Source organism: Trichosurus vulpecula, chromosome 1, assembly GCF_011100635.1.
Source record: "Trichosurus vulpecula isolate mTriVul1 chromosome 1, mTriVul1.pri, whole genome shotgun sequence".
Classification (NCBI taxonomy): Eukaryota; Metazoa; Chordata; class Mammalia; order Diprotodontia; family Phalangeridae; genus Trichosurus; species Trichosurus vulpecula.
This window is the reverse complement of record NC_050573.1, coordinates 373,585,158-373,729,336: the sequence shown is the minus strand read 5'-3', so window position 1 is coordinate 373,729,336 and position 144,179 is coordinate 373,585,158. Positions and strand designations below refer to the sequence as shown.

Below are 144,179 nucleotides of genomic sequence, written 5' to 3'. Positions count from 1 at the left end.
CAGAAGGAAACACTTTGAAGCGGACAGAGTGAAAAGAGAAAATTGAATAAATGGGGGGCATTATAGGATGGAGTGAAATATAGTTAGTCTTTCACAACATAACCATTATGGAACTGTTTTACATAGCTACACATGTATAACCTATATTGAATTGCTTGCTTTCTCAATGAGGACGGTGGGGAGGGAGGAAGCAAGAGAATTTAAAATTCAGATTTTAAAAACAAATGTTAAAAAGTGTTTTTACATGCAACTTGGAAATAAGATACACAGGCAATGGTGTATGGAAATCGATCTTGCCCTACAAGAAAGTAAGGGGGTACAGAAAAAAGAGAGATTATTGAAGGCAGGGCAGAATCAGGGAAAGGGTAATGAGAATGCATGCATGCCATGTTTGGGCAGGGGGAGTGGAGAGATGGGGAGAAAATTTGGAACTCAAAATCTTGTGGGAATGAATGTTGAAAACCAAAAGTAAATAAATCTTTAAAAATTGACAAACTCTCCCTCTATGTTTTTGTAGATCTTCTAGTTTTAATGTAGAAAAAAACATTGCAGACTTGGAGTGGGTACTCAAATCTGGTTTTTTTTTTACTCTTATTGAGTAAGGAGCAAGTCACTTAATCTCTGAGGCTCAGGTTCCTCTTCTATACAGTGGGGACAATAATGCTTATGGTCTCTAAATCACAGGTCTGTTTGGATATACAAACCTTAAAAGTTTTATACAAGTATCAATTTTTAATATTGTGCCCCCAAGCTTTTGCCACTTCCTCGTATCAACAGATGAGGAGGAAAAGACAATCCCAGTACAAATCTTTATTGGACAAATCATTTATTTTCTCTAAATTTCCATTTCCTTATGTGGAAAATGAAAGAGTTTTCCTAGATGGGTTTGAGGTGTTTTTGAGCTCTTGATTTATGGTGATATGATTTTAAACTTTAGTTTTAATAAATCCCCCTTGGTTGCTGGCTCGATGGAAGCTTATGAGAATGATCTTTGGTTTTGTGGCTCCTATTACTGATTTTTCTTTTCACTTTCACTCTTAAGAATTAAAAGTAGAATGGACCTCTGAGATCCTAAACTCTCCTTTTCTTGTTTGGTGTATTTTGATAGCTACCAAGCCAAGATGATCTTGGTATAGTTTTATTTCCTTTTGGTAGCCTGTGGCTGTTCGTAGCCAAGGTGTCTGTGTGAGGATAAGGTAAGTACATGTCATGATATGACTATATAATGGAAGCTCATTGAGTTAAGAAGTCCTTGTGATTAGCATAGAATAATACACGACTCCACATAACCTGTGCTTTTCTACTTTTCTGTCTTCAAATTTTCTGCATAAATATGAATCTGTTCTTTCTGGAGTTTCATCTCTTCTTCTCTATTCAACAATAATTCTGTTGTTTTTAATACCTGCATGATAAGCTGCCTGTAATATTACCTGTATCATATTTATCAAGTTTTAAATATAAAATAGTACAGAAGAAAGGTCATGGATGTCATTCTTATAATCCCAGTACTGGAAGCATCATCAGCATGTATGACTGCAAACACTATCATGTTGCAAAGATATATAAGGTATATTGATGGATACTGAATAAACCCTGCATATTTGACTCCAGCTTCATTTCTTCTCCTGTGACACTATTTTAGGCTTGTAAAGATGGATTAGGAAGCACCATTCAGATGTATCTAATATCCACCACCCAAATTGGAATTCAGTTTAGTATCTGTCAGACATTGGAAAGGGAGGCAGGTCTCCATGTGGGACAGAGATATAAAAAATTTCACCTAGGCTGTCTAGTCATTAGAGCATGGGATTTGATGGGGGAAAAAGTAAAAGGTGAGTTCAAATTATATCTCAGGAACTCACTAACTGTGTGAGCTTTGAAATGTCACTTAACCTCTATTTGCCTCAGTTTCCTCATCTTTAAAATGAGGATATTGATAGTACTAAGCTTAAATAGCTGTGCTGAGGATCAAATGAGACAAACATGTGAAGCAACTTTGCAAACCTAAATATATTCTACAAAGGCTAGATTGTTTCCATATTTTCCTGTAAATAGTTTGTTTTATATAGTTGTTTATATGTCTTCTCTATTAGACTGTGAACTTTTTGAAAGTAGCAACTGTCTTTTGTCTTTAAGAAAATAATCTAAATCCACAAATATACTGAACACTGAATGGCATCACATTTCTTAACAGACAGAAACCAATTGAATTCTGATATTTTAGATTTAATATCTAGAGTTAGTAGAGTTTAGAGATAATATTCAGCCTAAAGTTAGATCAGCACATGATTAAAGTGAATAACAACTTTTTTTCTCTCTCTTTCTGTCGGCGCTGCCCGTGGAGGGGCGGCTGTCTCTTCGCCGGCGCCATGCCTGCCCTCAGACCCCTCGTGAAACCTAAAATCGTCAAGAAGAGGACCAAGAAGTTCATCCGGCACCAGTCCGACAGATATGTCAAGATCAAGAGAAACTGGCGTAAACCAAGGGGCATTGACAACAGGGTGCGAAGACGATTCAAGGGCCAGATATTGATGCCCAATATTGGTTATGGAAGCAATAAGAAGACAAAACACATGCTACCGAGTGGATTCAGGAAGTTTTTGGTGCACAACGTCAAAGAGCTCGAGGTGCTCCTGATGTGCAACAAATCCTATTGTGCTGAGATCGCTCACAATGTATCCTCTAAGAATCGGAAAGTTATTGTTGAGAGAGCAGCTCAGCTCGCCATCAAGATCACCAATCCAAATGCTAGACTGAGGAGTGAAGAAAATGAGTAAAGAGCTTTGCAGATTTTTATTTGTGTTAAATAAATCCTGGAAATGCTAAAAAAAAAAATAAAGTGAATAACAAAATTCATAAATATATTGCTATATATTCCTTACCACAATTTAGGTAAAAATATTAACAGTGAAGTCTATAACTAGAGAAATAGAAGAATTATATATTTATTTAGAGGCAACAGATGAACGGGGAAGGATACTGCACTTGTGACCACAAAATATTTTTTTAAAAAACTAGAAGAAATCCTTCAGCATGTTGGGTGGGAGATTTACTGAAAGCTACACCCTGGTATTATGCAGGAAAGCTACGCATGGTATATGTTCAGTTTATATTGGTATATGGAGAGGACTCAAAATTATTATATCAGAGATCCACTGAGTTGCCTAGATAGACATGTGTATGAACTTAATGGCATATTGGATAAAGTAGAAGCAAATACATACTTTTTAAATCACTTTTCTCCTACCTTAAACAACTCTACTCAACTCTAGCCCCAAACAAATACACACACACACACACACACACACACACACACACACACAACAAGTGTCTTCTTATCATGGTACACCTAGCTAATTTGATAAACTGATCATTATTAATAGACAAATTAGTAGGAAGATAAGGTAATGGAAGTAATGCCCTTACTTTTATTGTCTAAATTCCAAGTATGATAGGATGGCAAAAAAATGGTCTATTAAGAGTTTCATGAATTTAATACTACAAGGGATCTTAGAAATCATCTTGTCCACTTCCCTCATTTTACAGATGAGGAAGCTGAGATACACAGAACGTAAGGTAAGACTACATCACTTAATCATGAATATATAATGCTAAACAAATTGTATTTCTTTGTTTTTGTCTTACTGTCTTTCTTTCTTAAGGTCATCTTGACTTTCAAGAAGAGTAAATTGGAGAATAGGGCATGTGAGATGCTGTCACATATTTGAAGGATTATCACATAGAAGATGCATTCAATTTGTCTTGCTTAGCCCCAAAAGGAATAATTGCTAGAAGTATAAAAGAAGGCAATTTAGTTTTGATGTAAGGAAAGTACTCAGTGCAATTTTATCTCTACAATAGTAGAATTAAGTAACTTGGAAGGTAGCTGTTTCACCTTCACTGGATGTTTTTCAATTAAAATTGGATCAACACGTATTGAATATGTTGTCAAAGGAATTCTGATTCAGGTATGTACTAGACTAGATATTTTCTGAGTTTCTTCTCAAATCTGAGCATCTATGGCTTGATCATGTAATAAAAGGAAGTCTTTTTTTCAAATAGATGGGCAAGAGTATGGCCAATCCATTGCTCTTTGCAAGGTGACATATTGCCTCCAAAGGTTTATAGATTTAGAGCTAGAAGGGACAACAAGTTCATCATATGTAGTAGGTTGCAGTGAATGAAATGATTATTAATAACCAATGATTTGGGGAGATTCAGAGTTCCCACTCTTTTGTAGTCATCATTTCAAAGTTCAGTGTCCTGAAGGATATTACTGATAATGAGGTTAAATTAACTCTCTTCAGTCTGGGTAAGAATCCATCCAACTCTTCGAGGAATTTCTTCTAAAATTGGGAAGCCCATTGTGTTCTACTCAGGTTTGAGTGGGGATAAATTATTTGACTAGATTGCCCAAAGCTGGGGTGATCTGGATGTACAGATTGTCTCTTTGTTCAAGGGTGACCTTATGTCACCCTCAGTCCCTCATTGGAATGAGCCCACTTCTCATTGTAATATTCATTATCTCAGATATTGTTAACCACAGTTAATTGCCACCTTCTGGAACACTCACATTTCCAAGGTCATATAAGCCTTTAACCTGATGCTGTGATTAACTTTGTCTTTTGAGAGCACCACTAACTTCTTTTATTAATAAAATGCTAGAAGCAGAGCCAAGATGGCAGCTGGAAAGCAGGGACTTGTGTGTGCTCCCTGCCAGGTCCCTCCAAAAACCTATAAAAATGGCTCTGAACAAATTCTAGAACTGCAGAACCCACAAAATAGCAGAGGGAAGCAGGGATCCAGCCCAGAACAGCCTGGATGGTCGCTGGATGTGATCTATCATGCACGGAGCAGAGGGGAGCAGAGCTCAGCATAGGTAGCAGCAAGACCAAGCAGACAGGGAGCCGGCCAGAACAGGCCCTAGTGCCCAGAATCACTGAGTGGTGGCAGTTACCAGACTTCTCAACCCACAAACACCAGAGACAACAGAGAAGGTTAGTGGGAAAACTGTGGGGGACAGAGTTCGCGGTTTGGCCACTGCCTCAGAGGCAGCGGGGGTGGTGCAGCTACACAACTACAGCTGCAGTACTGTCTGGCCCCAGGCCCACCTAGTGGGAGGAATCAAATGGCAGATCAGAGCAGGAGTGCAGAGTCTGCTTAAGATTTGCGTCAGATTTGGGTTGCTGGTTCTTGAGGAAGGAGGTATGCTGGTGTAGCAGAGCTGACTGTATAGAAATAGCTCTGGAATCAACAGCACATCCCCTCAAGCTTGGAACAAAGTACTCTTTGTTCTACAAGCAGTCATACCATGACAAAAAACTCAAGGATTAGGTACGTTGGCTAGGAACATGGCCAGGCAATGAAAACACACTCAGATTCAGTCTCAGACTTTGGAATCTTTCTTTGGTGACAAAGATGACCAAAACATACAGCCAGAGGAAGTCAACAAAGTCAAAGAGTCTACACCAAAAGCCTCCAAGAAAAACATGAACTGGTCTAAGGCCATGGAAGAGCTCAAAAGGAGTTGGAAAAGCAAGTTAGAGAAATAGAGGAAAAATTGGGATGAGAAATGAGAATGATGCAAGAAAACCATGAAGAACAAGTCAATGACTTGCTAAAGGAGACCCAAAAAATACTGAAAAATATATTGAAGAAAACAACACTTTAAAAAATAGACTAACTCAAATAGCAAAAGAGCTCCAAAAAGCCAATGAGGAGAAGAATATCTTGAAAGGCAGAATTAACCAAATGGAAAAGGAGGTCCAAAAGACCACTGAAGAAAATACTACCTTCAAAATTAAATTGGAGCAAGTGGAAGCTAGTGACTTGATGAGAAATCAAGATATTATAAAACAGAACAAAAGAAATGAAAGACTGGAAGACAATGTTAAATATCTCATTGGAAAAAAAACACTGACCTGGAGAACAGATCCAGGAGAGATAATTTAAAAATTATTGGACTACCTGAAAGCCATGATCAAAAAAAGAGCCTAGATATCATCTTTCAAGAAATAATCAAGGAGAACTGCCCTGATATTCTAGAGCCACAGGGCAAAATAGAAATTGAAAGAATCCACAGATCACCTCCTCAAAAATATCCCAAAAAGAAAACTCTTGGAACATTGTCACCAAATTCCAGAGCTCCCAGGTCAAGGAGAAAATAGTGCAAGCAGCTGGAAAGAAACAATTTGTGTATTGTGGAAACACAATCAGAATAACCGAAGATCTAGCAGCTTCTACATTAAGGGATTGAAGGGCGTGGAATATGATATTCCAGAGGTCAATGGAGCTAGGATTAAAACCAAGAATCACCTACACAGCAAAACTGAGTATCATGGAACTGAGTATCACAGAATACAGGGAGGCACTAATAAGTGGGTAGATCAAGAAATGTGTCATGTAGGAGATGGTACTTGATCTTAACATTGAAGCAAGCTGGTGATTCTAAGTGATGGTATTGAGGAAGGTGTTTTTGGGGGACATGGAACATAGGTTGTGTCTTTTCACCCACATTCCATAGGGGCCTCATACAACTCTTCTGCATATATAGACATTACTCTCTGGGTTGGCTTGTTTACTCCAACCTGGTTTTCCCTTCACAATTCACCTGTCCCCAAAAAAGATTCCCAAAGAAAGAGTACCACCTTTCACTTATGCTCACATTCTCTTAGAGGGCTGGGGTAGCCTTGGTGGGAGGGCATAAACTCCCCCAAATTCAACAATCTAGCTCCAAATCTAGCTCACATTAATTCATTTCAATTTACCCAAACCAATAATCCACAAGAACAATTTTAGATAGAAAGTGAAATATTTTGCTTATAATAAGTCAAATATATCAGTATCCCAGCTACTAACATATTAAATGCATAAATACAAAAACAGATCACAAAGAGTACACAGATTTCTCTAAGTCTCCCTAGCAAATTCAGTCAGCATCTGTAAGGGACTATAGGTACATAACTATAAGAACCTGGAAAACAAGCAAAAAGAGTACAAAATATCTTGTGCTTGGGGTGACTCTCAGCCTTAGTAGTAGGTTTTGGTGATATTAGTCTATCTTAGAAACTCGATGACATACAAAATCATATCTTTGCTAAATGATTGCCTTTTGGCTCTCATCTCTCTAGCTATGAGGACTTATTCTCTTTTATATTTGAATGTGATTTTATGATTGCTCTCAACTTGTTACTTTTTCCCCTTTTAATTTGAATCACAGTATTTTTAAACCAGGGAATGGTACATATCATAGAACTGGGTGTCTCTGTACACAAAAGACCATCTTTTTGCCCATTTTTCAGTCACTAGGATATTATGTTGATTGAAATCAGAACAAATATCCTAGTAAACATCTCAGATTGACTCTCTGGATAAGGCAAAGTAGGCTAGCCAGTTCTTATACAACTAAACAGCAGTAATACAATAGCATTAATAGCAGTAATTCTTTAGTTCTTTCTTTTTTCTGTCTTTCTCTTGCTCTCTTTCTTTCCTCCCCTCCCTCCCTCTCTCTTTTCTTCCCTCCCTTCTTTCTTCCCTATTTCCTTCACCCCTTCCTTCCTTCTCTTTCTTTCCTTCCTTACCTTTTCTCCCTATATTCACTTTCCTTTCTTTCATTTTTCTTTCCATCCTTCATTCTTTCCTCCCTTCCTTCCTGCCTGCCCTCCTGCCTTCCTTTCTTCTGAAACAAAACTCAGCTGACTTCTATTGTTTGTCTCCTGAAACATTTCATACAAAGTTGCTTTTGTTCCACTGTTGATTCTTCTTCTCCTCTCATTCCTCAATCGTCAGCCTTAGCCTTTTATCTCCTATATTTCAATTACTTTAATTCTCAGTGACTCACCTTTGCTTTATAACAGCTCACCAAATTTCTCCTAAGAAATCAACATTCCTTTTTAAAATTCGTACTCCAGTTGCCAAAATGATTCTATGTTTTAAGATTTTCCACCTTAAGTAGCATAAGGTATATGAAAATGAACAAAGAAATTCCCCGGAGCTCTGAGGTTCTTAGCACTGTCCACTATCTCATTGTATATAATTGAAATGGTGTTTATTCATATTTATACTTTTCCAGTATTCATTTCTCTGCCCCTTTAAACCATCAAACTGTTATCATACAAATTAGGTACTGTACACCTGCATCTTTCATTCATCATTGAAGATCATCCATTTCTTTATATTCATACCACCTTTCATTTTTGTCCCAAACTACTCAAATTTCATGTAAATCTTGTTACTTCAAAAACATATTTTAAGATTTTTTAAGCCAAAGTTCTTTTCTTTTTATTTTCAAGCACCAAAATGTCCATGTATCACAGTAGCAATATCCCATACTCATTAAAAGTTTATTTAAATCTATTTTTTTCCTTTAGAAATAGTATTTTTCCTCTTTTTAGGCCAAACTGCTTCATAAGAACTGTTAAAGGAACTATACTTTCTGAGGTCATGGGAGACTCCGTGTGCAAAGGCATATAGGCAGAAGGCGGGATGTTTTATTTGCGAGAACAGTAGATAGGACAATTTGGCTAAAATGTAATATGAATTACTAACTAAATTTAAAAAGTGAAGTAATGTTCATGAATAAGCTTGAAAACATTTTATCAATGAACTTAAAAGCTAAATAGAAATTTGCGTTTGATCATAAAGTTTGTCTTGAATCACTAGATTTTCTCAAGCTGGGGATTGAATATTAATTTGGAAGATGAATGGAGGATGTATGTGAAGGAGAAGAGATTGGATGCAGGGAGATCAACACTCCATGTCATCATGTTTTAGATATGATAGACATTCTTCCTTTCCCATAAAGATCCCAAATATGCCGTGCATCTCCTATGTATCCAACTGAACAGGCCATCTAGACTTCAGTTGCCTCTGGTGCAATCAAAGATGCAAAATTCTCAGCTAGTTTCAAGGCTTTATAAGATTTGGCCATACAACATATCTTCAGCCATTTCATTCACTGCTTGATTAGCATGGACCATCTATTCCAGCCAGACAAGTCTTAAAATTGTGCCTTGGACATGCCTCTCAACCTTTTATGCTTTTGTTGATTGATTCCACAAGATTCAATGCCCTTTCTATTCTCCACCACTGCAAATTCTGTCTTTCCTTTCAATATGTGCTCAAGAAACTTGCATTGGAACTCCTAAAGAAGCTATTATCTATACACCTCAATTTATTCTCAGAAATGGCTTTTATTATAATTTAACTTTACATTTATGCATATCTCATGTACTGAATCAAATGGCATTCTCATTAAGGACAGGCAATTTCTTACCCTTATTTCCTTATATCTCCACCCTACGCCCAACTTCCATCCATCACCAGAACACTGCTATACATGGTTATTTCAAACTAAAAATAGTATTGATGAATGTATGCTTTTTCTAGTTCCACATTTATTTAAAGTATAATATTATTTTGATAAATTCACTAGTGTCATATGCAACATCTACTCAAATGAAGAGAAGTACCAATGAGTAGCAGAGTTAATACTTATTAGTAGATTTAGCGCATAGTGTAATTCTGTATTGTTGTCACAAGGCACAAGGTTTTCATTGTAGCTTTATATGGTTCCCTGGGATTTGTCTTGGCTACAAGCACTCTTATTAGTCCAATAAGGTTGTAATGTGACATAACTGATAAATCTCTGATTATATTATGGTGATAAGTAAATTATGTTATCAAACTAATTGAATATTTTAATAGTATCATAGCTGAGATTTATAGGAACAATTTTATTTTCTCTTCCACTAACCTAATTATTGATTAGTCAGTCACTAAATAGATAAATTAAACTCTGTCAGCTTCATTGAATGTCATATAAAAACTCCCATACTATCCATTAACTGGATGATTGGCAAAGAGTTACATTATGGTTTGGCAATATCCCTGAGGATGAAGCTGAATAATTTTGAAATCTTTATCATTTTTACTTGGATGGTTCTACTTTTCTAGTAGGAGCATGATACACATTAGAAAATCAGGATTTACCCTTTCAGCAATTTAGTTAAGCTTCATTGGGAAAACTTTATAGTATTACTTGCATGAAAGTCCTCTTACTTTCTTAGAAACTCCATGGCTTGAAGGAATAAAAGCAAAAAAAGCAACATATTAGTCCCCCCAGCATTCTTGAGTTATATGCCTTGAGTTTGTCAAAAATAAGCAAACCTGCCAGTAATAAATGTAATTTAGAAGAACCACAACAAACACTTACTAAGCTCCTACTCTGTATATAGCACTGTTATCCACTTCGATAAATATAGTTTAGACAAAAAAACCCTATCTTCAAGAAGATTATAGAAAAGTTCTGTGTTTATGTGTGTTCATGTATGTCACTCTGCATGTGTTTAGGGAATGGACCTACTTATTTTCACTCTTCAATTTCTTTTTCATTGAAGATGGAAAATAGGAGTTTTTTTGTTTAAGTTGGGGTAAATTTTCAGGGTGAATGAAAGGAGAAACTCACCTGGGAATATAGGCATAGGGAGAAGGACGATTTCCTCACCAGAACTTTTTATGCTCACAGACAGTTGGTTACTGCTGGAAAAATTGGCCATATTGTTGTGGGAATAAGACATGCATTAGAAATTGACTTAGAAGAGGAAGAATACTCTGGCATATAGGAATTCCTTGGCTACTGAAGGATTAGCCACTGCCAAAGAGGGAGTTGGTGGTGTGGTTATTGCTTCAAGAATGAGAAAGCAGGCCCTTGAAGGAATCCTAAGCACAGGATTGAGCAGGATTCCATTCTTCTTCTTCCTGTTCCTCTTCTTCTCTTTTTCCTCCCTCTCTCTCTCATTTTCATCTGTCTCTATCTCTTCTATGTTATCTGTATGTGCTTTTGTTGAGGGTGGAGAGAGGACTTAAAAGCACCTCCCACTTCTCCATTTCAAGCAAGTGTCTCAATTAACTGAGAAAAATAATAACATTAAACATATGGCACTTTTAGGTTGAAAATGTGGTTTATGTATATTATTTCATTTGATGCTCACAAAAACCCTTTAAGGTAGGTGCTATTATAGTACTCATTTTAGAGATCATGAAAAAGTGTAACAGAAGATAAATTACTTGTGCCATGTCAAGAAAATTTACATGATAATTGTTTTATATTTGGATAGAATAGCAAGTCATACATAGTAGATTTGTAGTTTCATGCACAATCATATTTTTATTGTACTGTGCCATAAAATGCTTGTTTTGTTCCAGGAATTAAAAAAAATAAACTGATAAAGTATCTAATGCAACATTTGAACTCAGGTTTTGCTGATCAAAATCCACATTTTTATGTACCATGTCCCTTAACTGCCTTTAAGGTTACCAGATTAAATTTGTAAAGATAAAAAAGTTTTTATTTTTCTTTTGTGTATTAAAAAACCTCCTAATCCTTGAGTACTGTCTTTTCTAGCTCAGATTAATTTACACAGGATCCTAAGATTTAGATCTGAAGGGGCTTTAAAGAATATCCAACTGAAGTGATTTTATTTAGAAGCTTTAGGCTATTTGTGTGTGTGTGATATTTTGGAGTGACTAGACTTATGATTTGATCAATGTAGATGAGGAACTACCTCTGCCAATAGAGAGATGAAGCTTCTGTCTAATTTTTAGAAAAAAAGAGCTGCTCATTATGCTAAAAAAAATATAGCAATTTCCACGGTCACAAAACTTCTATGTGGCAGAGGAAACACTTGAAATCATGGTTTTCTGACTTAAAGGACCATTTTCTATCCACTGGTAGTCTCCCTTTCTGATTATTTATTAAAAGGACTTCACATTCATCTACAAAGGACCAATAGGCTTACTTTTGTATTTAAAAAGAACCTAAATCTTTATCCTGTAGGTGAATTGAGTAGTAGATATAATTTTTACTAGCTACAGTCTCTCTGAGGTAGGCCAAGAATAAAGAGAAAGAATGGTCATTTCCACTATCCCTATTCTAAGACCATACTTCAGCTATGAAGGGATCCCCAGGAAATGAAAACAATGGGTATTTGCTTAGACCTAGAAAATTGATTGGTACAGTGAGAAGCAGCATAAATATTCAAAATTATTCAAAATTTGGAGTGTCCAATAATATACAGCATTTTAAAATAGAGAGAATTCATTTTCATTTGTAAATAATCCGTTGTTCATTCAAGCATTTCTAGTGTTAATGAGGCAGCAGCATTTTGCAATCCCTACAGGACTCAATAATATCCTCCTTTGGCAGTGTCTTTGGGAAGAATCACCATAAAGGTGAAAACAAGAAGGCAAAGTAGAGGCAGGCACTCTCCTAAACTCTCCAAAATTCCCATCCAAATAACTTGAAAATAATGCTTCATATCTAATTCTAGAGTGGCAATGCCAACAAAAGGTAGGAGTGAAACAATTTTCCAGCCAAAGATACTTTAGGAGGTTGGCAGGAAAGGTTTGCAACACTAGGGTTTTAGTTGGCCCAGAGCACAGGCACAGCAAAACCAGTATCAGGCCTTGGAGGCAGTTGCAACAGCAGAAAAAACAGTAAAGAGTTTGAACAGCTCATCAGAAAGAGATTACAGGTGAACTCATACTATTGCTAAGTTCAGGTCCTGATTGCAATATTCATACGCAGCTTTGGGTCACAGTTCCAAGATGAAGAGGAGTACCAGCACTTGCTGCTGGAGGGGAGGAAGGGCCCTGGTCCCGGTACGAGAGGAGAGTTTGTGGTCCCTCACAAGGAAGTAGGGGCCTGATCTCAGCTCTAAGGAAGAAAGGAGCACTAGCACTTTAGGCCACAATAAAGCAGTTACCAAGTCATTTTTCCAAGGCCAAAAGGAATGATAATACTTCTGACTGCAGGGAAGCAGAGGCATTAATAACAGCTGCAAAGCAAAGTACTTGTTGCTTGTGGTCTCTCACAAAAGAATGAGGGTCCTGGTCACAGTTCCAGAATCAAACTCTTTGTATGGCAATCTTTCTCCTCCCTATGACTATATTCCCATGTGAGTTTCCCCTTTCATCCACCTCAAATCGTTCCTTAAATAGTAAAACTGAGCAACTGAAAACTGACTCCCTGAGATATCAAGAAATAAACAAAGCCAAAAGAAAGAAGAAAAAAATAAGAAAATGTGGAATAGCTCATAGGAAAAAAAATAAGAAATCAAACAAAAACAACTGGCATGAAAAATAGATTGAGGAGAGATGATTTAAGAATTATTGGACTACCTGAAAGCTAGGGTCAAGGGGAAAAGAGCCTAGCTATCATATTTCATGAAATTAGAAATAAAAACTGCCCAGCTATCTTAGATGCAGTAGGTAAATTTGAAATTGAAAGAATCCATCATGTGCTCCTGAAAGAGATCCCAAAAAGAAAATTTCCAGAAATGTTACAGCCAAATTCCAGAGCTTCAAGGTCAAGGAGAAAATATTGCAAACAACCACAAAGATGCAATTGAAATATCATGGAGCTATAGTCAAGCTAACATAAGATTTAACTGCTTCCATATTGAAGTTAAATCTTTGAAATATGCTATTCCAGAGTGAAGAGAAACTAGGATTATAACCCAAAATAATCAACCCAACAAAACTGAGTATAAACCGTAAGGGGTAAAAATGGATATTTAATGAAAGAGAGGAATTTCAGGCATTCCTGAAAAAAAGGCCAAAACGGAATAGAAAATTTGACTTTCAAATACAAGACTCAAGAGAAGCATTAAAAAGTAAACATGAAGGAGAAATCATAAGGGATTCAAAAAAGCTAAACTGTTTATATTTCCACATGGAAAAGTGATATTTTTAACTACAAAAAAATTTGTCATTATTAAGAGAGCTAGAAAGAGTACACAGAGGAGGGCATGGGTGTGGATTGACTATGATGGGATGATTTAAAAAAAATAGCAAGTGAGAAAGAATGATAGCCTTCAAGAAAATAGAAGGGAGAGGAAGAATTGTTCAAATTATCACCCAAAAAAGAGATACAAAAGGAGAAGCTTTTTTACAGTGGAGAGTATAAAAGGATATGGTTGTGGCCAACACTTGAACTTTACTCTCCTTGGAATTGGCTCAAAGAGATAATAACATGCACACTCAGTTAGGTGTGAATGTGATTGAATTTGATGAACTCACCCATAAAATAGAAGTGGATAGAAACTAAATTCAAAAATGATCATTCAAGACTGTTGTTTACAAAAAGCACATTTGAAAGAGACACAAATAGTGTAAAATAAGGGGCTAGAAGAGAATCTATTGTGCTTCAGCTGAGGTAAAAGAAAAAAAATAGGGACAGAGACCATGATCTCAGACAAAGCAAAATACAAATCTCATTAAAAAAGAGATAAACATGGAAACTATAGTTTGGTTAACAGACACTACAGACAAGGAAGCAAAATCAATAATAAATACATATGCACCAAATTGCATAGCATCCTAATTCTTAAAGAAAAAGTTAAATGAGTCATAGAAATAGACAGCAGCCTTTAGTAGTTTGGGACCTCACATTTCCCCTCTCAGAACTAACTAATCATAAAATAAATTTAAAACAAGTTAAGGAAATAAATATATTTTTTCTAAAAAAAGTTAATTTGCTAGACCTCTGGAGAAAAGGTAGTGGAAATAATAGGAGTATTACTTTGTCTCAGCTGTACATGGCACCTACACAAAAATTGACCATGTAATAACACATAGAAGCCTCACAACCAAATGCAGTAAGACAAAAATATTAAATATATCATTTGGAGATCATAATGAAATAAAAAAAATTACATTCCCAATGGACTACCATAACATAGATTAAAATTAATTGGATAGTAAATAATCTAATCCTAAAGAAAGAGTGGGTAATTCTAGGCCTGTATCCGAAAGAGATCACACAAGTGGGAAAAGGACCCATATGTGCAAAAATATGTAAAGCGGCTCTTTTTATAGTAACAAAGAATTGAAAATCAGTGGGATGCCCATCAATTGGGGAATGGCTGAATAAGTTATGGTATATGGAAGTAATGGAATACTATTGTGCTATAAGAAATGGGGTGATATGGACTTCATAACAACCTGGAAAAACCTACACGATATAATGCTGAGTGAGCAGAGCAGAACCAGGAGAACATTATACACAACCACAGATATATGGATTCTGTGAGGACTAACCCTGATAGACTTGGCTCTTCTTAGCAACACAAGGTGCAAAGACAACTCCAAAGGACTCACTATGGAGAATGCTATCTACATCCCGAGAAAAAACCATGAAGTATGAATGCAGATTGAGGCACACTTTATGCTCGTCTTTTCCCCCTTTTTATTCTTCTCTTTTGTTTTCCTTTTTGGGGTTTTTTTGGTTCTTTCTGTTCTTTCTCATGATTCATTCCATTGGTCATAGTTCTTCTTCACAACTTGACTAGTGTGTAAATGAGATCAATACAAAGTTATATGTGGAAGATATATCAGATTCCATGCCATCTTGGTGGGGGTGGGGGGGAAGAAAATTTTGGGGACAATACAAATTGCCCAGATGAAAAGAAAAATAAATGGAATACTTAAATAACCCTATCTTAAAAATACATATATTGAACAAGCCATCAATGAGCTCAAATTCTCCAGAACCAGATAGATTCACAAGTGAATTCTACCAAACACACAAAGAACGATCAATCCAAATACAATATGAATTATGTGGGGGAAAAATAAGTAAAGAAGGAGCATTACTAAATTCCTGTGATGCTACAAATTTAGCACTAATACCTAAACCAGGAAGATCAAAAACACAAAAAGAAAACTATAGATCAATTTCCCTAACGGATATTAATTCAAAAATTTTAAATGAAATATGAGCAAGGAGATTACAACATGTCACAAAGATCATCTTCTATGACAAGATAGAATTTATTTCAGGAATTAAGGGCTTATTCAATATTAGGAAACTATTGGCATAATTGACCATATCAATTAAAAAAAAACAATAAAAATCCTATAAATGCAGAAAAAAAGCTTTTGAAAAATACAACACTCATTCCCATAAAAAAACATGAGAATGCAAAGGAATGATTGGAGATTTCTTTAAAATGATAATTAGTATCTATCTAAAAACCTTAAGTAAGTATTATCTGTAACATGAATAAGCTAGAAGCCTTCCCGTTATGATTGGAGATTAATGCAAAGATGCCCATTATTACAGTTATTTTTCAATATTTTACCTAAAATGCTAGCTATACCAATAAGATAAAAAAATAACAAATTTGAGAAATTATAATCTATAATAGAGAAAAAAACTATCACTCTTTGCAGATGATATGATGGCATATGTAGAGAAATTTAGAGAATTAACTAAAAACAAATTGAAACAACAATTTCAGCAAAATTGTAAGATATAACATAAACCTACATAAATCATTTTGACATATTACAATGTCCAGAATAAGTACATAGAAAAATAAATTCCATTTGAAATACTGTGGGCAGTATAAAATATTGGGCATCTACCTCCCAAGGCAAACTGGTAACTACAAAAACATATTTACAAAACAATTTTTACACAAATACTGTCAGATCTAAAAAAGATATATTAATTGCTGGTGGGTAGGCTGAGGCAATATAATAAAAATTATAATTATACCTAAATTCATTTACTTATTTAGTCCGATAGCAATCAAATTACCAAAAATTATAGAACTAGAAAAAATAACAAAATTCATCTGGAAGGAAAAAAAATCAGTATTATCAAGAAATTCAATGAAAAAATAGAAAAGTCAACCAGCACTAACAGATCTCAAACTATATTACAAAGTAACAATCATCAAAACAATCTGTTCCCATCTCAGAAATAAGGTAGTGGCTTAGAGAAATAGATTACTACACAAGCACACTTATGAATAACCATAGTAATCAAGTGTTTGGTAAACCTAAACATCCAAGCATATGGGGAAAATTTCACTATTTGACAAAAGATTGCTAAGGAATTTGGAAAACACTTTGGCAGAAATTAAGTATAAATCAACATCTCTTGCCATATAACAATATAAGGTCAAAATGGATTCATGATTTAGATGTAAAGGGTGATAGCACAAGAAAATTAAGGGAGCAAGAAATATTTTACATGTCAGATTTATGGATACGAGAAGAATTTGTGACCCAACAAGAGCCAAAGAGAATTGTGGTATATAAAATACTTAATTTTGATTCCATCAAATTTAAACATTTTTCCACAAACAAATCCAATGCAGTCAAAATTAGAAGAAAATCTGGAATCTGAGGGATTTTTTTATACAAGTTTCTCTGTTACATACCTCATTTCTCAAAGTTATAGGTTTCTGAGTCAAATTTATGAGACTACAAGCCATTTTCCAGTTGATATATATTCAAAGGATATGAAGAGGTAGCTTTTAGAAGAAGAAATAAACACTATTTATAATAATATAAAATGCTATAAATCACCATTGATTAGAGAAGGACAAATTAAAACAATTCAGAGTTACCACCTCACATTTATCAGATTGGCTAATATGACAAAAAAGGTAAATGATAAGTGTTGGACAGGATGTGGAAAAATAGAGACACTAATGTACTGTTGTTGGTGCAGTTGTGAACTGAACCAATTATTCTGGTGAACAATTTGGAACTATACCCAAAGGGATATAAACTGTATTTATCTTTTTACTCAGCAATGCCACTACCAGATCTATATTCCAAGGAGATCAAAGTAAAAGGAAAAAGATGGCATGTAAAAACATATTTAAAGCAGCTATTTCTTATTTGGTGATTAAAAAATGAAAATTGAGGAAAATTGAGGAAGTTCTCAAAAAGTTGTGGTACATGATTGTAATGTAATATTATTGTACTGTATGATATGAAGTTGTGAACCAATCCTACCATTCCAGAGAACAATTTAGAGCTATGCCTGAAGGGCTATAAAATTGCACCTACCCTTTGATCCAACAACATCACTACTAGGTCTGTATCCCAAAGAGATTACAAATAAGGGAAAAGGACCCACATATACTAAAATATTAATAGCAGCTCTTTTGTGGTGGCAAAGAACTAGAAATTGATGGGATGCCCATTAACTGGGGAATGGCTGAACAAGTTGATGTATAGGTATGCAATGGAACACAATTGTGAGGCAGGAAATGATGAGCAGGTAGATTTCAGAAAACCTGAAAAGACTTAAATGAATTGGTGATGAGTGAAGTGAGCAGAACCAGGTGAACATTGTACACAGAATTGACAACATTGTTCAATGATTAACCATAATTGACTTAACTCTTTTCAGTAATACAATGATCTAAGACAATTCCAAAAGACTCGGGATGGAAAGTACTATCCACATCCAGAGAAAGAACTATGGAGTCTGAATGCAGAATGAAACATACTCTCTTTTTTTATCATGGCTTTTCTCTTTTCTTCTGATTCTTCCTTCACAATATGTCTAATGTGGAATGTTTAGCAAGATCATTCATGTATGACTATATCAGATTGCTAGCATTTGTGAGGAGGAAAGGGGAAGGAGGGAGCAAAATTTGAACTCAAAATTTAAAAAAAATTAAATGTTGGAAACTATCTCTACATGTAATTGGAAAAAAAACCATTAAGGAAAAGAAAAAAAACATGGGGATGGCAGAAGTAAAAAAAAGTCCATTTTAAAAATGAATATACCATTCTACTTAATCAAAAAAAGTTAATGTAGTACCATTTCCTTCAGGAGATATATACATCAACTAATACATCTTCATAATTTTCAAGGAAAATCGAGAAATCCCTTGTAATCATTTTAATTGACTTTTCTATCATAGAAGTTCTCTCATGCTCTACAAAAAATATTATATTTCCTTGGCACACACAGAGATTCCCATTATGCATATATTTCTTAATCTTTTATAGCCATGATATTAGTTTTAAGTATTTCACTCCATGATGTGGAAAAATGAATATAAAACTCAACTTAAACTATAATAGCAATAATCATGTCAATAATAAGAAATATACTCATAGAGTGGTAACATTCACAAAGTACATTCCAAAAAAACCCCTCTGTATATAATGTTGCTGTTATTATTTATTATTATTATTATTATCATCATTATTATTATTATTATTATTATTATTATTATTCAGGGGAGGAGGCAATCAGGGTTAAGTCACTTGCCCGGGGTAAGTTTCTGAGTTAAGATTTGAATTCAAGTCCTCTTGACTCCAGGGCCAGTGCTTGATCTACTGCACCAACTAGCAGTCTTGAAAGTATTATTATTGCTAAATTTCAGGTAAGGGTGCTGAACTTCGGAGAACCTAACTGACTTTACCATGATACTTTGAGCTGTTCTTATTGGAAGGTCGCTAATTGGCAGTGATTTAGGGAAGGCTATTGCAGACTTTGAGAATGGTACAGGGGCAATAAAGAGAGGTTGTAGTTTGGGTGATGAACAATGGGCCAGTTTAGTTGTAGCACAGTGGAAAGTACTTGCATATACGGTAAAAGCATAGGTTGGTGACAGGTTATGGAGGTTCTGGGATGGCAAGCATAAAAGCGATCATAAAAGGCTTTAAGCAAGTGATTAACACAAGCAGATTGCTCCTTTAAGAAGATTAAGCTGACCATGCTGTCCAAGCTAGATAGGAAGTTAGGGAGTGGCAGCAGATAAAGATTACACTTTTGCTCCTGGAAAGAGGAAGCTTAGGGAAAGCAGAAAGAAGAATAAAAAAAGTTTATCTATTATCCTATTAACTGGAGATTTTTACTTGCTGGCTTTTGCATAAATTTACAATACAATGATAATATGTTCAGAATTCCAACCCTGGATACCTTCAGAGATAAAATTACATGCAATTTTATTGTAGTGTTAGGAATATGTTACCCTAATTCTTTGAACAAGAATCAATGTGTATATATTTTACGCATACATATATGTATATATTAAACACGCATATACCAAATGTATGTGTATATGCACATATACATATAAATGTGTGTATGTATGTATATACATGTATGTGAGTGTATATTAATGTAATATATATATAAAACAATTATTCATAATATTTCAATAACCAGATTATCCAAGTTCTTAACTATTTCATTATACTTTGGTAAATAAAAATAATTACTATTGGATGAGAAAATGCTAAATTATATTTGATTATAATGTGAATTCCATGTATGAGTTATATGCTGGTAGGAATGAGGAAACAGAACATTTATTAAGCACCTACAGTGTTTTAGGCACTGTGTCAAGCACCTTAAAAATATCTCAATTTGTACCTTGTACTATGTAGATAAGAATGATTACCTGTGCTACTAGTATGTATTTTCATGTTGTTTTTTATGGATGTTCATAAAGTTTCAAGTATATTCTGAATATTTATTCAAAAATGGAAATCCTTTCAAAAATACCTTTTTTTTTCAACTATAGAGAATGTAGTGAAGCAATGGAGCTTTTTAATGAGTTATAATCCAGCACCAAAGTCAGTGAGATTTTTGTTACTGATACATATGATAATGAAGGAAAGAATGAAAGCCAAGGAAGTACAGTATGATGACCTTTTTCTTTTATTCAACTTTTGTATATAAAGCAGGAGAAAATCTTAGTCGTGTAAATTAATTTCTACTCAGTTTTGGGGGATTTTTGCACCTTCTCACATTGGTATTAAAGGCACAGAATATCAATAAAGGGTTAAATTGCAATTACAAGGAATTTCAGGCCCAAAGTCAAGTTGTTTTTAGTGAAAATAGAGATCATTTAGTCCCAAGTATATTAGTCAAATGAAACAACCATCTTCATTTAAGAATTGCAGATTCTTTTGTTCGTTTCCCCCTTAGCTGTGTGTAGTAGTTCATATACTTGACTGTGTGGCTAAAGAACTGCCAGCCTGAAATTATCAAGGAATTTTCTAATCACCGAACCCTGGCAAAAAATACATGCAAATGGGAGATTGTATATACACACATACATATACACACATATGTGCATATATATGTGTGTGTGTATATATATGTATGTATATATATATGTATATATATACATATATATATACACGGGTATACATATATACATACATGTGTATGTTTACATCTTCCTCAATCATGTACTCCTTACATGTGTTCCCTCTACATGTGTTTTTCTGTGTGCTTTGAGTCCTTATGTGGTAACCTGGAAGGTAATTCAGCCTAAGTATTGATGAGAGGAGTTTTCTCTTGTTTCTTTATTTATCTTGATTTTTGATTAGACATTTTCTTTGAACTAATGTCCAAATGACAAAAGTAAATGAATTAGTTGGGTTTCATGTCAAATAATGCTTTACTGGGTATTGATCATAAAGAACCATGATTGTTAAATAGATTTTTTTTCTGGAGGACATATGGAAGAGAGGGTACACCAGAAAGTATACTAGAAATAAAAGGTGCTTTGTTATCTCTTATGGTGGGAATGAACTTATAGCATTAATTTTTCTCTTAGAGTTAGCAAGAGTTGGAAATGCAAGTGGTAAGCCCGATTTAAACCAGATAAGAGATTTAAGTACATTCACTGAATATAGAGATAAAAAAATTATGTTAAACTACAGGTGTTTGGAAATGAATGTCTCTAACCTTTTAATCCCTAGACTTGATATCTTGGAGGAAAACTAAGCCTCCCCATACAATATCTTTTGCAACCACTTCAAGACAGAGACCTAGGCTAGATGAACTATAGAATCAAATCCTTATGACATTTCTGGTGTCTAATGGTCCTCTCCTGAGAATCCCTTAATCACTACTTCAATGTAAGATAGATAGAGGGTGCTGAATCTTTCCTCTAAGTCCCTCTTTCTTCCTTTCCGTTCCCATATGTTTTCCTGAATATATACATACCTGTTTCTTTTTTTGAGTTTAAATCATTATTTATTTATTTAACATTTTTAGCTTTCAGCATTAATTTTCACAAGAGTTTGAATTACAAATTTTCTCCCCATTTCTACTGTCCCCCCAACTCCAAGATGGCATATATTCTGATTGCTCCATTCCCGAGTCAACTCTCCCTTCTGTCACCCCACTACCCCCCCATCCCCTTTTCCCTTACTTTCTTGTAGAGCAAGATAGATGTTTGTGCCCCATTGCCTGTATATCTTATTTCGTAGTTGCATGCAAAAACTTTTTTTTGAACATCTTCTTTTAAAACTTTGAGTTCCAAATTCTCTCCCCTTTTCCCTCCCCACCTACCCTCCCTAAGAAGGCAAGTAATTCAACATAGGCCACATGTGTATCATTGTGCAAAACCTCTCCACAATACTCATGTTGTGAAAGACTAACTATATTTTGTCCTTCCTATCCTATCACCCTTTATTCAATTTTCTCCCTTGATCTTGTCCCTTTTTAAAGTGTTTGCATTTGTTTACTTCCTCCCCCTATCTGCCCTCCCTTCAATCATCACCCCTTTTTATCTCCTTCCTCCTTCTTTCCTGTGGTGTGAGATACCCAATTGAATGTGTATATTATTCCCTCCTCAGGTCAAATCCGATGAGAGTGAGTGTAGCCAGAATGGACTTTGTTTTCTTTGAATGACTCAACTTGCCTCATTGAGCTTCCCTGGACGCTGGGGCTTGCTCTTCCAGGGCAGGACGAGAGCTTTCTGTGTCGTGGGGCTGGCTGAGGGGAAGTGTGTTAACGTGGTCTACGCTAGGGGGAAGGGCCAAGTCAAGAACCAATCGGCCCTGGTCGTTCAGGTGGTGCTTGATGATGTCAAAAACTCTATAAGAGGGGAGAGGACAGCTTGAAGATCCTCCTTTCCTTTTCCGGTTGGAGCCAGAGACACCTGCAGCCGAAGCTGAGCTGCCGGTAGCAGAGCTGACTAGAAGCTAGTGGGTAATCTTCTTACCGTAGAGGGGAAGCATGTATACGATTTTGGCTTATACCATCTCGTTTCTCTGTGGCCTCCTGGTTACTCTTATAAGGCGCACTTATTGGGCCTGGAAGCTTTTGATGAAAATATCAAAATGGGGATGCTGGTTTGTGGGCTTGTTATTGTGGAGTGTAAATACATGCTTTAGTTCTCCTGCCTTCTGCCTAGAGAAATCCTTATATCCTGCGGTTCCGGACCTTTTAGGCACATATGAGATTCTCTTTGAAATCATAAATTCTGCCTTCCTAATATAGTGAGATTCACTCATTCCCCCTCACCTGCCCCCTCTGACCTCCCAACAGAACTGCTATTTCTTGCCACTTTTATGCAAGATAATTTACCCCATTTTATCTCTCCCTTTCTCCCTCTCTCAATATATTCCTCTCATCCCTTAATTTGATTTTATTTTTTTAGATATCATCCCTTCATATTCAACTCATCCTGTGCCCTCTGTCTATATATATATATATATATATATATATATATATATATATATATATATATACATATATATACATATATATATTATATATATATATATATGTATATTCCCTTCATCTATCCTAATACTGAGAACTCATGAATACACGTCATCTTTCCACGTAGGAATGGTAACAAAAGAGTTCAACTTTAGTAAGTCCCTCGTGGTGTCTCTTTCTTTTTTACCTTTTCATGCTTCTCTTGATTCTTGTGTTTGAAAATCCGACTTTCTATTCAGCTCTGGTGTTTTCACTGAGAAAGCTTGAAAATCCCCTATTTTATTGAAAATACATACTTTTCCTTGGAGCATGATATCCGGATTTGCTGGGTAGGTGATTCTTGGTTTGAGTCCTAGCTCCATTGACCTCTGGAATATCATATTCCAAACCTTTTGATCCCTTAACATAGAAACTGCTAGATCTTATATTATTCTGATTATGTTTCCACAATACTCAAATTGTTTCTTTCTGGCTGCTTGCTATATTTTCTCCTTAATCTGGGAGGTCTGGAATTTGGCAACAATATTCCAAGGAGTTTTCTTTTTGTGATATTTTTCAGGAGGTGATCAGTGGATTCTTTGAATTTCTGTTTTACTCTCCGGTTCTAGAATATCAGGGCAGTTCTCCTTGATAATTTCTTGAAAGATGATATCTGGGCTATTTTTTGATTATGGCTTTCAGGTAGTCCAATAATTTTGAAATTGTTTCTCCTGGATTTATTTTCCAGGTCGGCAGTTTGTCCAACGAGGTATTTCACATTGTCTTCCATTTTTTCATTCCCTTGGTTCTGTTTTACAATATCCTGATTTCTCATGAAGTCACTAGCTTCCACTTGTTCCAATCTAATTTTAAGTTAGTATTTTCTTCAGTGATCTTTTGGATTTCCTTTTCCATTTGGCTAATTCTGCCTTTCAAGGCATTGTTCTCCTCTTTGGCTTTTGGCAGCTCTTTTGCCATTTGAGTTAATCTATTTTTTAAGGGATTGTTTTATTCAGTATTTATTGGGTGTCCTTTAGCAAGTCATTGACTTGTTTTTCATGGTTTTCTTACATTATTCTCATTTCTTTTCCCAATTTTTCCTCTACTTCTCTTACTTGCTTTTCCAAATCCTTTTTGAGTTCTTCCATGGCCTGAAACCAGTTCATGTTTTTCTTTTAGGCTTTTGATGTAGGCTGTTTGAATTTGTTGACTTCTTCTGGCTGTATATTTTGGTCTTCTTTGTCACCAAAGAAAGATTCCAAAGTCTGAGGCTGAATCTGAGTCCGTTTTTACTGCCTGGCCATGTTCCCAGCCAACTACTTGTCCCTTGAGTTTTTTGTGGGGGTATGACTGCTTGTAGAGAGTATTTTGTTCCAAGCTTGAGGGGATGCACTGTTGCTTTCAGAGATATTTCTCATGGCAAGCTCTTTCACACCAGCACTCCTCCTCCCCCAAGAACGACCAACCTGGACTGGACTCAGATCTTAAGCAGGCTCTGCACTCCAGCTCAGATCTGCCACTTAATTCCTCCCACCACGTGGTCCTGGGGCTGGAAGCAACTGCAGCTGTAGTTTTGTAGCTGTACCACCTCCCCTGCCCTGGGGCAGTGGCCAAAACAGGAATTCCTTTCACTTTGTCCCCGCAGCTTTTCCCACTAACCTTCTCTGTTGTCTTTGGTGTTTGTAGGTTGAGAAGTCTGGCAACCACCACAGCTCACTTATTCAGGGTACTAGGGCCTGTTCTGCCAGACTCCCGGTCTGGTTGGCCTAGGTGTAGCCCATGCTGGGCTCTGCTCTGCTCCCAGCTCCATGTGTGATAGACCTTACCCAGGGACCATCCAGGCTGTCCTGGGCTGGATCCCTGTTTCCATCTGCTATTTCATGGGTTCTGCAGTTCTAGAATTTGTTCAGAGCCATTTTTATCCATGTTTGGAGGGTCCTGGTGGACAGCCCTAGGCAAGTCCCTGCTTTCCAGCTGCCATCTTGGCTCTGCCCATATTTGTTTCTTAGGATTTAAATCTCAGATTTTTTTTTTAAATTTGTACTTCCATTCACCTTAATGAGGGTAATCAATGGAAAATTACTCTTATTTACTCCCAAACTACAACAAAACTGAAAAAAAAATCTGTGCTTATTAGAAAAGAAAATTACCCATGTACATTTCACATGGGGTTTTGAGGAGGAGGCAAGTAAAGGTTAATGTAAAGTTTCATTGTCTTTATTGCATTTTAAAATGAACTTTAAGAATTATAACATGACCAAGGAGCATGCTTATAACTGACTTGAGCATGATTTAGAAACTAAAATAAAATGAAAAGCATTCTCATTATATTATGGACAAAATAATCTTCATTCCTTTGACCTCTTCTGTGTGATGAGAAAAAGTGCCTCTTAGTTCCGTTGTGTCACCGAGGAAGAGGAAGAAAAAAATATTCTTCTTCCAGGCTCTCTAAAGAACTACTCTTCTGTGGATATTAGTTAAGAAAAATTGTATTTCAGGCTAGACCCCTGACAGAGCAATTAATATTTTCTTAGGTAAAAAACCAAAATAACAACAATAACAGAAAGAACAACCGCCAGTGGGATTGCCCTCAGCCACATGAAGATAGCTGAGCCATCGCTGGAAGAGCCTTTGGGATAATCTTGTAAAGCCTGACTTAATTAGCCTCTGTTCATCTCAAAAAGAACTATGAACACCTAAGTAAAGCATCTTCATGGCTACACAGACTGCACTTAAAAAGAAAAACAAACACAACCACAGATAAATGGATTCCGTGAGGACCAACCCTGACATACTTCGCTCTTCTCAGCAATGAAAGGTGCAAGGACAACTCCAGGGGACTCACGATGGAGAATGCTATCTTCATCCAGAGAAAGAACTGTGAAGTTTGAATACAGATTGAGGCGCACTACATGCTCGCCTTTTTTCTTCTCTTTTGTTTTTGTTTTTGGGTTTTTTTTTTTGGTTCTGTCTCTTCTTTCTCATGATTCATTCCATTGGTCATAATTCTTCTCCACAACTTGATTAGTGTATAAATTAACTCAACGTGAAGTTATACATGAGAGATATATGAGATTCCATGCCATCTTGGGGAGGGAGGGGGGAGGGAAGGGGGAAAATGTGGTACTCAAAATTATATAGAACCATATGTGGTAAACTAAAAATAAATTTAAATAAAAAAAAAGAGAAAAAAAGAAAAAAAGAAAAACAAGCACTATTACCCAAATATCAAATCTGGCTAAGGTCTGTAGTCCTGAACAATGGAGATCAAACTTGATCTCACTAAGATTTACTTAGTTCTACTCATTAAAAACTGAAATGAAAATGAATGATGTAGAAATATTCAAGAAGCAAGCTAAGCTGATGACTATTCAAAACCATATACAGTAACTGCAAATATGAAGACCCTTTACAAATCATAAAAGCAGGCCACATCAACATCTTAGTATTTTTTGCCCACTAGTAGAGAGAGAGACTGCTGTACATTAGATGACTTTTTGCCTTTGTTAATTTTCATATAGAATGTTTTTATTAAGATTGTCAATTTGATTTTTTTTCTATTATAACATCATCCACTTTTCTTCCCTACAGTTTTAGCCTCATACTGCATGCTGCCTTTAAGGCTGAGTCCTTTTCTTTGAATCAGGAGACCAAGATAATAATCCCTTCCTTTTTCGGTAATTTTCTGTGGAAAATAGGGGTAAGTCATGTCTCCTTTCAGCCTGTTTTCTTATATGCACAATGAGGAGGTAACATATGATGATCTCTAGGGTCCTTGCTAGTTGCAAAATTGTATGACTCTATGATAAATGTTGTTGTGTCATGTGTTTTTTCCCCTAACAATAAATAAATGCCTGTTTTGCCTTCTTGTTCCAGGACATCAAGGTAGTTTGATTTGATAATTTCTTGAAAGATGCAGTCCAGATACTCCTTTTGATTATGACTTTTGAATAGTCCAACAATTCTGATACTGTCTCTCCCACATCTGTTTTTCAGGTCAACTTTTTCCCATGAGGTACTTTATATTTTCTTCCATTTTTTTCATTCTTTTAAATTTGTTTGATTGAGTCATGATGTCTCATAGAGTCATTAGCTTAAACTTGCCCAATTCTAAATTTTAAGTTGTTTTCCTCAATTGGCTTTTGTACTTTCTTTCCCATTTGGTCAGTTATATGCTTTAAGGTGTAGTTTTCTGCAGTGGATTTTTTATCTCCTTTTCCATTAGGCCAATTCTGCTTTTTAAGCAGCTTTCCAACCTGTTAAGTCTTTTTTTCATAATTCTCTCACATAACTCTCATTTGTTTTCCCATACTTTCTTCTACCTCTCTTATATGATATTTAAGTTCCCTTTTGAGCTCTTCTGTGAGTTATTGATGGGCTTGGTACCACTTCCCATTTTTCTTTAGGGTATTGCCCATAGGTGTTTTGACATTGTCCTCTTCTTCTGAGTTTGTGCCTTGGTCTTCCCTGTCACCACAATAACTTTCTGTGGTCAGGTTTTTTTGTTGTTGTTGTTGTTGATTTTTGCTCATTTTTTTTGGCCTTTATCCTTTTTTTCAAATTTGATCTCTGATCCCAGGGGGGAAGGGGCTTTTTCTCAGGCTTTTTGGGGCGGTGGCTACAGACTTTCCTTGTTTACCTGGTGCTGTGCTGATGTTGCTCTGAGGCCCACAGGGGACATTTGTATCTGGTGTTGTGTTGAAGAGGTGGAGTAGGGGGTGGCTGTTGTTGCTGGAGGCTGTGGGGTCTGGCAGCTACCTGGTGCTGAACTGGAGTCCTAGTTGTTGTGTCTGGTGTGTCCTGTGGCCAGCTGGGGTTTTTCTCTGTTTTCCTAGGGCTACACTGTAGCACATGGAGGTGTGGCCCTTGTAAGATACCTGTTTGCCCTGGGCTGTACTGAAACATACCAACGTCCTGCTGCAGAAAAATGCCAGTCCTTCCTGGTCTTCACTGAAACACCTGGAGGTCTGGCCGTTGGAGGACATCTGCTGTCCTGGGGCTAAACTGAAACACATGGTGCTTCCCAGAGCTGGAGTCTGCCCATTCCCCTGGCTATACTAAGGTACATGGGTGGGCCTGTCCTAACATTGGCATTTGCCTGCTCTACCATACTGTAACTCAGGATAACTGTTATGTTAAATAAGGTGGGACTGTTTTACTGTTTTCTCTTTTGCAATGCTGAAGTGATCGAGTACCTTTGATGAATTTTGCCTTTCAGATGTAATGGCAAGCAAAGTGGAATTTTTGTTGTCTTTGTTTTAGAGTGCTTCTCAGCACTAAGGAATCTGATTGAATCGGGAGTCTTTGATGGCATGCTTACACCAAGGGAAGGCCTAGTTATACCCTCTGACCCTAAGCAAGCATTTAAATCACAGGAAGGCCTAAGTCACGTGGTTTGAGTCACATGGTTGTGACACCCTTTGACCCTGAAGAAGTGTATATAAGCTCAGAGTTTAGCATTTTCCCTTTGGGGGCACATTCATTGAAAGAGTGTTGGTGATGAGATTCTGGGCAGCCATAGAAGCAAACCCACCTCCCCCCACCACTTTGAAAAACCCAGATACTGGTGCTTCTCTGGTAACTATGTATTGTGATTTGGTCTGTTTATATTGTCTCTGTAACTTCTGTTTGTATATATGTTTAATAAAAATGAGATTTTTAACTCTTTAAAGTTGCTTTCCTCAGAAAAGCATATCAAAGGACCTGTGATAGCAGCCCTTCTTGTGCTGGTGTTGTTGGTCTTTCACCTCCACAGCAGCTGCTAGCAACATTGTTGTTACAATCTCCCACTGGTTTGCTGATCTGGGGTGTGCTGCTGGCTTGCTGGGATGCTTCCTCTCCTTAAATGTGCTCCTCTTTTACCAGAGTGGGACTTTTCTTGCTGATCCGTCAAGTCTAGGGGCTAAATGATTGCTCCACCCCAGCTTTCTGATAGCTCTGCTGTTATAGGATTTGTTCTGGGGCACTATTTTATAGGTTTTTGGAGGTAAATATAGGACAACTATAGTGATTTAGTGATTACTTCACCATCTTGGCTTCCAGAAGTCCTCAATGCCACAGCTTCTTGAAGCTACGGGTAAGAGCTGGGTAACCATTTGGACACCAATGGATGAGCAGCCCTGAAAATGGCTCAGCAGACCCTCAAACCAGAGGTGCTATTCCTCACCTAAAACTTTGTAAATAACTGAGGAGATCTCAGCTTTGTTTCCCAGGGCTATATTATTCTTCTCATAGAATTTTGGATTTGGAAGGGACATGAGAATCATCTATTCCATCTCCCTATATGATGCACTTTTTAAACAGAGCAAAGCTATAATAAGCAAAAGGGCATGCTGAAACACCAGAGGTAGAGATCATTGCTTCTAGCTGTAGTAATGGTATGTGTAAATTTGCATCATATTAAATTTCTAGCTACATTTAAAGTCACTCCTTCCTAACGCTGGAATAATTTTTGTCACCAAAGAGTTAACATTGGAAAACAGATTCCCAGAAATGTTCTTGAGGCCAACTAGCATTGGACTTTTTCCAATCCCCATTTCCTCCACTCTTTTTTAGATGAAGAGTATTTTTATGTGTTTGTTTTTAATGGGCTCTTGATCTCTCTCTACATATCTCAGCTTCCTGCTGTTCATGTTTTCATCCAAATGGGACTAGATATTGAAGAAATAAATGAGTTTCTGGCAGCTTCAAGCCCCATGCCAGCTTCAGTTCATTTTTAGACTCCATGGAATAAAGGGCATTTTTATTTAGCTTTCAGATGCAAATGGTAGAAGTGACATGATGTTTTATCTGTCATTGTCAAGGAAGGAATTGTTTCATGTGTTACTTCTCCAGATAACCAAAGCTTTCCTCTTTAAACATCAAACCTTCATATCAAGGAGCTGTCTTTAGTGTGTTGGGGGAATACAATTGATCTTTAATTTTAAAACTGAGGTCTGAGTTCTAGCACTGCCACTTAATAACTGTGATATTGAATAAGTGACTTAAACTGTGTGAAACTCAGTTTCTCTAATAGCAAAAAGGAGATACAAATAGCAAGTTTGTAAGAATCAAAAGAGGAATGTATGTAAAACGTGTTGTTAAACATAAGGAACAATGTCAACACCAGCTATTATTATTCATAATATTTCAGAGTAGGAAAGGAACGTAGATGTGTTTCATTTATGTATTTTGTTTGAAATAGTTCTCAAATGCATTGCATGCTTCCCTGCCTTTTCAAAAAGAGGCTAAGTCATACACATTAACTTATCTTGATGACTTAGGATATCATCATGAACATTAGCTATTTTACAGAGCTATAATATAGAGATGCCCCCCTGGACTTTTGAGAAGTGTGTAGCTATTTGCTGCTATGGTAAATAATACTGAACTACTCTATTTCTTTAATTTCTTACATCACTTAAAAATTACTGCATGTCTCCTCTCTCAGTATCAGTCTGCCACCTAAAACTTATTGTTCATCTTAGTATGCCTGTATATAACATAGAAAGATATAATTGCCCTTTTAGATGAGACTTCAGAGATCATACACTTGAAATACTACCTGAACAAGAATTTCATCTTCTACATCTTTGACGGTGTTATCTAGATTTTATTGGAAGAACTTTAGTGATTACTTCCCTCTTCATAAATTCTTTGCATTGTTGAGCAAATCCAAGGGTTGTGATTTTTAATTTTTATAGTGAACTGAAAGATGCTTTCTGCTTCACATTCAGGAAATATTACTGTGTAAAATTATTGTTATATAAATAGGTATAATTAGTACCACTATCCTCTCATTGTGTATAATGTATGGATGAAGAAAGAAAAGGTTTAATATTTATCAAGATGGGCCATATTTGAGGTGTATGAGGTGGACAACTTGGTTGGTTGTTGTCCTGACTTCTTGAAGAAGACTAAAATGACATCACTATTTTGTGGTCGAAGTATAGTGAGTCCAGCTGTGACTGATCAGATCAATAAGAGTTCAGCAGGCTCTACCACAACTCAGGCAGAAATAGGCCACATGAACATTTGGGATGAAGATGTCTCTAAATTTGTTCATCTTTTGTTTTGTTGGGGTTTTTTTTGAGCTACTTTAATTATGCTCCATCCCTAGAATACACCACTTTCTTTGATACAGGCATGTCACGCTGAGTGGTCATTTGCCAGCATTTCTAATGTAATGCAATCAATGGCAAAGTTCTTCAGAGAGACCTTCAGAGTGTCATTGTATCACTTCTCCTGATCTGCATGTGAACACTTGCATTGTATGAGTTTTCCACAAAATAGACTTTTAGACAAACATATATTTGACATTTGAACAATGTAGTCAGTCAATCAGAGCTATTCTCTCTATAGTAGGGTTTGAATGCTTGGCAGTTTAGCTCAAGAAAGTACTTCAGTATCCAGCACCTATGCAACAATGGTAAAATGGTATGGATGATGTCTTTTGATTTGTACAGAAATTAAATTTAAGTGAGATGGAGTTATGTGAAGTCATCTGCCTCACTTTTCTCTTCCAGAGTCATCAAAGTCCAATGACAATACAAAAATCAAGATGACTGGTGATAGCTGAAGATGCAGTGAATGACCTTGGCATGTTGGATGTCTAACCAAGCTCTAAGTGCTCCACAGCACCTGCTTCAGCCACCTTCATGGCTGTTGGGACAAATTGTTCTCACCTGCCTTTCCCACCATGTAAGTCTTCATATGTTTGGGGTAGACACCCCCCTATCTCACTGATAGTTTGAAAACCTTCAGTTACCTTCAACCTGGTTTAGCCTGTCTGCCAAGCTGATTTATCAGAGTATGGCCACTGCACATGCTATAGATTCTTGGAAGCAAAGGTAAGAGTTAGGTGGATCAGATAGATACCAAAGGTAGAAAGAAATCCTGAAAAGGGCTCAGCAGCCCTCACATCAGAAGAATTAGTCTTTCCTGAACACTCCCTACACTCTACTAGAGGAGAAGTGTCAAACTCGAATAGATATGAATCCCTACAATTTACATAATGATTTAGAAAACCACAACTTCACATCTGTTTATGATATTTTTTGTATATTTTGTTAAACATTTCTCAATTGCATTTTAATTTGGTTGGCCTCATTTGGGGGTTTTGCCCTCCAAAAAACTGACACAACAAATTTTCCCATGGTGTGGTATGAAACACAGAGAATTGGTAGCAATTAGCAGTAGGAGGAAACATAGAAAGGTTGTTGCATTAATAGGGGAATATGGTTTGGGGATACATAAACTGGGGTCAGTTTAGGACAAGACTCTTCACAGTTGTCCCTGCTATAGAGTGCACTGCAGTAAATGATATATAATAAGTTTTAGGTGTTGTATTCAGAGGACTCAGGAAGCTAGCAGGTTACTGTTGTACTGAAAAAGGCATTAAACTAGTGAAGACAAGGAAAGATCTAGAGCACAGTAGGGAAAATCATTGTAATATGAAGCCTTGCATTTCACCATGAGAGCAGAAAGTAAAATGTCAGGGTGCAGAGACTGAATAGCATTGCAACAGCACAGAGGTAGTTGGTTTGGGTCACTTATTTTGTATTTGGTCATTGTGATATATGATACTCATGGCTATTTGTCTCATTCAGTATTTTTGGATTTGTTGTTGCTACTCTGACACATTGTAGAACAGTGTAGAGAAAGCAATGATGACAGCTATAAGACTAGTTTAATATTGTAACTAGTGTACAGTAAATGGGATCTTTTCTTTGATGCATAAGCTCAACTATTTTTTTTTTATTTTTGTAAGTTTAATAGAATTTATTTTTGCCCAGTTGCATGTCAAGAAAATGTTTAGCATTCATTTTTGCAAAGATTTTGAGTTCCAAATTTTTCTTCCTCTCTCCCTCTCCTCCCCTCTTCTGAAAATAGTAGGCTGTTTGATATAGTTTGTACACGTACTATCAAGGAAAAAAATCCATATTAGTCATACTTGTGAAGGCAGAAACAGATCAAAAAGAAAATAAAACCATAAAGCATAACACAAGTGAAAAATATGCTTCAATCTGCATTCAGAGTTTATCAGTTGTTTATCGGGATATGGATAGCATTTTCCTTAGTGAGTCCTTTGATTCTCTCTTGAATCATTGCGTTACTGAGAAGACATGAGTCATTCATAATTGGTCATCACACAATGTTGTTGAACTGATGTACAAAGTTTTCCTTGTACTCATTTCGCTTTGCAGCAATTCTTACTAGTCTTTCGAGGATTTTGTGAAATCCTCCTGCTCACCATTTCATACTGCACAATAGTATTCCATCACATTCCTATACCACATCTTGTTCAGCCATTCCCCAACTAAGGGGCATCTCAGTTTCCAATATTTTGCCGCCAAAAAAGGGCTGCTGTAAGTATTTTTTGCACATGTAGGTCTTTTTTCCCTTTTTTATTATTTCTTTGGGATACAGAGCTAGTAATGGTATAGCTGGATCAAAGGGAATGCACAATTTGGTTGCTCTTTGGATGTAGTTCCAAATTGCTCTCCAGAATGGTTGGATAAGTTCACAATTGCACCAACAATGCATTAGGGTCACATTTTCCCACATCTTCTTCAACATTCATTTTCTTTTTCTTGTCATATTAGCCAATCTGATTGGCGTGAGATGGTATTTCAGAGTTGTTTTAGTTTACATTTCTCTAATTGAAAGTTACTTAAAAGCATTTCTTCATGTACCTATAGATAGATTTAATTTCTTCATCTGAAAATTGCTTGTTCATATCCTTTGACTATTTGTCAGTTGGGCACAGAGTATATTCTTATAAATTTGACTTTTCTCTATATATTTGAGAGATGATGCCTTTATCAGAGACATTTGTTATAAAGATTGTTTCTTAGCAATGGAATCTTTTTAAAGCATGATTTCCATATATATTTATCTTGCTTTTTAGGTAGCCTTTTTCATGTGCAATTTTGAATTAGAAGTCATGTCTGGTTGTGAAAGAAAGAATCAGGCAAAATTGTATAGAGACCAGTTTTTCATGCAGGTCAAACCAATGATGTAGCTACATAATTGCTTTTAGCACTTATTTTAACATTATCTGACTAAACCATAAAGATAAAAATTATAATAAAAGGATCTTAAAGTCTTCTGGTATGTGCAATGTCTTTATCCATGACCTATTGCTTATTTATTTGTTTACTAGATGTTTCCCTTGTGTCCCCTTGTAGTTTGTTCATATTTTTTACTGTATTCAATCCCTGATGTAATATTTGCAGCTTTTGTTATAGTAGCGAAACAATGATTGGAAATTTTTAAAAAAGTACAATTACAAAACTATTGACAATTTGTTAACATCTTAGAACCTTATATATACAGCAGTATGCAGAATGAAAGATTAGATATGATTTAGTTATTGCTCATATAAATTAAACACCTTGCATTTAACAAATTTCAATTATTTTGAGGTAAATTGTTCTTTGGGCAAAAAAGAAGTTTTCTTATCCCCCATGATTATAGTGTCTTCTGCCTATTGACTATCACTGATTTGTCCTGTATATTTTTTACTTGTGTGTAGTTCTTTACATGCTCATTCCCTATCAGCATGTTAACCTCATGAATATAGGGGTCTCTCTTTTGCATTTCTTCTTGCTCAGCACTTAGCACAGTGCCTGACACATAATAGCCACTTAATAAATGTTTGTTGACAGATCTACAGATTCTGTCTCCTGCAGTTTTATCTGAATTGTAGCATACATCTAAGTTTCCTTTCAATTTTGGTTCCCAGAGTTATAGCGGAGACATGGGAAATTCTTCTGACTTTCCCCTATCATCAACAGTGGAGCGTATTCCTATCACCTGCCAAGGCCACCAAATATGAAAAAGATGATGTAATCAGTGTTTGGAATCATCCTCTATGGTCAGAAACCTGTAACTAAATCTTTAACTCCTAGTCTTGAGATCATATTCTCTAGCTGCCTTTGGTTAAGTCATACCTCCTGCCCAACTCTTACTTCCTGTTATTTAATCTCCCATCAACGGTGACCCAACCCCCATCATGTACCTTTCCTGTTCTTCCTAAATCTTCCATCATGCCCTCTGAAATCCCCATTCTATGATTTTAAAATGTTTCCCTTCATTTGAAATCTCTTTCTCTTCTGATTTTTTCATCTTCTGGAATTCTGAGGATTCACTTTACCCAGGTGGCACAGTCCCTGCCTATCCTGTTTCTCTCATACCATCCAATACACTGCGCTTTGATAAAGAGTTGTAATACTCTTTCCTCTCTGGACATGTTCAGATTTTTTCTTTGCTAACAATACTGTGCAGCTTCTCTTTTCTTCAGATTCATTCTATTGAAATTTAATATTCACTACATATGTTAGTGGCTGTTTACTCTTCGCTCTCTAACCCTTCCTCCACAGAGATACTAAGAGACTTTTTGAAAAGTATAGCTCTATGTCACTCCCATGATCAATAAATTCCAAGGACTTACTATTGTTTTGGAGATAAAATGTAACTCCTCTATTTGGGCTTAGAAATTATCTTCAAGATTACAAAATGAGAAAGGCATTATTAGATAGCAGTTATTCTTAAAAATAAAGCACAATATAATTTGGGCAATGTAATTTGACAAACAAACAAAAAAAGTTCTATAATCTTGGGCTGTATTGAATGACATAGATGCTAGAGATTGGGAAGTCATAGTTTCATTGTATTTGGCCTCATCAGACCTAATTTACAGCATTATGTCTGGTTCTGGATGCCACAGTTTAATAAGGATATTGATAAACTGGAACATATCAGGAGCACATCAGACATGATGGTAAAAGCCTTGTAGTGGCTCAATCAATGTTTATTGATTGAATTGGCAGAAGAAACAGGGGATATTTAGACTAAATAAAAGAAGGAATGGACACATGATAGACATATTCAAATAGTTAAAGAGCTTTCATGTGGAGGAAGGATTAACACTCATGTGATTTGGCTCCATGAAGTAAAATATGCTATGTCTACAGGTGGTAGGTTCTAACTAGCTGGAGGTCTTCAAGTAGAGACTAGAGAACTACTTTTTCATGAATATTAGTGGGGATCTATTTCATGTGTGGGTGGGACTAGATAGCTACTGAAATTCTTTCAAATTTCAGTTCAACCTGGCCCCAGCCTATCTTCCTATTCTTGTTATACATTCTATATTTCCCACAGTGAGGTCTCTCCACACTGGGACCCTTGCTATGCTTCACAAATGGCATTTTATTTCCTGCCTCTGTCACTTTGCATTGATTTTCTCCCATAGCTGGTGAGAACTCCATCTTCATCTCAGCATTTTAGAATCGTTGTCAAACTTTAAAACGTATCTCAAGTGACACTTTCTAATAAATCCTTTAGTAATTTTCTGGGTAATAGTAACCTAGTAAGCTCATCTTATATTTATTTTATAAATAATTATAGCAATCACTCAACCAACAAGTATTTAAAATGTGTTATCATATATATGCATATATACACATTCATATATGTGTACACATAAATACATATGTACATAGACACATACATATTTTCTCCAATAGGATGGAATCCACTTGAGGGCAGAAACTGTTTCATTTTTGTCTTTTTATTGCCATTGCTTAGTACCGAGCCTGTACTTTGGCACTTACTATGTGTTATTGATTGATTGCTTGGTTCTTGGGGTTCAGTTCTCTAGGCAACCAAACAAATATAACAGATTTGAGTTAGCCAAATCTTCCTTCTCATTTCCTCTGTTACTTTATGCAGTTTGATGAGGGTAATCCAACACCTGGAAAAAGAAATTTTAACAGCATCAAGTACTGACTGCTAGAACTGTGGTTCAGCAGGGGCACCTATTATGTGAGATTCTTATGTCTTCCCAAAGAAGTGCCTCTGTAGGAGCCAGTGATCATAACCACACACGTTCTAGGTGGAGAAAATCAAGAAAACCTTAGCCATTGTAGGATGAACCCAGCTTACCTTTACAATACATGTCTATGTGCACATTTCTATTGATCATACATTTAGTGTTTGTGATTCCAAAACTTGGCTAAAAGGCAATCTTGCTAGAGGATAAAAGATGGCTGTTAGGAGACAATCAGCTTTTCACATGGAGCTCTGTTGAATGCCTGACTACCCACAGAGTATATGTAGTTTTCAGGCTAGGTAAACATCTGGAAAAGAGACAAGTACTTGAATATCCAAATGTATCCAGAGTTAATTCCTTTTGGACTGGGAAAAAGGTGATATTATTGGAGATGAGCTACAAGCCCCTTTAATAGGACACTTTGCTCAAAATAATTTCTTGGGTTTTCCTAAAATGCCAGGGGTCAACTTTCAGTGGCATACTTCCCAAGGTTATCTATCAGTATAGGTGATATGTTGTGTCATCTGGCTCATTATTGTTGGTTACCCCAGATTCAAATGGGACAAGAGCAATTGGGGGAAAGACAAAAGAGAGGAGAATAGGCCACCATATATAAAGATATAAGCAGTGCTCAACTCTTCAGGTCATAATCTCTTCTCTACCGGACCAACCTATATCCTGTATCCAATGAAAAGATTTTGGATTATGCATCAATAGTGCAAATAGTATGAAAACTCCCACCCACTTACATGAGAAGTTTTTTTTTTTTACAGTATCCTCCCCCCAAAATGATTAGGATTAAAGAATAAGGTGTTAGACACTTCCTATTATTCTACCATACCATACCAATAGCATGAAGTTAATTCCATAGTCATCTGAGGAGGGAAAAGGACAATATAAACATCTTCCTTTGTATACATTTTCCTGTTACCTTCAATAACCCCATAAAGCTAGCATTACAAATGTTATTATCTCAATTTCAGAGATGAAGAAAGTGAAGATCAAGCACCTAAACATTTCTATAAATCTCATCAGATACAAAAATTGAGCCCAGACTTCTCCAGATTCAAATACACTTTTTTTTTCAATTGGGGCATCCAAATTCTTAAGAGTAGTACTATCAGGCATGATGCCTGTATGAGCCTCCTAGATGAAAGGAGAGCTCAGTGGATTTAGCAGAACCAGAAAAAAGAATTTGTACCATAGCATCAATATTAAAGAATGATCAGATTACAATACTTGTATAAATTGATGTAGAATGAAACATACAGAACCAGAATTACACTTTATTTAATAACAAGAAAACCATTAAGAAAAAAAAAACATTGGAAGTTTTAAGAATTCTGATCAACACAATGATAATTCATTGTTCTAGAAGACCAATCATGAAGCCTACTGTCAATGCCTGAAAGAGAATTAATTGATTCAGAGTGGAAAATTTTATATATTTTGTGAATTACTAATAGTCTATTATTAATCCTTTTGTTGAGGGGGCGGAGCCAAGATGGCAGTTGAAAAGCAGGGACTAGCATGAGCTCCCCACCGAGTCCCTTCAAAAACCTATAAAAAGTGGCTCTGAACCAATTCTAGAACTGCAGAACCCACAAAAGAGGAGAGGGAAGCAGGGCTCCAGCCCAGGACAGCCTGGATGGTCTCTGGGTGAGGTCTACCCTGCACAGAGCTGGGAGCAGAGCAGAGCCCAGCCTGAGCAGTGCGGACCAACCAGACCAGGAGCTAGGCAGAACGTGCCCTAGCACCCTGAATCAATGAACTGCAGCAGTTACCAGACTTCTCAACCCACAAACACCAAAGACAACAGAGAAGGTTAGTGGGAAAAGCTGCTGGGGACAGAGTGAAAAAAGGAGTTCGTGGTTCAGCCACCGCCCCCGGGGCAGTGGAGGTGGGGCAGCTACAGAACTACAGCTGCAGTTGCTTGCGGCCCCTGGCCCACCTGGTGAGAGGAATTAAATGACTGATCAGAGCAGGAGTACAGAGCCTGCTGAAGATCTAAGTCTATTCTGGATTGGGAGTTCTTGGGGAAGGAAGAGTGTTGGTGTGGCAGAGCTGGCACATCCCCCCAAGCTTGGAACATAGAACTCTTTAGTCTACAAGCAGTCATACCCCACTGAAAAATTCAAGGGTCAAATTAGTTGTTTGGGAATATAGCCAGGAAGCAAAAACGCACCCACATTGAGTCTCAAACTATGGAATCTTACTTTGGTGACACAGAAGACCAAAATATACAGCCAGAAGAAGTCAACAAAGTCAAAGAGCCTACAAGAAAAGCCTCCGAGAAAAACAGGAACTGGTCTCAGGCCGTGGAAGAGCTCAAAAAGGATTTGGAAAAGCAAGTTAGAGAAGTAGAGCAAAAATTTGGAAGAGAAATGACAAGGATTTGAGAAAACCATGAAAAAGAAGTCAATGACTTGCTCAAGGAGACCCAAAAAAATACTGAAAAATACACTGAAGAAAACAACACCTTAAAAAATAGACTAACTCAAATGGCAAAAGAGCTCCAAAAAGCCAATGAGGAGAAGAATGTCTTGAAAGGCAGAATTAGCCAAATGGAAAAGGAGGTCCAAAAGACCACTGAAGAAAATACTACCTTAAAAATTAGATTGGAGCAAGTGGAAGTTAGTGACTTGATGAGAAATCAAGATATTATAAAACAGAACCAAAGGAATGAAAAAATGGAAGACAATGTGAAATATCTCATTGGAAAAATCACTGACCTGGAAAATAGATCCAGGAGACACAAGTTAAAAATTATTGGACTATCTGAAAGCCATGATCAAAAAAAGAGCCTAGATATCATCTTTCAAGAAATTATCAAGGAGAACTGCCCTCATATTCTAGAGCCACAGGGAAAAATAGAAATTGAAAGAATCCATAGATCACCTCCTCAAATAGATCCCAAAAAGAAATCTCCTAGGAATATTGTTGCCAAATGCCAGAGCTCCCAGATCAAGGAGAAAATACTGCAAGCAGCCAGAAAGAAACAATTTGAGTATTGTGGAAACACAATCAGAATAACCCGAGATATAGCAGCTCTTATATTAAGAGATCAAATGGCTTGGAATACGATATTCCAGAGGTCAATGGAGCTAGGATTAAAACCAAGAATCACCTACGCAGCAAAACTGAGTATCATGCTCCAAGGCAAAATATGGATTTTCAATAAAATAGAGGACTTTCAAGCTTTCTCAGTAAAAATACCAGAGCTGAATAGAAAATTTGACTTTCAAACACAAGAATCAAGAGAAGCATGAAAAGGTAATCAGGAAAAAGAAATTGCGAGGGACTTTCTAAAGTTGAACTGTTCTGTTTACGTTCCTACATGGAAAGATGATGTGTATGATTCATGAGACCTCAGTATTAGGGTAGCTGAAGGGAATATTCATATACATATGTGTGTGTATATATATATATATATACACACATATGTATATATATGTATATACATACATACTATATATATGTTTATGTATATATATGTATATGTGAGTGTGTATGTATGTATATATGTCTGTGTGTGTGTATATATATATATATATATATATATAGAGAGAGAGAGAGAGAGAGAGAGAGAGAGAGAGAGAGAGTCAGTGGGCAGTGGGCACAGGGTGAGTTGAAGATGAAGGGAAGATATCTAAAAGAAATAAAATAAAATTAAGGGATGAGAGAGGAATATATTGAAAGAGGGAGATAGAGTGAGATAGAATGGGGTAAATTATCTTGCATAAAAATGGCAAGAAAAAGCAGTTCTGTAGGAAGGGAAGAGAAGTCAGGTGAGGGGGAATGAGTGAAATGAGTGAATGTTGCTTTCATCAGATTTGACCTGAAGAGGGAATACCGTACATACTCAATTGGGTAACTTACCCCACAGGACAAAAGGAGCAAGAAGATAAAAAAGGGGGGATGATAGAAGGGAGGGCAGATGGGGGAGCAGGTAATCAAACACAAACACTTTCGAAAGGAGACAGAGTCAAGTGAGAAAATTCAATAAAGTGGGATTGGTTAGGAAGGAGCAAAATGTAGTGCGTCTTTCAAAACATGAGTATTGTGGAAGGGTTATACATAATGATATGCATGTGGCCTATGTGAATTGCTTGACTTCTTAGGGAGGGTGGGTGAGAAGGAAAGAGGGGAGAGAATTTGGAACTCAAAGTTTTAAAAACAGATGTTCAAAAACAACAAAAAAAAGTTTCTGCATGCAACTAGAAAATAAGATACACAGGCAATGGGGCGTAGAAATTTATCTTGCCCTACAAGAAAGAAAGGGAAAAGGGGATGGGAGGGGAGTGGTGTGACAGAAGGGAGGGCTGACTGGGGAACAGGGCAACCAGAATATAGCTGTCTTGGAGTGGGGGGGGGAGGGTAGAAATGGGGAGAAAATTTGTAATTCAAACTCTGGTGAAAATCAATGCTGAAAACTAAATATATTAAAAAAAATTAAAAAAAATCCTCTATGTCATTTCTGTATTTTCTTTTAGAGGGAGGAAAGATCAACCTTTGCTGAATATATCAATTGTTACCATGTGTTCTTATGACGCGGAGACACTTTTACCCATAATTTTATAAAACTAGACATACTTTTTTATTTTAAATTGGGTTTATGGTTTTATCAGCTTAGAGAACTCAGTGATAGGAACTTCTCATCCAGGGTAGATCAATATGTGTCAGATACAGGATTTCAAACCATATCTTCTTGACTCCAAAATGGATTCTTTATCTACTCTATCATGTTGTTGTTCAGATAGAAGCAATGTTCAGTTTAAATTCCGAGGTTTCCCACAATTAAATCTGACTGGAATAATATGAGAAAGAAAGAGAGTGGTGTATCTGGGACATGATCTCATCATTATGGACTATAGGTCCACAGAAATCAGGATGCTTGATGCCCTTGCAATACTGAGTGTTCCTCATTTGGAGAAAAAAAACTTTAATCAACCTCATATGGTAAAGTGATCTGATTGGACTCAGTAACATCTATGGTACTTTCCAGTTTTAAATCTATGATGCTATGATGTTTCCTACAATGATGATATAGAGTTCTCAGGACTATGAAGATAAGAAATTAACTTGATCTCTGGGTCTCCATGTTTCAGACTATTTGATGCTTCTAGCTTTAACCTTGGAGGGCCAAAACAGTTAGTGACTCATCTGCCCCTATGCCTTTTGGCTTCCTTTTATGTTTTATCTTGTTCCAATAGAATGTAAATTTTGAAAGCAAAGATTGTCATTATTTTTGTTTTTATTTATATCCCCAGTAATCAGCAAAGCTTTCAGTACATAATACTTGTTTAATAAATGCTTGTTGATTTGACTTGAGTGAATCTACCTTTACATGAAAAGAAGAGAGCAGGATCATTTTGTTGGTCCTTGGCATTATGCAGCCCTATGAAAAATGGCAGAGGGAAAGCTCTATAAGTTTATAAAGTTTACAAAACTCTATAAGATGAGGCTGTACAATGTGAAGAAACTATCAATATTTTTCCCCTTTGGCATTTTTATTAACTTTACAGATGACAGTGAAACAAAGAAGATAGTCAAAAGGTCCTTATGTGAATCTAGGATGTGTTCTTATACATACTATATGGTTTCTTCTTTATGGAAATAATAGGGTAAACCCATTCCCTGGTGAAAAGAGGACAAGCATTGAATAGGTAGAGTGGAGAAAGAATATTGCCCTTAGTGATTAAGATGGCCAGCATGTTGTAGGAGATGAACAAATAAATGATATTCGTCACTGATGGTCGAATAGGTATTTGTGCTGATTGAATGACAGGGGGATTCACTTATTTAAGGTAATATTGCTCATCATAGTTAAGAATAAAATATACACATGAATCCAGACTGTATTTGGAAACTACTAGATTGCAGTAGGAAGTCAATATTTGTAATAAGCTGTATGTTTCAGAATGAGAACAGAGAGAAGTCGCAAAGGATTAGGAGATCGGCGGAAACATGACAGCAATGGGGTGGTCACCACCTTCAAACTCCTTTTTTCTGTATGGACACTTTGGTGTGTGTGGGGAAGGAAAGCAAAGTTCACAGATGTTTGTTTCAGTTTAGGTTTGCAAATTTATTGCAAATGCTCTACAAACAACATATATCAGTGCAGAGTGAGCAATTGCATGAAAGTTATGATAAGATTCTGTATAATGCAGCTTATCTGAATTATGCCACATAGCAACATTTATATGAATAATGTGTGCCATTTAAGTGAATCTTTGGGCACAAAGTTTTCAGAATCATGCATTTGCAAAAAAGTCAGTCATGATTTATTATATAACACTTGACACTTTGGGAGAAAAATTTTATTTTATGTTCATTATTTCTTGTGATATAAATAAATGGCAGAATATAGTTGAATTCATCTTTGTGTTGCTGGATCTGTAATCTAGGTATCACCAGAGAAGGGGCACTATCTCTTAATATTTTTAAGCAGGCCCCATTTATTATATTATGCAGGACTTTCCTTAGTCTGTGATAGTGTAAGGAAATCACATTACTTTCATATTTTTTATCTCAAGGTTCTCTAGAAGCATCTTGGAATTTATTATTTCTATCTATTTGGAAACTGGCTGTTTCATTTATAATTGATCATTCTGCTTGGATTGGCTAATTTTATTTCTAGTTATTCTTCTATGGAAAGTGAATTTGTGGAAGTTGGGACTGGGTAACCTAAAACTATGGTTCATAAGAATGCTTAGGGAAAGAAGTCCGGTTCTAGAAAGGTTTGGGTTATAGAGTAAGATATGACAATAAGATCTAAGATATAGAGGTAAATATAGTGATAAAGTTGCTAGGGAAAAAGAACACATCATAATATTTAGCCACCGTTCAAGAGGCTGGTAGTGAGAAGCAAGTTACAAATTAAGAGTAAGATGAGCACCCAGACCAACTTGACAATGAATGTTCAGACTTTTGCGGTGCTTATATGTTTCCTCTAACATTTATAAAGCAGTTTAAAGTTATTCAAGTGTTTACCTTTGTATTCCCATTAAGCAGATGAAGGGCATGATAAGTGAATTGCCTATGATTTGGTATAGTGAAATGAGAACTTTCTCTGGAGGTGAGGACCCCGTTTCAATTCCCAGCTTTGCCACTTACCTTCTGTGCGACCTTAAGAAAGTTACTTAAGTACTCTGGATCTTTTTTCTTAATATTTAAAATAAAGGACTGGATGAGAAGAACATAAGGCCCTTTGCAGCTCTATGACTATTGTTGTTTAGTAGCTTTACAGTTGTACCTAACTCTTTATGACACCATTTTGGGTTTTCTTGGCAAAGACAGCAATGGTTTGTTATTTCCTTTTCCAGATCATTTTACAGATGAGGAAACTGAAGCAAACAAGGTTAAGTGAGTTGCCAAGGATCATGACTTGCCTAGGGTCATGACCTACCTAGGGTCACAAAGTTAGTAAATGTTTGAGGACAAAAATGTACTGAGGAAGATAAGTCTTCCTGCCTCCAGGCCCAGCACTCTACCCACTGCACCACCTAGCTACCCATAAAAATATTATTCCATGCCACAATACAGTGAGAAATTAATCCAATCAGTCTTTATATTCTTATTATAAATGAAATCAGAAAAAAATAAAAGGGCTTTGTGCAAATGAAAAGGTGAGACTCAGATTTTCTTTTGGAAAGCAAATAAGGAGTTCACAGAAATTATATATGGACTTCTGTCACAAGTTAACAAGAAGTAACATTTTATACAGAATTTGGTAATATCATAGGTCTCATGACAAATGTTTGCAAAAAACCCTGCATAGAATCATGACTTTTGCATCATAATTGGTTGAAGAGAATGAAGATGTATATAAAGTTTATAAATAACTTCATATAATATTCCAAATCAAATTAACTTACACTTTTATACTTGATTAATTTAGAGCAAAGTTTGGCATAAGGGTGGGCCATGAAATTTACATATCATTAAATGTAAAATTATGTTGAAAAATATGGTTTAGAATTAAGAAATCAAAAAGTTGGAAATATAAGATTATATATACCCTAATGCCAGTATACTTAAATATTTCATTCAATAAGAAAGTTGAGAAATATTGGATTTGGCAAATACAAAATAACTTAAGAAAAAAATTGAAACATATTTTAATAGATGATAAATTATTGTAATTTTTGAATACGTTGTCTGTGTACAGCAAGAATATTGACTTGTGAGAGAAAAGATAAAATCAATACCAAATTAAAAGAATGAATAAAAATAAAAAGATATGATGGGCAACACTTTAGATGTATAATGATTAACAGAAATATGACTTTTTAAAAAGTCTGGTAACTGAAATTCATTACCATTCAAAAGAATTTATCCCATCTATATACAAAGAAAATAAAATGTAAAAAGATGCTTATTTTGCAGGACTTAGTAGAGTTGAGACAACTGAAATATCCTCATCTATTAAAATAAACAGACACTGAAAATGGGAAAGGAACAGAAGAACAGTCATTGACAAGTATTACAAAATATTTCCTTAAAAAATCTTAAATGATATGATTTGCTTTCAAAAACAAGCATGCAAAAAAAAAACAAAACGATTTCAGCCAGAAAGTATTTGATATCCTTGCTAAGCCAGGAGTATGGCAGTCAAAAGAAAAAAAAAAATTACAACATAAATTCTTTGTATAATGGAGGAGGATAGTGGAAGATTGGTGTGATTACTTGCATATGATTCATTCATAAAACAATGACAACTAGTTGAGGAAAAATTAGTTTTTTAGACAGATTATTAAGAAATATGATTTTCAAATTATCCTGACAGTATTTAAAAATTGAGCCTGAAAGAAGACAACAGACAGATGAAATTAGAAAGTCTCTATAAAAATATTTTAAGCAAACATTTAATCTATCAATATCAGTGAGGCAACCATATTTGGATTCCAATATTAATCTCCAATCTTTGAATAAAGACATGTTCATTTTTCTAAAGAAAACTAAAGTGAAAGTAACAAAAAACTACTGATCACCAACACACATAAGGTAAAAAAAAAAAAAACAATTTGTAAGGGACTGAGGGACTTATTTTCTGTATATTTGAAAGAGGTGAAGGATAACAAGCTCTGAAAAATTCATGGATATTATTATTGCCAAAAAAGGCAAGCAAATAACAACAATAACCAGTGACCTATAGGTCTACTTTCTTGTCTTTCTGATGACAGTGAAATTAACACATTTGGATTCCAATATCACTTTTCCATTGTATTTTATAAGAGATAGACATGTTGCTAAAGAATCTATAGAAGAAATATGTAGAAGACATCTGTGCTGGAGGTAAAAACAATTGGTAGAGGATGGATTTATATTTGAAAGAGGGCAGGATAACAAAATCTTTGAAAGAAATCATGAACCTTATTATTATCAAAAAAGACAAGCAAAAAATATCAAGTAGTAGCCCAGAAGTCTAATTTTTTGATCTCTACAAAACGTGTATGAGAATAATCTGCACATAACTTGAGAGTATCCTTGATGAAAGTATAAGAAGCAAAACATCAGACTTTTACAATACCACATCTTTATAACCATATATTGATACAAAACTGTGGAGAATACAAGATAACACTACATTGTTGAACAGATATATAGACATATATTAATCTAAGTGTATGTGTGTATACATACATACACACATAATTATATATAACATTTATACATATGTATTCATTCATATACATACATACATTTGATTACGTAAGGAAAAAGGACCATCTTTAAGGTAATATTCCAATTAAGTATCTTCTATGGTGATAAGAAAATCATTCAAAGTGTCTCAAAAGACATAGAAACAAGGGGCAGCCAGGTGGCACAGTGAGTAGAGCATTGGCTCTGAAGTCAGGAGGACCTGAGTTTAAATCTGGCCTCAGACACTGGACACACTTACTAGCTGTGTGACCTTGGGCAAGTCACTTAAGCCCAATTGCCCTGCCTTCCCCCTCTAAAAAAAGAAAAGAAAAGAAAAGAAAGATGTAGAAACAGAAAACTTCTTTCATCTAGAACTTTGCCTGGGGCCAGGAATAGGAGGTATTTAATACTCTAAATGCTTATTGACTACTTGATGGATTCATTAACTTTCTACTAGATGATAGAATATGTGATGACATAATCTTTCAGACACCCTGCTTATCAATGATTGTGATGATTGTGGCAAGATCTTGAATACTGCAGAGACTCATAAATCAAATCCATAATCACCATAAAAATTTGACATAACTATGCAAACAGAATAAAGCAAGTAAATGAAGATGCCTATTTTCCAGATTATGATATGAAATTTTATAGATGACCCATAGAACTGATTCAAAGATATGGACACTTTGGACAGACTCTGAAGATGAACAATGGATAGACTCTCATTTTGAAAAGATAGAAGAAGGCACACTAAATTAAATTTGGAAAATTTGCAGGCATTTTAATGCCTCCCCCTGAAAAAGCCAATTAAAATACTATTTTTCTAATGACTTGATTTGAGTATAACACATGAAATATCATGGTCTCTGAAGAATAAAATTTAATTAACATCTAACATACAATAGAGAGAGGCATGGTAGATATTATTATGCTTCAGTCTATTGCCCATCATGAATTCTGCAAGCAAAATAGCACAAACGATTTCATCAGAGAGTCATACACTTGGGGGGAAAAAGAGTTAGCAGAGTTATTTATTGAGACTAGAAGTGATTGACGAGCACTCTACCTGCTTATTTGGGATCTACAAAATATCAAGACATCAAGAAAGAGAGGTCTTGAGCTTTGTTAGATCCCGTATGTAGAACTAAAGGACATGGAGGTAAATTCATGTAGATTGGCTGTAATCTGTATTCCCAATGGAAATATTCATGTCAATGAAATTTTTAAAAATGCATCAGTATTTTGCAATATACTTATCCTTCTTATAAAACAAATTAGTATGATGCTCTGGTATAGGGCTTAACCTGAAAGTGTCTCTCCTACTATGTACTTCCATACAGTGGTACAATTTATGATTATGCACAGAGAAGAAGTTAAGAAGATTCTTATAAAACCAAATAGCCAAATACATGACACAAATTAAATGTCATAGTGCTCTGAGTAAGAATTTAGTTTGATATTCTAAGCATTGTATAAGCTTTAGTGCATGAAGTTTGCACTAATATTGCTATATGGAAGCATTTTTTGGCTCTAGGATTTCTAGAAAATTATGATTTCTTGACAAGAGGCTGACTAATAAAAAAGATATTATTATGTGGTCTTTCTTTTCCCAAGTTTATTTATTGCAGAAAAATTTAACTGGCATTTATAGAGGTCACTGTATATGTTTATGTTTATATCTATATCCAATTATCTATTTAAATAGATATGCAAAGATGGTTATACATATTTATACATCCACAAAGACGTATTTGTGAATAAGAGCCCTAAAATTGTGCCTGTTTTATGTAAACTAAGAGCTGTAGTTCTGATTTACTGATTATAGGTAATTACAATGGATTTTCCTGTGGTGCAAGCAAAATAGTACAAATATAGGAAGCCGGATACCTGATTTCATTATGCTTCTTGCTGCTCTGGTATGGTAATTCTCAGATTTGGCTCTTCCTAGTTGTCTGAATTTGCATTAGTCATTTCCCCAACTGTAGAAAGAGAGGGATGTAATAGATGATCTCTTCTACATTTGACTTTGTATATTGTGTTTCTGTGCTTACAACTGAAAATAATTTCATGTTGCATCCTTCCAGTGGGAATTTTTGGGGACACAATATTCTACCACAAAAGACCACTTCTGTAAAGGTACAAATTTTGTAGCCAAGGGGAAAATAAGCCTCAGAGTTGGGAGAGGTGTATAGAATTTTCTCAGTTTTTGTCATCATATATGTGGTAATCTATTCTGCTGATATGAAAGTCTGTCCCTTGCCCACTCCTATTGACTAGGGAGAAGTATTTTCCAGAGTTACTCTCAATAGTTATAAAGAAGTATAATATCTATTCTATATGTTGAAAGACCAAAGTAATATCACCACAGGTTTTAAAGTGTGGTGTATGTCGGGGCAGGGGGTAATGTTAGGAAAGTGTTTCTTCACCACTTGCTTTTACATATGAGGAAACTGGTGCCCAGTTAAGTCAGCTTCCTATATTAACAGTTGGTAGATAATAGAGCTAAGGTTTTAATCTAGGCTCTCTTAACTCATTCCAAAGCTCTTTGTATAATAAAAATCAAATTCTTCTAGTTGATTGGTGCTTTGTATATTATAGACACCTTTTTTGGGAAATATTTGTTATTTTTTTATTTATACTCTTTGATGTTTTACTAGCTCTGGGGGTATGTTACTTTGAACCCATGTTGGTAGGAGAGATGCACAATGATGACACTGTTTCCATTGAAGAACAATGGAAACAATATGTATGCCAATACCACAAATGACAATAAATTCAATAAACATCATAGGCTATAAATTATATTTATGCAGTTTAATAGATGAAACTACCAAGTGATAAAAGCTATAATTTGATAAATCTCAAAAATGTGGGAATGTTTATGTTGTGAAGAATTTTTTTTTAAAAAAACTGCTGGACTTATTTTTTTAATATTTAATAAATTTATATTATCCTATATTAATTTATATTTAAGTTTGCTTAGGATGATGAATAATTTCAATTCAACATCATCATTCATCTTTTTCTGATTTGTGTGTTTGTTAGCCTAATATACAGCATATCCCAAGTAATCATAGGTAATTGCAATCACCTTATCTAAATGTTATTTGTACATTGTTAAAACTTATCCTCTAATTGTTGCATTTATATATTTATCTTATTTCCACAATTAAATTCTAATTTCCCCAAATGCAGGAATAATGTCATCATGTTCCTTTCATGTATCCCCTACAATGATTAGTATAGGGCTTAGATAAAGATGATAGTTAATAAATATTTCACTGAATAACGTCATCAGTCTTTTTCCACTAATGCTTTTGTTCAGAATCAAATAGGACATTTCAAAGACATAAAATGCAAGACAAAAAATATTAATTTTGTCTACAAAATAAAGTTCACCCCTTATATTTGAAAATATGTGAGAGAACCCCCAAGCCCCTCCAAATATGTATAAAAATGATTCTAAACAAATTCGAGAGCAGTGGAACCCAAAAAATGACAGAGTGATACAAATTTCCAGCCCAAGACAACTTAGAAGGTGGAGAGTAAAGGTATGTTGCACCAATTTGAGAGAAGATTATAGTCCAGCATGGGCCATGCAAGCACAGACTGGGCCCTAGGAAACCCAGAGCAGACTTCAGGGCACTGAATCACTAGCAGCTGTGGTGGTTTCCAGACTTCTCAATGCACAGACACCAAAGACAACTTAGAAGATCAGTAGGAAAGGTCTGTTGGACCTGAGTGAGAGAAGCAAGGTCCAGCCTCTGCCTCAGGGTGGGGCCTGGGGCAGCCAGTGGCAGCAGCTGCTTCCAGAGCTCCAGGCCAACAGACAGTGGGGGGATCAAGCAGATGATCAGAGTGGGATTGAGAGGATCTCTTTGCTAGCACTGAGGCAGGATTCTCTTGCTTTGCCCGTGCACAGATCTGGGTCACAGTCCTGGACTGTGATCGTGGGGTGAGGAGGAGCTCTGGCCTGGTGGAACTTGTTGTGGCAGTGGAGAGGAAATCCTCCTCACAGTTCCAAGGCACAAAAGAGTGCATGCGATCACTCACAGACCAGAGTATAGACCAGAACAGGGGTAAACAACTCTCCTTTGATCATACCACCTAGGAAGAACTGAAAATTTATAGGTACCTAGAAATATCTTTGAAAACAGCTACACAAAACTCCTTAAGCTTATGACAGTACACCATCCACACTGGACAGAGAATCCTACCTTAACAAAGAGCTAAAAAGTCAAATAATTGGCTAGGAAAATGAGCCAATGGGGAAAAATCAGACTATAGAATCTTACTTTGGTGGCAAGGAAGATCAAAACACACAACTAAAAGAAGACAACAAAGTGAAAGTTCCTGTATCCAAAGCTTCCAAGAAAAGTATGAATTGGTCCCAGGCAATGGAACAGCTTAAAAATCAAGTAAGAGAAGTAGAGGAAAAAATAGGAAGAGAAATGAGAGCTATACAAGAAAATCATAAAAGAAATGAAACAATGGCTTGCTAAAGAAGACCTCCAAAAATGCTGAAGAAAATAACTACTTAAAAAATAGACTAATCCAAATGGCAAAAAGAGTTCCAAAAAGCCAATGAGAAGAATGTGTTAAAAGTTGCATTAACCAAATGGAAAAAAAAGAAGTCCAAAAGCTCAATGAAAAAAATAATTCCTAAAAAGGAGAATGAAACAAATAGAAGCTAATGAATGTATGAGAAATCAGGAAATTATAAAACAAAATAAAAAGAATGAAAAAATAGAAGACAATGTAAAATATCTCAGTGGAAAAACAACTGACCTGGAAAATAGATCCAGGAGAGATAATTTAAAAATTATTGGAATATCTGAAAGCCATAATCAAAAAAGAGTCTAGACATCACCTTTCAATAAATTTTCAAGGAAACCTGCCTTGATATTCTAGAACCAGAGGATAAAATAGAAATAGAAAGAATCCACCCATCACCTCTTGAAAGAGATCCCAAAAAGAAATCTCCTAGGAATATTTTTGCCAAATTCCAGAGTTCCCTGTCAAGGAGAAAATATTGCAAGTAGCCAGAAAGAAACAATTCAAGTATTGTAGAAACACAATCAGGATTATCTGAGATTTAGTAGCTTCTACATTAAGGGATCAGAGGACTTGGATAATCTGGAAGTCAAAAGAGCTAGGATTAAAACCAAGAATCACCTACCCAGAAAAATGAGTATAATCCATCTGGGGAAAAAATGAATATTCAATGAAATAGAGGACTTCAAGCATTCTTGTTGAAAAGACCAGAGCTGAATAGAAAATTTAACTTTCAAATGTGAGAACTGAAAGGAGCATGAAGAGGTAAACAGGACAGAGAAATCATAAGATGAATTAAAATTGAATTGCTTACTTTCCTACATGGAAAGAAAATATTTGTAACTCACAGGGCCTTTCTCAGTATAGGGTAGTTGGAGGGAATACACACAAACACACACACACACACACACACACACAGAGGAATGGTACTAGGCGAGTTGAATGTGAAGGTATAATATCTAAAAAATAAAATTAAGTGGTGAAAGAGAGGAATTTACTGGGAGAAGAAGAAAGGGAGAGGCAGAATGGGGTAAATTATCTCACATAAAAGAGGCAAGCAAAAGCTTTTACAGTGGAGGAGAAGGGGAAAGGTGAGAGGGAAGGAGTGAATCTTACTCTCATCAGATTTGGCTTACAGAGGGAATAACATATTATAATGTTAATGCAATACGAAGATCTTCCCTGTCCATTAATAGGTCTATGTGGCTACATGAGTTCAATCACAGTTATAATACATCATGAGTCACATAGAGCTGATTGGCAGAAGAACTTGCCTAAGGAGAAACTTGCTTAAAGGAGAAGCTTGCTTACTTGGTGGCTTGCTTGTAGGAAGGCTTTCATACCTTTTGGTACTAAACTAATTAGGCACTGAGTCACAAGGGTTGTTATACATTCTGGCTCTGTGAAGTCTATATATACTCTGAGGTGCGATTTTGCTATAGTGGTTCATCTATAAGAATGGCCTTTCAATTCCCTGGATGGGACTCTGAGTAGCCATTTGTTCAGAGCCCCCTGACTACTCAGATGTATCTGTCCTCTCCTGATGATGCAGTTGTATATGTAGGTGGTTGTATTAATTTGATGAAATTGTTGGAGCCCTATCTGTTGGTCTTTGTGATAATTTCTCTGCTTGTAATTTTTTTCCACTTGTATTTTCTCCACATTCAGAGTGCTGACCTTTCCCCTGAACTAGTGAAATTAATTAAAGTAAGATTGTTAACACTTTACAAAGTTGTCTTCCTTTAGAAAAGCAGGTCTAAGAACCTGTGCTAGCTGGCCATCCTGGGTGTGCCAGGGTACTAGCTGTTAAACATACACACTCAACTGAGTATGAAAATCTATCTTACCCTACAGGAAAGTAGGGGGAAAGGGACAAGAGAGGAAGGGATGATAGAAGAGGAGGCAAATGGGAAGACTGGGTAATCAGAAGCAAACACTTTTGAGGAGGAACAGGGTTGAAGGAGAGAATAGAACAAATGGGGGGAAGGATAGGAAGGAGGGAAATATACTTAGTCTTTACCAACAGGACTATTGTAGAAGAGTTTCGCATATATATAACCTACATTGAATTGTTTGCCTTCTCAATGAAAGCGGGTGGTGAGGGAGGAAGGGAGAGAATGTGGCACTCAAGGTTTTAAAAATGAATGTTAATTTTTTTTTACATGCAACTGGGAAATAAGATATAGAGTCAATGGGGTGCAGAACTTTATCTTGCCCTACAGGAAAATGGAAGGGAAGGAGATAAGAGAAGGGGGAGTGATAGAAGGGAGGCCAGATTGGGGGAAGGGGTAATCAGAATGCAAGCTGTCTTGAGGTGGGGGGAGAGGAGAGATGGGGAGAAAATTTGGAATCCAAGATCGTGTGGAAGTGAATGTTGAAAATTAAAGATAAATCAATTAATCAAAAAAGAAATAGGCATCTCCATTTGCAATCTGGATTGTGACATCATCATTCAACCAGAACTGCTCTCTCCAACATTATCAACGATCTTTTTTTTGTTTTTAAAGTATTTTATTCATTTTTAAAAAGGGAAATGTGTTTGCTTTTGATTATCTCCTCCACCTGTCTGCCCTCCCTTCTGTCATACCCCCTTTTTTAAGCCCCTTCCCCTTACTTTTCTGTGGAGTAAGATACCCAATTGAGTGTTCATGTTATTCTCTCCTCAACTTGAGAGTATGATTCACTCATTCCCCCTCACCTGCCCCCTCTTCCCTTCCAACACAACTGCTTTTTCTAGCCACTTTTATGTGAGATAGTTTACTCCATTGTATCTCTCCCTTTCTCCCTCTCTCAATATATTCCTCTCACCAGTTAAATTTATTTCATTTTTTAGGTATAATCCCTTCATATTCAACTCACCCTGTGCCCTCTTTCTACATTCATTTCAACTCTCCTAATACTGAGAAAGGTCTCATGAATTACACACATCATCTTTCTATGTAGGAATGTAAACATAACAGTTCAAATTTAGTAAGTCTCCTATGAATTCTCTTTCTTGTTTACCTTTCATGCTTCTCTTGATTCTTGTATTTGAAAGTCCAATTTTCTATTCAGCTCTGGTCTTTTCATTGAGAAAGCTTGAAAGTGCTCTATTTTATTGAAAATCCATATTTTGCCTTGGAGCATGATACTCAGTTTTGCTGGGTAGGTGATTCTTGGTTTTAATCCTAGCTCCACCAACCTCCGGAATATCATATTCCAAGCCCTTCAATCCCTTAATGTAGAAGCTGCTAGATCTTGTGTTATCCATATTATGTTTCCACAATATTCAAATTGTATCTTTCTGGCTGCTTACAGTATTTTCTCCTTGACACGGGAACTCTGGAATTTGGTGACAATATTCCTAGGAGTTTTCTCTTGGGGATCTTTTTCTGGAGGTGATCAGTGGATTCTTTCAGTTTCTATTCTGCCCTGTGGCTCTAGAATATCAGGGCAGTTCTCCTTGTGAATTTCTTGAAAGATGATGTCTATGCTCTTTTTCTTTGATCATGGCTTTCAGGTAGTCCAATAATTTTTAAATTATCTCTCCTGGATCCATTTTCCAGGCCAGTGGTTTTTCCAATCAGATATTTCACATTGTCTTCCAGTTTTTCATTCCTTTATTTCTGTTTTATAATATCTTGATTTCTCATAAAGTCACTAGCTGGTAGTTGCTCCAATATAATTTTTAAGGTGGTATTTTCTTCAGTGGTCTTTTGGTCCTCCTTTTCCATTTGGCTACTTCTGCCATTCAAGGCATTCTTCTCCTCATTGGCTTTTTGGAGCTCTTTTGACATTTGGGTTAGGCTATTCTTTAAGGCGTTATTTTCTTCAGTATTTTTTGGGTCTCCATTAGCAAGTTGCACACTTGTTTTTCATGGTTTTCTTGAATCACTCTCATTTCTCTTCCCAATTTTTCCTCTACTTCTCTTACTTGCTTTTCCAAATCCTTTTTGAGCTCTTCAATGGCCTGAGGCCAATTCATTTTTTTCTTGGAGACTTTCAATGTAGGCTCTTTTACCTTGTTGACTTTTTCTGGCTATATGTTTTGATCTTCTTTGTCATCATAAAAGGAATCTAGAGTTTGAGTTTGAGTCTGAATTTGAGCCTGAGTTTATTTTCACTGCCTGTTCATGTTCCCAGCCAACTACTTGAACCTTGAGCTTTTTGTCAGACTATTACTGCTTGTAGAGTAGAGAGCAATTTATCTCAAGCTTTAAGGGTCCAAGCACTGCTGTTTTCAGAGCTACTTCTACTCCACCCTCACCCCAGGCTCTGTTCCAGCAGAGCTCCTCCTCCCCCAAGAATGGCCAACCAGGACCACAATAAAAATTCAAGCAGGCCACAGCGAGAGAATCTGCCTTTGTGCCCACAAAGCACTCCATGCACTAACTCTCTGATCCGCTGCTAGATTCCTCTTTCCTTGTGAGCCAGGGAATCAGGAAGCAGCTGATGCTGGAGTTCTGGAAGCAGACTCAGGAGCTTCTTGCTGCTGCTACCACCACTGCTGCAGCACCTCCTCCAACCCCAGAGCTGGTGGCTAGACCCCATTTGAACTCAATCCTGCAGTTTCCCCCTAACCTGCTGTTTGGCATTTGTGGGTTGAGAAGGCTAGTAACTGCCACAGCTCACTGTTTCATGGCCCCAAAGCTTGTTCCAGCTGGCTGATTCTGGATCTGGTCTGTCCCAGCATGGCCCACTCTGGCCTGCCCTCTGCTCTCAGCACCATGTGATAGACCCTTCCCAGTGACCAGCTAGTCTCTCCTGGGCTGGAGACCTGTTTCTTTTTGCTATTCTGTGGGTTCTGCAGCTCTAGAATTTATTCAGAGCCATTTTTACAGGTGTTTGGAGGGATTTGGCAGAGAGCTTAAGCAAGTCCCTGCTTTCCAGCCACCATCTTACCCTCCCCACCATGTTTAAGTTGGATTTTTATCTGTCTAATTCTATACTATATGATACTGAAGAGGTTTTTGGTAAAAATGATGATGGTAAGGGAACCATAGGTTTCTAGGGGTGCTTGAGACCCCAAAATACCAACATGCCGGGTCTTGCCTAAAGAATTCGACTCAAGCCTTCTCAGCCAAAGGGAAAGACAAAGTTTCTTAGGCATTCACCATAATGGTCTGTCTTAAGAAATCCCACCCTTTCTGATGCCTGTTTTCACAAGCGGGCCAGATTCAATCTAAGCTGAGCTAGATTGAATCTGAGCTGAGCTAGATTGAACCTGAGCGCCTTCATGGAGGCAAGATGGAGATTATATACATCAAGATTGTAGGAGGGATTGAGGGGTGGTCTGGGGTGACTAGAGGAGGGGTTTAGGGAGGGTCCTGAGGAGGAGTCTAAGGAGGGTGAGATGAGGTCAGAGTCCAGGAACCAAGAGAATGAGATTAAGGGTTGGGAATTAACTGAAGGTATGCATATCTATAGTAACAATAGAGGGCAAGGTTTAGGTAGAGATTTGGGCCTAATGATAATGTAAGGCTTATGGCCTTAGGGAAAGGCCAGATCTAGTTGGAAGATTCAAGGACATTTCAAGGGGGCTCCCAGAGACTGTATTCCAGATTCAAGGGGGTTCCCAGAGACTGTGCCCTCATCAATACCAGTCTGGTAGTTCTCCCATTATCAATCAACTAGTTAACATAATCACAATATCAATTAGCATTAATCAACTTTTACAAAACATTATTCACTGAGTTAATATACCAAGGACCAATGTGTAAAATACCCCATAAAAATATTGGTATATCTTCATTTCTCTTAATATCCCTGGTTCCTGGAACAATTAAGTTAAACTTAAAGTAGTTATGACAGCTAGGTGGCACAATGGGTATACAGCCAGACATGGAGTCAGGAAGACCTGAATTCAAATCTGGCCTCAGACACTAGCTGTGTGAACTTGGGCAAGCAAAATAATCATGTTTGACTCAGTTTTCTCATCTGTAAAATGAATTGGAGAAGCCAATGGCAAATTAGTAGAGTATCTTTGCCAAGAAAATCCTAAATGGGGTCACAAAGTCAGACATGACTAAAGAATGACTGAATAATAACATATAGTTATATTCTCCCTGCCTCCAACCAAATCAAGAAGAATTCTTTTTCCTGGCCCAGAGAATCCTTTTTATTTCCTTCTAGGAGTCCCCACTTAGTTAACTTTTCTGTTTAGCATAGGCTGTGGACTACTTGCTTCATAAAAGCAAGCTGCCATTTTAAGAAATTAAGGAGGGAAATGGAGAAGAATGAAACAACAGAAGAGGAAGAAGCCAAACTAAGATGAGTTGGATGTATCAATAAAACATGTTGTTATGTGCACAAAAAGCCAATTTAGCTTTATTTTTTTTTTCCCTATGGGACTATGGCTCCAATCTCATGCCAATAGATTATATAGAACTTAGGTCTATCACAGCAAAGGAGTATTCTACTGAAATAATGAGATTTGAGTGATACGGTACTATCCAACTTACTGATCTGACCTGACAATCATTTTGTTTGGTGGGCTCCAGTCCAAGAGACTGTATTTACTATTTATATTTCCAAAGAATTTCACATTCATTACCCTTTTGATTGTAACAGACAAAAGAAAATTTCTGCCTTTGGTGCCAGGTGCTGTGGGCCAGAAAGAAAAATGTATGATCTTGGGAAAGATTATAGAATCATATCATACATACACACACATACACACATACACACACACACATTTTTATGTTTTTATATACACATATGTATGTTTCTGTGTGTACATGTGCACACATATATACCCATACACACATACATATATACAGGTATGTATTTATACATTCATTTATAAATACATACACACACATTCATACACACATTCTTGTATTCTGACATCAATAATGGCATGATTACATTTATAGAAACTATATTGGTGTGATGAAGGGAAGTTTTATGTTGAAAGCTGTGTCCTGCATACCTACAGGATAGTTGTAAGAACACAATAATCACAACAATAACAAGCATCAAAGATGATAGCATGCTTTAAGATTTGCATTTTTTTTACTTTACATTTACAACACTGGGAGGTAAATGTCATTATTATATTCCATTTTGCAATTAAGGAAACTCAATTAAGTTTAAATGACTTGAACACATCAAATACTATTTTCAATATGAAATACTGTATTCAAAACAGTAAAATTTTTACAGTGATGTTACTTTTTTGTTTTATTTTAAGGTTACACAAAGCATTTTTCCAAGCATAATCTCACTTGTTTCTCTGTGATGAAGGTATACATGTTATTATTTCCAAATTCAAGGTGAGGAAATTGAGACCCAGAGAGTGGTACTGAGAACTTGAACCCAGTTCTAGTACTTTCGAGCCCAATGAACATTCTGTTATATTACCTAGTGTTTGTTTCTTCACATTTTGTATTTACTTATTCCTATAGCACTATTTTAAAATTATACACAGGAAGGGTAGGAGTCTAATAGTGTATATGAAACTTATTACCTCCTGGGAAGTGGTGGTGGTTAACATGAAAAGTTTATTGACTCACATTTCCCCTTGATTTAGGGGAAGGAAAACAAAAAGAAGGAAACAAAAAGAATAAAAATCAAATTGTTTTGGTATTGTGTCTTTATTCTTAGAGATAAGAGTTGGGCTATGGAGAGAAGGCCTCCAGAATAGTTTTATGATGAGGGAAAAATAGAAATAAGAAGTGGATGGAGAGGGAATAGACCCCAAATTTCCCTTATTCTTCAACTTTTGTAAAACCCTATTCTAACTATGCTTAGCATTACTGCCCTGACTATGTAAGTTCTTGTTATATCTTGATTTTTTTTCATTTCTGATGATAAAATGCAGTACATGGGAGTAGTGATTCAGAATTATGCACTTGGAGAAATAAATCAAGCTATAAAAATGAAGGCTCTCTTTAAACCATAAACTTTATTGAAGCCAGCCCCTTCAATTAGAGCAAGTTCTCAACATCCTTGATTTTTTTATCCTCTTCCTAGTCATCTTTCTTTGATGGGATAGGCATAAACTCAGTAATGGATTAATAATTTGATGATTAATGGAATAGTTGTTAAATCCTCATTTCAAATCACTGTAGCTTAGAAATAGGAAATTATGCATGAGCAGCAAATAGTGATGATAATTATTAAGTCCTTACTTACCCTGCACAGGTGTGACTTGCATTTTACAGTAGAAAGTACATACATATGAGCACATATGTATGTATCGATGTGTATGTAATTGATCCAATGAGATTAGTATATAAAGAATCTAAGGACAAGTCCATAATAGATGTCTTTTGTAAAACAAAGGAAAATAAAAAAACACAGGATTTACCTTTAATATAAATTCTATTCTAAATGAGTTATGTTAAATAACTAACTCACTGCTGAGGTAGATCTTAATGCTAAGATTCTATGGTTCCTGTGCTTATTCTCAATTCCTTTGACTTTCACAATGATGTGATTCTTTACTGGAATGAGATTACTTATGCACTTTGTGTGTGTGTGTATGTGTGTGTGTGTGTGTGTGTGTGTGTGTGTGTGTATGTGTGAATTCACTGCTATGTGATCATTGTTTTTCCTAAACATCCTTCCTTATGATTTCATTGGCTGGGAAGCATAGGAGGCTGGGATAACAATTTTGAGGTATAGTAGTAATAGTCACTGTTCAGAATGGAGAAAAAGTCGATGGTAACTAGAAGTTAGAGAGGATAATTAAAAAAATATTTCACTGATTACTATTTATGGCATATGTGTACTCATTCTTTCTACTAAGGATCAAGGCCAAATAGGTGCATAGCAGTATAATATATTGGATCCATTTCATAGTTTGATCTTACTCTATTTCTTTTCTATTTAGTACTGCGTAGATATTCAAATGTCATTAACTTAATCCTTAGACAAAATCACTAGTCTTGACATTGTCCTGGTCAGTTTTTATTCCACAGTAACTGGAGTAAAGAATAGAACTGTTGTTTGACCGATAAAGCAAACTCTCAGGTAAGGAAACTCTACCAATTCAGTTCAGCACTTTCTCCACAACTTATAATCTTAGAGAGTTGCTTATGTAACTGAGGGGTTGTAACTTGCCCAGACTTTTACACCCAGTATGATTCAGAGATGGAATTTAAACTCAGAGTCTTCTAGTTTAAAGTATTGCTCTCTATCCATTATTCTAGATTGCATCTGTATTCCATAGACATAATATTAACATTAACAATAGCTTTGATTTGGATCTCAACAAGATGACAAAATTGGGGGTTGGGGGGTGTGGAGCCAAGATGGTGGTGTGAAAACAGCTTCTTACCAGACCTCTCTCATAAATTCTGTAAGATACCTCTAAAAAAGTGAATCTGAGTAGATTTGAGAGAGTTAGAAACCACTAGTGGACTGAGGTTATCAAATTTCCAAGCCAGGAGAGTCATCAGGGTCAACAGGATGGAACTGTAGGCTGAGAGAGTGCCCAGCACATGGACCTGCACCAGGCCACACCAAAGTGGGAGCAGTTGTGGAATTCAGCCAGCAATCCAGGCTGGGAGAACTCTGGGCACACGAAACTGACTGTGATCCCCAGGCTTCCTAGCCCAGGAGAGGAGTCTTTCAGAGCTACAGGAGGCAGCAACACCTGCCACCTCAAGAGCAACTACTCTTGAACCTTGCAGCCCACACTTTGAAGGTTTGAAACTTGCCTTCTTGTACTTCTGGGGGCCGTGATGGCCCTTCCCCACTCAGATAACACTCCCTTGGGAGAAACCCTGAAATAGAGGAGACAGAAGTGGGGCTTCAGTAGCCAAAAAGTGGGAGTTCTTGAGCCCCATGGGAGCAGAGCCTGCAAGTGTCAACACCAAGAACCCAGAGGTGCCTTCGCACAGTCAGGGGAAGTGGCAGATGCCAGTGCAGACAATGGCAGAGACCACACAGTCCTTTGTGCAGCCCTAGGGGAAGAGGAGACTTCCAGCAGCCAGACCACATCTCTCCCACACCTCACAAAACCAGAGGCCACAGCACAAAATGCCAGTACCTAGGTCCACAATCCCTAGCACAAGAAGCCTGGGACAGAGCCCCCTGAGCCCCAGAAGCATAAATCCACTTTAAAGCCAGGAAAAGTTAACCAACATGAAGAAGCAGTCTAGAAAACCGAGGACTACTGATTCTTTTTTGGCAGACAGGGAAAATCAAAATACTGATTTGGAAGAGGGCAGCATTGACACTATACCCACATCTGAAAACTCAAAAGGAAATGTGAACTGGTTTCAAGCCCCAAAAGCATTCCTGGAAGAGCTCAAAAAGGATTTTAAAAACCAAATTAGAGAGGTAAAAGATAAAATGAGAAAGAAATTACTAATGAGATCGAATTTTTAAAAGTAAAATTAGCTAAATGGTTAAAGAAGTTCACAATCTAATTAGAGAGAATGATGCCCTGAAAAGTAAAATTAACCAAATGGAAAAGGATGATCAGAAGCTAAATGAAGAAAACAATTCATTAAAAATTAGAATTGGGAAAATAGAAGCTAATGAGTCTTTGAGGAAACAAGAATCAGTCAAACAAAAGCCAAAAAAAAATGAAACAAAATAGAAGAAAATGTGAAATATCTGATTGGAAAAAACAACTGACCTATAAAATAGATCCAGGACAGTCAATCTTAAAATTATAGGTCTACTGGAAAGCCATTATGAGAAAAAGAGCCTATGAAGTATCTTTGAAGAAATCATCAGGGGGCTAAAATAGTCATTGAAAGAATCCACTGATCACCCCCTGAAAGAGATTCCAAATTGAAGCCTCAAAGAATTATTGTAGCCAAATTCCAGAATTATCAGGTCAAGGAGAAAATGCTGCAAGCAGCCAGAAAGAAACAATTCAAATATCACAGAACTATAGTCAGGATTATGCAGGATCTTGCAGCTTCTACATTTAAAGATAAAGGATATGATATGATATGATATTCCAAAATGCAAAGGAGCTTGGACTACAACCAAGTATCAACTACCCAGCAAAAATGAGCATAATTTTTCAGGCAAGAAGAAGGACATTCAAAGAAATAAGGGAATTCCATACTTTCCTGATGAAAGGGCCAGAGCTTAATGAAAAATGTGATCTTCAGACACAAAACTCAAGAGAGACAAAAAAATGTGAAAAAGGAAAAAAAAAAACCTTGTTTCAATAAGGGCAAATTGTTGACATCCCTAAATAGGATTATATTGTGTTTTATCTGTTATATATGTCAATCTTGAGAATAGTACAATTCTTACGACATTTGAAAGAGATTACATAGACTGAGGGTGTCAGTATAAAATAACTGAAAGAATGATAAAAGCATAATTAAGGAGTGTAAAGGATGGTTCTCGGAGAAGAGATAAAAAGGTGGTAGAAAAGGGTAAATTATATCACATGAAGAGGCACAAAAACATAGTAGAGGGGAAGAAGCGAGGGAGAGGAGCAGTATTTGAGCTTTACTTTCATTGGATTTGGCTGAAGGAGGGAATAACATACTCTGATAAGTATAGAAACCAAAACTGTCCTACAGGCAGTAGGAGGGGAAAGGGGAAACAAAAGGGAGGGAAGTCAGAAAGGAGGGAAGAAGTAGAAAGGGGAAAAATGTAAGAAAAGAGAGGGAAATCAATAGGGAGCGTAAACTGAAGAAGGTGGAAGCCAAAAGCAAAAGTCTTTTGAGGAGTGGAAGGGAGAAGGGAGAAATGAAATCAAAAATGCCGGGGGTTGGGGGGTGGGGGAAGGGTGTGGATAGAATTGAGAAAAAGACAAAGATAGTACTCATAACTATGAATGTGAATGGGATGAACCCTCCCATAAAATGGAGGTGGGTAACAGAATGGATTAAAAACCATAATCGTACAGTATGCTATTTATAAGAAACACATTTAAAACAGGGGGATACAGGGTAAAGGTAAAAGGCAGGAGTAGAATAGACTGTGCTTCAGCTAAAGTGAAAAAAAAGCACAGGCAGCAATCCTAATCTCAAGCAAACCAAAAGCAAAGACAGATCTAATTAAAAGACATAAGGAAGGACACTATAGCCTGCTAAAAGGCACCATAGACAATGAAGAAATATCGTTACTTAACAAATATGCACCAAGTGGTATGGCATACAAATTCTTACAGGAGAGGTTAAGGGAATTATAGGAAGAAATAGACAGCAAAAGTACAATAATGGGAGACCTCAATACACCCCCCCCCCCAAATTTGATAAATCTAACCTCAAAATAAACAAGAAAGAAGTTAAGGGGGTAAACAGAATTTTAGAAAAGGCAGATATGATAGACCTCTGGAGAAAACTAATGGGGATAAAATGGAATATACTTTTTTTCTCAGAGGTACATGGCACATACTCAAAAATTGACCATGTATTAGAGCATAAAAACCTCACAATCCAGTGCAGAAAGGCAGAGATATTAACTACATCCTTCTCAGATCATGACACAAAAATAATTATTTGTTATAAAGCACCATGGAAAGATAAACTAAAAATTCATTGGAAACTAAAAAATCTAATCCTAAAGAATGAGTGGGCCAAAGAACAAATCAGAGAAACAATTAATAACTTCATTCAAAAGAATGACAATAATGAGACAATATACCAAACTTATGGGATGCAGCAAAAGCAGTTTTTAGGGGAAGTTTTATATCTCTAAATGCTTACATGAATAAAACAGAGAAAAAGTAGATCAATGAATTGGATATGCAACTGAAAAAACTAGAAGAAGAACAGATTGAAAATGCCCAATTCAATAACAAATTAGAAATACTGAAAATAAAAGGACAGATTAATAAAGTATAAATCAAGAACAATATCAAACTAATAAATGAAACTAAGAGTTGGTTTTATGAAAAAAAATAAAATTGATAAACACTTTGTCAATTCGATTAAAAAAAGAAAACCAAATCACAGGTACAAAAATGAAAAGGGTGAATTCACCTCCAATAAAGAGTAAATTAAATAATTAGGAATTATTTTGCCCAATTGTATGCCCATATATTTGACAACCTCAGGGAAATGGGTTGAATATTTAGAAAAATATAAATTGCCCAGGTTAACAGAAGAGGAAGAAAAACACCTAAATAACCCCATCTCAGAAAAAGAAATTGAGCAAGCCATAAATGAAGTCCCAGGAAAAAATCTCCAGGGCCAGATGTTTTTTAATGTGAATTCTATCAAAAATTTAAAGAACAATTAATTCCCACATTTGGGAAAATAGATGAAGAAGGAGTCCTACCAAATTCTTTTTATGACACAAATATGGTACTAATACCTAAAGCAGGAAGAGTCAAAACAGAAAAAGAAAATTTTAGATCAATTTCCCTAATGAATATTGAGGCAGAAATTTTAAATAAAATATTAGCAAAAAGATTGCAGCAACTTATCATGAGAACAATGCCCTATGACAAGGTAGGATTTATTCCAGGAATGCAAGGCTGGTTCAATATTAAGAAAAGTATCAGCATAATTGATCATATCAACAACAAAACTACTAGAAACTATATGATTATCTCAATAGATGCAGAAAAACTTTTGACAAGATGCAACACCCATTCCTATTAAAAACGTTAGAAAACATAGGAATAAATGGAGTCTTCCTTACAATTATAAATAGCATCTACCTAAAGCCATCAGCAAGCATTATACATAATGGGGATAAGCTAGATGCATTCCTAATAAGATCAGGGGTGAAACAAGGATGTCCATTATCACCCCTATTATTCAATTTGGTACTAGAAATGTTAGCTTTAGCAATAAGAGAAGGAAAAGACATTGAAGGAATTCGAATAGGTAAAGAAGAAACAAAGCTATCATTATTTTCAGATGATATGATGATTTACTTAGAGAATCCCAGAGAATGAAGTAAAAAACTACTTAAAAAAACACAACTTTAGCAAAGTTGCAGGATATAAAATAAACCTACATAAATCATAGGCATTCCTATACATTAATAGCAAAGCCCAACAGCAAGAGATAGAAAGAGAAATTTCATTTAAAGTTAGAGAAGATACTATAAAACATTTGGGAGCCTACCTGCCAAGACCAACTCAGGACCTATATGAACACAACTACCAAACACTTTTCACACAAATAATGTCAGATCTAAAGAAATGGAAAAACATCAGTTGCTCAAGCTTAGGCTGAGTTAATATAATTAAAATAACAATTTTACCTAAATTAATTGATTTATTCAGTGCCATTCTAATCGAACTACCAAAACAGAGCTGGATAAAATAATAACAAAATTCATCTGGAAGAACAAAAGATCCAGAATATCAAGGGAATTAATGAAAAGAAATATTAGGGAAGGTGGTCTAGCCATAGGAGATATTAAACTGTACTGTAAAGCAGTAGTTATCAAAACTACTTGGTACTGGCTAAGAAACAGAGTGGTGGATCAGCCGAATAGGTTAGGTAGATAAGATGCAGTTGTCAACGACTATAGCAATTTTCCCAGCTTCTGGGTTAAGAATTCACTATTTCAAAAAAAACTGCTGGGAAAATTGGAAAATAGTATGGCAGAAACTGGACATAGGCAAATATCTCACACCATATACCAAAATAAAGGCAAAATGGGTTCATCATTTAGGAATAAAGGCTGAAATTATAAGCAATATGGGAGAGCCAGGAATAGTTTACCTGTCAGATTCATGGGAAAGGGAAAAATTAATGACCCAACAAGAGATAGAGAGTGTTACAAAATGAAAAATGGATAATTTTTATTACGCTAAATTGAGAAGTTTTGTGTAAACAAAGCCAATGCAACAAAGATTAGGAGGGAAGCAGAAACTTGGGAGAAAATTTTTACAACCAGTGTTTCTGATAAAGGCCCCATATCTAAAATATACATGGAACTGCACCACATTTATGGGAATACAAGTCATTCCCCAACTGAGAAATGGTCAAACGATATAAACAGGCCATTTTCAGAGGATGAAATCAAACCTATCCATAGTCATATGAAAAAAAATCACTACTGGTTAGAGAAATGCAAATTAAAAAAAAAAAACTCTTAGGTAACACATCTCTCCTCTCAGATTGGCCAACATGACAAAACAGGAAAATGATAAATGCTGGAAAGGATGTTGAAAAATTGGAACATTGTTACAACGTTGGTGGAGTTGTGCACTGATCTATCCTTTCTGGAGAGCAATATGGAACTATGCCCAAAGGGCTATAAAAATATGCATACCCTTTGACCCAGCATTACCCTTTCTAGTGCTATATCCCAAAGAGATCCATACAAGTGGGAAAGGGACCAGTATGTACAAAAATACTTATAGCAGCTTTTCTCATGGGGGCAAAGAATTGGAAATCAAGAAGATGTTCATGAATTGGGGAATGGCTAAACAAATTGTGGTATATGAATGTAATGGAATACTATTGTGCTATAAGAAATGAGCAGATGGACTTTATTACAACCTGGAATGACTGATATGAACTGATGCTGAGTGAGAGAAGCAGAACTAGGAGATCATTATACATGATTATAGACACATGATATCTGTAAGGACTAACTTTGACAGCCTTGACTCCTCTCATCAACGCAAGGTTCAAAGACAGCTCGAAAAGACTAATGATGTAAAAAGCTATGCACATCCAGAGGAAAAAAAAAATATGGAGTTTGAATGCGGATGGAGACAAAAATTTTGCTCTCTCTTTTTTCCCTTCTTTTTTTGTTTTTTTTTTCACCTTTCTCATTATTCATTCCACTTGTTATAGTTCTTTTTTACAACTGGACTACTAGACTATTATGTAAATAAGTTCAGTGTGAAGGAAGAAGTAGAAACTACATTGGATCACATGCCTTCTGGGGGTGAGGGGGAAGGAGAGGAAGGGAGAGAATTTGGAACCCCAAAACTGGTGGAACTGAGTTAAATAGATAAATAGATAGATAAATAGATAAATAACTTTGTTATTTAAAAATACATCAATAAAAATGTTTAAAAAGAAAAAAAAAGATGAGAAAATCTGAAAATTGGAAATAATCCCAAAGGTCATCTAGTCAAACTCACACTTCAACAAGAATCTCTAATAAAATATTACAAGTGATCATGTGAGATTTGTTTTAGACTTTCTAGCAAAGGGGAAAAATTACTTCCTTCTGAGGCAGCTCATTCTTTTTGGATGATATTCATTATCAGAATGTTTTACTATATTAACATCATATCTACCTCTTTACAGCTACCACACATCAATCGTAGTTCTGACTTTTAGGGTCAAGCAAATGAATTCTAATATATCTCTGCAAGATCTTCAAATACTCAAAGATAGCTATCATTCCTTGCCCTTTTTAAACTTAATTCTTACAAAGAATTTTAATTAGAGGAAGTCCGTAATTTAGGTTGTATAAATATTATCTGTATCTCGTAGAAAAGGAAACTGATGCCCGGATTGCTTCAGAAGGTTCGATGATTTTTTAGTGAAAATTCTTCACATTACACATAAACATATCCTCTTCTCCCAAGAAATTTAAATTGAACACTGTTCTACAAAGCTGAACATCTATTTCTAATATTCTTTATGTCTTATCCAATGATTCGCCTACATCTCCCCTTATACTCACTCTATATTCTAAGAAAAATCCTAACCTCAGGTAGAGCCTTTGAATATAAAATTTGTTAGAATTCTTTATTTTTCCCTATGAATACCAACTTCCTCATAATATTATATTCAAATACATCTGCTAGACATTGCTCCAATGGGGAGAATTATTCTCAGGAATCCCTCTCACTTTTCATCATTTCTTCCTTTTTGAATCCTTCTCTTCTCTCTTCTTCTCCTTCTAGTTCTCCTTTTCTTCCTTTCCCTCATAATCATGGATCTTCTTTGAAGGGATACATTTTAAAAAGGCATTCCAAAGAAGTTGAAATGGCCACAAATATGATCAAATTCAATCTATTCATACTTATTTATTATTTGCTGTTCAATCTTACACTAGATAATATATAATTTGATAGATGCATACATGATCCTTATTTTAATAGAATTTATATTCAGTTCATGCAGATAGGGTATAAACACAATAAAAATAGAAAATATTGTGTAATGGTATATATTTAAATGTCAAACTGTGTTTTATAGATTGTTAATATTTCACATTTCAGAGAGACATGAAATCAATGACCGGAAATATCAATAAATACATTTTGAGTGCTTACAGAATGCAAGGCATTATTAAAAAAAAACTTCCTGGAGAAAACAGAATTTAACATAGACCTTGAAGGGTAGGTAGGACTTGAATAGGAGAAAAAAGAGTTTGGTAATTAAAAGCTAGAGGAAAATCATGCCCAACAGTATGCAGAGATGAAAAAAAAATATCTTTTGTGAAATAGATTGGACATTTGGAAATCATGAGAGATAATTTTGAGATCATAGGGTGGTACTACATTAATTCAAAAGGCAGACCTAAGAGTTTAAACTCCACTTGCTAGAACATATGGAGGTGTTCAAAATTTGGGTAAAAGAATGATGCCATTAAAATATTATTGGAGTATTGGTCAAATGAGTGTGGCAATAGTTGAAGAGTAGTTGATTGAGTTTGGATGAAGGAAGCCAGGTAGGAAGTTATAGCAGCCAAGAAGGTGTGAAGCTATGAGTCCCTGGACAAGGATAGAGTAGTAGAAATAGACACAAGAACAGAAACAAGAACCATGTTGTAGAAAGAGTAGTGTTTTTCCCTTCTGTGAAGGAAGTTCTTTTCTTGACATTTTATATATATATTTTTGTATTGAGTTCTTTGTGTAACTGAGTTATCTTGAGGAAGGGAAGGTCTTGTTTCATTCTACTTGGTATTTTCAACATTGGTTATGACAATGCTCTACATAAAGTCAGTTCTCAATATAGGTTTGTTGAATAAATAAAGGAATCCATCATTCAAGCTAGAGGTTGAAAAGTGATAGACTTGAGATCAAGCGAAAAGACTGGACTTGAAAATAGAGTTGGAAAAATAAACATGGAGATGATAATAAAAGCTATTCAAATATATGAATTCTCCAAAAGAAATGTCACTTTAAAAAATTCTTGGCAATTAGACAAGTCCAAAAATGTCATTGACTACCTCAGGAGATAGTGAGTTCCCCATTACTAAAGATAATCAGTTGTAGTTGAGCTGACCATCGGTCAGGTATCATAAAGAGGGTCCTTGATATTAATAATCATTGTAATAACTAGCATTCATATAGTATTTTAATATTTGTAAAATTGTTTACAAATATTCTTTCCTTTGCTCCCCATTAACCCCTTTGGAAGTACAGGCTCTTATTCCGCAGATGTGAAAAACAAGTTAGAGAAAGGTCAAGTGCTTCTCCCAAGGTAACACATATACAAAGTATTAGGGCTGGATTTGAAATTAGATTTGAAGTGTTCTATCAACTACGTTACCTAGCTCCCTATTAAGACATGCCTTAGACTAGCTAATCTTTGAGTTTCTGTCAAATTCTGAGATTACACAATTCAGTGACTTCCCAGAAAGTTTTCATAGCCCTAGTTAGTGTCACTTTTCTTTTTGAAACTATTCTCTACTTTTGTGATTTTGTATACTGTCTGGCACATGGCAAGCTTTAATAAATATTTGTTGATTGACTGATTTATCAAGTCATCATAAATATTTATTGAATACCAATTATTTTTAAGTATTTGGCTAATAAATGTTGAGAAAAAAGAATGTCTCTATCTATCTATCTATGTCTTTATATATCCTTCTAAAGGAATTTAAGCATGTTCTTCTAGAAAAATTTAAATTTTACATGGACCTTGAACAATTTACTGTATACTCATTGAAAATAAGAAAATATATTCTTGTCAGCCATTGTCATCATCAGTCTGCTTTTTTCTCTGCTAAAATCATCCCATTTCTTTTCATCCTTGATAACAGGCCTTACTCCAATTAATGTAAAATAGTATAGAAACAGTGGCTGATGGAGCTTGAAAATGTAATGAAAAACCACAAGTTGGTAGGATATGAAGTAATAAGAAAAAAAAATAATAGATTTTTAGAGCTGGAGGGAATTTTAGGATCATCTAGTTCAAGTCCCATAATTTATAGGTAGAGAAGTCAAGGTTCAGAAAGGTTAAGTAACTTGTCCAAGATTACAGACTACATTTTTTGACAGTTCTGGGCAAGAAACTAAGTTGGTAGAGTGCAGGAAGCAACTCAACTGAACTCTCCCAACATTTCCCTCCAAACAAATTTAAAATTACACCTCAAATTAAATTCCCAGATGGTTGGGCCAAGATAATGTGGAGGTGAAACACTTTTCCATCCCAAGAAAACTTGGGAGGTTGTCAGGAGAGTTCTTCTGTGACACCAAGTAGGAGCCAGCCCAGAACACAGCATATGTGGTGACAATACCAGCAGCATTTCTTAAAGACTGGTAGGATAGTGACAATAGCAACTTCCAGAGCTCTCATCTTAGAAAGAGTAACGGGTTATACAACTGGCCTAAAGAGATTCCAGGGGACCTTTTGCTGTCCCTGGGTGCAGGGCCCTTTTGCATTGCCCATATGCAGTTCCTGGGCAAAAAGGAGCACTATCCCTTGTGGTTTGCAAGGGAGCAGGGGTCCTGGTTACAGTTCCAGGGTATAAAAGAGTGCCTGTTGTTGCTCACAACTATTCTCCATGCTAAGAAAGAAAAGTGCACAAGCACCTCTGGCTGAAGTATAGCTGAAGTCTAGGTCACAGTTCCAAGTCCAAGACGAGTACTAGCACTTGTGGCCACAAGGGAACAAGGTTTCTTCCAGGGTAAACACCAGATCATAGGCCATGGGAATAGTCATGACTTGTGTATTTAGATCAATCTGCCTTGAAAGCACCAAAAACTTACAGACAACCTGAGCTAGCTCTAAAAACAGCAGCAAGAAAGGCCTGAAGTTTGGGATACAAGCCCTCTGTACCCCAGGAGCACAGCCAAATTTTAATATAAAGTTAAAAGTTAACAAATATACTGGGAAAAAAAATCAAACAACAACAACAAAAACCTGATCATAAAAATATGCTATGGTGACAAGGAAGACCAAGACAAAAATTTAGAAGACAGCAATGTTAAAACATCTACATACGAGTGCTCAAAGAAAAAAAAGTGAATTGGACATAAGACTAAAAAGAATTACTGGAAGTGCAAAAAAATTTTTAAAAATTCATAGATAAGGAGGAAAAAATGTGGAAAAACAAGAATGATGCCAGAAAATTATGAAAAGATAAGTCAATATTTTGGTAAAAGAGGTACAAAAAATACTAGAACAATATAACACTTTGAAAAAGAGAACTGGCCAAATGTTAAAAGAGGCTCAAAAGTTCACTGAAAAGAAATTCTTAAAAAAAGACATTTTTTGTTGGTGGTGTGGTTGTCATATACAACTCTTTGCCAGGCCCTTCTATCCTCCACTATCTCCTCAAGTCTGTCTATTGTTTCCAAGACACTATCAATCTCATCCTCTACCATTCTCTTTTCCTTTTGCCATCAATATTTCCCATCACAATGATCTTTCACAATGAATCCTGTCTTATTATATGGCCAAAATATTTAAACTTCAGCTTCAGTATTTGACCTTCCATTAAATAGCACAAATTAATTTAAATATTAAATCATTTGACCTTCTTGCTGTCCAAGGAACTCTCAAAAGTGAACTCTAGCACCATATTTTGAAAAAATGAGTTCTGCAGCACTCAGCTTTCCTTCAGCTTCAACTTTCACATCTATGAATTGTTACTTAAAAAAAAAAAACATAGCTTTGACATAAGTTTGTAAGCAAAGTTTGGTAAGGTGATGTCTCTGCTATTAGTATTCTGTCCAGATTTGCTATAACTTCGCTCCCAAGCAGCAAGCATCTTTTAATTTTATAGTCATCTTCTGTGATCTTTGAGCTCAAGAATGTCAAATCTGATATTGCTTCCATTTCTTCTCCCTCTTTTGTAGGAAATTGTGGGACTACTTGCCAAGATCTTAGTATTTTGTTTTGTTTTGTTTTGTTAAGCTTCATACTAGGTTTTACACTCTTTTATGCTCACCAAGAGGCTTCTTAATGCTTCCTCACTTTTTGCCATCAGAGTGGTATCACCTGCCTATAACAAATCATTGTTATTTCTTCTAGCTACCTTAATTGCAGCTTTTGATTCATCCAGCCCAGCATTTCATATGATATACTCAGCATATACATTAAATAAATAAGGTGATGGTGTACAGCTCTATCACATTCCTTTTCCAGTCTTAAACTAGTCAGTTGTTCCAGTTCTAACTGATGCTTCTTGGCCTACATAAAAGTTCCTCAGGAGGCAAGTAAGATATCTTGTTACTCCTCTCTTTTTGAGGACTTGCCACATTTTGTTGTAATCCACATAGTCAAAGGCTTTGTTGTAGTCGATGAAACAGAAGTGTATACACACACCTATATACATATATATGTATATGTATGTATGTATCTATTTTTATGTATGTATCTGTATGTATGGGTGTGTGTGTGTTTGTGTCTTTGTGTGTCTGTATATGCATTTTTTCTGGAACTTCTTTGTTTTCTCCATAATCTGGCTAATGTTGGCAATTTAGTCTCTAGTTCCAAGGCCTCTTCAATAATTTTCCTGTTCTGGTAATTCTCAGTTCACATATTGCTGAAGCCTAGCTTGTGGAATATTAAAAAAACTTTGCTGGCATGTAAAATGAGCAAAATTCTTCACTAATTTGAGTATTCTTTGACACAGTCTTTCTTTAGGATTGGAATGTACACTAATCTTGTCCAATCTAGTGGCCAATGCTGAGTTTTTCCAAATTTGCTGTTCAGCACTTTGACAGCATCATCTCTTAGGATTTTTCAATAGCTCAACTCAAAATTTGTCACCTCTGCTAGTCCTATTTTTTTAATGTTTTCTAAGGCCCACTTGACTTCATTCTCTAAGATGTCTGGCTCCAGATTAGTAACCATACTAGAGTGGTTATCAGCAATCTTAAGATCTTTCTTGCACAGTTTTTTTTTTTCCTGTATATTCTTACTACCTTTTCTTAATCTCTTCTACTTCTGTTAAGTACCTACCATTTTTTACCTTTTTCCATGCCCATTTTTTGCATGAAAGGTTTCTTGATATAACTAATTTTCCTGAAGAGATTTCTTGTATTTCCCATTCTATTGTTTTCTATTTTTTTTTTGCATTGTTCATTTAGGAAAACCTTATCTTTCCTTGTTATTCTCTGGAATTCTACATTTATTAGTAAGGTATATCTTTGCCTTTCTCCTTTACACTTCACTTTCCCTTTTTCCTTACCTTTTTATAAAACCTCATCAGACAGCTCCTTTGCTTTATATTCTTCTTTTTCTTTGGGATTTCTTTTCACGGGTGCCTCTTGTGTAGTATTGTGACCCTCTGTCCATAAGTCTTCAGGCAGTCTATCTATGGGATCTAATCCCTTAAGTCTATTCATCACTTGCACTTCATATTCATAAGAGTTGTTATTTGGGCTATACTTACATGGTCTAATGGTTTTCCCTGATTTCTTCAATTTGTCTGAATTTTGCAATAGAAAGCCCATGTTTTGATCCACGGTCAGCTCTAGATCTTGTTTTTGCTAACTGTATAGAGCTTCTCCACCTTTGATTAAAAAGACAATGTCAGGAAAGAAATCCAATTCTCATGACTTACAGTCAAACACTCTTATCAATGCATTCCCCCCTCCCCATGCTGTTATCATTAGTATATAGATTTACATTTTTCAAACCATTTTCTCATGTATTACCTTATTTCACCTTCATGAAGTCCCTTTAGAATAGGTGGGACCAGTAACCCTTCTCCTCATATTTTGCTTACATCAATGTTGTTTCCTCTAAAAAATGAAAAGAATAATAAGAAAGTGACAGATAGGATACTTTTAAATTGCTTATTTGTCCCCTAATGAAAGATTCTCCAGAATACACAGCCTACTGTCATTGTTTTCTTTCTAGCCCCATCTCTCCTATGGTATGGGGTTTTCCCATTCATCAAATCCCAAACAACAATCTGTGAGTTGTCTGAACTGCCCCAAAGAGGATCCAACTGGCCAGTTTCTGTTGGGCAAGTCAGCTCACCCCTCAGTTCCCTTCCCTTCCCTTTCCCTCTCCTCCTCTCCATTCCCCTCCTCTCCCCCTCTTCCCAACATGGAGTATCACTCCCTCCCTGTGTGTCCTCTGCACAAAGGAATGTAAATTTTGATGGCTAAAACCTAGCAAGATGTCTTGGGGTTTACTGGTTTTATTTAATCCTTTAAGACTAAGCCTTTAAGTGACAGAAGTTCCCAAAGTGGGTGATAAAATCCTCTGGGGGATGCAGGACCAATCCTGGGAGTCAGTAGTAGCCTTGGTGTAATTGAGGGGCAATTGAATGCAATTGAGGGAAGCATAAGGAAAGGAGAGAAGAAAATGTTGAAAAAAACGTTCCTACAACTACGTGTTTCATCTGTTGTGTAACAGAGTATACACACACACACACACACACACACACACAATATTTTTGAAATGATGCAAGTTTCCAAAAAATAAAAAAAAAAAAACACTAAAGGGTTAAACAAAGTAGATTGGGGGGAGGTGCTGAGTAATTTTTTTTTTTTTTAAAGAGAGTGGTAAACCTTTGGGAATCCCTGCCTTAAACCCAATTCACTCTGGCTCTCCTTGATTGGCCAACAATAGGTCTAGACCAAGCACTAGTTAGTGGTCATTCTTTGGGTCCTGATAACTCTGAGTGAAAGCAAATAGTAAGTGCTTCTCTTTTGGTCTAAACACTGAGGGTCTTCCCCTCCCAGATTGATTCATTTTTTTGGTTAGATAAAAAGGGCCATTCTTTGACTGATTTCTTAACCAGCTTTAATGGGTGTTGCCTCAGTCAAAGTGAGAACCAGGAATGACCTTAGCTTAAAAAGGCCAGCCTCCCACTTTATTTGACACTGGATCCAGATGTCTCTGGAGGAAAAAGTAAGGCTGGTGACTTTGCACAGCCCTCCCTCACTTAAATCCAATTCATTTGTAAGTCATGGTGTCATCTTCAAGAGGTCAAGGTCCTCTTCATGAAGGAAAGACAAACAAGTCCCAAGGACTGGTACGAACTATTCTAGGTCAGTTAAATCATGCTCTGCTGCTGCCAACAAGAGAAATTTGGCCACAAACATACCAGAAAGATCATTTCCTTAATGTTTTCCTTTGTACTTTCCTCAAATCATTATTCTCAGTGAACATAGGGGATATAAATGCCCATTTTATACCATTCTTCTCTCTTCAGGATCTATTTCCTTATTATAAAATTACATGAATGAGATTAAATAAAGGAAGTATATTTTGAGCCTGAAAAGAAAGGCCCCCTTCAGGGAGTCTCCAACATTATGCATTGTTTGTATCTTTCAAAGTCTATGGTAGAAAATAAATAAATGCTACCCTCTGGTGTTTTTCATTTGTAAATAAGAGTATGCTCTCTCTGGTTCATCTGAAGAGGAATAGAGTAAATCACTCTTTTTTTATCAAAAGAAGAAAAAAGAGCCAGGCAGAGCTTTAGAAGCCTGTCATTTCCCCTGAAATACATATTTAAAATAATCCCAACAAAGAAGTATTCATCTATTTAAAAGCTATAGGCACTACAGTCTCTATAGCTCTAAATTACACCTTACATTAAAGAGGGAAGAAACAAATAGTATGTATTCTAAAAATAAATATTGACTGAGCACAAAAGCTTGTTTGAAAGCTGCAAGTCCATATGGGTACACAATTCCTCCAGTGTGAAGGCCAATGAAGATAGAGAGCTATTTCCACCAATAATTAAATGTGGGTGCTCTTCTCTTCTTCAGGCTAGAAATTGGTGAGGTTTACATATAAGAGAAAATAAAACCTCAGATACCAAATAGGAGCTTCTTATGGGAATAACTAGTGACAATGACTGAATTGAAAAAAATGGCATTTTAAAGAATTTTTGTTTGGTTTTATTATTTTAATACATTGCATTACACTGATAGGGTACAGGCTCTGGAAACCCCCCCCTTGAATTCTCCTTGAATGTTCCCACTTGATCTGGTGTATGCCTGTGGCATCTACACATCCCAATCATTTGGCCTTTCATTGTCTGCACCTGGCCCTACCCTAGGCTTGGCACCCTTGACTCTATCTAGACTTCATTTTTCCCTGGCCACATGGTCCAGGTCCCTAGCATTCCTGGCTCTTCTCTGTTACCTCATAGTCACCTTAGCTTTTTGGCCATTCCCATGTAGATCCTCCCTAGACCCCTTCTTCAGTTACCCCAGACTACTTGGTCACTCCTAGACCCCTCTCACAGTCTTTCCGTATATAAAATCCATCTTGTTTCCATAAAAGTGCTCAGATTCAGTCTGGCCCACTTATAGTGGTATTACAGATGCTAAGATCCCTTAAGAGTCTATCCAATGCTGAGATTCCTTAAGAGTCTGGCCAATATGGTGGATTTTTAATAAATCTTGTTTTCTTTGGCTGAAAGAAGTCAGGGTATAATTTATTTGGGCATTACCCATGTGTCTCCATTTATGGGACCCAGAACCCGTAAGCCTCAACAATGCTATTCTTGTTACCACAGGCCTTATACTATTGCATTTTAATTCTGGCTGGACTCAAATAAGCTGTTTGAAGTAGGCAGGGATACCTCCTCAACTAGTTACCTTAAATCCTCATTCCAAATGCTACTTCTTCCAAAAGATTTTCCCTCATCATTAATTTCTTTCCACAAAAAAATCTTGTATTTATTTTATACTCATACACATATACATATAAATGTCCTTCCATTTACTATGTAAAGTTCTTGAAGGAAAGAAGTACTTTATTTTTGTCACCATACAAGTAACACTTGAGATCATACATGGTGTGGAGGAGACACTTGATAATTATTTGATGATTAAGAGGAATCATTTTAAACTTAAGATATGAAACTCTTAAGCAATAAAATTTCAAACATTAGTAAGTGGATGAAAGAAGATTGAAGGGAAGGGAACATCACAGCCTTCTCAATACCGTTAAAGTCAAACTATATGAGTCATTATGTACACTGTCTTCAAGTTAAAAGTCATAGGAACATGGAGCTGGAAGGAGCCTTAAGGATCCTCTAATCCAATTTTCTCACTATATTAATGAAGAAACTGATAACCAGAAATGTTAAGAGTTGCCCTAAGTCACATATGTAGTAAGGGAGACAAACTAAATTTGAACATGATTTTTGACCTTCAAAACCAACTTTCCTTCCATTCTATCATGATGCTTTCCCTAACTGCTAGGGCAAAGACAAGATCTTTTGTGATATTGCTGGGCAAACAGTGAGTCCTAAATGAGTACTGAAAGAATGAAACCTCCTTCTACTTCAGGATTAGAGTAATTACTTTCTTTCATCTTTTGAAACCACCCTCAAAAAAGCAGAGTAATCTAACTTCTAATGGTTAATCTCTTTCCAAGTTAGTCCTACCTCTAGGATATGTAGAACCAAAATTGAAATAATAATGCCTTATCCTGAAGTGAAATACGGACAGGGACTATGTTTACCTATTTTGGGAAGTATGCTATCTAAATCTTGTCCTTTATTACAGTAAAACTCACAGGACTTAAAGAAGCTGAACCTCCTCAGCTATTATGACACATCTTCAGATTCTTCTCCTTGTCTGTGTTGCTCTGGCAATGGGGCTTGCTTGGTTCCCTTCTGAGAGAGTGGTGTTTTTTCTCTGGGCCATTCCTTGATTCAGGAGTTTCTAAAGCCAGGCCCATTATATAGATCCATGGCTAAATAGGATCCACACTTGTAGGAAAAAAAATACAGTGGGTAAACTATTATATTTGCACATTCTCACCAACAGGGAGCTGGCCTTGCCTTCAGTCTTCCAGAAGTAATTTTGTTATCACATTTCTCTGCCTCACATTTGCCCCACTTCAGGACATCTTATGAAACTGTTTAGCTTTCCTGCTGATATCAAGCTATCCATTCAGGAAGATATCTGCTGAATCCAAAAATCCTTTTTGGAGAGCTGTGTTATAATGGCTGTTTGATTTGAATTTTCACACACATATCTGAATCTTGCACTGTTTTATAGATGGTTTTCAAAGTCAAATTATTTTAGAACCTTCCTCATAGGTTTCAGCAAGGGTTTTGTGAGTGTGTGTGTATGTATGTATGTACTTGTGTGTGTGTGTGTGTGTGTGTGTGTGTGTGTGTGTGTGTACGTATAAGAAAGAACTATATAATTCAAAGTCTATCAAGATTGAGGAGAAAAAAGAAGACACTATTTTGAATAATGAGACCTAATACTTGGGAAGTGGTTCCTCAGAGAACCAAAATGATGAAGTTAAAGAAAAATGGTGAGGGTAAGGGATCGTATGTTTTTAGGGGTTCTCAAGACCCCAAACACCGACACCCTGGGACCTGCCATGTAAATTCGACTTGAGCCTTCTCAGCCAAAGAAAAAGAAAAATTTATTAAATATTTGCCATAATGAGTAGTCTTAAGAAATCTCACCATTTGTGATGCTTGTTTTCACAAGCAGGCCAGATTCAATCTAATGGGCTAGATTAAATCTGAGGGCCTTCATGGAAGCAAGATGGATCTTATATACAGAAAGATTGTGGGAGGGATTGAGGGTGGTTAATTGGTCTGTGGTGACTAAAGGAGGGGTTTAGGGAGGGTCTTGAGGAGGAATCTAAGAAGGATTTGATGGGCCTGAGGTGACTAGAGGTCAAGACTCCCGGAAACAAGAGAATGGGATTTTGATGGAATCAAGGGTAGGAAGCAGCTTGACAATAGAGGGCTAGTCTAGGTAGAGATTTGGGCCTAAATAATGAAGGCTTATGGCCTCAAGCAAAGATCAGATCTAGTGGGAAGATTCAAAGAGAGTTCAAGGGGGTTCCCAGAGACTGTACCGCCATCACCTATGCCATATCTGGTACTGCCTCTAAGGACCCCAGGGCACTAGATAAAAAGAGAGGGAATAGGTGTATTGAAAAACCTTCTCATGGAAATCATCACTTCTTATGGTCCCTGATTTGCAGAAGTTCAATCCAAGTCACATGAATGTAAAGTTTATTTTACATTATAAATATATATATATATATATATATATATATATATATATACATATACATATATTATCAAGTATTATATTGTAATATATATTATAAAGTTTATATTTCCCCTCTAATAATCCATATCAGTTTTTACTCAATAACCAAGGTTAATTATCTGAAAATATCCTTTTTGCCATGCCATTCTTTTTTTAAATGGTATTGATATGTCCATTTTGTTTTATGAATTATGTCCATCCTTCTTGTCCCTGATATTCAGTGTCATTCAAAATCTGATCCAACATAACGCTTCCAACCTTCTCCTTATAGCCCACCATTGTCAACCTACAGCTTTAGCCAAGCTGGCCAGAACAGGTTCTCAGAACCTTTTTAATACATTTTCTCCTCCAAATCTTTGTCCATGATAGTTGTTTCAGCTGCAATGGCCTCTCCTGTATATTGTCGTAACTTACTTAAATTGCAGAAGCAGAAAAGTTTTGTCAAAAGAGCACTGGACTTGGCATTCTGCTGTGTTTGGATATTGCTCTGATGTTTAATAGCTATGTGTGTGACCATAAGCAAATCAATTTAACTTTTCTAACCTTCAGTTTCTGTTTCTGTCTTGTGGGGAAATCAATAGTTCACTACTCACATTATTATGCTGTCATGAGTAAGAGATTTTACAAAACCCTAAAGCAGCATATGGGGACAGATGGGTGGTACAGTTGGGCCTGAAGTCAGCATGATTCCTCTTCCTGAGTTCAAATCCGGTCTCAGATTCTTACTGGCTCTGTGATCCTAAGTCATTAACCTTGTTTGCCTCAGTTTCCTCATCTCTAAAATGACCTGGAAAAAGAAATGTCAAACCACTCCAGTATCTTTGGCAAGAAAACCCCAAATAATTTCACAAATAATCATACACAGTTGAAGAATGACTCAACAACAATAAAGCCTCATATACATTTGAATGATTAATATTAAAAATCTTTTAAGGCATAACTCCATTGTGAGCTTTCTTGTGAAGACCTTTTTTATTTCCATAATTCAAATTACTCCTCTTTCCCACTTGAGTGGGATAAATGAAGACCTCTCATAAAAATAAAGATAAATTAAATAAGTGAGATAATAAAAACCTCTTATGAAAACTAAGTCTCAGTTTTTCTGCTTGGTTTTTCTGTAAGACAAGATGGTAACTGTGGGAACACAAATTAGTGACTGTGAGATACCTGGAAATAAGAATAGGGCACAGGAAGTTCACATCTGTTTGCTTATCTATGGGCAAGGGGCCAAGAAAGGAAGGATAAGAGCAGAAAAACCAGGTGTGAACTTTGTTATGCAAACCTGGTCAGAGGCTGCTAAGATGTAAGACATCTGCCCCAGATGTAAGAGATGTCCGCAGATGTAAGAGATGTCCATTGCAGGCATAAGAATGTTGGGAAAGACAGTTTCTCACAGATGTGAGAATTATTGGGAGACTAGGTGACAGACCAACTGGTTTCCGCTTGTCAAGTTAACCAAACTCCTTGTTCTTTGTCACTGTCATTTGGGTAGATTTATTGGGTTCTAGATTGTACCCTCAAGGCTTGCAATTTTGAACCTATGGGAAGAAGTAGGGAGGAAATCACAGTTAGGGCCTGTAAAAAAACCCTGCATTTTCTGTATTTGGTGCCCTGACACTGAGAGAACTTGAGAGACCTTTCATTGTGAGTGGCCCTTTCCCATGGGATCATAATAAAATCCTTTCTACTCTCTACTTGGAGAAGCTTCTGGTTTTAATTCATCAACTGTCCCACACACACTCATCAACATCAAGGTATTATTTATAATTATACACAACTATGTTATATATATATATATACACACATACATACATATGTGTTTGTGTTTAACTGTGTATATATTATCTACCTAGCTAGATTACAAATTCCTTGAGGGTAGGAAGCAGGTCTCATTAATTTTTCTATATCATGCAGAAATTTGGCATTACCTTGGCTATAACTTATAACTATAGCTGCTATAGCACTTATCATGCGAACAGGAAACATCTCATGCAATGTTTATTCAACAAAGACCTTAAGAATAAGGAAGAATAATGAAGTAGGAAACAGAGAACCAATGTTTACCTTTGAGCAAGGAAATAATTGGATAAAAAGAGACTTTTTTGTAGATGAATTGATCAACTAATATGGTTGCAAGGGACGTCAGATATGAACTACTCTAACTCCTTCATTTCAAAAGTGACGACACTGAAGCTCAGACACATGCAGGTAGTAAGTGGCCAACCCAAAACCTAAAAGCAGTTCCAATAACCATTTCAGTATTCTTTGTCCTGTGATATGGTTCTTGCAAACATGTAAAAGATTTGCAATACAGACAAACTATATTTCTCTGTCTAGGAAGTATGCTCAGGATGAAGGATGGGTAATCTTCAGGATGCCCCTGTTTTACTCCACTTGAGTTGCTCTACCTGAATGAGTTCTTCTTCATATGGAGAATTTCTGATATACTTGAAAAGATTGAATGCAGCCAGGAAATCTGGAGAATTTGTTGGATCTCCCTGCAGAAGTGTATGCAGAAGTGTCAACCAGAGAAAGAATGGTTAACTCACTCAGTAGCAAAAACTGGAATAATGGACTTGTGCTGGTTTCCCTCCCCAGGTGGAAGCCTCTATAGAGGCTATTCTAAGTGTCTAGAGACACTACTTTAAGCCTGAACATGTCCAGTAATCCCATAACATCCATAGAGGTCAAGAGGCAGTTTCTTCGGAAAAAATTAAATGCCTAGAAACAAAGATGGTTAAACTTTGTGAAATGATTTATTGGGGGGAAAAAAGAAAAAAAAAAGTTTCACAGATTAGGAAAAGAAATTCTCATTTCTTTATGTGGGAAGATTCAGAATCAGAGGGCAAAAGAGTTAAGTCAAAAGCTTCTTTTTTAGAAGGCAAATTAGCTACTCTTTGTTACTCCACCTTCTCTCTATTGCTAAACAGGTTATCCATTGCCATGGGCTATTCTCAGGCCTCAGTCCCGCAGACCCTGCATTTTTATTTAAGTGCTTCATTTCATTATAGCTTTATAAGATATCAAAGCTTTTTAAAGATTGCTATGGATAATATTTTCTCATTGATGCTTCTGTTACGCGGATGGAAATAGAGTAGCCCTATTCACTGAGAAAAAATTTTAAAGGCTCACATTTCTAATTTTAATTGAGTGTCAATTGAAATGCTGCTCCCATTAAAAAAAACATGGTTCATCTTTCTGTTTCCATGGGGTCTCACTCCTCTGCAAAACAGTTTGATCAAGGCTATAGCAGAAAAGTATTTGCAAGTATAAATACAATCAGTGAGCCCAAGATGATAAAGTACAGAAGTATGCAGCTGAGCTCTCCCAACATTCTCAGTGAAACAACTTTAAAATAATGCTTAAAATAATGCCTCAAATCAAATTTAGGAGTGGTAGAGCCAACAAAAAGTCAAGATGACACATTCTTGCAATTCAAGACAACATGGGAGGAGGGAAAAAAGAGACCAGAATGGGAAGGATAAATTGTGAAGCCTTCACAGGGTAAAAATATAGCAGTTACATTCTCCTCATATTTCTGAAATAAGGAATGTCTGAGGGAGTAGGAGAGGATTGGAAGTTAACCTTGTGGTAACTAAGCTAACTTCTGGAAAGTCAGGGCCTGAAGCAGTAGGGGCCCTTCTTTTCCCCCTCTCTCTGTGACCAAATATGGAAAGGGTCACTGTGACCTGCATTGAATGAGGCTGAAGGAATTGGCCCCCTCCCATCTCCTCATTTCTTCTCCTAGATTTTTGGATGCCACCCCAGCAGCTGAGTTGCAGTTTATCACACCTAGATTATAAACCCACCTCCCAGCCAATGGTGAGAAGGGATAGATGTGGGTGAGAATCTTTGTCCTAAAAGTATATCTGTCCCCGTACTTCCTTTTTACCCTGCCTCCTCCACTAGTTTTACTAATGGAGGCATGCCCAAATCTTGCAAGGTTTGTAAAATAAATTCGCTTTGCTTCTCCTAAAGATGTCTCTCCTATTATTTGAATTTTCTGTCTCATACAGACCTGTGACATGGAGGAGGAGGCTGGCCCAGAGCTCATGTGGATAAAACACCAGTATCACTAAGTGAAGGTGGCAGAAGCAGCAACAGGTTTGGGGGTTTTCAAGCCAGATATGGGAAGGGGACTTGTCAATAAGAAATTACAGGATCTCCTGTGGTAGCACTGGACTCAGAACCACATGCTATTTGGCAACTGCATTGCCTTTACCCACTTTTTGGTCATAGTTTTAGAGCATAGAGGAGAACTTCCATTCAAGAGGGAGTGGCAGTCCTGAAGGGTATCTTTACTACTGGCCCCAATGGATAGGGGACCTGGAGTGGCAGTATCAATTCCAATTCAAAGGGAGGAAAAGCCCCAAAAATCAGTATAGACTGCAATCCCAAGGAGGGATCATGGACCCTTTAGGGGTAAGGACCTCAGTGCTCACCAAGAGAGCATGCCTCTCCCAGATTGCCTCACCTTGGAAGCAACAAAAACTTCCAAACCCATAGAACTAGATCTGAAAACATCAGAGAGAAAAGACTGAAGCTTGAGACAGACCTCCCCCGACCCCAACACACACACACATCTGTAACAGAGACCAACATTAACAAAAGTTTCAAATAAAGAAATAGAATGGAAAAAAATGAGTAAATAACAACAAAAACTGAATATAAAAGGTTACTATGGTGACAGGGAAGAGGAAGACACAATTGCAGATGAAGACAATGAAGTCAAAATAGCTGCAAGCAAAGTTTCAAAGTAAAATGTGAATTGGACACAAGCCTAACAAGAAATCCCAAGAAAGCAAAAAAAAAAGTTGTTTTTTTTTTAAATCAAATTAGAAGGGTAGAGGGAAAAATATATACAGAAATGCCAACAAAGGAAGAAAATAATGAAAAGACAATAAATATCTTGGGAAAAGAAGGACAGAATACTGAAGAAAATATTATCTAAAAAAATTGGCTGAATAAAAGAAAGAGGTACAAAACCTTAATGAGGAAAATAATTTCTTAAAAATTAGAATTGCACAAGTTGAAGATAATGACTTCATGAGACATCAAGAAACAATAAATCAAAGTCAAAAGAATGAAAAAAAAACAATGTGAAACGTCATGAAAAACCAACAGATTTGGGAAATAGATTGAGGAGGATACTTGGAAATGATTGGATTCCTGAAAACCACACTCAAAGAAAGAGCCCAAACATCATCTTTTAAGTTATAATAAGGAAAATATCCTCAATATCCTAGAGCCAGAGGGTAAAATAAAAATTGAAAGAATCTACCAATTACCACTTCAGAGGGATGTCAAAATGAAAACTCCAAGGAAAATTATAGCCAAACTTTAGAGCTCACAGATCAAAGAGAAAATACTTCAAGCAGGAAGAAATAACCTTTCAAATATTGTGTAGCCACAGTTAGACTCACCCAAGATTTAGCAGCTACCAAGTTAAAGGAGATGAGGACTTGGAATATGGTATTCCAGGAGTCAAAAGAACTGGGATTACAATCAAGAATAACCTACCCAATAAAACTGAGTATAATTCTTCAAGGGAACTATTGACATTTATTGAAATAAGGAATTTTCAAAAATTGCTGAGGGAAAGAAAAGAGCTGATTAGACAATTTAACTTTTAAATACCAGAATCATGAAAAAGAAATCATAAGACACTGAATAAAGATAAAGTATGTATCTTTCTATATGAAAAGATGATAAATGTATTTTTTTTAGAAAAAAATATTTAGTTTTCAACATTTATTTTTATAAGATTTTAAGTTCTAAATTTTTCCTCCTCTCCCGACTCCCTGAGACATATTGAAATCTGATATATGCTATACATGTACAATCATATTACACATTTAATGGCAAGCAAAGTGGGACTTTTTGATGTTTTGTTCTTTTAGTGTGCTTCTCAGCACTAAGGTAATCAAGTGTCTGATTGAGCTTTGCCTTTGTTTGATTCAAGAGTCTTTGATGACCAGCTTAAGTCATAAGAATGCCTAAGTCACATGAGTTTGAGTCACATATTTGTGACACCCTCTGTGGGCTGACCCTGAAGAAGTGTATATACTCAGGTTAGCATTCTGCTTTGGGGATCACTCACTGGAAAAGTGTTCATGTGATTTGGCCAGACAAGACCGTGGGTAGCCATTAAGGAGCCCCCTGGCTTTGAAAACCCACATGTTGGTGCTTCTCTTTCTGGTAACTACATATGTATTGCTATGGACAGACAGTTAGAAGCCTGTCTGTAGATTTGTGTTATTTTCTCTGTTTGTAATTTCTGTTTGTGTTTCCTCTGAAGTTCAGGGTGCTGACTTTTTCCCCTGAACTCAGTGAATGATATATGTACTGTCAATTAAATTGAGATTGTTAACCTCTTAAAGTTGTTTTCCTTTAGAAAAGCAGATCAAAGAACCTGTGCTAGAAGCCCTTCTGTGTGCTGGTGTTATTGGCCTCAAACCTCCACAGTAGCTGCAAGTAACATTGTTGTTACAAACATATTTCAACATTAGTCACACTGTGAAAGAAGAATCAGAACAGAAGAAAGAATAGAAAGAGAAGAAAAAAAGAGAATAGTATGCTTTGATCTGCATTCATACTCCATAGTTCTTTCTCTAGATGGGGATAGCATTTTCCAACATGAGTCTTCTGGAATTGTCTTGAATCACTGTATTGCTGAGAAGGGCTAAGTCTACCAAAGCTGGTCATTGAACAATTTTGATGTTACTGTGTATACAACACTTCTAGTTCTGCTCACTTCAGTCAGCATCAATTCATCTAAGTATTTCCAGTTTTTTTCTGAAATCTGCCTCCTCATCCTTTCTTATTGCATGTTAGTATTAGATTACATTCATCTACCACAACTTGTTTAGCCATACTCCAATTGATGGCCATCGCCTCAATTTCCAATTATCTTTTTTAGTCTATCCTTCCATGGCCTATATTACACATAATTTTTCTTGCATAATTATCTGATAATGTTGCATTTAATATTTTTGCCTTTCTGCATTTCATTGTGAAGTTTTGTGCCCTAATGGTCAATTTTTGTGTAGGTGCCACTTGCTCTGAGAAAAAGGTATATTCCTTCCTATCCCCAATCAGTTTTCTCCAGAGTTCTATCATAAACTTTTCTAAAAGTCTTTTCATGTCCTTAACTTCTTTCTTGTTTATTTTATGGTGAAATTTATCTAGTTGTGGGATGCAGAGATGGAGGTCCCCAACTAATATAGTTTTGCTGTCTATTTCTTCCTGTAATTCACCTAAGTTCTTTAAGATTCTGTATGCTATACTACTTGGTGCAGATAATGTTTAGTATTCATAAGACTTCATTGTCTGTGGTACCTTTTAGCAAGATGTAGTTTACTTTCTTATCTCTTTTAACTCGGTCTATTTTTGCTTTGTCTGAGATCAGGATTGCTGCCCCTGCTTTTTTATTTCAGCTGAAGCATAATATATTCTGTTCCAGCTTTTTACCCATACTCTGTGTGCATCTCTCTCCTTCAAATGTGTTTCTTAGAAAAAATATATTGTAGAATTATGGTTTTTAATCCACTCTGCTATCCACTTCTGATTTATGGGACAGTTCATCCCATTCAGATTTACAGTTAAAATTACTAACTGTGTCTTTCTCTCCATCCCATCTCTCCACCCCTGTTTATACTTTTCTCACTCCTTTCACCCTTTCCCTCCTCAACAGTGTTTTGATTCTGACAATCACCTCCATTAATCTGTCCTCTCTTCTATCCACCCCTCCCTTTTCTTTAGCCTTTCTCTTCCTACTTGCCTATATGATAGGACAAAGTTATATAACTAACGGAATCTGTATGTTATTCCCTCTTTGAGCCAAATCCAATTAGAGTAAGGTTCAAACAATACTCATCGCCATCCCTTATTGCCCTCTACTGTAATGTCTCTGCATATCTTTATGTGATGTAATTTACCCTATTCTGCCCTACTTCCTCTTCTTTCCATGCAATCCTTTTTTCATCTCTTTAATAATTTTTTTTTATCATCTCATTGAAGTCAACTTATAATCAGACCTTTTGTCTATGTATTCCCCTCCTTACTGCCCTAATAAAGATACAGGTCTCAAAAGTTACAAGTATTATCTTCCTGTGTAGGTATGCAAACAGTTTAACCTTATTTAAAATTTTTTTCTTTCCTGTTTGCCTTTTATTCTTCTCTTGAATCTTATATTCATATAATATCTTGGTATATCATATTCCAAGCCTTCTCATCCTTTAATGTAGAGGCTGCCAAGTCCTGTGCAATCTTGATTCCATGGCTCCATGATATATAAATTGTTTCTTTCTGGCCGATGCCAATATTTTCTCCTGAACCTGATAATTCTGGAATTTGGCTGCAATATTCCTTGCAATATTCATTTTGGCATCTCTTTCAGGAGGTGATCAGTGAATTCTTTCAATGACTATTTTAACCTCTGGTTCTAGGACCCCAGGGAAGTTTTATTTGGTAATTTCTTGAAAGATTCTCTCTAGGCTTTTTTTGATCATGACTATCAGGTAGTTGAATAATTCTTAGAGTGTCTCTCCTGGATCTATTTTTTTTACATTTTCTTCTATGCTTTTTTCCATTCTTTTGATTTTCTTTGACTGATTATTGATGCCTCATATAGTCATTAGTTTCTACTTGCCCAATTCTAATTTTACAGAAATTATTTTCTTCGGTTAGTTTTTGTACTTACTTTTCCATTCGGGCAATTCTTTTTTAGGAGTTGTTTTCTTTGGTGGACTTTTTTCCTGTTTGGCCAATTGTACTTTTTGAAGAATTGTTTTCTTCAGTCAATTTTTGTCATTTCTTTCCCAAGCTGTTGACTCTTTCTTGCATACCTCTCATTTCTTTTCCCAATTTTTCTTCTACCTGTCTTTTTAACTTTTAAAATTCTTTTTGAGCTCTTTCAAGAAATCTTTTTGGGCTTGAGACCAATTCATATCCCTTTTTGAGGTTTTGGAACTAGGTATATTGACAATGTTGTCCTCTTTTGAATTTGTCTTTTGATCTTCCCTGTCACTTTCTATGGTCAATGTTAACTTTTGCTTCTAGCTCATGTTTTTTGCTTATTTCCTTACTTTTAAATTTGAGCTCTCCTGCTGGAGCACAGGGGGCATTGTCCCAAACTTCTTGTCCTAGGGGCCAAGGGCCTCGTCCCTGATTTTATGAGCTGGGGCCTCAGCTGCTGGCAGCTCGAGACTATAGGGGTCTGGCAACTAACCTTGTTCTGAACTGACATCCTAGTGGTGGTACCTGGTGTGTGCTGAGGCCAGGTGGGATTTTTATGCATTTCCCTGGGACTTTGATGAAGCATGTGGATGCTTGTCTACTGGAGGATTCCTGTTTTCCCTGGGCTATACTGAAGCATGTGGGTTCTGGCTGCTAGAGGATCTCTGCCCAACCTGGGCTGTGCCAAAGCATGTGGAGGTACTTAGAGCTGGATTCTGCCAGTTCCCCTGACTATACGGAGGCATATGGGGGGTGGGGTCTTGGTATTGGTGTTTGCTTGCTCCACCACACTGAAGATCAGGATATCCCACTGATTTGCTGAGGTGGAGCATGCTGCTGGCTTGCTGTGATGCTTCCTGTCCTGAGATGTGCTCCCCTTTTGCTTGAGTGATATGGGCTTTTCTTGATGATCTTTCAAGTCTTCTCTGCTAAAGGAATGCTCCACCTGACCTTTCTGCTTGCTCTCCTTTTCCAGGATTTGTTCTGGGGCAGTATTTTATGATTATTTGGAGGTCAACCTGGGAGAGCTACAACAATTTACTGTTTACTCTGCCATCTTGGCTCCTGGAAGTTGACCTCAAGAATCTTAGACTACAAATCTACATTCTGATTCCTGCTTTTTAGACATAAATTGTTTACCACTAAGCTTCTTCCTTTTTAAATGTGCTTACTCTTCTAAACTATTTATTCTGTCTTCCAGGACACTAAGAGCTCCTTGAATCCATTGACTATCATGGCCATATACCACGTGACCTCAGGTTTTAAAATAACACCAGTAAAAATAATAATTTTTATTAGTAAATTGTATTGTATTACTATCATTCTGTTTGCATTTCCACATTGTTCCTTCTTAAAGGAAATAGACTTGGAGTGATATTTTGTCTTTTTCTTTTTTACACAACTTCACTGGCCAGTCAGTATGAATCCCAGGTTGAGAAGATTAGGTAAATATCAAACCATTCATTTTCAGGATAGATTTTGAAGGTGTTTGATTTGAATGGTATTTAGTTAATTTAATTCCTATTCAACCTATGGAAATCTCTCCTTCTAAACAATATTAATGCAAAGAGGTGAGTGATTAAAAAAGATTCGATGTCAGTGAGTATAAATGCATAAGCATATTTCCAGATTGGTGGTAACCTGCATATATATGTCATTAATATTTATTTATAATAATTTACAAAGTGTACCTCCCATTCTAGAATTCTGGAAGGCCAGAATTCTTTCAAAGGCACATCAAAATCATATGTATATATATATATATATATATATATATATATATATATATATATACACACACACACATATATATATATATACACACACATATATATATATGTATATATGTATGCATGTATGTATCCATCTTAGAGTGGAAAGAATATTTGATTTGAAATCAGGAAATCTAGGTATAAATCCCAAATATTTTACTATTTGTGTGAACTTAAAAAAGGTTTGCCTCCTCTATGGGCTTTGGTTCCCCCATTTGTAAAGTGAAGTAGTTAGACACAATAATCTTTATAATCTCTTTCAGCTTTAAAGTCTGAATGCTCTATAGTGTATATGCTTTTCCTTACTATAATCTTAATAAGCCTAAGGTTTCCACTTCCCAGCACCATAGAAAGCAAGCCAACAATTCCATGGTCCATGTTTAAAAAACAGAATTAAAATGATTTTAAAATTTTGCACTAAAATATCTGGGGTTGTTCGGGTGCTTGTAAGGTATTATTGTATCTACTTCAGATAAGAAGCAAATACTGAAAACAAACAGTCCTGGCTTGTAGTTTTGTTTCTTCTTCCAATCAATGTTGTCTGAGTAGAAATACTGATGCATGTCTCTAGGTGGCAGCAACAACCTAAGGACTTGATTTCAGGAGACTGAAAGTCTTCATATGATCAGGGAAAACCCTAAGAAAAATCAGTTTGACAGGCAAGCTCTCTTTCTCTCTCATGCCTGAAAGACATAGGTCTATCTTAGCTTCAGACACATTAATAGGATGTTTTTTAAAGCAACAATAAAAGTATAAAGAGTTAATAGCAACCAAATGAGTACTTCTAGCCAGGTTTGCCTGAGGTGCCTGTGGAGTTGATGATAGTTTGCTATGATATGATTTCAAAGTTACAGGAAAGGACTAAATGTACAAAAGCCGCAAACTCCCCAATGTCTGATAAAGAAATTCTAATTAACCTTTGATTACATCCCTTAAATATTTTGACATTTTAAAAAGCAATTATCCCCCTCCCCCAACTACAAACAAATTTTTGTAGTTGAAAAAAATAAAGGAATATTAGAGCTGGCAATAGTTACAAAGATAATGGGCCTCTTCTTCTCTCTCCTCTCCTCTACTTCCTTCTCTGCTTCTCTTTTATAACATGGTTTTTAATTATGAGGCTCAAGTTAGATAACTTCTTTCAATGTAGCTTTGAAATCAGAAAATATTATTGCTATGTCAAAAAATCATCTTCATGCAAAACTTCCCCTGCCTATCTCTTTCTCTATTTTTAATGGTTCCAGCATTAGCCTAGTTGTCCTAATTTAAAATTGGATATGAAGCCATCCTTGACTTTTCCCTATTTTTTACATTTAAATAGCATTGTATTTTTCCCCAGTTACACATCAATAAAGCATTTTAGCATTCATTTGTACAAGATTTTTAGTTCCCAGTTTTAGTCACTTGTTCTGTTGCCTTCTTCTGAAACAGTTTGATATAGTTTATATATGTGCTATCATGTAAAACATGTTTCCAGATTTGTTGTGGAAGTTGTGGAAAAAGAGTTGTAGAAGTAGAAATGGATCAAAAGAAAAAAGAACATGAGAAAGAATAAAGTAAGTGAAAAATATGCTTCGATCTGCATTCAGCATCCATAAGTTTTGTTTTTCGTTTTTTGTTTTTTTCATCTGGATATGGATAGCATTTTCCTTCATGAGTCATTTATACTTATCTTGGATCATTGTGTCGCTGAGAAGAGCTGAGTCATTCATTGGTGATCATCACACAAAGTTGCTGATACTGTGTACAATGTTTTCCTATTTCCACTCATTTCACTTTGCATCACTTCGTATTAGTCTTTCCAGGTTTTCCTGAAGTCTGCCTGTTCATTCTTTCTTTTTGCAAAATGGAATTCCATTACATTCATATTCCACGACTTGTTGAGCCATTTCCCAACTGATGGACATCCCTTTGATTTCCAATATTTTGCCACCATAAAAAGGCTTGCTATAAATATTTTTGCACATGTAGTTACTTTTCCTTTTTTATGATCTCTTTGGGATACAGATCTAATAGTGGTTTTGCTGGATCAAAGGAAGTGCACAATTTAGTTGCCCTTTGGACATAATTCCAAATTGCTCTCCAGAGTATTTGGATCATTTCACAACTCTCCCAAAAATTGCATTAGTGTCCTATTTTCCCACATCCTCTACAACATTTATCATTTTCCTTTTTTGTGATGTTAGCCAATCTGATTGGTGTGAGTTGGTATTTCAGAGTTGTTTTAATTTTCATTTCTCTACTCAAAAGTGATTTAGAGCACTTCTTCATATGCCTAGAGATAGCCTTGATTTCTTCATCTGAAAAATGCCAGTTCATATTCTTTGATGATTATCGAATGGGAGATGTCTTGAATTCTCACAAATTTGGCTCAGTACTCTATATCTTTGAAAGATGAGGCCTTTTTCACTTGCTGTAAAGATTATTTCCCAGCTTTCTGATGTCCTTCTAATCTTGGTTGCATTGGTTTTGCTTGTACAAAAGCTTTTAAATTTAATATGATCAAAATAGTTTATACCATATTTTATAATTATCTTTACCTCTTGTTTGGTCATAAATCCTTCTCCTTCTCATAATTGCGATAGATAGACTATTCTTTGCTCTTTTAATTTATTCCTTCATTTTCTTTGCTACCTTTTAGCAAGATGTAAATTTCTTCCTAATCTCTTTTAATTTGGTATATTTCTGACAAAGTGAAACTTTATCTCACAACAAGATTGCTACCCTGCTCTTTTTTTTTAAATTTCAGTTAAACATAATAGATTCTGCTTCAGCCCCTTACCTTTACTCTGTGTGTGTGTCTCTCTGCTTCAGGTGTGTTTCTTGTAAGCAATATACTGTAAGATTCTGGCCTTTGATCCATTCTACTGTGCCCTTCCATTTTATGGGAGAGTTCCTCCCATTCACATTCACAGTTATGATTGCTATTGTATTTCACTCCACCCTATTTTTTCTCCTCTTCACCCTATCTCTCCTTTCAGCCTTTCTCACCTGTAGTATTAATGTCATCAAAGATCTTCCCCACCCATTCAATAGGCCTCAGGTGGGGCTAGGTGGGAAAGCTTGATTATACCTTTGTTTGCAAGTAGGCCTAAAGCCTCTACTTGCTAGGTACTAAGCAGATTTGGGTGTGAAGCCCTCAGGGCCCTAAGGAACATTGCTAAGGTGAGAGACAATGGTACGTGCTCTGAGTTGTAGACAATCATGAATTCAGTCAATTGGAAACTTGAATTCTTGCTGATCAGATGCCAGCTAGGACTGTATATAAAGAGAGCCCAGAACTGAGAGCAGTAGAACCTGCAGAGCTGCAGAACTCAGAATTCAGCCCAAGGAGAAGGAATAGGAATGGAGCTGCAGAGAAAGCTCAAAGTGAGAGTGGAAACCAGGGAACTTGTGGAGACCAGAGAACTGAGGAAGGGAGAGAATACAGGCAAGCAGACAGTTATGATTTTTGAGTGTTTACATGGAAGGCCCTAGCAGGGAGGAAGGTTACAGGATGTCCTGCTTCTTTGCCATAATATTGTGGTAATAATTTCCTTGTTGCTACATTGAGGTGGGCTTACTGGTTTTGGAATGTAATTACTGCTATATCAAATTGGGGTTATCGGTTTTGGGATTTTATCCTCTGTGACTATACAAATGTTACACTTCCTCTGCCTTCTACCTAGAGAGTTTTTAATACTTTGTGATTCTGAACTATTTGGGGATGCTCATGGTCATTCTTGAGGTCATGAATCTTGCCTTACTGATACACCACCTCACCAGTGTTTTTCTTCTGTCTACGACTTCCCCAGATCTGCCCTCTCTTATGTCAGTCCCTTGCCTTTACTTAATCTCCTCCCCTCTTATTTCCCTGTCAGGAAGGAAAGATTGTTCTATATTCAACTGATTATGTATATTGTTCCCTCTGGGCACTAATACAGACGAGAATAACTTTCAAGTGATGTCCATTGCCTGCCCTCACATCTTCCTTCAACTGTAATAGGTCTTTCTCAACTATTCATGTGAGACAGTTTACCTCATTCTACTTCTCCCTCCCTTCTGCTCTCTTTGTACTCCTCTTTCTCACCTCTTGATTTTTTATGCTATTAGCTAAAATTCACATTATACCCATATCCTCTGTCTATGTATATTAGTTCTATCTGTACTGTTAGTGATACAATTTTTAAGAATTACAAGTATCATCTTTCTGTGTAAGGATGTAGATAGTTCAGCTCTGCTGAATCCCTTAGATTTTCTTTTCCCCTTTTCATCTCTTTGTGCTTCTCTTGGGTCTTCATATTGGAGGTTGAATTTTTGGTTTAGCTCTGGTCATCTCCTTATGAAGACTTGAAATCTTTCTTTTTTGGTGAATGACCATTCCCCCCTCCTCTTGATATTATGCTCAATTTCTGGGTAAGCAATTCTTGGTTTCAGCCCTAGATCATCTGTTCTCTGGAATATCATTTCCTATGACCTCTGTTCCTTTAATGTTCAGCTCCTAGGTCCTGTGTAGTCCTGATTGTGACTCCCTGATAGTTGAATTGCTTTATTCTTGCCATTTGTAGTATTTTTCCCTTGAAATGATAATTCTGAAAATTGGCTATAATATTCCTTATGATTTTTATTTAGAGATCTGTTTGCTGAAGTGATAAGTGGATTCTTTCAATGCCTGTTTTGCCCTCTGTTTCCAGAATATCAGGTCAGTTTTCCTTGATAATTTCTTGAAAGATGCTGTCCAGGTTCTCCTTTTGATTATGACTTTCAAGTAGTCCAATGATTCTAATATTGTCTCTCCTGGATCCAACACTGAGGGTCTTCCCCTCCCAGTTTCATTTTTTTTCTGTTTTTATTAAAGGGGCCATCCCTTGATTAACTTCTTAAAGAGGCCTATTCACAGAACAAATGTTCCCTCACTTAAAGTGAGAACCTGATAAGACCTTAGCCTAAAAGGGCCAGGGTCTCCCAATGCATCCTGTGCCATCTCCAGTCATCCTGGTGAATATCAGGCCACTGGCCCCAGATGGCCCTGGAGGAGAAAGTGAGGCTGGTGACCTTTCGTAGCTCTCCCTCTCTCAAATCAAAGTCAACTGCAGGTCATGTCATCGTGTCCCTGATGTCATGTTCCTCTTCAAGAACAAATGACAAACACAAAAACCTGGATCTATTTTCCAGGTCAGTTCTTTGTCCCATGAGGTATTTTACAGTTGTGGGAATTTTTTCACTCTTTTGAATTTGTTTGACTGATTTGTGATGCCTCATACAGTCATTAGTTTCCTCTTAATCAAAAGTTTTAGGGTATTGTTTTTCTTAATTAGCTTTTGTACATTTTCCATTTGGCCAATTGTATGTTTTAAGGAGTTATTTTCTTCAGTGAATTTTTATGTTTTTATTCTATACATACTTCTCTTTATTAGTTCATTCTCTGGATACAGATAGCATTTTTATTCATATGTTCTTCATGGTTAATTTGGGTATTTTTAATAGTTAAAATAACTCATTCACTCAAAGTCATTCTTCAAACAATATAGCTGTTACTGCACACAATGTTCTCTTGGTTCTGCCCATTTCTTTCTCCATTATTTTCACAAGTCTTTCCATGTTTTTCTAAGATCATTGGACTCATCATTTCTTATAGCACAGTAGCATTCTATCACATGCATATACCACAACTTGGTCAACCACTTTATAAGTGGTGAGCATCCCTGCAATTTCCAGTTCTTTGCCACCACAAAGAGAGCTAGACAGCTTTTTTTCATTCAAAATGACAGAATCTCAGAACTGATGCTTATTCCATGTGTAGGAGAAATCACAGGAAAATCACGGGACAAAATATTTTAAAGAGCAAAAAGTCCAAGTTGAAATCCAAAATTACATATCTTGAAAAGCTGAGCCTGATCATCATTGAGAGAAGATGGACTTTCATTTATTAAAGTCTTGGCTGGAGTAGAACTTGAGATTAGCTGTATTCCTGGTCTCAGGGAACCAAAATGATGAGGTTTGGGGTTAAGGGGTCCTCGAGTCCCCAAAATACCGACGTGCCATGTCCTGCCAAATGAATTTGACACAAGCCTTCTCAGCCAAGCAAAAAGAAAATGTTTATTAAGGATTCGCTATATTGGGTAGGCTCTAAAGGAGCCTAAGCATTTGTGATGCTAATGCCAGTGGGCCAGATCAATCTCAGTCGAGCTAGATTGAATCTGAGCCTGTATCTCCTTTTCAATTTGGCCAATTCTAATTTTAGGCAGTTTTCTAAGCTATTGACTCTTTCTTCATCATACTTTTTCATCACTCTCATTTCTTTTCACAATTTTTTGTTCTCTCCTACATGTTTTATTTTAAATTTTTTGTTAACAAGTATTTTTTTCAATTACATGTCAAGATAGTTTTTAACATCATTTTAATAATATTTTTATGATTTTTTCTTGCCACCCCCCCATGGCATGCGATCTGATATAGGCTATACATGTACAATCATATTACACATATTTCCACATTAGTCATGTTGTGAAAGATGAATCAAAGAGAGAGGGAAAAACCACAAGGAAGAAAAAAAGAAAAAATAGTGTGCTTTGATCTGCATTTACATTCCATAATTCCTTCTCTGGATGTGGATAGGATTTTCCATTTTGAGTCTCTTGGAATTGTCTTGGATAATTATATTGCTGAGAAGAACTAGGTCTATCTTAGTTGATTATTGCACAGTGTTTCTTTTCCTGTGTACAATGTTTTCCTGTTCTTTGTTCACTTCACTCAGCATCAGTTCATGTAAATCTTTCCAAGACGTTCTAAAATCTACCTGCTCATCATTTCTTATGGAACAATAGTATTCCATTATATTCATATGCCACAACTTGTTCAGCCATTTCCCAATTGATGGGCATCTCCTCAATTTCCAATTTTTTGCCACCAAAAGAGAGTTGCTATAAATATTTTTGTACATGTGGGTCCTTTTCTCTTCTTTATTATCATTTTGGGACACAGACCTAGATGGATCCTACAGATCCTAGATGTATCAAATGGTATGCACTGTTTTATAGACCTTTGGGCACAGATCCAAACTGCTGTACAGAATGGTTGGACAAGTTCACAACTCCATTAACAATGCATTAGTGTCTGAATTTTTCAACATCTTCTCCAACATTGTTTTCCTGTTTGGTCAGTTAGCCAATCTGATAGGTATGAGATAGTACTTCATGGTTATTTTAATTTGTAGCACTCTAATCAATAGTGATTTAGAGAATTCTTATATGGCTATAGATAGTTTTAATTTCTTCCTCTGAACACTGCTTGTTCTTATCTTTTGACCATTTATCAATTGGGGAATAACTTGTATTCTTATAAATTTGACTCAGTTCTGTATATAGTTTAGAAATGAGACCTTTATCAGAGACACTGGCTGTAAAAGTAATTTCCCAGCTTTCTGCTTCCTTCTAATCTTACTTGCATTGGCTTCTTTTGTACAAAAACTTTTTAATTTAATGTAATCAAAATTAGCCATATTCTATTTCATGTTTTCTATCTCTGTTTGGTCATAAATTCTTCCCTTCTCCATAGATGTGAGAGGTAAACTATTCCTTGCTCTCCTGATTTCCTTATGGTAACACTTTTTAGGTCTAAATCATGTATCCATTTTTAACTTAACTTGGGATATGATGTAAGATGTTGGTTTATGTTTAGTTTTGGTGTAATATTTTTCAGTTTCTCCAGCAGTTTTGTCAAACAGTGAGTACTTATCCCAGCAGCTAGAGTGTTTGGGTTTGTCAAACAATCGATTACTATAGTTAATGTCTACTGTGTCTTGTAAACCTAACTTATTCCACTGATCCAGCAGTATTTCTTAGCCAGTCCCAAACAGTTTTGATGGTTGCTGCTTTATAATATTTTTAGACCTGGCATGGCTAGTCCACCTTCCATTGCACTTCTTTTCATTAATTCCCTTGATATTCTGGACCTTTTATTTTTTCAGATGAATTTTGTTATTTTTTTTCTAGCTCTATGAAATACAATTTTCTGAATTTTGATTGTTATGGCATGGAATAAGTAAATTAATTTAGGTAGCATTATCATTTTTATTATATTAAATTGGCCTACCCAAGAGCAAATGGTATTTTTCAAATTATTTAGATCTGACTCTATTTGTGTGGAAAGTGTTTTGTAATTGTGTTCATATAGCTCCTGGATTTGTCTTGGCAGGGAGAATCCCAAATAGTTTGTAGGGTCTATAGTTATTTTAAGTGGAATTTCTTTTTTTTTCTGTTGCTACTCAGCTTTGTCAGTAATGTATAGAAATGCTTATGTTTTGGGTGGGTTTATTTTATCTTCTTTAAATGTGCTAAAGTTAACTATTTCAAGTAGTTTTCTAGTTGATTATCTAAGTACACCATCATACCATCTGCAAAGAGTGATAACTTTGTTTCCTCGCTGATTATTCTAATTCCTTCCAATTCTTTTCCTCTCCTATTGCTAAAACATTTATAGTACACTAATGATGATGGATATCCTTGTTACACCCCTGATTTTACTGGGAAAGCTTGTAGCTTATCGCTATTACATATAATGCATGCTGATGATTTTAGATAGGTGCTACTTATTATTTTCAGGGAAATTTCTTTTGTTCCTATGCATTATAGTGTTTTTTAAAAGGAATGGGTGTCGTGTTTTCTCAAAAGCTTTTTCTGCATCTATTGAAATAAGCATATGATTATTGTTAATTTTGTTTTTGATATGGTCAATTATACTTATATTTTTTTAACATTGAACCAGCCCTGCATTCCTTGCATAAATATGTCCTGGTAATAGTATATTATCCTCATGATAATTTGCTGTAATCTCTTTGGTAATATTTTATTTAAAATTTTTGCATCAATATACATTAGTGAAACTGGTTAATAATTTTCTTTCTCTGTTTAGACTCTTCTTGTTTTGGGTTTCAGCACCATATTTGTATCATAAGAAGAATTTGGTAAGACTCCTTTTTTGCGTATTTTTCCAAATAATTTATATAGTATCAGAATTAAACGTTCTTTAGATGTTTGGTAGAATTCATTTGTAAATTCATCTGGCCCTGGAGATTATTTCTTAGGGAGTTCATTGATGGCTTGTTCATTTTTTTCCTGAAATGGGGTTAAGTATTTTATTTCCTCTTCTATTAATTTGGGCAATTTATATTTTTGTAAATACCCATCCATTTCACTTAGATTGTCAGATTTATTTGGACACAGTTGGGCAAAATACCTCTTCATGTTTTAATTTCCTTTTCATTGACAAGTGAATTCACCCTTTTCATTTTTTTATTGGTAATTTGGTTTTCTTTTTTTTAAATCAAATTAACTCAGGTTCATCTGTTTATTTTTTTAATAAAACTATTTCTTAGTTTCACTACTTTAATAGTTTTCTTAATCTCACTTTTATTAATCTCTTCTTTGATTTTCAGAATTTTTAATTTGGAATTAAATTGGAGATTTTTAATTTGCTCTTTTTCTAGCTTTTTTAGTTGCATGCCCAATTCATATGTCTCTTCTTTCTCTGTTTTATTCATGTAAGCATGTAGAGACATGGAATTTCCCTTAATAATTCCTTTGGCCACATACCATATGTTTTCTTATTTTGTCTCATTACCATCATTCCCTCAGAAGAAGTTACTGATTGTTTCTATGATATGTTCTTTGACTCACTCTTCCTTTAGGATTAGATTATTTATTTTCCAATTTACTTTTAGTCTGCCTTTGCATGGCCTTTTTTTACATGTAATTTTTATTGCATCATGACCTGAAAACAGTGTATTTAATATTTCTGCCATTCTGCATTGGATTGTAAGGCTTTTGCACTCTGGTATATGGTCAGTTTTTGTGTGACTGCCACGTACTGCTGAGAAAAAAGTTCAACTTTCCTCTAGAGACCTTCCATGTGTAGCCTTTCTAAAATTCTTTTCACCTCCTTATCTTCCTTCCTTCCTTGTTAGCTTCCTTCCTTCCTTCCTTGCTTCTTTCTTTCTTTCTTTCTTTCTTTTCTTTCTTTTCTTTCTTTCTTTCTTTCTTTTTTATGTGTGTGTGGTTAGACTTATCTAACTTATCTAAAGAGGAGGAGGTTAAGGTCCCCCATTAATAAAGTTTTGCTGTCTATTTCCTCCTGTAACTCACTTAATTTCTCCTCTAAGGCTCTGGTTACTATACTACTTGATGCAGATATGTTTTGTATTAATACTTCATTGCATATGGTACCTTAGAGGAAAATGTAGTTTTCTTATCTATCACTTTTAATTAGATCTATTTTTGCTTTTTTTGTCTGAGGTCAGGATTACTACCCCTGATATATATATGTGTGTGTATGCATGTGTATATATATATATATATATATATGTATATATATATATATACATATATATATATATATATATATATAAATATATATATGTATATATATACACACATACATACACATATATATATACATATATGTGTGTGTGTGTGTCTATTTATTTATTCCTCTATCTATTTATTTATTCATTCATTCATGTATTTATTTACTTATCTAAACATCTATCTATTTATTTTTACTATCTATTTATCTATCTATTTTAGCTATTTATCTATCTATTTATTTTACTTCAGCTGTTTTTTTAGCTGCATTTTGTGATTTGGTCTTCTCTGTCACAATAGAAGCTTTCTATGGTCAAGGTTCTTTTTTGCTTTTTGCTTATCTTGTTTGCCTATTTCCTGACTTTTGAAGTTGAGCTCTACTGCTGGAGTATAGAGGGCACTTGTCCAAGTTTCTTGTGCTGTGGGCCAGGGGCCTGGTCACTAGCTTTGCGCCCTGTGCCATTTGGTGCTAGTAGTTGGAGGCTATAGGTGTTTGGCAGCTTATCTGGTGCTGAGCCTGGACCCTAGTAGTACTTTTTGGTGTCTGTTGAGCCCAGGTGTGATTTTTCTGTGTTTCTTTGGTTCTACAGTAAAGCACCTGGATGGATGTCTGGCAGCTTGAAGATGCCTGCCTGCCAGAGCTGCACCAAAGTGCATGAAGGTGCTGCCACTGTGGGGTACCTGCCAGCCTGGCACTGCACTGAAGTATAAGGAGGTATGGCTGCTGGGGGACACCTACCCACCCAGGGCTGTGCTGAAGCACATAATGGTTCTCTGAGCTGCAGTGTGCCAGTTCTTTTGGTAATGTTAAGGAATGTGGAGTGCCCTGCTTCATGTTTGCCTGCTCTACCACACTGAGGCTCAGGATCTCCTACAGGTTTACTGTGATAGGATTTGCTGTTGGCTTGCTGGGACACTTCCCTTCCTTGGCTGTGTTCCACCTTCACCCAAGTGAGATGCACCTTTCTTGATGATCCTCCAAGTTTCTTGGGCTTAAAGATTGTTTCGCCCTGTCTTTTTGCCAGTTATGCTGTTCTAGGATTTGTTTGGTGGCTGTATTTTATAGTTGTTTTGAAGTGAGTATGGGAAAGTTGTAGTGGTTTACTGCTTACTCTGCCATCTTGGCTCTCAGAAGTGTCTAGCTTCCCTATTATTTTTATTCTACATTCAAATCAGTTATCATGCCCTGCTGCTTCATAAGATCATAAGATTTAGAAAAGGAAATGACTCTAACAATCATGAAATTTGATCTACTCATTTCACATATGAAGAAGCCAAGAACCATAAATGGGTGTGACATAAACAAGACCAATCAGGTGGTAAATAGCTTATACTGACTATGTGATATTGAGCAAGTCACTCACCTTATCAGATACCTAGACAATTAGATATGTCCAAAACTTGCAGAAATGGCACCAATCTTCCTAGGAACTCCTTATACTAGTGAAATAACAGAACCAGTGAAATATATAGTAATTCCATTTATTTAATGTTTAAATGTCTTTTTCATACAATAACTTCTCCTAGGAAGTATGGATAGAAAGGTGAGAATTAAATGTCTCATATCAACAAGAAGCTCAGGCTTCTTACTATTAGATGGGATACATGGCAGGTATAGAGATAAGTGTGATAGAAGCAAAATGTCTCTGGGACAGCTCACAAGTTATACTGGCTTTACGGAAATGATTTCCCCTCCATTGCATTCATCCTTCTCACCTATATATAATCTATGAAGGTTGTACTACATGATTTCTTTGATCCCCTGTAGCTAAATATGTCTTTCATTATAGGAGTTCACAAAAGACATGGCCATATGATGATTTAAAGAAAAAAAGTTCTGCATGGGAAAATAATCCAAAATTGGACTATTTATAAAGTAATATGTATTTGTGTCATGAGTTAGGCTTATACAGTCATTTCTTTACACCATTCCTTTATAATGAGCAGGAGAATTAATAAGCAGAAAAAGGTAAAGCTGAATCTTTGTAATTTCTGGATACATTAATTATGGCATTTTTCTTTGAATCTTCCACCTGAAATACTCTTTCCAGGCACCTCTCTACTCAAATTCTCCCCATACTCTAAGGCCCAGGTTAAGTACAATCTTCTTCATGAAGATTTCTCTACATATATACACTATATTAATTTCTCCACTTGAGAAATATTTTGTTAGCCTTAAAGTATTATGGGAGTACCCATTCATTTTTCTTATGTCCACATCTAAATGCTCCATACTATGATTTTTGCATTTGATTGTGTAGAAACATATTTAATTGGGGGGGGGCAGAGTCAAGCTCTCCCCCAAATTCCTCCAAACACCTGTAAAAATAGCTCTGAACAAATTCTAGAGCTACAGAACCCACGAAGTAACAGAGTGAAGCAGGTCTCCAGCCCAGAACGGCCTGGATGGTCGCTGGGAAGGTCTGTTGCACAGTGCTGAGAGCAGAGCGAAGACCAGCATGGGCCACACCAGGACAGACCAAGCCAGATCTGGCAGAGCAGGCCTCAGGTCCATGAATCACTGAGTTGTGGCAGTTACAGACTTTTCAACCCACAAACACCAAAGACAAGAGAGCCGGTCAGTGGGAAAACTGCTGGATCTGGGTGAGAGAAGTATGGGGAATGGCCCCAGCCTTGGGGACAAGAGGTAGTAGCAGCAGGAAGTTCCAGTAACTGCTTTCAGAGCTCCAGCAGCAGCTGCTTCCAGAGTCCCTTGCCCACACAGTGAGAGAATAAAGCAGGGGATCAGAGAGGGAGTACAGCAAGTGCTTTGCTGGCACAGAAGCAGGGTTCTCTTGCTTTGTCCTGCTCAGATCTGGGTCATGGTCCTTGTTGATGGTTCTTGGGAGAGGAGGAGCACTGGTGTGGTAGAGCTTGCAGTGACAGTGGATTAGAAGTAGCTCTGAAAAAGAGGAGCACAAGGCCTCTAAAGCTTGTGACAAAGCACATTCCACCCTAAAAGCAATCATATCCTGCCAAATAGCTCAAGGGTCAAGTAGTTGGCTGGGAACATAAGCATCAGGCAGTATAAAAGGACTCAGACTTAAGCTATAAAATCTTTTTTTTGGTGACAAGATTAAAACATACAGGCAGAAGAAGTCAACAAAGTCAAAGAGCCTACATCAAAAGCCTCCTAGAAAAATATGAATTGGTCTCAGGCCATGAAAGAGCTCAAAAAGGAGTTGGACAGTCAAGTAAGAGAATTAGAGGAAAAATTGGGAAGAGAAATGTGAGGGATGCAAGAAAATCATAAAGAACAAGTCAACAACTTGCTAAAAGAGACCCTGAAATAGTGAAGAAAATAACACCTTAAAATATACTAACCAAAATGGCAAAAGAGTTCCAAAAAGCCAATGAGGAGAAGAATGCTTTAAAAGACAGAATTAGCCAAATAGAAAAGGAGGTCCAAAAGACCAATGAAGAAAATATTATCTTAAAAATTTGAATGGAGCAAGTGGAAGCTAGTGACTTCATGAGAAATCAAGATATTATAAAACTGAACCAAAGGAAGGAAAAATGGAAGACAATGTGCAATATTTCATTGGAAAAAAAAACAATGACATGGAAAATAGATCCAGGAGAGATAATTTAAAAATTATTGGACTACATTGAAGTCATGATAAAAAAAAAAGCCTTAGACATCATCTTTCAAGAAATTATCAAGGAAAACTACCCTGATATTCTAGAGCCAGAGGGTAAAATAGAAATTGAAAGAATCCCCCAATCACCTCTTGAAAAAGATCCCAAAAAAGTAGACTTCTAGGAATATTGTAGCCAAATTCCAGAGTTCTCAGGTCAAGGAGAAAATGTTGTAAGCAACCAGAAATAAACAATTTGAGTACTGTGGAAACACAATCAGGATAATACAAGATCTAGCAGCTTCTACATTAAGGGATCAAAGGGCTTAGAACAGGATATTCTGGAGGTCAAAGGAGCCAGGATTAAGACCAAGAGTCACCTACCCAGCAAAACCGAGTATAGTATTCCAGGGCAAAATAAAGACTTTTAATAAAAGAGAGCACTTTCAAGCATTCTTAATGAAAAGACCAGAGCTGAACAGAAATTTCTCTTTCAAATACAAGAATTAAGAGAAGCATGACAAGGTAAACAAGAAGGAGAAATCATAAGGGACTCACTAATGTTGAACCATTTTGTTTACATTCCTACGTGGAAAGATGATATTTGTAATTCATAAACCCTTTCTCAGTATTAGGTAGATGAAGGGAATATACATATATATGGACAGAGGGCAAAAGGGTGAGTTGAATATGAAGGGATGATATCTAAAAAAACAAAATAAAATTAAGGGGTTAGAGAAGAATATATTGGGAGAAGGAGAAAGGGGTAAATTATCTCACATAAAAGTGGCAAGAAAAATAAGTTCTTTTTTTAATTAATTTATTTTTTATTATTTTTTTATTTTTAGTTTACAACACACGGTTCTACATAATTTTGAGTTCCAGATTTTCTCCCCTCCCTCCCCAAGATGGCATGGAATCTCATATAACTACCATGTATAAGTACGCATTGGATTAATTTCTACACTAGTCACGTTGTGGAGAAGAATTATGACCAATGGAATGAATCATGAGAAAGAAGAAACAGAACAAAAAAAACCCCAAAAAACAAAAACAAAAGAGAAGAAAAAAGGTGAGCATGTAGTGTGCCTCAATCTGCATTCAAACTTCACAATTCTTTCTCTGGGTGTAGCTAGCTTTCTCCATCGTGAGTCCCTTGGAGTTGTTCTTGTACCTTGTGTTGCTGAGAAAAGTGAAGTCTGTCAGGGTTGGTCCTCATGGAATCTATATATCTGTGGTTGTGTACAATGTTCTCCTGGCTCTGCTCTGCTCACTCAGCAGCATTATGTCGTGTAGTTTTTTCCAGGTTGTTACAAAGTCCGTATCATTCCCATTTCTTATGGCACAATAGTATTCCATTAACTTCATATACCACAGCTTGTTCAGCCATTCCCCAATTGATGGGGATCCTTTTGATTTCCAATTCTTGGCTACCACAAAAAGAGCCACTATAAATATCCTTGTACATATGGGTCCTTTTCCCGCTTGTGTGATTTCTTTGGGATACAACCCTAGAAGTGTTATTGCTGGGTCAAAGGTTATGAACATTCCTATGGCCCTTTGAGCGTAGCTCCCAATTACTCTCCAAAATGGCTGGATCATCTCACAACTCCACCAGCAATGTAACAATTTTGCAATTTTCCCACATCCTCTCCAGCATTTATCATCCTCCTGCTTTGTTATTTTAACCAATCTTACAGGAGAGATGTAGTATCTAAGAGTTGTTTTGATTTGCGTTTCTCTAATCAGTAGTGATCCAGACCATTTTTTCATATGCCTAGGGATAGCTTTAATTTCTTCCTCTGAAAACTGCCTGTTCATATCCTTTGGCCATTTCTCAATTGGAGAATTGCTTGTATTCCTATATATTTGGCTCAGTTCCCTGTATATTTTAGAAATGAGGCCTTTATCAGAGATACTTGTTCTAAAGATTTTCTCCCAATTTTCTGCTTCCCTCCTAATTTTTGTTGCATTGACTTTTTTTGTACAAAAACATTTCAATTTAACATAATCAAAATTATCCATTTCACATTTTGTAATGCTCTCTATCTCTTTCTCTGTCATGAATTCTTTTCTTTTCCATAAATCTGATAGTAAACTATTCCTTGCTCTCCCAAATTACTTATAGTATTAGCCTTTACTCCTAAATCATGAACCCATTTTTACTTTATTTTGGTATATGGTGTAAGATATTGGTCTATGCCCAGTTTCTGCCCTACCATTTTCCAATTTTCCCAACAGTTTTTGTGAAATAGTGAATTATTAGCCCAGAAGCTGGCCTCTTTGGGTTTATCAAAGAGTAGATTGCTATAGTTGTTGACTTCTGCATCTTGTGTTCCTATCCTATTCCACTGATCCAAAATTCTGTTTCTTAGCCAGTAGTTTTGATGACTGCTGCTCTGTAGTACACTTTAATGTCTGGTATGATTAGGCCACCTTCTCTAGCATTTCTTTTCATTAATACCCTAGATATTCTAGACCTCTTGTTTTTCCAGATGAATTTTGTTATTATTTTGTCCAGCTCAGTAAAATATAATTTTTTGGTAGTTCGATTGGTATGTCACTGAATAGATAGATTAATTTAGGTAAAATTGTCTTTTTTATTATATTAGCTTGGCCTAACCATGAGCAACTGATATTTTTCCATTTAGTTATATCCGACTTTATTCATGTGAAAAGTGTTTCATAGTTATGTTCATATAGACCCTGGGTTTGTCTTGGCAAATAGACTCTCAAATATTTTATAGTGTCTACAGTAACTTTGAATGGAATTTCTCTTTCTATCTCTTGCTGTTGGGCTTTGCCAGACCTTCCTGATGAAAAGGCCAGAACCCAATGGAAAATTTGATCTCCAAATACAAAACTCAAGAGAGACATAAAAAGGTAACCAGGGGGAAAACCCCCCACAAACCTTATTAACCAATAAGGGCAAGTTGTTTGCACACACACACACACACACACACGCACACACACACACACACACACACACACATATATATATATTTCAGTATTGAGAATGGTACAGCTATTATGGCAATTGAAAGGGATACACATAAATTGTGAATGCCTATATAAATTAACTGATGTAAAGATAAAAAATGTAAGATATGTGAAGGGAGGGCTATGAGAGAAGAGGTAAGGAGGTAGTAGAAATAGTAGAAAATGGTAAATTACACCAAATGAAGAGGCACAAATACATATTATAGTAGAGGGAAAGAAAGGAGGGAGAAGAGCAGTATTTGAGCTTTACTGTCATCTGATCTGGTTCAAGAAGGGAATAGCATACACTAATAAATTTAGAAATCTAACTTGACCTACGGGAAGTAGGAGGGGAAGGGGAGAAAAAAGGGAGGGGGGTGGTCAGAAGGGAGGGGATAAGTAGCAAGTGGGAAATGGTAAGATAAGGGAGGGGAATAAAGAGGGAGGGTAAACTGAGGAAGGCTGCGGTCAAAAGCAAAACTTTGTTGAGGAGGAGAATGGGAAAGGGAGAAATAAAAGCATAAATAGGGGGAAATAGGATGGAGAAAAAGACACAGATAGAAATCAAAACTCTGAACATAAATGGGATGAACTCTCTTATAAAACAGAAGTGGATAGCAGAATGGATTAAAAACCATAATCCTACAATATGCTGTTTACAAGAAACACACTTGAAACAGGGGGATACACATAGGGTTAAGGTAAAAGGCTGGAGTAAAATATATTGTGCCTCAGCTAAAGTAAAAAATGCAGGTGTAGCAATCCTAATCTCAGACAAAGCAAAAGTAAAGATAGATCTAATTAAAAGAGATAAGGAAGGACATTATATCCTGCTAAAAGGCACCATAAACAATGAAGCAATATCATTGTTTAACATATAAGCAACAAGTGGTAAGGCACACAGATTCTTAGAGGAGGGGTTAAGGGAGTTACAGGAAGAAATAGACAGCAAAACTCTAATATTGGGAGACCTCAACCTCCCCCTTTCTGAACTTGATAAATCTAACCTCAAAATAAATAAGAAAGAAGTTAAGGAGGTAAACAGAATTTTAGAAAAGGCAGATATGATAGACCTCTGGAGAAAACTGAATGGGAATAAAAAGGAATATACTTTCTCTCAAAGGTACATGGCACATACTCAAAAATTGACCATGTACTAGGGCATAAAAACCTCATAATCCAGTGCAGAAAGGCAGAAGTAGTCAATGCATCACTTTTAAGATCATGATGAAATAAGAATTATTTGTAACAAAGTAACCATGGAAAAATAAGCTAAAAATTAATTGAGAAACTAAATGATTAATTCTAAAGAATGAGTGGGCCAAAGATCAAATCAGAGAAACAATTAATAATTTCATTCAAGAGAATGACAATAATGAAACAACATACCAAAACTTATGGGATGCAGCAAAAGCAGTTCTGAGGGGAAGTTTTATATCTCTAAATGCCTACATGAATAAAATAGCGAAAGAGGAGATCAATGATCTGGGCAGACAGCTGAAAAAGCTAGAAAAAGAGCAAATTGAAAACCCCCAATTAAATAGCAAATTAGAAATACTGAAAATCAAAGGAGAGATTAATAAAATTGAAACCAAGAAAACTATTGAATTAATAAATAAAACAAAGAGCTGGTTTTATGAAAAAACCAATAAAATTGACAAACCTTTGGCCAATTTGATTAAAAAAAAGAAAGAAGAAAATCAAATTACCAGTATCAAAATGAAAAGGGTGAGGTCACCTCTAATGAAGAGGAAATCAAAACAATAATTAGGAATTATTTTGCCCAACTGTATGCCCATAAATTTGACAACCTTAGAGATATGGATGAATATCTACAAAAACATAAACTGCCCAGACTAACAGAGAAGGAAGTGAAATTTCTTAATGACCCCATATCAGAAAAAGAAATTGAGCAGGCCATCAACGAACTCCCTAGGAAAAAATCTCCAGGGCCAGATGGTTTTACATGTGAATTCTATCAAACATTTAAAGAACAACTAATTCCAATACTTTGTAGACTATTTGGGAAAATAGGTGAAGAAGGAGTCCTACCAAATTCTTTTTATGACACAAATATGGTACTAATACCCAAACCAGGTAGAGTTAAAACAGAGAAAGAAAATTATAGACCAATTTCTCTAATGAATATTGATGCAAAAATTTTAAATAAAATATTAGCAAAAAGATTGCAGCAACTCATTACGAGAATAATACACCATGACCAGGTAGGATTTACTCCAGGAATGCAAGGCTGGTTCAATATTAGGAATACTATTAGCATGATTGACCATATCAACAACAAAACTAGCAGATGGAGAATGCTATCTTCATTCAGAGAAAGAACTGAGAATTTTGAATACAGACTGAGGCACACTACATGCTCGCCTTTTCTGCTTCTCTTTTTTTTTTGTTTTTGGGTTTTTTTTTTTTTTTGGTTCTGTTTCTTCTTTCTCGTGATTCATTCCATTGGTCAAAATTCTTCTCCACGACTTGACTAGAGCATAAATTAATTCAATGCGAAGTTATACATGACAGTTATATGAGACTTCATGCCGTCTTGGGGAGGGAGGGGGGAGGGAGGGGAGAAAAACTGGAACTCAAAACTATGTAGAACCATGTGTGGTAAACTAAAAATAAATAAAACACCTTTAAAAAAAAAAAGAAGAAAATCAAATTGCCAGCATCAAAAATGAAAAGGGTGAGTTCACCTCTAATGAAGACGAAATCAAAACAATAATTAGGAATTATATTGCCCAATTGTATGTCCATATATTTGACAACCTTAGAGATATGGATGAATATCTACAAAAACATAAACTGCCCAGGTTAACAGAAAAGGAAGTAAAATTTCTAAATAACCCTATCTCAGAAAAAAAATTGAGCATGCCATTAATGAACTCCCTAGGAAAAAATCTCCAGGGCCAGTTGGTTTTACATGTGAATTCTATCAAGCATTTAATGAATAACTAATTCCAATACTTTGTAGACTATTTGGGAAAATAGGTGAAGGAGGAGTCCTACCAAATTCTTTTTATGATGCAAATATGGTACTAATACAGAAACCAGTTAGAGTCAAAACAAAGAAAGAAAATTATAGACCAATTTCTCTAATGAATATTGATGCAAAAATTTTAAATAAAATATTAGTAAAAAGATTGCAGCAACTTATCAGGGGAATAATACACTATGACCAGGTAGGATTTATTCCAGGAATGCAAGGCTGGTACAATATTAGGAATACTATTAGCATGATTGACCATATCAACAACAAAACTAGCAGAAATGATATGATCATCTCAACAGATGCAGAAACAACCTTTGACAAAGTACAACACCCATCCCTATTAAAAACACTAGAAAGCATAGGAATAAATGGAACCTTCCTTAAAATTATAAATAGCATCTACTTAAAACCATCAACAAGCATTATTTGTAATGGGGATAAGCTAGATGCATTCCCAATAAGATCAGGGGTGAAACCAGGATGTCCATTATCACCCCTACTATTCAATTTGGCACTAGAAACATTAGCTGTAGCAATAAGAGAAGAAAAAGAAATTGAAGGAATTAGAATAGGAAAAGAAGAAACTAAATTATCACTTTTTGCAGATAATATGATGATTTATTTAGAGAATCCTAGAGAATCAAGTAAAAAAAAACTACTTGAAATAATAAACAACTTTAGCAAAATTGCAGGATCTAAAATAAAGCCACACAAATCCTCAGCATTCCGATTCTTTCAGTTTCTATTTTACCCTCTGTCTCTAGAATATCAGGGAGTTCTCGTTGATAATTTCTTGAAAGATGATATCTAGGCTCTTTTATTGATCATGGCTTTCAGGTAGTCCAACAATTTTTAAATTATCTCTCCTGGATCTATTTTCCAGGTCAGTGGTATTTTCCAATGAGATATTTCACATTGTCTTCCATTTTTTCTTTCCTTTATTTTATGTTTTATAATATCTTGATTTCTCATGAAGTTACTAGCTTTCACTTGCTCCAATCTCATTTTTAAAGTAGTATTTTCTTCAGTGGTCTTTTGGACCTCCTTTTCCACTTGGCTAATTATGTCTTTCAAGGCATTCTTCTCATTGGCTTTTTGGCCCTCTTTCGAAATTTGAGTTAGTCTATTTTTTAAGGTGTAGTTTTCTTCAGTATTTTTTGGGTCTCCTTTAGCAAGTCATTGACTTATTTTTCATGGTTTTCTCATATCGCTGTCATTTCTTTTCCAAATTTTTATTCTCATTCTGTTACCTGCTTTTCCAAGTCCTTTTTGACTCTTCCATGGCCTGAGACCGGTTCATGTTTTTCTTGGAGGTTTTTGATGTAGGCTTTTTGACTTTGTTGACTTCTTCTGGCTGTAAGTTTTGCTCTTTTTTGTCACCAAAGAAAGATTCCAAAGTCTGAGTCTTAATCTGAATCCGTTTTCGCTGCCTGGTCATGTTCCCTGGTCAGCTACTTGACCCTTTAGTTTTTCAGCAGGGTATGACTGCTTGTAGAGTAGAGAGTACTTTGTTCCAAGCTTGATTGGATGGGCTGTTCTTTTCAGAGGTATTTCTATACAGCCAGCTCTGCTACAACAACACTACTCTTCCCCCAAGAACTGCTAACCCTGGCCAGATTCAGATCTCAAGTAGGCTCTGCAGTCCTGCTTTGATCTGCCACTCAATTCCTCCCACCAGGTGGGCCTGGGGCTGGAAACAACTACAGCTGTAGTTTTGTAGCTGCACCACCCCTGCAGCCCCTGGGGCATTGGCTGAACTGGGAACTCCTTTCACTCCCCACAGCTTTTCCCACTAACCTTCTCTGTTGTCTTTGGTGTTTGTGGGTTGAGAAGTCTAGGTAACTGCCACAGCTCACTGATTCAGGGCTCTAGGGCCTGTTCCACCTGGCTCCCGGTCTGTTTGGTCCTGCTGCCACCCACGCTGGCCTCTGCTCCCACTCTGGTCCCAGCTCCTTACGATAGACTTTAGCCAGAGACCATCCAGGCTGTCCTGGGCTGGAAACCTGCTTCCCTCTGCTATTTTATGGGTTATGCAGTTCTAGAATTTGTTCACAGCCATTTTTATAGGTTTTTGGAGGGACCTGGTGGGGAGCTCATGCAAGTCTCTGCTTTCCAGCCACCTTCGTGGCTCCTCTTGCTCTACTTTGGGACTTTTTTGCCACAGCACCACTTTTTAAAAATTTTTTGCAACAATAAATAAAACCTACTTACGTGTGTACGTAATTTCATAATACATATTTACTTATGTGCATATATACATGTACATATGCACATAGACACACATATGCATGATATAAATTGTGAAAATTTTGTATAAAATGTATAAACATATCCTTTACTTATAGTTGGATAAACTATTGGCATTTTTCTTCTGGCATTATATATGTGATATCTTCTGGTAAGAAAGGTATCATACATGTTGAAGGATAGAAGCTGGTAAAACGCTTCAGTAATAATTCATGTGGGGGCATCTCCATTAATTTTGATCTATATTTTGCCAGTGGACTCAGATGGCTCTGGAAGAGAAAGTGAGGCTGTTGACTTTGCACAGCTGCCCCCTGCCATCTAATTCACTTGTGAGTCATGGCTGGTGAATGTGCACAGCTCTCCCCATCCCGCTCCCTTGATCCACTTCACTGTAAGTCATGGTATCACTTTGTTGATATCATGGTACTCTTCAAGAACAAAGGACAAATGACAATGATGCAAGCTTATTGTTTTGCTTTCAATTCACCTAATATTTTCATTGAATATTGGAATTCTTATGACAGTAAAGATGAATAGAAGTGTTCTGCTTCCTCTTTTATCTGTAGTTTTCTCTCTGCTCTAATTTAATTGCTTCTGAAGCTTCAGTAGTAAAGTTTCAATTAATGTTAAATTGTTCATTTTGCTGAGACACTTTGTGTCATCTTAAACTTTTAAATCTTGCTTTCAATTGCTGATTAAAGGAAGTTAGAATTAGTCATAGCCTTTTCTTTTCCATATTCCTTCCTGCACAGTTTATTTATTATAGCCTTTCATTTGTCTATATTTGTAATAGTGGCATTTGTTGTCTCTTAGTCATGAAAGCAAATTTCTGATGTATAATTCTAGCCACCAGGACTGGCTAGATTTTCATGAGATGGAATTTTTACAGTTTCCTACATTGATCATTTAGAGTAGGATGCTGAAATATAATGCTCTTGTAATTTCTTGTGGCATGGATTTGTTCCTTAATACAAAACATAAACTCCACTGTTTTCACAAGTTATCATGTTTCAAACCTTTTAATGGCTACTGATCCACGTGTTCTTGGCCAAGTTCATGCCAAATTTCCCTTGGAGGACATTTCGATTCAATCCTTTTGCTTTAGCTATTTCACAGATGCTATCCATAGATAAAATACATCTGAAAATCTAATTATATGTTAATAATTATAAGCTTTTGCTACTGCCCAGTGAAGGGATTTAAATGTATTTCAAAAGCACATGCTAAGATTGTCTATCTATCCATTCCCTCACACCACCTCCTTTTTTAGGCATACAAGTACATTTTTGTAACCATCTTGTATAAATTGACCCTTCTTATTGATATTATGCATATTTTTATTAAGATGCCTTCTATTATTGTTATGATCTATTGTATACTTCCAAAAATACATACTGACTGGTATCATAGAGATGTTAATTGCTTTAGGCAGGTTCTTCCTATTTAGCGATGATTTTTAGGGTGCCAGTAAATGTCTTAATGTATTTAGCCAAACTCTTTTTCTTGATAGCTTTATGTTCCATGTCTTTCCTGGAGTAGGATGAAATGTTATTTGTAGGTATCAACATTCTCCATTAGCTCAATGTGACTCCTGTGTACAGACTCAACACCTTTAGTCTCAGTATTTATTTAGTGAGTAATCAGAATTTAAAACATATAGAGTTCAAATTACATTTTAATATAATTAGAGAAAGATTATAGGAAATGAAAGAAACAATATTTGTTTTCCTGTGTAATCTTATTCATTGCTTCTATCTATGACATCAAATGATTAGTCAGATGTTTTATTGCAATTTCTGCTTTAATTTGAAATCCATACTTAGTTCTATTTAGTAGTGATAATAATGGATTTAAGGATGGCTAATATATAAGCAGCTTAAAATTGCCACATCATATACTAATTATTCTTGACATTATTGTATTGGTGATATGTTTAAATATAAAATAGTCTTCTTTGTGAACATCAAATAATTAGTGTTTTCAATATACTTTTATACATTTTCAGTACATAAATAAGACATGACTGTGCAACTGAGTCAAAAACATTTTGTTGATTGACATAGAGAGTACAAATATAATGCACTTTCAGGAAGCTTGTTTAATCATTTACAAATTGATAATGAGTTGCTTTTCAAGGTACTTCAAGGTGCTTGTAGTATTGCACTATTTTTGTTCCTCAACAAATTCAGGCATAAGTGTGTATTTGTTTAAAGATTTCTTTAATGAGATAAGCTGTCAATGTTTTATATAAAATGTAAAAATATTGCCTCATATTTTAATGGGTCAGTGGTGTTTTAATCTTTTGTAGTGGTATAGACTTTACTGTTTAGAGGGAAGGGATCAGGTTGGTGCTTGAGAAGGTTTTTTTTTAAGTTTCCTTGCTACTAATTCACAACCTATTGCTTAACATTGAGTCAAAATTGTGGATCATGTCCTGCTTTAGTAATTTTCAGTTATAGTGGGAACCCTAGAATTTGAGTCACTCTTAATGTAACTGTTTGGATATTCATTATGTTAATGGTGTTCAATATATATTTTCCCCTGTTAAATCTATCTTTAATTTTCATTTTATTGACTTTTGCGACCATCAAGATGACTCAAATTATTCTACTCCATTTTTCTTTAGAATTTTATTTGCTTCTATGGCCTCTGTAGGAATATTTTTAATTGGTGTATAATTGTGTATTTTTTCTTTTTTTGACTCCTTGAATTACTATGACAGGTTGACTTTTACTTTCAATTAGTAATTGAAAAAATCTCAAAATTCTGTTCAGCTTTTGTTTTCAGGATTCTTTTTCATGTTTTGTCTATAATTGGCAATGTGATATTCACAGTTTTCTACTGCATACACAAGCCAGACATACTATTGACATAATACTTAAAAGTATATCCACACAATGGTTCTATCAAGTCACTTCTGCCACAGTGATTTTAGAATCCTTTCTTATGTATGTTCCTTGATGACACTCTTTCCTCACATGGTTATTAATATAGTAATAGTTACTGTGTAAGTAGTGATATGTTTTTATATTTAAGAACCTGGTAGCATTAGCAGGCTAGGCAGGCTGAGCTATCAATCATCTATTAAATGAATGGATTAACTGAATGTGCTTTTTAAAACCCATTGCCTCTCCCAGGGCTGTACTATAGTGGATCAGGAGCATAGATTACCTTTTAGATCTTTCCTCTTGCCATTCCCTGTCTCACTTCTAGTATTCCAACAAAAATAATAGGCCTAAATTTGAATATTGTTCAGTCATTTTCAGTTGTACCAGACTCTTTTTGAGCCAATTTGGAGTTTTCTTGACAGAGATAATGGAAAGATTTGCCATTTCCTTCTCCAGCTCATTTGATAGATGAGAAAACTGAGGCAAATAAGGTTAGGGACCTTCTCAGTACCACACAATTAGTATCTAAGGCCAGATTTGAACTCAGGAAGATGAGTATTCCTGACCTCAGGCCTGCACTATATCCACTGAGCCCCTTAGCTGCCTAACAGGATTTTAATACACACACACAGAGAAAACACTTAAAATATTACAATTGATAAAAATAGAGATTTTAAAAGTGCCCATTATTTCCTGCCATTGTGAGGGAAGGATAGTTAATGCAACTACAAAAGGTTAGTTATATAAACTTTCTTTCTTTCCTTTTTTAAGGAACATTAATAATAATAGCAAGGATTTAAAAAATCATTAAGGTTTACAAAGCCTTGACATATGTTATCCCATTTCAGTCTTGTAAGAACTCTTTAAAAAAAGAACTATTATTTGGGCTCTATATTTTAAAGGGACTTTGAACATTTTCTATCTAGCTCTTTCAATTTTTTCAGTTCTTTTGCTTATTTCTAAATTTTCTTTTTTCTTTTATTTTTGTTACACTTTGGGTTTTGAATTGTCTCCTTCCCTCCCACGTAACCCCACGTTAAAGAAGGCCAACATTTGACACACTTATATATGTGAAACTATACAATACATACTTCTTCCCCTTGAGGGGATAGCACCTTCCTGCATAGGTCTTTTGTAGTTGATTGGAACATTTATAATACTCAAAATAGCTTAGTCATTCACAGTTGCTCTTTGAACAATATTGATGTCATTGTATACAATATTTTCTTGGTTTTGCTCATTTCAATCTTTAATATTTTGTGCAAGCCTTTCTCAGGGTTTTACTCCCCTAAAATCAATATGCTCATCATTTCTTACAGCAAAGTAGTATTCCATCACAATTGCATAACAATAACTTGTTTAGCCATTCTTCATTGACAGGTATCTCATCAATTTTTCTTTCTTTGTCACCACAAAGAGAGTTATTACAAATATTTTAGAAAATATTGGTTCTTTCTCTTTTTCTTGATTACCTTGGGAAACAGGCCTAACAGTTGTATTCCTGGGACAAAGGATATACTCAGTTTTTTCTTTCTTTCTTTCTTTCTTTCTTTCTTTCTTTCTTTCTTTCCTTCCTTCTTTCTGTCTTTCTTTCTTTCTTTCTTTCTTTCTTTCTTTCTTTCTTTCTTTCTTTCTTCATTTATTTATTGATTGATTGATTGATTGATTTAATAATTTTAATTTTCAGCATTGATTTTCAAAACAGTTTGAATTACAAATTTGCTCCCCATTTCTATCCACTCCAAGATGGCATATATTCTGGTTGCCCCGTTCCCCAGTCAGCACTCCCATCTGTCACCCCACTCCCCTCCATCCCATTTTCCCTCACTTTCTTGTAGGGCAAGATAGATTTCTATGCCCCATTGCCTGTATCTTATTTCCTTGTTGCATGCAAAAACTTTTTTTTTTAAACTCTGTTTTTAAAACTTTGGGTTCCAAATTCTCTCCTTTCTTCCCTCCCAAACCACCATCCCTAAGAAGGCAAGCAATTCCCCATAGGCCACAGTGTGAATCATTATGCAAAACCCTTCCACAATACTCATGTTGTGAAAGACTAACTATATTTTGCTCCTTTCTATGCTATTCCACTTTATTCAGTTTTCCTCTTGACTGTCCCTTTTAAAAAGTGTTTATTTTTGATTTCTTCCTCTCCCTATCTGCTATCCCTTCTATCATCCCCCCTTTTTTATGTCCTTCCTCCTTCTTTCATGTAGGGTAAGATACCCAATTGAGTGTGTATGTTATTCCCTCCTCATGTCAATTCCAATGAGAGCAAGATTCACTCATTCCCACTCCCCTGCACCCTATTCCCTTCCTACAGAACAGCTTTTTCTTGCCACTTTTATGTGAGATAATTTGCCCCACTCTATCTCTCATGCCTTAATTTGATTTGATTTTTTTAGATATCATCCCTTCATATCCAACTCACCCTGTGTCCTCTGTCTATGTATCTCTCTCTCTCTCTCTCTCTATATACATGTATCTATATATATATATGTATATATATATCTATATATATATATATATATATAATATATATATTCCTTTCAGCTCCCATAATACTAAGGTCTCATGTATTATACAAATCATCTTTCCATGTCGGAATGTAAACAAATCAGTTCTACTTTAATAAATCCCTTGTGATTTCTCTTTCTTGTTTACTTTTCATGCTTCTCTTGATTCTTGTGTTTGAAAGTCAAATTTTCTGCTCAGCTCTGGTCTTTTCACTGAGAAAGCTTGAAAGTCCTCTATTTTATTGAAAATCCATATTTTGTCTCGGAGCATGATACTCAATTTAGCTGGGTAGGTGATTCTTGGTTTTAATCCTAGCTCCGTTGACCTCTGGAATATTATATTCCAAGCCCTTCAATCACTTAATGTAGAAGCTGCTAGATCTTGTGTCATTCTGATTGTGTTTCCACAATACTCAAATTGTTTCTTTCTGACTGCTTGCAGTATTTTCTCCTTGATCTGGAAGCTCTGGAATTTGACGACAATATTCCTAGGAGTTTACTTTTTGGGATCTTTGTCAGGAGGATATCAGTGGATTCTTTCAATTTCTCTTTTAATCTCTGGTTCTAGAATATCAGGACAGTTTTCCTTGATAATTTCTTGAGAGATGATATCTAGGCTATTTTTTTAATCATGGCTTTCAGGTAGTCCAATAATTTTTAAATAATCTCTCCTGGATCTATTTTCCAGGTCAGTGGTTTTTTCCAAAGACATATTTTACATTGTCTTCCTGTTTTTCATTCCTTTGGTTCTCTTTTATAATATCTTGATTCCTCATAAAGTCACTAGCTTCCACTTGCTCCAATCTAATTCTTAAGGTACTATTTTCTTCAGTGGTCTTTTGGAGCTCCTTTTCTATTTGGCTAATTCTACCTTTCAAGGCATTCTTCTCCTCATTGGCTTTTTGGAGCTCTTTTGCCATTTGAGTCAGTCTATTTTTAAAGGTGTTATTTTCTTCAGTATTTTTGGGATCTCCTTTAGCCAGTCATTGACTTGTTTTTCATGCCTTTCTCGCATCACTCTCATTTCTCTTCCCAATTTTTCCTCTACTTCTATAACTTGCTTTTGCAAATCCTTTTTGAGCTCTTCCATGGCCTGAGACCAGTCCATGTTTTTCTTGGAGGCTTTTGTTGTAGGATCTTTGACTTTGTTGACTTCTTCTGGCTGTATGTTTTGGTCTTCTTTGTCACCAAAGAAAGATTTCAAAGTGTGAGTCTGAATCTGAGTCTGTTTTAGCTACCTGGCCATGTTTCCAGTCAACTTACTTGACCCTTGAGTTTTTCAGGAGGGTATGACTGCTTGTAGAGTTTAGAGTACTTTGTCCCAAGCTTGAGGGGCTGTGCTGTTGTTTTCAGAGCTATACAGCAAGCTCTGTCACACCAGCACTCCTCCTCCGCCAAGAACCACCAACCCAGACCAGACTCACATCTAAGCTGGCTCTGCACTCCTGCTCAGATCCACCACCCAATTCCTCCCACCAGGTAGGCCTGGGGCTGGAAGCAACAACTGCTGTAGTCCTTTAGCTTCACCACCTCCACTGCCCCTGGAATGGTTGCCAAACTGGGAACTCATTTTACTCTGTTCCCCGCTAACCTTCTCTGTTCTTTTTGGTGTTTGTGGGTTAAGAAGTCTGGTAACTGCCACCGCTCACTGATTCAGGGTGCTAGGGCCTGTTCTTCCAGGCTCCTGGTCTACTTGGTCCACATGGCCCACACTGGGCTCTGCTCTGCTCCCAGGTCTGTGCGATAGACCTTACCCCGAGACCATCCAAGGTGTCCTGGGCTGAAGCCCTGTGTCCTTCTGCTGTTTCATGGGTTGTGCAGTTCTAGAATTTGTTCAGAGCCATTTTTATAGGTGTTTGGAGTGATCTGGTGGGGAGCTCATTCAAGTCCCTGTTTTCCAGCTGCCATCTTGGCTCTGCCTCTGATAGATGGATTTACAATTCTTTGGGTATAATTTCAAACTGTTCTGCAAATGGTTGTATCAGTTTACAATTCCACTAACAGTGTATACATTTCCGAATTTTTCCACATCCCCTCCAGAATGTATCATTCCCCCATTTTATAATTTTAACCAATCTGATAGGTATGACATGGTATCTCAAAGTTATTTAAATTTCTATTTCTCTGATCAGTAAGGATGCATTCATGTGGATACATAGCTTTGATTTCTTCTTCTAAAACCTGCCTGTTCCTGTTGTTTATCCATTTACCAGTTGGAGAATAACTCATGTTCTTATAAGTTTGACAAGTTTTTCTATATGCTTGATATATGAGGCTGGTATCCAAGAAGGCTTCTATATTTTTTTCCCAGATTTTCTGTTTCCCTTATAATCTTGGCTGGGTTGGTTTTATTTGTATATAATCTTTTCAGTTTAATGTAATTGAAACTATTTTATGTCTTTCAATGCTCTCTATCTCTTGTTTATTCATAAGTTCTTCTCCAACCTATAAATCTGATGTATATCTTCCATGTTCATCTAATTTCCTTATGATATCTCCATTCATGTCCATGTCATATATATCCATTTTGACCTTATCTTGGTAAATTGTGTGAGATATTTGTCTATATCTGATTTCTGCCAGACTGCTGTACAGTTTTCCCAACAATTTTAACCAAAGTGAATTCTTATCCCTAAAGCTTGAAACTTTACATTTATTAAGTACATTATGTTACTATAATAATTTACTACTGTGTACTCTATTCTATTCTATTCTACTGATCCACAATTCTATTATGCATAATTTTGATAATTTCCACTTTATAATACAGTTTAATACAGGTACTGATAGACTTCTTTCTTTGCATTTTTTTTTCATTAATTCATTTGATATTCTTGAGATTTTATTCTTCCAAGTTAATTTTATTTTTTCTAGGTCAATATGTTTTTGGTGATTTAATTGGGATATTATGGAATAAGTAGATTAGTTTAGTTGGATTTGTTATTTTTATAGTTTTTCTTGGCCAACCCATGAACGATTAACATTTCTCAAATTATTTAAATATGACTTCATTGTATAAAAAGTGTTTTACTATTATGTTCATATAGTTCCTAGGTTTGCCTTGGCAGATTGACACGATTTATTTTATATTGTCAATGGTTATTTTAAATTTAAAAAAAAATTTACTATCTCTTCTTGAAAGGTTTTGTTGGCTTTATATAGAAATTCTGATGATTTCTGTGAATTTATTTTGTGTCATTCTACTTTGCTAAAGTTATTGGTTCAATTAACTTTTTAATTGAATCTCAAGGATTTTCCAAGTATACGTCATATAATCAGCACAAGGAAACAGTTCTATTACCTAATTGATTTTTCTGGTTCATTCAATTTCTTCATCTTGTCTTATTGATATTGTAGCATTTCTGAAACAATATCGAGTAATATTGATGATAATGAGCACCTTGTTTCATTCCTGATCTTACTGGGAAGGATTCTCTCTTGTCCTCATTACAGACAATACTTGCTAATAGTTTGAGGTAGATGCTTCATATTATCTTACTGCTATATATACTTTCCATCACATGTTTTGAGAAAATGTATGTATTTATGATAAAATGGAAGTTATAAGGGTTTTTAATTACTCAATTTTTTATATAGTTGGTTATTTGGATTCAGGTCATAAAATAATTTTTGAGAATTCTAATTTAAATATGTGCAACAACTTTTTCCCAATACTTTGATACAGTGGTGTAATTTTATGATCTGTTTAATTTTTAAGTATAATATTTACAATTACATTAAGAAATGATTTTCAATGAGATCTTGTACTTCCACTTTTCCCCTCTTAATTTCAACTATGATTATTATTTTCTAAACAAGGCTTAGGGATATAAAATTTCTTTAAATAATAGAGGAAGTAATGTGTTGCTGTTTGACTTAGAGCTGAGAGTTGCAGAGATAAAAAGTAGTATGAAATCCTAACTTATAACTGGTGAGTACTTTGCCTAATTTCTTAACAATATCATAATAGAGAACAATGAAAGTAATTATATTATCAGTCTATTCCATTTTCATTCATGGTTTGTGAACTCTAGTGGCCCATTTAATGGACATGCCATCAGGTTTTTTTTTCTTTTTTAATTCATTAAAATAAAGTATTTGAATTAATTGAATTAATCAATTTATTTTTAGTTTTCAACATTCACTTCCACAAAATTTGGATTTCCAAATTTTCTCCCCATCTCTCTCCTCCCCCCACCTCAAGATAGCATTCATTCTGATTTCCCTTACTCCCAATCTGCCCTCCCTTCTTTCACTTCCCCACTTCTCTTATCCCCTTCCCTTCTATTTTCCTGAAGGGCAAGATAGGTTTCTATACACCATTACCTGTATATCTTATTTCCTAGTTCAATGTAAAAGCAGTCTTAACATTTGTTTTTAAACCTTTGAGTAAGCAAGCAATTAGATATAGGTTATCCATGTGTAGTCATGCAAAACACTTCCATAACAGCTGACATGCTATCAGTTTTGAAGCAATTATATCAGATACAGTATTGACTTTGTTATTATTGTTGTTGTTCCGATATATCTTGTCTTCTTCACATGCCACAATATCAGGGAGCAGCATTTGCTCTCCTGTGTTTTTTCTTTGAGATACATTCATTTTTAGGAAGGCTAATTTGAAACTCTATGCCAACCTACCTATTTCTAAGATTTAAACTGGCTTAGATGCTAGCCTTCATTGGCATTTACAGAAAATAATTTTCTAGCATTTCAAAGTTTCTACTAGGCTCTCACCCATACTGTAACGATCTCATGGCATTCAAACTGCATATTGAATGTCACCCTGGTTGATGTTTATCTGTTTTAAAATTGCCCTAAATATCTATGCAAAGATGATGGTTTTGCATTTCAGTAGCACCATCGTGATCATCATCAGCATCATCGCTATCCTCATTGTCCTCATTATTAATATTTCACAATAACTAGAGGATTATTAGGAAATGCTCAAGAAGTGCTTGAGAAAAATAAGTTAATAAAATGTTAAATCCTTAAGGGATGGCAGAATATGTGGAAAACATGATATCAATCATACATGCATGATATATGCATACATATATATACATATATATGTATATACATATACATATATGTATATATATGTGCAAAAGGATTAAGAAACATGATTATATCTACGAAGAGATTTTCAAATTCTGATAAATTTCTGTAGCTTAGCTCTAATTGGTAAACTAGGATTTGGAAAAGCTGTCAATTACCTTTGTATCTGACATAAGAAATCTGAATAATACCTTCCTACTAGTCATAGAATATTAAATCTCGAAAGGATTTTAGCAATTGTTTCATGAACCCACCAACCACTCTTGATTTATGAGACTCCAAAACCAAAAATTGCTTATTTAGTGTCACGTGATAATTAATGGAAGAGCCTAAACTAAGATTTAAAACTTTAACACAATGTGCAATACTCTTTGGTCTATGCCATGTTATTTGTGCTTGTACCACTTGCAAAACAAATCAGTATGATATTTTGGATCAAAACAATACAAATAATTTATAGACCTCCTATTATGAGGATAACATTACTTCACAAAGAATACCTAATTAAAATACAAGGCTCATGATCTAGAACCCAATCTAATTGAAAAAAAACTTATGTAATATAATGATAGGGGAAAAGGATTTCCATTTAAATGTTAAATTATTTGATGCAGATTTTAAATTTGGGAGAGTTTTATAGAAAACAGAAATTTCTAAGGACTGGAATATTTATAGAACACTTCATGGAAATAATGGTATTTGAGTTATTTTTTCTGAAAAAAGTATATATTTTTAGTTTACAATACGCAGTTCTATCTAATTTTGAGTTCCAGATTTTCTTCCCTCCCTCTCCCCCTTCCTCCCCAAGATGGCATGGAATCTGATATATCTTCTATGTATAACTTCATATTGAACTTATTTACACACTAGTCAAGTTGTGAAGAACTATAACCAATGGAATGAATCATGAGAAACAAGAAACAGAACCAAAAAAAAACCCAAAAACAAAAAGAAAGATAGAAAAAAGGGGCAAAAAAAGGTGGTGTGCTTCAATCTGTATTCGTACTTCAAAGTTCTTTCTATGGATTTAGATAGCTTTCTCCATCATGAGTCCTTTGCAGTTTTCTTTGCACCTTGTGTTGCTGAGAAGAGCAAAGTCTATCAGGGTTAGACCTCACAGAATCCATATATCTGTGGTTGTATATGATGTTCTCCTGGTTCTGCTCTGCTCACTCAGCATTATGTCATGTAGGTTTTTCCAGGTTGTTATGAAGTTTGTATGTTCCCCATTTCTTCTAGCACAATGGTATTCCATTACTTCCATATGCCACAATTTGTTCAGCCATTCCCCAATTGATGGGCATCCCCTTGATTTCCAATTCTTAGCTACTACAAAAAGAGTCGCTATAAATATTTTTGTACATATGGGCCCTTTCCCCACTTGTGTGATCTCTTTGGGATACAACCCTAGAAGTGGTATTGCTGAGTCAAAGGGTATAAACATTTTTATAGCCCTTTGGGCATAGTTCCAAATTGTTCTCCAGAATGGCTGGATCAGTTCACAACACCACCAGCAATGTAACAATATTCCAATTTTCCCACATCCTCTCCAGCATTGGCATTTTTTTTTTGTTGCATCATTTTAGCCAATCTGACAAGAGAGATGTGTTACCTAAGAGTTGTTTTGATTTGAATTTCTCTAATCAGTAGTGATTTTGAGCATTTTTTCATATGCCTATAGATGTCTTTAATTTTCTCTGAAAACTTCCTGTTTGGATCCTTTGACCATTTCTCAATTGGGGACTGACTTGTATTACTGTAAATTTGACTCAGTTCCCTGTATATTTTAGAAATGATGCCTTTAACAGAGACACTAGTTGTAAAGATTTTCTCCCAATTTTCTGCTTCCCTCCTAATCTTTGTTGCATTGGCTTTTTTAATACAAAAACATTTCAATTTGACATAATCAAAATTATCCATTTCGCATTTTGTAATACTCTCTATCTCTTGCTCTGTCATGAATTCTTTTCTTTTCCATAAACCTGATAGGTAGTCTATCCCTTGCTCTCCCAAATTACTTATAGTATCAGCCTTTATTCCTAAACCAGGAACCCATTTTGACTTTATTTTGTTATATGGTGTAAGACATTAGTATATGCCCAATTTCTGCCCTACCATTTTCCAATTTTCCCAGCAGTTTTTGTGAAACAGTGAATTCTTAGCCCAGAAGCTGGATTCTTTGGGTTTATCATAGGATAGATTGCTATAGTCATTGACTTCTCCATCTTGTGTACCTATCCTATTCCTCTGATCCAAAATTCTGTTTCTTAGCCAGTACCAGGCAGTTTTGATGATGGCTGCTTTATAGTACAGTTTAATATCTTATATGGCTAGGCAACCTTCTCTAGCATTTCTTTTCATTAATACCCTAGATATTGTAGATCTCTTGTTCTTCCAGATGTATTTTGTTATTATTCTATCCAGCTTTGTAAAATGATTTTTTGGTAGTTCAATTGGTATGGCACTGAATAGCTAGATTAATTTAGGTAAAATTGTCATTTTATTATATTAGCTCTGCCTAACCACAAACTACTGATATTTTTCCATTTATTTAGATCTGACTTTATTCGCATGAAAACTGTTTCATAATTTTGTTCATGTAGTCCGTGGGTTTGTCTTGGCAGATAGACTCCCGAATATTTTATAGTGTCTGCAGTGACTTTGAATGGAATTTCCCTTTCTATCTTTTGCTGTTGGGCTTTGTTAGTAATGTATAGGAATGCCGAGAATTTATGTGGGTTTGTTTTATATCCTACAACTTTGCTAAAGTTGTTTATTATTTCAAGTAGTTTTTTACTTGATTCTCTAGGATTGTCTGAATAAATCAACATATCATCTGCAAAAAGTGATAATTAATTTCTTCTTTGTCTATTCTAGTTTCTTCAATTTCTTTTTCTTCTCTTATTGCTACATCTAATGTTTTTAGTACCAAATTGAATAGTAGGGGTAGACATCCTTGTTTCACCCCTGATCTTATTGGGAATGCATCTAGCTTATCCCCATTACAAATAATGCTTGGTGATTGTAGGTGCTATTTATAATTTTAAGGAAGACTCCATTTATTCCTATTCCTTCTAGTGTTTTTAATAGGAATGGTATTGTATTTTGTCAAAGGCTTTTTCTACATCTATTGAGATGATCATATAGTTTCTGCTAGTTTTGTTGTTGATATTCTAGTAGTTTTCTTAATATTGAACCAGCCTTCCATTCCTGGAATAAATCCTACGTGGTCATAGTGTATTATTCTCTTGATAATTTGCTACAATCTTTTTGCTAATATTTTGTTTAAAATTTTTGCATCAATATTCATTACGGAAATTGGTATATAATTTTCTTTCTCTGTTTTGACTCAACATACTTTGGGTATTAGTACCATATTTGTGTCATAAAAAGAATTTGGTGAGACTCCTTCTTCACCTGTTTTCCCAAATAGTCTACAAAGTATAGGAATTAATTGTTCTTTAAATGTTTGATAAAATTCACATGTAAAACCATCTGACCATGGAGATTTTTTTCCTAGGGAGTTCATTGATGACTTGCTCAATTTCTTTTTCTGAGATAGGTTTATTTAAAAATTTTACTTCTTTTTTTGTTAACCTGGGAAATTTATGTTTTTGTAGATATTCATCCATATTTCTAAGGCTGTCAAATTGATGGTCATACAATTTGGCAAAATAATTCCTAATTATTGTTTTTATTTCATCTTTATTAAAGGTGGAGTCAACCTTTTCATTTTTGATACTGGTAATTTGATTTTCTTCTTTCTTTTTTTAATCAAATTGACCAAAGGGTTATCAATTTTGTTTTCTTTTCATAAAACCAACTCTTTGTTTTCTTTATTATTTCAATAGTTTTTTGTTTCAATTTTATTAATCTCTACTTTGATGTTCAGTATTTCTAATTTAGTATTCAATTGGGGATTTTGAATTTGTTTTTGCTTTCAATTTGCTTTTTCAGTTGCATGCCCAATTCATTGATCTCCTTTTACTCTATTTTATTCATGTAAGCATTTAGAGATATAAAACGTCTCCTAAGAACTTCTTTTGCTGCATCCCATAGGTTTTGGTATGTTGTCTCATTACTGTCATTCCCTTGAATGAAGTAATTAATTGCTTTTCTGATTTGTTCTTTGGCCCACTCATCCTTTAGAATTAGATTATTTAGTTTCCAATTAATTTTAGGTTATTTTTCCTTGGTTCTTTATTACAAGTAGTTTTTATTGCGTCGTGATCTGAAAAGGGTCCTTTGACTACTTCTGCCTTTCTGCACTGGATTATGAGGTTTTATGCCCTAGCACATGATCAAGTTTTGAGTATGTGACATGTACTGCTGGGAAAAAATTATATTTCTTTTTATCCCCATTCAGTTTTCTCCAGAGTTCTATCATATCTGCCTTTGCTAAAATTCTACTCACCTCTTTTAACTTCTATCTTATTTATTTTGAGGTTAGATTTATCAAGTTCAGAGAGGGGGAGGTTGAGGTCTCCTATTATTACAATTTTGCTGTCTATTTCTTCTTATAACTACTTTAACCTCTACTCTAAGAATTTGTATGCCATACCACTTGGTGCATATATGTTAAACAATGATAGTGCTTCATTGTTTATGGTGCCTTTTAGCAGGATGTAGTGTCCTTCCTTATCTCTTTTAATTAAATCTGTCTTTACTTCTGTTTTGTCTGAGATTAGGATTGCTACACCTGCTTTTTTCATTTTAGTTTATGCACAGCATATTTTACTCTACCCTTTAGTTTTACCCTGTGTGTATCCCCCTGTTTCAAATGTGTTTCTTGTAAACAACATATTGTAGGATTATGGTTTTTAATGCATTCTGCTATCTGCTTCACTTTATGGGAGAGTTCATTCCATTCACAATCACAGTTATAATTTCTATCTGTGTGTTTTTCTCCATCCTATTTCCTCCCTGTTTATGCTCTTATTTCTCCCTTTCTCCTTCTACACCTCAACAAAGTTTTTTTTTTGACCATCGCCTTCCTCAGTTTACCCTCCCTCTTCCTTCCCCTCCCTCATCTTGCCATTTTCCCCTTGTTACTCCCTCCCTGCATTCTGACCACCCCCCTCCCTTTTTCCCCCCTTTCCCCTCCTACTGCTTGTAGGATAAGTTAGATTTCTGTACTTATCAGGGTATGTTATTCCCTTCTTGAGTCAGATCTGATGACAGTAAAGCTCAAAGAGTGTTCTCCCTCCCTTCTTTCCCTCTACTGTAATGTGGTTTTGTGCCTCTTCATTTGATGTAATTTATCCTTTTCTACTACCTCCTTACTTCTTCTCCCAGAACCCTCTTTGTGTTTTTTATCCTTATATCAGTTATTTTATACAGACATTCACAGTCTATGTGCATCCCTTTCAGTTGTCATAATATCTGTACTATTCTCAAGATTGACATATATATATATATATATATATACATATATATATATATATCATACATAAGATGGTATAATCCTATATAAAGAAGTAAATAATTTGTCCTTGTTGATTAATAAGATTATGTTTTATGGGGCTTTTCCCCCTGTTTACCTTTTTATGCCTCTCTTGAGTTTTGTATTGGAAGATCAAATTTTCCATTGATTTCTGGCCTTTTCATCAGGAAGGTCTGGAATTCCCTTATTTCATTGAATATCCATCTCCTTGCCTGAAAAAATTATGCTTAATATTGCTGGGTAGTTGATCCTTGGTTGTAGCCCCATCTCCTTTATCCTTTGGAATATCATATTCTAATTTCTCCTGTCATTTAATGTAGAAGCTGAGAGATCCTGCCTGATCCTTACTGCAGTTCCATGATATTTGAACTGTTTCTTTTTGGCTGCTTGCAGTATTTTCTCCTTGACTTTGTAATTCTGAAATTTGGCTACAATATTTCTTGGTGTTTTCAGTTGGGATCTCTTTCAGGGGGTGATCAATGGACTATTTCAAAGACTATTTTACCCTCTGGTTCTGGGACCTCTGGGCAGTTATCTTTGATAATTTCTTTGAAGATACTGTCAAGGCTTTTTTTCATTGTGGATTTCTTGTAGATCAATAATTCTTAAATTGTCTCTCCTGGATCTATTTTCAGGTCAGTTATTTTTCCCATCAGATATTTCACATTTTTTTTCTATTTTTTCATTCTTTACATTTTGTTTGACTACTTCTTGATGCCTCATAGAGTCATTAGCTTCCACTTGCTCAATTGTAAATTTTAATAGGTTGCTATCTTCATTTTGCTTTTGAGTCCCCTTTTCCAATTGGCTGATTTTATTTCTCAGGGTTTCATTTTCTCTATTTAGATTTTCAATCTCCATAGCCATTTCACCAATCTTATTTTTTAAGGACTTGATTTTATCAGTGTTTTTCTTTTTCATTTTTTTCTTTTACCTCCCTAATTTGGTTTTTAAAATCCTCCTTTACCTCTTCCAGTAATGCTTTTTGGGCCTGAGACCAGTTCACATTTCCTTTTGAGGTACCAGATGTGGGTATAGTATCTTTGCTATCCCCTTCCAAATTAGTATTTTGATCATGCCTGTCTCCATAAAAAGAATCAATGGGCCTCAGGCTTTTTTGTGTTCTTCTTCATGTTTGTTAGCTTTTTACTGGCTTTACAATGGATATCTGCTTTTGGGGCTCAGGGCTCTCTTTCCCAGGTTTCTTATTCTGGGGATTGTGAGTCTATTTACTGGCTTTGTATATTATAGTTTTCAATTTCCTGAGGTGTGGGGGAGGGGTCTCGCTGCCTGAGGTTTTCCCCTGGGGCTGCTCTCCAGCACTGTTGCTCTTCAGCAATGATCTCAGTGATTTGTGGTTTGTGCTGGTGTCTGCCTCTTCCCCTGGGGGTGCAAGGGTATGTCTGGGCTCCTGGAGTTGACTCCTGTTGGCTCTGCCCCTCTGGGACTCAGGAGCTCCCACTGCTTGGTCACTGAAGCCTCACCTCATTCTCCTCTATTCCAGCAATTTTTCCTGAGTTATTCTCTGGGCTTGGGGGTGGGGAGGGATTAGAGCCATTTACCTAGACATTATGTCTCCTGGAATTTCAGGAGACTGCCTTTGTTACCTTTGGGCTGCAAGCCTCAAAAGCTGATGTCTCAGAACCAGAAGCATTGCGCTGCTGCCTCTTGTCGCTTCCACAGACTGCCATCCTGTGTTGGGAGTCCTGGGGATCTCTGCCGGTTTCAGGTGCCCAGCTTTCTCCCAGCCTGTCTCTCATGTTGATTTCCACAGCTGCTTCCACATTTGTGCTGTCTGGAGCAGCTCTGCATGCTGAGTGCTCTCCCAGCCTACAGATTCATCCAGTTGGCCTTTCAGACTCTCCTGGCTTGGAAATTTGCCTCCCTTAGACTGCTTGCAGTTTCTAACTCTCTCAAATCTGTTCAGATTCACTTTTTTATAAGAATCTGATAGAACTTGTGAGGGAGCTCCAGTAAGACCCTGTTTGGATGCAGCCATCTTGGCTCCCCCTACCTTAGATTTGAACTAGACATATTTCATATTTTTCTGTGTAATCACAACCTCTCTTTGTCAAAACCTCCTGACCTGTAAATGAAGGATTTGTACTCAGGGGATTCTATGATCCCTTCTAAATTTATTATCTATTATCCAGACCATTCTGACAAAGTGAATATTTCTCCACCCTCTGCTTGAATAGCTTTAGTGATGAGGAGCTTGCTACCTCCCAAGTATCCTATTCCAACTTTGGATAGCTCTAATTCTTAGTAATGTGTCCATGTACTGAGGTGAAATCATTGTCTACCAGCGAGTTGGAAAAAAGCATCAGGTCAGGGACTAAATATTGAAAGAAGACAGTAAAATGATCCAAAGTAAGAACTCTAATGGTTTTAAGAGATTGTCTTTTTGATAAGACAGATGAATTATTGCTTGCTTTATGTTATTTCTGTGTTTATGTTAACTTAGCTTCACCATTCAGTGACCCTTTCAAATTTTCTCTCTCTTGACTCTTAAGTAATAATATATTCAGGTATCTGGTAAAGAATGATTCCCCTGTATATTTATCCCAGAAATAACTCTTTGAGTTAGGCAGCAAGGGAGTAGTTTTTTTTTTGTTGTTTTAAAGCAAAGGATGGTAGGTAGGGGATAGGCATTTGGAGTATATACATATGTAAACCTTACCCCATGTGCATAATCAAGACCATTCATAAACATATGGATAGAATCAGAAATTGGCTATGTGATTTGTGTGGGAGAAGATTTACTTTTGTTCTACTACCATCTGCCACCACCCAATATAAATCCTAGATCCACAGAATTTCCCTAATTAGAATCATGCCTGATGATCCTCAGAACAACATCAATTGTCAATAAATTTGAAGGTAACCTATTCTTTGAAAGGATCATAATGTTGAGCTACAAGGCTATTTGCTCCAACTCTCTCAGTTTACAGACTAGTACACCAAAGTCAAGAAGTTTAAATGATTCATCCCACATCATAATGGCTGTGCTATTGGACATGGGATTGGAACACATGTTTTCTTACTATAGAACTAGGGCTTTTTCCCCCTATACTTTTATCTTCCTATTGATTGCCACAGTGAAACCTTAGCTGCTAATGGGTAAGAAGACTCTAATTCATCTATTATTCTATAGGGCAGAGTGGGACCCTTAGGAAAATGGATAAAAGAAATAGAGGAATTTGGAGCCAGAATGATCTTACTGATGCTAGTGCTAGAGGGAGGGGAACTGAAGCAACCAAGACCCCCAAGGTTCTCAGAGTCCTTATAAGGGCATTAAATTACTAGGACAGGCAAGTTCAAGAAAGACAAACTTCACAGAAGGCTCCATTTTGCCTCAAGTGAACTCTCTATATAAGCACAAGTGACTGAGGAGAAGATCTGGGACCCTGAGACCTGAATATTTTCTTGGCCTCTCCAACTCCTCACTCACTTTTGTTGTAATAATATGTTCGAGCCAGCAACAAGGAGAATTGCCTGAAGAGATGATGGTGGGGAGCTTTGATTAAGTTGCTTTTGGTCTCTTTGAAAGTATGCCTTCTATAAGGGTCTCCTGAGAGTCCAGAAGCTTTCATTCTGTGAATATTGCCTTTGGCTTCCATTACTGACTCATGGGTAGTTCAATCCATCAAGAGAAATGGAGGACTTGAGTTTGCCTTTCAAGTGCGGCAGGGAAGAAAGAAAGGGGCTAACTTAAAAAAATACCCTGAAGCAAGGAAATTCCTTTGTTTCCCCAGGTGACTAGGGGATGGAAGATGAGGGAGTCATGAGAAACATTTCCTAATACATATTAGAGAGACAGGTGGAACAGTGGAAAGAGCAATGTACTTTGGATCCGAAGTCCTGGATTTGAATCCTCATACTTATACTTATTACCTCTGAGTCTGTCTAAGGGCAAGTCACTTTACATCCCTCAGCCTCAGGTTTTTCATCTGTCAAACTAGAGAACATAACATTGCAATGCCTGTCTCACAGGGTTATTGCAAGGAAAACATTTTTTAATATGAAGTCACAAGGTACAGGAGAAAGAAAATGATAAAAGTCACAGTAACAACAATCAGCATTTATATAGAATGGGCCAGGCACTGTACTAAGACTTTATAATCATTGTCTTTTGATCTTCACAACAATTCTGTGAGGTAGATGCTTTTATGATTCCCATTTTACAGATGAGTAAACTGAGGCAAATAACAGTTAAGTGACTTGTTCTAGGTCACACAACTATTAAGAGTATGAGGTCTTCCTAACTCCAAATCTAGGGCTCTATCATTTAACAACTTAGCCAATGATACATAAATACTTCAGCTGGAAGGGTTGCCATAGTCCAACCACCTGATTTGGCTGATTAAAGAACAAATGTTAGGGAGTTGAAATAACTCACCCAAAGTCACCGAGATTATGCATAGTGAAGGAAGGACATGAGCAGTCATGATGCCTAATTCCTGCTCAAGTGCTGCTGTCACTGCTACATTGTGTCATTTCTCTGACTTGCTTTGGTGTTAAAATATTCCTGGAGTATGTGTGTGTTTCCCCCAATTTAATTTTGTTTTGTTTTGACCAATTATCCAAGTGATTCATGGGGATTGTGTTCAGAAGAATCTAACTGTGTTTTTATTGTTTTTTATTTGTGTGAATCTAAGAATGCTTTTATAATCTCAAAATTCATGTTTTCCATTTGAATTGGTTAAGTTTATAATTCAGAGCAATTATTTTTTTTATTCGTAGAAGTCAGATTGAGATGTGTTATCAAATTCCATCCAGTGGTGGCAAGGCATTCATTTGATCATGCTTAAGTAAATATATTTTTTTTAATGTCGGCTTCTCTAGGGTTACAAGGGAATAGTGAAACAGAATTATAAGATGGTTTGAGGGCTTAGGTAGAAATTGTTACTTACATGTGAAATATTGCTAGCCTCACTCTACATTGCTTATTATCTCAGTTGGTTTGTAGAAGATTCAAGTGAGTCCAAGGTCATGATTTTGATCTCCTTGTGGCCTAGTTAACTTCACCGTCATCCATGGTCACAGACTCTGCCTCTAATCCTGGCCTGCTGTCTTGGAGATGCCTGCCCTTGATCACAAAGGATATGATGATATAGAATAGAGAGCCTGGACAAATGACAACTCTTACACTATATGGAAAAAAATATAGTTCACAAAATGTGTGCCAAGTATGATATGGCAGTTGTGTTTCCTTTCTTTTAAAAAAGGACAATACCTTTTATTATTTTATCCTAACTGCATGGCCTTATGTTGCCTGAAATCTGTGTTCTTATTTGTTAGGGTGCTTCTTAACCCAGCTCTGTTTCCAAATATAACTGCTTCTCTGGTTTCCTATTTCACCCTCTCTCAGAATCAAAGGTGTCAGTTTGTAGCAAACACATGCAATGGAGAAGTACAAGGCCATAGCTGCAACGCCAAATCCAAGGTTGTTTCTGTTATCACACCATACTGACCTTTTATTCTAATAGATCCTGAAATATGAAATCATGGGAAGCAATTTGAGTGAATTTCTGTACCTCTTGTTATATCAGTTTTTTTCATCTGTAAAACAAGAGTGCTGGATTAAATTCCAACTCTGAAATTCTACCAAATTATGAATGCTGAAATCTCAATTTAGAAGCAAATGATGGAACTTGCTATAGGGCTCCACACTTCATCCTATATATCTTAGATATAATCCCTAATTGTCTGCTTAGAAAATGACAGGAAGCTCACCGGTTTATTAAGAAGCTCTTTACATTGTTGCACGACTAAGCACTCTCCTCTGAGTAATGTTTTATTTGGATTACAAAAGAAACAAACAGAAACAAAAACCTGAGATTTAATTGTTTCAGTAAACTTTTATTAAGTATTTACTATGTGCCAGGTTCAGTGCTAAGTGCTGGGCATACAAAAGAGGCAAAAAACAATTAAAAAAAAACAGTCCCTGCTCTGAAGGAGTTTACAATCAAATAGTGGAGAAAACATGGAAACAAATATATGCAAAGTAATCTCAATACAGGATAAACAGGCAACAATAAACAGTGGTAAGATACTAGAATTAAGAAGAGTTGGCAATGGCTTCCTGTAGAAGATAGGGATGTTAAGTGGAAATTAAAGGAAGCTAGAGAAGTCAATAGTATGAGTAGAAAAGGGAGAGCATTCCAGGCATAGGTTCCAGCCAAAGACAATGCCTAGCACTGAGAAATAGTGTCTTGTTCATCAAAAAGTCAAAAATATCAATAATATTTTCAAAAAAAGATGCAAAGGAAGGTGGCTTAGACATACTATATCATACAGTGGCAATCATCAAAACTATTTGGGAGTGGTGGTAGATCAATGGTATAGGTTAGGTACACAATAAACAGTAGTCAATGCCTATAGTAATCTACTCTTTGATAAAATATTCCAGCTTCTGGGATAAGAACTCACCATTTACAAAAAGAAACTGCTGAGAAAACTGGAAAAAAGTATGGCAGAAACTAGGTATAAATCAATATCTCATACCCTATACCAAGATAAGGTCAAAATGGGTTCATGATTTAGCCATAAAGGGTCTTACCATAAGCAAATTAGGAGAGCAGGGAATGGTTTACCTGTCAGATCTATAGTAAAAGGAAGAATTTATGACTAACCGAGAGACAGACAACATTATGAAATGCAAAATATATATTTTATTACATTAATTTAAAGAGTTTTTGCACAAACAAATAAATGCAATCAAGATTAGAAAGAAAGCAGAAAGCTTGGAAACAATTTTTACAGCCAATATTTATGATAATGGCCTCATTTCTCAAATATAATAAAGAATTGAATAAAATTTATACGAATAAAAGTGAGTCCCCAATGAATAAATGGTCAAAGGATATGACCAGGCAATTTTCAGATGAAGAAATTAAAGCTATATATAGTCACACGAAAAAATGCTCCAAATCACTATTCATTAGAGAAATGCAAATTAAAACAACTCTAAGGTACTACCTCAAATTTATCAAATTGACTAACTTGACAAAATAGGAAAATGACAAATGTTGGAGAAGATGTGGGAAAATTGGGGCACTAATGCATTGTTGGTGGAGTTGTGAAGTGAGCAATAATTCTAGAGAGCAATTGGGAACTATGCCCTAAGGACTACAAAACTGTGTATACCCTTTGATCCAGCAATAACACTACTAGGTCTGTATCCCAAAGAGATCATGAAAAAGGGAAAAGGACCCATATACAAAAATATTTATATCAGCTCTTTGTGTGGTAGCAAAGAATTGAAAGTTGAGGGGATGACCATCAATTTGGAAATGACTGAACAAGTCGCAGTACCTGAATGTAATGGAATAGTATTGTTCTATAAGAAATGATGAGCAGGCACACTTCACAAAAATACCTGGAAAGACTTAAATGAACTGATGCTTAGTGAAGTGAGCAAACAACCAAGGAAACATTGTGCACAGTAATAGCAATACTGTGCAATGATTAACTATGATAGACTTAGCTGTTCTCAGCAATGCAATGATCCAAGACAATTCCAAAAGTCTCATGACTGAAAGAGCTCTCTACACCCAGAGAAAGAGCTATAGAGTCTGAATGCAGATCGAAGCATACTCTTTTCATTTTGGGGGGATTTCTTTTTTCTTGCTTGTGGTTTTTCCCTTTTGTTCTGATTCTTCTTTCACAACATGACTAATGTGTAAATATGTTTGACATGATTGCACATGCATGGCATAAATCAGATTGCTTCCTGTCTTGGGAAGGGGGGAGAAGAGAGAGGGAGGGAGGAAAATTTGGAACTCAAAATTTTATTTTAAAAATGAATGTCGAAAACTATCTTTACATAACTGGAAAAATTATTAAGTGAAAAAAGCCTGATTCATGCGACTGTCAGGAGGCAAGTGTCACTGGACTGAAGAGTAAGTATTTCGGAGTTAAGTGCAAGAAGGCTGGAAGGGTAGGAAAAGGCTTAGTTTATGAAGAGCTTAGAATGCCAAACAGAGCGTTTTGTATTTTCTTCTGGAGGAAAAGGAAGCCACTGGAGTTAACTGAGTTTGGGGAAGGATATGACAAGGAATAAAGGTTCATGGAAGAAACAAGGGAATCCCTTGAATGTGTGTGTGTTTTCCTATTTATTAACATTAGACATCATGGTCCTTAATCTCAATACTCAGTTCATTTTCCAGAGATACTGATTGTTACCTTTCAATAGCTAATGGGAAATGATCGCATATTTCTATATTAATAAAGAAGATCCTCTCATGAAGGCTGATCTGCTTCAGAGCTCTAAATAATACAGCTCTCCAAATGAGCTGAATATTTGCATCTTTCATAAAGAGCATGAATCAAAGGAAAGCGAAACATTGTAGAGGTATTTAGCTTATATCAAATGGCACAAAATTACCTTTTTAGATATTCAATCAACTAATTTAGACAAGCTCCCACTCTGATGTAGTTCAAAACAAATTCCTTTCCTTTGAATAGCATTTAGAGACATTTGTGTGGGTGTGTGTTTACATGCATGGGTGTTCAGGCATCTATATGGTTATGTGCATATATGTATATCCATATGAGTGTATATATGTATATGTGTATGTGTATATGTACATACATTATACTATACACATATATCATAAAGTAATATATACTAGGTTTCATATAGTATTATATATTATATATTATATTTGTGTAACATCCTATTTTGTAATATGAAATGTCTCTTCTTTAAGAGAAGCAAAGAAGCTTAAATTATATCAAGTCCTTACAAGCCAAATCCAAAACCTGTTGATCTTATATGATACAACTTATATACTCCCTAGCACACTGGATTCGATTTCAATATAAGGTTGTGAAGTAGTTCTTTCAAAATAATAACTTTCCAAAGGTCTTTATGTCCTCTTCCCACCTAAGCAATCGTGGTACCTCCCGTCCAACTCCCACATAGAGGCTTCCTCAGTGTCTCTCCAATGGGAAGTAGATGCTCTTGGGAAGCTACAAGCAGTAGAAGTCCCAAAGCACCATTTCTGCCCATGTTTACATTCCTGCTAGAGTACAGTCTCTGGCACTTTATCCTGTGTGTGTCTTGGTTGTACATAGGTGTTCACATTTCTTCACCTCTGTTGGATTGTTACATCCCTGAGAGCAAAGACTGTTTTTATGGTATTTGTCCTTGTTCTTCAGTCATTTTCAGTTGTGCCTGACTCTTCATGACCACAATTGGGATTTTCTTGGCAGAGATACTGGAGTGGTTTGTCATTTCCTTGTCCAGCTCACTTTACAAATTAGGAAACTGAGACAATAGGGTTAAGTAACTTGCCCATGGTTATACAGCTAGTAAGTGTCTGAGGCCAGATTTAAACTCAAGAAGGTGAGTCTTCTTGACTCAGGCTTGGTATTCTAGCCACTGTTCCATATAGCTATGGCCATGGGGAGCAACAACACCACAATTGCAAGTTTCTCTTGTCGCATGTGTTCCCTGAGTGTTTAAGTATAATTTCATTCTTCTGAAAAATTCTGGTATGTTTTTAGGAATACATTTGTCAAAAATTGGGCCTCAGGTTTGTTTTTTTTTTATTCTTCATGCTGTGCAATTGCAATAGTTCACTTTCTTTTAAGCTAAATTTAGCATCTGGCTATCCAGAGTAAAAATAAATTTCTCAATGGGAGGTTCATGATCTATAGTTTTTAGAGTGCATATCCAGAGCAGTTACTTCCTTATGACCCAATTTGCACATACAAATTGGGCAGGAGGTGGCCCTCAGGAAGTGATATGTTATCTTGAATCACAGCAAATTAGGTTGTTTTAGTCACTTAGCTTTCCAATATATCTTTCATGCAAGTACCAAAATAATTCTCTTAGTTCAAGTGGAATGATGATATTTCCATATTTCCCCAATCAAAAATGAGGAAACATTATCTAATAATGGGGCAGCTTATTTGAAAATCAGAACTCTCTCTCTCTCTCTCTCTCTCTCTCTCTCTCTCTCTCTCTCTCCCTCTCCCTCTCTCCCTCTGTCACTCTCACTCTCATTGTCTCTTACACACACACACAAACACACATACACACACACACACACACACACACACACACACACACACACAAACACACCCCTAAGCCACAGTCACTATAGTTATTGGCATCTAAAGAGAAGAGGATAGGCAAGAGGATAAAATCATGAGAGAGAAATGGAAATTTGGAGACTGACAGGCCATGGAAAAGAAAAAAATAGCAGGAGTGCATTTGAGACAAAAAAAACGCTCTGGAGCAAGAGCTAATATGTGGGGATATAGAATACTCATTGTCTTGATTATTTCCAACTTTTGCTCCCCATTTTAGACTTTTAGGATATTGTAAATATACCCATGATTGAGGGGAGGAGAGAGGATGATTGTAGTAAGTACTCCAGTTTCTTTTTTTAACCTTTAAGATTAAAGGAGATTAGGTTGTTGTGGGAGCGGCGGCTTTCGAACCCTACCGGGGAGAATCCACGCCCCCCGGCTCGAGGGTCCCCCACCGTTAGGAGGTCCGCTCTCCGGGTCGTACTGACTGCCACAAAGTCGATTTTCACGCCCACCTACCAAGTACTCCTAAGGAAGATGGCCGTGGTGCGCATGAAGCGCCGGGGTGTGAGTGGAAGAGAGCGCTTTGAGGTTATTTTGCTACAAGAACGAGGTCCTGGGCTTGAGCAGCGGCGTAGAAAAAGATCTCGATGAAGTTTTGCAGACCCAGTCCATGTTTGTAAATGTTTCTGAAGGCCAAGTTGCTGAAAAGAAAGATAGTATTAGTGATTTTGAAACCTATGACCCGACTGAAATCCCTAAGCAGATTTTAACAAAAAGTCAGATATAGAACATGACACATACACAGCTGGAGCAAATGTTTAGGAATATTGCAACAATTGCAGCCGATATATGTGTAAATCCCGAAACAAAGAGAGCATCATAGATTGTCATCCTTATCGAAAAAGCAATGAAAGACATCCACTATTCCATCAAACCCAACAAAAGGACAAAACAGCAAGCCTTGGAAGTAATAAAACAATTGAAGGAAAACGTGAAGATTGAAGTGACTCACATAAGGCTTTGATTCATCCTACCTGTGAGGGATGGGGAAAAGCTGAAAGGAAAACTCAAAGCATTAATCAAGGTGATAAAAAGTGAATACTTTGTTGACCAGTTAGAAATCGTACGTCAAACTGACCTCGGCTACGTTAGAGGAATTGATGAGGTGATGCTGAGGGAGACAAAGGAAAAAGTTCTTTGGAAGTTCTCAGCTCGAAAGCCTTGGAAGGAGATGAGAAAACTGAATGAAAGCTTTTCACTTTTTCATTAATTATAAACACAACACTAAAAGGTGTTCTCACGTCCCTCAGCACTGTTACCTTCTGTTTATTTTTTTCCCTGCCAAGTACTTGCTCAGACTGCTTAATTCGAGGTTTTCATTCTAATATGCATATTAACCAAACAAGTCACTTATATATAAAATATTCAGTATAAAAATGCTTATGTGACATAAATACATCCTGACTCTCAAGTTGGGCTAATATTAAAAGAACCAGGGAAAACCTCTTCCTATTTTGCATTCTGCCTGGGCATCTGGGCTCTCTGTGTCATCTTAATTTTTGACAGTGGTCATTCTTTGTTAATTTTACATCCATGAAAGTTATCTCAAAATTTGCACTAAAAATCCATGCTTTAGAAACATCGCTTGACAGAAATGGAATGTGTACAGAAATATGTAAGCCTGAAACATTTATACATGACAGAATTTGAATAATTTTAATTTGGTCTAAAATTAAACTGAGTGTTGTGACTTCCCAACTGACACTGCTTTTAATATGTGTGTATATGTGTATGTGTATACACAGTTATTGACTAGGAGTCTATCAGCATTCTTATTTAGTAAACATGCTGCCAAAATGTAAAAGACTATTTTTTGTTAAAAAATAAAGTCATTCATGGTACTTTTTAAAGTTTATAATATATGTTAATACAAATGAAGTTATATATAAGAAATAAAACCTCTGTTATATTTTATTAAAAAAAACACACAAAAAAGGTTAAAGAAGATTTCATTGACAAAAGTTTCAGACCAGAGACAGAGTACTATGGTAGGGATGGAGGAGGTATGGCCACAAAGAGAGTGGAACTCTTGCAGATACTTCTCTTTATCTACATATTGAAATTCCCTTCCATTGTCATGTGGCTCTTCCTTCAAAGTTCTGAGATTGAAACAAAGTGGCCTTCTTGTTGATCTCTACAGATAACATTCCTTCTCCCATTTCTCCGTCTTTACACAAATTGTCCCTCATGCCAGGAATGCCCTCCCTCTGGTTTCATTCAGAGTTCAGTTCAAATGATTTTGCTTTCTAGAAAATCCCTTCCTTGATTCTCTGCCACTGTAAAAGAACCTTCCTCAAAAAAGACATATTTATTATGTGTATATATATATATTTTTTTCTTTTTTTAACTTACATATATAAAAAGAAGAGAAGAAGAAACATGTTATGAACTTAAATATTGAAATGTAAATGAAAAATAAGATAAAAATCATTGCTATGTGCACAGAAGAACATAAGAGGAGATTCAAAATACACAGCAATAAATTTCCATTTCAAAAAATCCTATATAATAAATACTATATATTGTGTTCAGAGTTGTCAATCTTTTCTTTGCTTCCTAATAAGTTTTTTTTGTTCTCTACTGTGCACTTTTTACTTTGTTCTTTTCCCCCCTTCCTCCTCCCCCTCCCTCAATAAGGCAATGGCAATTAAGTGCATATATACATACACACATGTACACACACATATACATGTATGCATACATACCTATATGTATATACACATATGCACACATGTACACACATATATACGCAAATATAAACATATAAATACATGTACATATATAAATTTAGATATCTATAATCATACTTTTATATAGACATAGAATTTCATATGCATCTGTGTAAGTCTGTACTATACCTGTTTGTCTTCTGTTTCTCTGTTGGTGAATAATATCATCCTTCATAAGTCCAAGTTTTTCCGTATTTTTCTAAGTCCACCAACTCATCATTTCCTACACCACAGCAATATTCCAACCTTATACTATGTAGTTACTGTAAATCATCTAAAACAATATTGACTAATATGACTGACATGAAGTGTATTTTCCGTTTTTTCTCTTTTGATTAAATCTATTTTAATTTTAACTTTGTCTAAGTTCATGATTAGTACCCATGCTTTTTCTCCTAATAAATTCTACTCCTAATCTTAATTTTATATTTGTATGTAACTTCTATTTCCTATACCTCTAGTCTCCTCTATTCTACTTCTACCCACTACCTTGCCTTCCTATTACTCAACCTAGGCCCCTCCAAAGATCTGTCCCTTATCTTCCCATTCCCATTAAACACCCTTCTATAACCCCCATCCTATTTCCTTGCCCACTTATTTCTTTTATAAATTTAGAAACCATTTATTCCCTTCTATTCCTCTGTGTCAGTCCTTTCTCTCATACCTCATTTGTATAAGATAGTTACTCTTTTTACCTTTTCCTAAATGGTTTTACTCTTTAGAATGTCATCATAATCAGGTTTACCCCAATCTTTCCTTCAAACTACCCAGTTACTAATAACAATCTTAGACATAGTTGTTACATTTACTCACATTAAAAAAAAGTTTATCTTTAGTGAGTCCCTTGTAATTAGTCTTTCATGTGTACTTTATATTGCTCTTGAATTTTGTATGTCAAATTTTCTACTGAATTAAGGGGGTTTTTTTTGCAAAAAAAAATCCTGAAATTCTGCCAATTCATTGAATATCCATTTTTTTTTTCATTCAGGATTATGCTTAACTTGCTGGGTGTATTTCTGGCAGCAACCTCAGTTCTTTTGCTCTTAGATATATAGTGTTCCAAGACCTGTGGTCTTTTAGTATCACCAGTGTTAGGTCTTTTGTGATTCTAATTGTGGCTCTACAATATTTGATTTTTTTTCTTGTTGCTTGTAATATTTTCTCCTTGAGCTTGGCATTTTAGAATTTGACTATGATGTTCCTATAGGTTTTCCTCATAGGATCTCTTTCAGGTACTGTTTGGTTGAGTTTTTTCCTATTTCTACTTTCCCCTCTTTTTTAATATTTCAGGACAATTTTCTTTAATTATTTCTTGCATTATTGTATCAAGATTCTTTTTATTTTAATCATAGCTTTCAGGTAGTTGAATTATTCTTATGGTTTCTCTTCTTGATCTGTTCTCCAGATCAGTTGTTTTTCTCATGATATGTTTCCAATACTCTTCTATTTTTTTCATTCTTTATATTTTTTATTATTTCTTGGTCTCTTGCAACTTCACTGGCTTGCCTTTGCCCAATTCTAATTTTTAAGGAGTCACGTTCTTCCTTAAGATTCTGTATCTCCTCCAGTTGGTTGACATTCCTTTCATAATCTTCTTGTTTATCTTTGGAGTCTTCTTATTTAAAAAAAAAATTCCTCAGTCTCTCATTTGATTTTGAAGTCTTTTTAAAGTTCTGCTATGAATTCCTTTTGGGCAAGTGACCATTTGACATTATTCTTTGCTGTTGGAGACTCTTTCTTTTACTTCAGTATCCTCCTATGAGGAAGAACCCCTGTATTCTCTATCACCATAGTAACTTTCTATAGTTGAGTTCTTTCTCCTTTTCCTGCTCATTTAAAAAAAAAAAAAAACTTGTAACAGCCTACTATTGTAATCACCTCTAGTCCTGGGGTGTGGGGGATGGTGCGTCTGGCCTCAGATCCTCCCTCAGTTCTCCCCTCTGGCCTAGAATGGAAACCCCAAACTCCTCCCTCCTATACATGCCCACAGCCAGCAGCATCCCTGCCCCTCTGCTTTTGCACTTTCTGGAGGCCTGTGTGGGTTCTTTCTCACCCAGGGCTGTATCTCAGCAGAGAGCTGGGGCTGGTAACACTTATCAGCAAGATGTTCCTTCAATCATTCCTCGTTCAGACCCCCAACTCCCCACACTGTTTGGGAGGTGAAAATTCCTGTGGCTGGGACAGAGGCTACCTCCCAACTAGCTAGCCCCTGGGCTCTCTGTTTGCTTTTTCAGTGGAACTAATCTAGACTTGTTTACACATCACGGGGACAAAACCATGGTTCTGGGATTTTTCTTTTGATCTTCTCCTTGTTCTCCCAGAAGGACCACTGTTCTGCCCCAACTCTTGTTTATTTAATCACTCTACATTTTTCCTGAGATGCCATTTTGTTTTATTTGTGGGGGAAATCTGGAGAGATTGGAATTTTCTGACCTACTCTGCCATCTTCCCAGCATTCTCTCTATTTTGTTTATTCTTAAGTCTTATATGTATATAAATAATTTTTTTCTGATAGAACATAAATTTCTAAAGGCAGTTACTCTTTCATTTTGTCTTTGTGTCCCCTGTGCCTGATTGATGTTATTAAGCCTAGCAACAGATATGACTACAATAGGCACTGGAACCACAAGGAGAGAATGCATCCCTGGCTTCCTACATTACAGAAATTGGGCTGCAATATCATCAAAACTGTTCTAACTCCCATTTCCTACCCTCAGTTGCACTTTTAGCCGAACTTCAGAGATGCAGCTTGATTGCAACAGCATATTTTCGTTTTTGTTTTTCTTCCTGGACCTCCTTAGAGTACTTGGCAGGATTTAACTTTAGAATCACTGATCTAATCCAATCAACTCAATTTACCTATGAGGAAAATGAGGCCCGGAGCAATGAAGGAAATTACCTGAGGACCACATATAAACAATAGGCCTTTTTATACCAAACATATGAACCTTATTTTTATCTGTTTCTATTGAAAAAGCCTTTCTTAACCTGCTATTATTTGGGCTCTTGCCTCTTTGAGTCATAGTTGTCCTGACAAATTGAACCAAAAAGGACCTGGAAAAATTTTAATTGGTGTTCACTGACCTTTACTTTCTGCAAATGTTGTGTCCTGTTGGACCCTGATAACTGCCTATTGTTCAAAAAAATCACATTTATATGTCCTCTGATTTTATTGTCTATCGTATAAATGAACAAATCAATGTTTGTGCAGCTAGGTGGCTCAGTGGCTAGAATGCCAGACCTGGCATCAGGAAGACTCATTTTCCTGAGTTCAAATCTGGCCTTAGATATGTGCTAGCAGTGTGACCCCAGGCACATCAAATAACCCTGTTTGCCTCAGTTTCCTCTGTAAGGTGAGGTAGAGGAGGAAATGGCAAACTACTCCAACATCTTTGTCAATAAAACCTCAAATGGGGACATGCACAGTCAGACTTGACTCATCAGTGACTGAACAACAACAAAAATTGTTTGTCACCCTAGCAT

General features: G+C 36.0%; 1 protein-coding gene and 1 pseudogene across 1 annotated transcript; both read left to right on the top strand.

The window, feature by feature from the left end:
- Positions 1-2,335: 2,335 nt before the first annotated feature.
- LOC118831764 (60S ribosomal protein L32) lies at positions 2,336-2,823 on the top strand. Its single transcript, XM_036739204.1, has one exon. It carries the CDS (start codon positions 2,370-2,372, stop codon positions 2,775-2,777), a length of 408 nt encoding a protein of 135 aa, XP_036595099.1. The 5' UTR covers positions 2,336-2,369; the 3' UTR covers positions 2,778-2,823.
- Positions 2,824-80,429: 77,606 nt separating this feature from the next.
- Positions 80,430-139,155, top strand: LOC118838682 (annotated as a pseudogene).
- The last annotated feature ends 5,024 nt before the right edge of the window (positions 139,156-144,179 follow it).

Bases quoted from the DNA above. Each gene is read 5' to 3' on its own strand.
- LOC118831764 (XM_036739204.1), top strand. From the start codon at position 2,370: ATGCCTGCCCTCAGACCCCTCGTGAAACCTAAAATCGTCAAGAAGAGG.